Source organism: Solanum pennellii, chromosome 4 (assembly GCF_001406875.1).
Source record: "Solanum pennellii chromosome 4, SPENNV200".
Taxonomy (NCBI): Eukaryota; Viridiplantae; Streptophyta; class Magnoliopsida; order Solanales; family Solanaceae; genus Solanum; species Solanum pennellii.
Window position 1 is genome coordinate 67030571 of NC_028640.1, and position 124501 is coordinate 67155071.

Genomic DNA, 124501 nt, shown 5'->3' on the forward strand with positions numbered 1-124501 from the left:
ATACAATTCTCTAATATCTTCAATTACATCCCGAGGTGTATGGATTCTTTTATGATTTACCAATTTAGGGGCAGTCACACCACTAATAAATCCAATTGTTGCTTGTACTTTTGTTAGTATCCTATCCCGCATCGGACAAGTATGTTCACTATTGAAATATCTCACTTTGAATACATCAGATTTTTTCCTGCAAGATGATTTTAATGTCCATCCACATTGGTCGCTGAAGCAAACCAACACATAGCTGTCCAAAATTTTTAAGTGGTTTAATTCATATAAGAAAAGCAATGCTATAAATATAACAACAAGATATAGACTGTTTTGAATTATGTATCAGATACAATATAAAGAAATATAAACAGAGAAAAACAAACAGATCATTGAGTAAGCATTGAAATACCTTTTCTTATCCGATCTTTTCACTCGAAAATTGAAGTTGTTCTTTATTTTATATTTAGCCATTACAACAATGAGCGTATCTTTGTCCTTATACAACAACCCAGTCTTCACTTCAGTACTATTGGAATCAGTTATGTAATTCGTAGCATTTAATTCTGGAATATAATCAATGTCACAAATTCTCGAATCGACCAGAGCAAGAGCTTCAGTATCTCTTTCGGTACCTTCCACGCATACGACTTCACCTGATGAACAATCAAAATTACGTATATCCCCAACAATTTTATCAGTTGTATCAATACAAAGCGGATACATGCCAAATCCAGTTGCATTCTTTTTCACTTCAAAATAAAGTTTCACACCCATGTCGTTTTTTATTTTCAACGGACATGAGCTTCCCTCGACAATGTATCGTATTTCAATATCCTTTGTAACATTGTCGATATCAAGCTCTGCTAAAATCAACGTTTTCAGATTCACAAATGAAATGGAATGGCCAACAACAATTCCATCAACCTTGTAACCTTCATAATTAATATCGCTTACCCAAATTCCAGAATGCCGCAGCAGAATTGAGATATTCATCTTCAAAACCTTTTTTTTTTTGAATTCTTAGTATGCAGATCAACCTTTACAAGAATATTTTTGAATTATGAAGCTAATCTGATTTAAAATTTGAATTTACTAATCAGTTACACAATCTGATGACCATTAATTACGTGATTTCAGTTAAGAATAACAGAAATCACGTTAATTAATCCTAATTAATCGCAGCAGCCTTTAACTATGACGTATCAGTTCTTATGTATCCCGTGCCAGAGTGATGTATCCCTACTAATCAGTTACACAATCTGATGACCATTAATTACATGATTTCAGTTAAGAATAACAGAAATCACGTTAATTAATCATAATTAATCGTAGCAGCCTTTAACTATGATGTATCAGTTCTTATGTATCCCGTGCCAGAGTGATGTATCCCGCTTCTTTGCTTTTTAAGGGATTTTTAGTAATTTCAATTCTTAAAGGGATAAATGGTCATTTTGTATTTATAATATGTGGTTCCTATAATTTATACTATAATGTATACTGTATTGAATAATAATAAGTAAAAATTATACAAATCACGGTGTAAAATATAAATTACCTTCTATCCCTACTCTTTTAAAATTACAAAATATCCCATATTTTTAGTAAGTTTCAGATACATATTATGATGTATGATACATTATATTTGGTGTAGGTTTAACAGTGTAATGCGTAAAGTGAGGATTAAAAATTGAAATTTTTACTAAACCCCTAAAAGTCGCTATCGTTACTAATCCCCTAAATTACGCCTTAACTTATTTGTTTCAAACAGTTTTAGTCAATATAAAACACTAAGAGAATTAGAATTGTTTATCTCTGTTCCTCCCAAAAAAGTTTCAGAAACGAGATTCATAATTTTCTTTGAAGGCGATTTTGTGAAGATTCGTTATGAATATTTCAATCTTTGTTAAGGCATTCCGGAATATGAGAGAGTGAGATTAGATACGAGCGATACAAAAGTGATGGGATAGTGATTGGGGAAAATATTTCATATATGAATCTTATTTCAGCCATTGCAATTGAATTGAATATTGATACTTGAAAAAAAATGTTATCATCTGATATATTATAGAAGGTAATTCATCTCCGATGATAATTAGGAATGATATGGGAGTGAAGTTGTACGTAGAAATAAACCTGTTGCATTAGCCAAGTCGGACAAAAGTGATTGGACAATTCTGAAAAGTGTTTTGAAAGAGGTTTTCTTGCCACCAAGATACAAAAAAAGGTCTGGTAGACCAAGGAAAAAAGGAAAGAAAAACGCAGATGAAAAGCTAATCGCAAACACGAATTGTTGTGGACAATTGGACAAGAAGGTTACAATAGAAGAATGTGTACTTTTTTTTTAAAAAAAATTCTTGATGATTATGTTTTCGGAGTATCATGGATATTTCATGTTTAATAATTCTCAAAGTGTAGCATTTGTTACCACTGTTACACAGAGATTTTGGTACAATAAATTGAATTGAAACGTTTATCATTATGTTCTATAATTTTTGTTTGTTAAAAGTTGTCAAAAGTTAATTTTATATTTATGTATCTGATACTTTAATTTTTATAACTTTTACATCCAAAATTTAATTTGTGTTAATTGCTGAAATTTTTACCCAAAGGTATAAGAAACAAGATGCAAAATATTTACTAATTGTATTAAGTTTAGCAATATAGTATCAAATGTTTAGATACTTAATAAATTTTCATATTAGAAGACCAAATTATTGTGTGTAATATATATAAAATTCTTTCTTGATAAATCATATTACTTAATATATCAATTGTTGTGATTTGTACAAAATATATTTAATTTTTTAAAAAATAACTAGCATGTATCTAGTGTAAAATATAGTATCACGATTTGTGATACAAACAAATTTATTATTTGGTAATCATTTTTGTATCATGTACATAATAATTATCATATAAGCTTAGGTTTGATTGGAATTTGGGGTTTCGCTAGGAAGTGTTGCTCCAGGATGGCCATTTAAAGAGGGATATGCTTCTCTGTCAAGTGAAAACACCTTGCTGCTTGCCTAGAAAAAGAAGTATTTTAGAAGCAAGTTTGTATTACATGAACTGGAAATCTTAAATCTATAACACACTTCAGATTTAGTTTTATACTTTTATTTCTCAATGTCTCGAACTGTTAGTTTTGTATAAAGTGTCCGTGTTTGCTTATGCATTATGTCAACTCATATGCATATAAAAGTGTTTTAGGTCATAAATTGATGGATCTTAAACCCAATATCTTATCATCATGGTGCATCAAGACTTTAACCCAATGTCTTACCCTCTTTTTGCGGTTGGACATAAATCCATCGTCTTATTCTTTTGGTGTGATAAAACTTAAATCTATCGTCTTACCCACAATGAGGCTCAACCTCAAGCTTCAAAATAATTTAATTTTATCACTTTTGATGATCATTAATATGATCGTACATTATAATTACACACAGATGTGAGATTATTGATTTCTTATAATCAACATTAGTAGTTAATAAATATAGCTTAATAGATCACACACCTCATATAAAGGTTGAAAACATATCTTTTAGTAAATTGTGCTTATTCAATTATTAAAATAAATTAAGGAATTCTCTTCTCATCCGTTGAAATTTTTTTTATTTTTTTTGTAACTTTTCATATTAATGTAGGATCTACCAAGTAATCAATTTTTTGAATCAGATTATATGATTCTAACCTTTATCTTTATTTAAAATTTATCAACTTATTACTAACAGAACTAAATTATCGATTCATATAATAATTGTCTCAATAACATGATGTTTTCAATGTTAAATTGACCAAATCTCGCTTTAACATAATAATTAAAAAAAGTTTTTGAAAAACTCATTTATAACAAATATATTAAGTAATAATTTACATCTAAAAGTTTAGAAAAATAAATAAATACAAATAATATTTATTTAAATTTTAAGTCCACTAATTAAAATTTCGCTTTAACCCTCGAATTATATTGAGCTGCCCCGCCTTAAACTATTAAAATAAAGAATGTTATTAACCAAAGTAGTATATATGTTCCTATCGGCTACCAAAGGATTACTATGCAATTCTAAATGTTATTAATTGCAAGGGCCAATAACCAAATTACGCTTAAGCTTTCTGGTCATTATTTTTACAGTAACACTGAATAATAATCATACTTAAAATTTTTAAAATGAGTACAAATTTAAAATGGTCATACTTAAAAGAAAAAGTAATTAAGTTCTTAAAATCTTTTCAATGATTTTGATGAATCCTGTACGCATTTTTAAGATTCAAATAATCGTATTATTATGTTTTAGTATGATTACAATTGCGTTAAATGTAATAAAAATGACGAGAGATGATACAAATTGAGCCTTCGTATATTTTAAGGATTTAAGCTAACTGATAGATTATGGAAATAATCTATTTATTGTACAATATCTTTTGGTAAATATTCTAATTAGTTGTCATCTTTTATATTTAGCAATTATCTTTGTAATTGATTATTATCTATGTAATTGATAATAATCTCCGTAATTATCTCTTGCCTAAAATTAGGCTTGTACACTTTTGTATATATTGATTATTCAGTGAATGAGAATGACACGGCAAACATTCTTTTATGGTATCAAAAGTCTAGGTTACTTTTCTGACCTAATTCTCTCTTCCGCTTTTTCTTCTTCTCTAATCTTCTTATTCTCACACGGCTATCCACCATGGCCGAATCTCAGAAAATTCATCCCGCTACTCTTGTCACTAATATCAAGACCCACGTACCTGTTGTTCTTGAATATGACGGTTCCCAATACAACAACTGGTCTACTTTGTTCAAACTCCATTGCCGTGCTTATATGGTGATTGATCATATTACTCCGGTTGCTACGGAATCCGATGCTGATAAAGAGAAACCGGCTCCGAATTCTTCTGATGCAGCTCTCTGGCACCGACTTGATGATATTGTTCGACAGTGGATTTATGGTACTATTTCTAACGATCTCTTAAATTCCATTATTGATGCTGATGATAAGGCAATTGATACATGGAATCGTTTAGAAAATTTTTTCCACAACAACAAGTCTGCCCGGGCACTTAACCTTGATGCGCAGTTTACTAACACCAAACTCGAACAATTTGATGGTGTTAAACCTTATTGCACTCGTCTCAAAACCCTTGCTGACAGTTTACGAAACGTGGGTGATAAGGTATCCGACAATCGGATGGCGCTTCAACTTTTGAAAGGGCTTTCGGAGGAGTATAAGCCTTTTCGTACATCTGTTCGACATATTAGTCCCTTGCCTTCCTTTGATACTCTACGTTCCATGCTTGAACTAGAGGAACAAAGTAACTCTTCGGACCTTGCAATTGAAGCTCGCGAGGAGGCTCTTCTCACCGCCTCTTCCACAGCGTCACACCCTTCTAGTGATCATTCTTCATCTTCTAAAGGAGGGAATTCACGAGGTAGAGCCAAGGGTAAAGGGAAAGGCAGCGGCGGCAAGGGCAAAGGTGGTGCCGGCCGGAACAACCAGCAGCAGCAACAATCTTCGCAGCAGCAGCAACCGCGCCAAGGTGGCGCCTCCTCCCAACAGCAGCAGCAGCAGGGCATGGGGTGGATGTTTCCCCCATGGCCGTACTGGGGCAATGGCCCTTGGGCAACCCCACCTTGTCCGTACCCAGCCCAGGGTCCGGGCCCAAACCCGTGGACAGGGGCAAGGCCGTACCAGCCTCCTTCTCAAGGCATCCTCGGGTCTCGACCTAATCAAGCGTACTTCTCAAGCGCTCCATCTTCTCATCCGGGTTCTGTTCCTACCAACATTGAACAAGCTATGCACACAATGTCTCTCACCGATCCAAATTACTATATGGATACCGGGGCAACCTCTCACATGACGAATTCCCAAGGTAACTTATCTCCATATTTTAATTTGAGTAATCATGCTAATAATGCTATTACTGTTGGCAATGGTAGTAAAATACCTATTAAAGGTTATGGTCACGAATGTCTAAACCAAAACACTCTTCAACTCAAAAATGTCCTTCATGTCCCAAAAATTATTAAAAACCTAATATCAGTTAGAAAATTCACCACTGACAATCATGTTTCTGTTGAATTTGATCCGTTTGGGTTTTCTGTGAAGGATTTGCAGACGGGGAGCAAAATAGTGAGGTGTAATAGCAGTGGCGATCTCTATCCTTTTCTCACTGATCGTCAAATCATTTCACCTACCACCCCTTCAGCTTTTGCAGTTGTCTCTCCTAGTTTATGGCATTCCCGTTTAGGTCATCCGGGACATGCAATTCTTAGTAGTCTGCGTAGTAGTAATCTTATCAAATGTAATAAGGCTTCAAACGATATTTGTCATTCTTGCCCATTGGGAAAATTAATAAAAATGCCTTTTACAGATTCTTTATCTCATACTACTATGCCTTTTGACATTATTCACAGTGATTTATGGACATCTCCGATTCTTAGCTCACTTGGTCATAAGTATTATGTTCTCTTTCTTGATAATTACACGAATTTTTTATGGACGTTTCCTATTTCTTCTAAATCTCAAGTCTATAATCTTTTTATTCGTGTCCGAACTTATATTCGAACTCAATTTGAGAGAGAAATTAAAGCTTTCCAATGTGATAACGGCCGTGAATTTGAAAATGATCCCTTTAAGCAATTTTGTCAAAAATATGGAATGCATTTTAGATTCTCATGTCCATACACCTCTCCTCAAAATGGCAAATCGGAACGAAAAATTAAAACGATTAACAATGTTGTTCGTACGCTCCTTTGTCATGCTTCTATGCCTCCTTCTTTTTGGCATCATGCACTTGAAATGGCTACATACCTTCACAATATCATGCCCACAAAAATACTTGGTTATAAATCACCTACTCAGATCTTATATCAAAAAACTCCGGATTATTCACATCTACGTGTCTTTGGGTGTTTATGTTATCCTTTGATTCCCTCTTCCAAGATAAATAAACTCCAATCCCGGTCTACTCCATGTGTCTTTCTTGGATATCCATCCAATCATAGGGGGTATAAGTGTTTTGATATGTCGAGTCGTCGTATTATAATAGCCAAGCATGTGTGGTTTGATGAGTCGGTTTTTCCATTCTCTAAGGTACACACTCCCCTCCCTCATACATATGATTTCTTAAGTGACACTTCCAGTCCTTCGGACATTCCTATGTATCGTTCTATTCTTGAGTCGGGTATTGCTCCCTTGGATGCTACTTCACAGCCTGTACCGCACCCCACCCGCGGCCAGGACACCCATACCGCAGCCAGCCCGCAGCCTACCCTGCCTTCCCCTTCCCCGCAGCACACTCGCGACCATACCCAGCAAACCGCGACCCTCCTGCGGAACCCCCTGCAGCAAGGCAGTGGCAGCCTACCTCCTGTACCCGCTGCTAATGCCGAGCTGCACTCCCACCCCAGCCAACCGTGCACTCCACCTGTCAACGTACAGCAGGGGATGCACCCTTTTGTACCCGCTGCCAATGATAGGCAACCACCACCTTTTGCCATCACATCATCCTCTTCCCACTCCTCTCAACCATCGCATTCCATGAACACCCGTAGCAAACATGGAATTTTTAAACTGAATCCTAAATACCATGACCAGGCCAATCATACTACTACCTCCATATCACCCATTCCGAAGAACCCTGTTCAGGCCATTCGTGACCATAATTGGAAAATTGCTATGCAGGAAGAGTATGATGCTCTTATTAAAAATGGTACTTGGGATTTAGTCCCGCGACCGTCTGATGTCAATATTATTCGGTCTCTATGGATTTTTCGGCATAAGACTAAGTCTGATGGTTCTTTTGAAAGACATAAGGCTCGTCTTGTTGGTGATGGTAAGACACAGAGGGAAGGTATTGACTGTGATGAGACTTTTAGTCCGGTTGTTAAACCAGCTACTATTCGGGTGGTGCTTAGTATTGCTTTATCCAAGTCTTGGCCAATTCATCAATTGGATGTTAAAAATGCTTTCTTACATGGTAATTTAAATGAGACTGTTTACATGTACCAACCAATGGGGTTCAAGGATCCTAGTCGACCTGATCATGTTTGTCTTCTCCGTAAGTCTCTCTACGGTCTCAAACAAGCCCCCCGAGCTTGGTATCAAAGGTTTGCTGATTTTGTGGCGTCCATTGGATTTTCCCATAGCAAATCTGATAATTCATTGTTCATTTTTCGCCATGGTACTGAAACTGCTTTTATCCTACTTTATGTTGATGATATTATCTTAACTGCTTCTTCAGAATTTCTTAGGCTTCGAATTATTTCTCGCCTTGCATCTGAATTTGCTATGAAAGACTTGGGTCCACTGAGCTATTTCTTAGGTATTGCTGTCTCCCGGGACAAATCTGGTTTATTTTTGTCTCAAAAGAAATATGCTCAGGATATTATTGCTAAAGCAGGTATGACTTCTTGCAAACCATCTCTTACTCCTGTTGATTCCAAAGGGAAAATGAGTTCTTCATCCGGCGATCTTTATGAGAATGCTACTCACTATCGTAGTCTGTGTGGGGGTTTGCAATACTTGACTTTTACTCGTCCGGATATTTCTTATGCTGTTCAACAAGTTTGTCTGTTTATGCATGCTCCACGGGTTGAGCATATGAATGCTTTAAAGCGTGTTCTTCGCTATGTTCAAGGTACGCTTAACTATGGTTTGCACATGTCTAAGTCATCTGTTAGTTCTCTTTTGTCCTACACGGACGCAGACTGGGGCGGGTGTCCCGACACTCGTCGTTCTACGTCAGGTTATTGTGTGTTTCTAGGTGATAACCTGATATCTTGGTCAGCAAAACGACAACCAACTCTGTCTAAGTCTAGTGCTGAAGCAGAGTATCGTGGGGTTGCAAATGTAGTCTCTGAATCATGTTGGGTTCGAAACTTACTTTTCGAGCTAGGTTTTCCTATTTCCAAGGCTACATTGGTTTACTGTGATAATGTAAGTGCCATCTATCTTTCCAGTAATCCGGTACAACATCAACGTACCAAACATATTGAGATGGACATACATTTTGTTCGTGAGAAAGTTCAACGGGGTGAGGTTCGAGTACTACATGTACCATCTCGTTATCAGCTTGCCGACATTTTTACTAAAAGTCTCCCTCGGGTATTATTTGATGATTTCCGGCACAGTCTCAACATTCGTAAATCTCCCGTTTCGACTGCGGGGGTGTGATAGATTATGGAAATAATCTATTTATTGTACAATATCTTTTGGTAAATATTCTAATTAGTTGTCATCTTTTATATTTAGCAATTATCTTTGTAATTGATTATTATCTATGTAATTGATAATAATCTCCGTAATTATCTCTTGCCTAAAATTAGGCTTGTACACTTTTGTATATATTGATTATTCAGTGAATGAGAATGGGACGGCAAACATTCTTTTACTAACTCTCATCATTTCTTATACAATAGAACTCTATTGTGATCATTCGCATATTAATACGATTATAAATCATTAGTATCTTTTATGTTGTCAAAAACAAAAAAGATCTTGTCATCTAACACAACCTATGAGTACGATCAACAACAATTGAGCATTAAATGTAAGAGAAAAAAAAGAAGAGAATTGGTGCAAATTTAACCTTAGTTCTTCAAAGATTTTGAACTAACTTTCTTCGTTTCTTATATATTAACACTTAATCATACTCGTATATTAATGAGTATAAATCCTCAGTACCTTAAATTTTTAAAAACATTAAAAAAAATTAGTATATTTACAAAAAATGTAAAGATCTAATGTCACGATCCAAAATGAATGTGATGACACTTGTCTTATCCCATCATGACAAGTCAGCCTAAGCCCAATAATATTGATTAAATGCAGAAGTAAAACCAAAAGTCCAATGACAATTACTAGTACGAAAAACAAGTCAACTTAATTTTATCCCCAAAATCTGGTTGTCACGTGCACAAGTCTCTTAATGTAAATACTAGAATTGAAATATTGTACACAAGTCTCAAATGACATTGTCTTTCAAGTAAAAACAAAATCATCAACATGTATAAGAAGGTCTACTGGAATGACAACAACTACCTCAAAGTCTCCATAGAAATCCTCGAAAATGAAGAGAATAGAAGGTATCACGAAGATTCGGACTCGTAACCTACCATAATTTGTAAAAGCAAGATGTGGGTACCAAATCACACAGTACCCAACAAGCAAACCTCTAAACATAAGCTAAGGAAACTACGGCTACTCCTTACACCATATCTGAACCTACACACTACAACCTGCATAAAACCAGCCCAATCTAACAGTTCACAATTTACAAGAGCATATCTCAACAACAATATTCTAACAATCACATATTCTCAACAACAGGTTCGTTCATCAATTACAACCTCCACGACTACAACCTACTTGAAACTAACCCAATCTAACAGTTTATAATTCATATAAGACACAACTCAACAACAACACTCTAACCATTACATATTCTCAACAACGACCTCAATAGTCATTAATCAAAGTTTCATAGAAAGGCATTCACAAGATCAGCAAAACACAATATCAAGTTCACTAATGATAAATATGTGCAATGCAATGTCAAATATAATGATGCATGTCTGACCCAGTGATACACACTCGCTGTCTCTCAGTCCGAGATTCATAGGGACCTATTTGTCCATGCATCCGTCATGACGTGCGATATGACCCTCGATAATAGTAACCACCGCGGTGCGCGATACGTCCCTCGAAATATAATATCAATCGGAGCGCGCGATACGTCCCTCAAAATGGTACATTCTCTTATCACATAACACTTATCACCACCATGTCTCAGAACCAATGAATATAACATGCTCAAACAAATAATGATGAGATAAACATTTTGATACAAGGCACAATTCACAACAATGTAACTGTAATACAACATCAACAAATTAGCAGTATACCTCCAAATCATTCTCAAACATCAAACAAGGAAATACACGAATTCATACGCTTAACAAGGGTTTAGAGATCCACTTGCTTTAGCGAATTGAATGATCAATCTGGAACTTGAGCCTTCCCTTTTCGTTGAGCTTCCGAATCGACGCAAATTTATTCAAGTATATATTCACAATAAGGTATCGGAACTAACATCACCGACATTATTATCAAGCTAAGTTCGTAATTCTTGATGCCAATTGACATTTCAACTATCATATTTTTTCAAGTTTCATGTCTAGTATTAAATTTCAATTTTTCCATTATTATAATTTGAATGATACTCACAAAATATTATACACCTAATATTTAAATATGCATACCTGTATATCAAAACTTGAATCACAATAAAATAAAATTATTGGATAGAAGTATAAGATGAGAGAATAAGAAATATTGTTGTACGTTTGTACCATGACTGTTCTGGAAATTTAAAGGTAAGAATTACTTACTGTGTGCTCCCTTATGCCATAATTATCCATAACACTCATCCCCAAAATTTGACAAAAAATCATAAAAGGAATATAACAATAATTATAATATTAATATTGTCTCTTGTCCCTTACATGTGTTCAAAGTTAATACTGGACAATGAAACCGAATGAAATTATTGGACCGGCACGAATTGATTTCGAATCAGAATTGGATGAGTTGATCGATTCGTTTATAGGTATCAAAATAAATCGGAATGAAATTATCGAGATCGATATTTAATTCTGTTTCATCCCACTATATAATGGGGAGGAATTAAGAGGAATAAATCTGAATGGAACGAGATGGGATAAACAAAATCACACATCTAGCTATTTCAAAGAATGATTAATTTTTTTTTAATTTTTTTAATTTGTAAATTACGAAAATATGAATTTTTTTTTCTAAGTTAAAATTATTGTAGTAATTTTTTACTTAAGATTATTTTAAATATATTTTTTTAAAAAAATTTACTTACTAAATTTACAAGTTAAGTTTAATAAATTTCTAACATTCCATAATATTTATATTTAATATATAAACGTACCTTTTAAATTCTTCAAATATTTTACTATTTCATTAAAAAAGAAAGTAGACTTTTAGCATATATAAGATTTATTTAATATTATTATTATATTTTTAATGGAAAAATGATTTTTCAAATTCATCAGCATCTTTTTAAAAAAAATAAATTGGTGGCATCCCATAATTTTTCTATTTAATATATAAACTGACTTTTAAAAATCTTTAGACATTTACCGATTTCATTAAAAAAAATGGACTTTTAGATATATAATAACTAATAATATATAATATTTTAATATAGGGATAACATGGTATTTGGACTTGCCTTATAATTTTGTAAGCTTGGTTTTCTTTGATATGGCCATTCCTAAAATTTTAACGAACTTACTTAGCATCATTTGGTGACAGAAGTGCAGTTCATATGGAAGAGTTACCAGTTTTTGCCTCGTAAATGCAATATTCCAATTCCATGAGGATAAGAAGCTTGGTCCAGTTTACATGGTACAATTTTCTTAATTCTCTAGCTCCATCACTTTTCAAATTTCAGTTTCTGATTCCTTGTAGAAAAAATTGGAAGATGGGAAAACTGTCTGTCTATCTGTCTATGTTATTCGGACTCTTCAAAAAAAGTAGATTTGACATGAGAACATCAACAATATGATATTTTTGTCAATTCATTTTTTTTTGTGATAACATGTTAAATATTCATGTTGACCAATGGGATTAGGAAAATTACAACAATTATATCTCAATATGGGAGTGTATTTGGAATAAAATGAATAATGTCAATTTGTACAATAATACATGTATTTCATTTCACTATGTGCATTATTAACGCTTATAGTTGACAAGCATGTTGACAATGAGGTCCTAGCTTATTGTCACGGTCCCCACTCAATTCTCACACTAACGATTGGCTTTTGGCTTTTCACTTTTTTTACATTTCCGAAATAGTTTAAATATTAAGTTAGGCTTAAGTGTTATATCTTTACACCAATATCCATTGTCAATTTTTCCATTGGTCTAAAAGTCTGCGATTGAGAATGATATGTGGTTTGTGATATTCAACAAATTAAAAATCATATTTGGCTGCTTGTGATAGTAGACTTTGACGACATATTGTGTTTTTGTACATTTAGTGTGGTAATAAGAAAAGTCTTAGAAAACCAAAAAGATGAGCAACAGCAGCAGAAGAAGAAATTTGCAATATTTTGTTCATATAATTCTTGTTATTCTTCGTTTTGTCGATACAGGATTATGCAGTGAAGTGGATAACATTACCAGCATTCAATCTCTGAGAGATCCTGGAATTTTATCGTCTCCAGGAGGCGTATTCAAGTTAGGATTTTTCAGTCCTCAAAACAGTAGTAATAGGTATGTTGGTATTTGGTACAATTTTTCTGTAACAACTGTCATTTGGGTGGCTAATCGGGACAAACCTTTAAGAGATTCTTCTGGAGTTGTGAAGATATCTCGTGATGGAAATATCGTTATAACGAATGGAGAGGAGGAGATTCTTTGGTCATCAAATGTTTCAACTTCTCAGGTGATCATCCCAATTGGACTTCTCCAAGATTCTGGCAACTTTGTTCTCGTTGATCATCGGGACATGAGCACAATATGGCAGAGTTTTGAACATCCTTCTGATTCGACTATTCCTAGAATGAGAATAAGTGAAAACACAAGGACAGGGGAGATGGTAGAAGCAACATCTTGGAGAAGTCCTTCGGATCCTAATATCGGGGACTTTTCTTTAAGAATGAACTCTGGAGTCATTCCTCAGGTGTATATATGGAAAGGAAGGCGTCCCTATTGGCGTACTGGTCAATGGAATGGACAGATCTTTATAGGAGTGCAGAATATGTATTCTGTGGTGTCTGATGGATTTAATGTAGTGGATGATCGCGAAGGTACTGTATATTTTACTGGACCTACTCGTGATAATTTTTTAAGGATATTAGTCTTGGATTGGAGAGGGAACTTGGTTCAATCATATTGGGATGTGAATGAGACAAAATGGAAGATAATATGGTCAGCTCCCAATAACGATTGTGAAGTTTATGGAACGTGTGGTCCATTTGGGAGCTGCAATCATTTGGAGTCACCGATCTGTTCTTGTTTGAAAGGTTTTGAGCCAAAGCATACGGAAGAATGGGAAAAGGGGAATTGGACTAGTGGTTGTGTTAGGAGGAGTGCTTTGCAATGTGAAGTTAAGAATAACACCATGGATTCAAGTAAAGAGGACGGATTTCTAAAGATGGAGTTAATGAAATTGCCTGATTTTGCTGAAAGGTCATCCACTACAGAAGACGTATGTAGAAGTCGATGCTTGGGGAATTGTTCGTGCATAGGGTATGCATTTGATTCAAGTATCGGCTGTATGTCGTGGAGTATAATGATTGACATTCAGCAGTTCCAAAGCTCGGGGAAAGATCTCTATATTCATGTGGCACATTCAGAGCTTGGTATGCGTTCTGGTGCTGAAAAAAAGACTTATTGTCAGTCACTAAAGATAGGCATAATACAAAGACGTCCCATTTTACTTGGCCTCAACTCGTATCTATGCCCTCCGACTTATGTGCTTATTTATGAACACTCGAGAAGATGGAGGGCATGGATGTCAGTGAAGGCCAAGTTAAATGACACGTTTATGTATTCTGATTTTGAGATTATATGTTCGACTTAATTGAATTCCATGTATTCTGTAAAGAACTGATATTTGTTCATCTTTAGTGTTTTCTGCAGATCATCGTAAAGAGTACATAAAGAAAATCGTAATTCCAGTAATCGTTGGTTCTCTTACACTCTGTGTTTGTCTGTTCCTTTGCTATACAATGATGGTCAGACGTAGAGGTAAACATGCTATTAAGTTTTTGTATTATACATTTATAAGCACTTTGTTAGCTATAGTAACTTGTATCCCTGCTGATATTAGGAGTGAAAAGAGAGGGTGTTTTACTTGGTAACAGAAGTCCAGTTAATATGGAAGAATTACCAGTCTTCAGCCTCGATACGCTTGTAAATGCAACATCCCAATTCAATGAGGATAATAAGCTTGGTCAGGGAGGTTTTGGTCCAGTTTACAAGGTACGATTCTCATCTCTCTCGATCACTTTCCACATTTCAAGTTACTGATATTGCTGATTCTTTGTAGGGAAAATTGGAAGATGGGAGAGAAATAGCTGTCAAGAGGCTCTCAAAAGCCTCAAAACAGGGACTAGAGGAGTTCATGAATGAAGTGTTGGTGATCTCGAAAGTCCAACATAGAAACCTTGTAAGACTCTGTGGATGTTGTGTCGATGAAGAGGAGAAGATGCTGATTTACAAATATATGCCAAAGAAAAGCTTAGATGTGTTTCTCTTTGGTTAGTCCTTGCTACTTCTCATCTGTATTACTCCACGTGTATGTTGCTCAGACTCTTCAATAACATTGATGGACGCTTGCTAGATCCCCCAAAAGTACTGCATTTTTGGAGGATCCGACATGAGTACATCAGCATTAATCTGAGCAACATTACTCCACATTTCTTCTGATCCTCTAGTTTAAATTCTCCATTCACATTTGACAAACATCTAGATGAAGGACATCGAGACATATTGGATTGGACAAAACGTTCCATTATAATCGAAGGAGTTGGTCGAGGACTCCTTTATCTTCACAGAGATTCAAGATTGAAGATAATCCATAGAGATCTAAAGCCAAGTAACATCTTGCTCGATAATAACTTCAATCCAAAGATTTCAGATTTTGGCATGGCTAGGATTTTCGGATCTGATCAAGATCAAGCAGACACAATGAGAGTAGTTGGTACTTAGTAAGTGATCATTGATCTATATAACACCATAACTTTGCATAATTTCATACATATTTATTAACTAAACTACTCAAATGTACTGACATTTTTACAGTGGATACATGGCACCCGAATATGCAATGGAAGGAAGATTCTCAGAGAAATCCGATGTTTTCAGCTTTGGAGTTCTCGTCTTAGAGATCATAAGTGGTCGAAAAAGTACAAGTTCTTGGACTGAGACATCCTCTTTGAGCCTTATGGGATATGTAAGATTCCTCTTACAGTTGCTATAGCGAAATGTTTGTTATAAAGAACGTATAATATAATATAACATAACATGAAAAATCAGTTCCAAAAAAGAGGCTGTTAAATGTTATTACAGAGGACGACTGTTAAAAAGGGGTCTGACTGACTATATGTACCTTGTATTTAGTTTGATGATCAACTTCCCATTGTTTTCAGGCATGGAAGTTATGGAAAGAACAAGATTTATCAACTTTCATCGATCCGTTTATATTGAACACGAGCTCGGAAATGGAGATCAGAAAATGCATACAGATTGGTTTATTGTGTGTTCAAGAATTTGCTGAAGACAGGCCAAATATTTCATCTGTTCTTGTTATGCTTACTAGTGAAACAACAAGTCTTCCAGCACCATCACAACCTGCTTTTACTGAAAGAAGACACTTCAGAATGTGCAATGAAAATAGAGAAACTAAGTTTACTTTGAACAAAATGAGTATCACAAACCTTACTGGTAGATAACATGAGCATATGAGGTGTTCTTTTTGCACTTGTTTTCTGGGTAAATTTTTAATAGATTATTACATGACTATGTTAATGTGACCTTCACATACATATGTACTGACTGATACTTCAACTACTGATATGGATGGTTATTGTTTGGTGCCTCTACTTTTTAACTTTCTCATGTATTTTGCTTTAGAAAATGCTGACGGACCTGATTTCCCACCATTCAGTATATTACGTTCAGTTGGCTCGAGTTAACTTTCTTTGACATATTTCCTGATGTTTGCTCAGTCAACATCCTCTAATTTATAAATAATAATCAACAAGCATGTCAGAGATCAAAATAGCTGTGTGCTCAATCTGTTGCCATTGTTTTGTTTTAATTTCCAAATGTATTAGATTTTAACACCAATCTAATCAATTTTCAAACCACACATAAGTAAGTATCCTGTGAAAATTTCTCCTTCGTTTCTAACTGGTGCAATACCTTTTACTTTTTTGTTTTCTATCATGTTATGAAGGTTATACATTTGTATGAATAGAGGCAAGTATATAAGTTTATTCTGCATATTTTTTCCATTTACTCATAAGTAGATAATTTTCTTTTGCTTTAGCTGTTTAGTTTACTTCATTGGCCAATTTGCCTTGTAATTATTTGTTTAGTAGCTTTTTATATGTCTTTACTTTAGGATAGGTCTCATCTTATCTGGCTGATGATTGATTCCTTTATATAATTGAGGTTTACAAGTGCTAAGTTAGGTATCAGTGCAGTCCTTTAGTATTGTTGTTTTGTATAAAATAGTTGAGGTTTGACTATTCAGATAAGCTTAGGTTTGATTGGAATTTGGGGTTTCGCTAGGAAGTGTTGCTCCAGGAAGGCCATTTAAAGAGGGATATGCTTCTCTGTCAAGTGAAAACACCTTGCTGCTTGCCTAGAAAAAGAAGTATTTTTAGAAGCAAGTTTGTATTACATGAACTGGAAATCTTAAATCTATAACACACTTAAAGATTTAATTTTATACTTTTATTTCCGAATGTCTCCAACTGTTAGTTTTGTTATGAAGTGTCCGTGTTCGCTTCTTAGCTAAATGCATTATGTCAATTCATATGCATGGTTCATTTGATTTCTTACTTTGTTTCGTAAGTGATTTTTATTGAATAAGAATCTTCATGAGAAATTTTAACGGCTAAACGAAATAGTCCCTCTTCTTTGAGTTAAGGCTTAAAGTGATCCTTGAGTTTTCATGTGGAGCACCAATAGTCCCTCATATTTGCAATATTGGTTATTTTTGTTCCTCCTCCAAAATTTTACCTGTTTTTTAGCATTAATTTTATCCATAACCTATGTATGGGATGTTCAATCGTCATTTCATATATTTAGTAGAAATAAAAACTCTATATGAAAAAATATGAGAAAAATCACACTTTGTTTTGTTTAGTAATATCATATTGCAGGTAAAGTCGAGAGGTTCATCATAATAATTTCACATGCAATAGTATAATTTTTTCTTAAGATATTCTTAGTTTAGCTACAATAAACTTTATAGTGAACACAATGTATTTTTCTTATTACTTCTCTAAGATAAAGTTATTGTATCTCTTTTAAATATATAAAAAAAAATGATTGACCATTCCTTATATAAAATTATGGACAAAATTAATATTAAAAAATAGATAAAATTTTAAGAGATGACAAAATATGCATTAATATTGCAAACACGAGAGACTATTAGTACTCCGTATGAAAATTCAGGAATCACTTTGAACCTTAACCCAAATATGAGTACTATTTTGAATCTTTCCTCAAAACGAAGTACGAACACGGGCTCACAACATCTAATATTTTTTAAAAATAAAATATATAAATTAACAAAAAAATAAAAATAAAATAATATTTAACTGTTCTCTAAAAGACCTAAACAAAAGAGACAATCCTATCCCTGTAGTTTTTGCTGTTGATTATCACTGTCCCACTGTCAAGAACTTCCCGCCGCCGACTGTCCTCCGTTCGCCGGATCCGAATATTCGACCTTCAGTCTTCAGCGGTTACTCTTTCTAAATTCTATCTCTTTCTCTTTTTCCTTTCTTCATTTGTTTGACTTTCTTTTGAATGTAAATTGGGTGTATGCATGATTTTGGGACTGGAAAAGTGATGACATGATTTTTCTTTTTGAAGTTCATGAGTTTTCCAAGCTATTGGAGTGTTATATTTTTTAAAATATAGTATCGATAATGCACCTGAGGTTTAGCAGTAAATATTGGCTACGGATGCAATTCAATCCTAATTGAATACGTATTGTATTGTAGGGGCTCGAATAGACAGAAATGGTACGCTAACATGTCTGTTGAGCCGAAGGTAAGGAAAATCGACGGTGAATCTCCACGCAGTTGTTTCATTCGACCTCCAAAAAGGAGAGCAACGTCGGCGATTGCAGCACAAACAAGCAACATCAATCCCAAGCAACTACATGATAGGAATTCTGCAGTAGCTCAAGCACAACAAGACGGCTGTACTGGCAATTTTAGGATATTTGATTCTCCATTTGGAAATTTTCTTGTACCTGTAATTCCAACTCCTGCTGAACTGGCCGGATCGGATAATCCATCCATGCTTTGTAAAGGTAATCTTTTGTTGTGATTGATGGTGTGGTAGCTGTTTGATAAAATTTGCAAAAGAATTAGGGATTTAGGCTTAGAATTTAGAGAATATTGAAAATACTCTTAAACTCGGCATGAATTACTGAACTTAAATATACTCATGATCTTACAACATGAGTGAAAATCACCTCTAAATTCTTGTCAAGTTTAGGTATTTTCAACATTTTTTGTTTTTATTAAGACTTTCACTCTCTTACAAGATTTTGAGACTACTTGCTATGTCATATTGCACATTGGGGTGTATCTAAGTAGAGTGGTGCTTTTAAGGTTGTTTGTAGTTCGGGGACAAAACTAATAATTTGCGCCTAGTTCAGGGTATTTCAATACTTCTCTCTAGAATTTAAGGAGGAGGTTGATATGTGAAGTGAAACAAAACATATTCTTCTATCTAAAACTAAAAACACAACTAAGTTTGTTAGAGCTATTTATGTGATTTGAGTTGACTATTTTTTAGTATATAACTATGGCATATTTTATTTTTCAATTAATGATAGATTGTAGCTTTTAGTTCTACAGTGGTTTAGATGCTCCTTTTCCTCTGTTCTGGCTTGAACATTCTACATTTGATGCAATTATGTGCTATCATACATTCATTAGGAACTGCATATTTAACTGATCTCATGCCAAAGTATCGGGGTGTAACGCATTTGCTAATTATCCTGTGTTGATTTAGCTTCCTGAAAATTACAGCAATAGTTGATCCATTGAAGACATTCGTTTTTGACTTAAGTACGTGGTACTTGCATTAAATAATCTTTGGATGTATTATTTGATAGTCTTTGATTACCTGGACTGAGGTGCCTTAATTTCTTCTTGTTATCTCTGGTAAGCAAAAATGTAGCACTTGCAAAATTTTTAAATATTTCCTGCCTTTTTTTGTCACTCATGCTAGCAGGTGATAAAATCTAAGAATCAGAACTGATTTTTCCATAGTGTGGAACCTCGGTGACTTGGAAGATAACAGAGTAGAGCAGGGATATGTCATTGAGCCAGAAAGTCCTCTACTTGAAGGCTTGGCAAAGATGCTTGCGGTCTCCATGGCTAATCCAAACCTATTCTTTCTCAGACATTGTCCACAAGAAAATGAAGCTTGCTCCTCTACAGGTTTGTGATGCTTCCACTTCTCTCCCTCTATGAGTACTGCTTTCAGTATACTCACTTTTATACCCCAGTACATATTTGTCTGTTTATACTTGTTTTCATACAGGAACGTAGAATGATTGACCGCTTTCGCATATGGGCCAAAGGAGGTGATGGTGGCAACGGTTGTAACAGTATTCGTCGTAGTCGACATGATCGCCGTGGCAGACCTGATGGTATGTTCTCTAATCACTTTATACCTCAGTGGTGGCAGGAAGCAAAATATATAACTAGTTGACGTCCATCTTGCATCTTCTGTTCCTTTTATTTCCCTATTGAAGTTTTACCCGTTCTTTAATTTAGTTCTTGTTCTTCTCTTACATTGCTTTTTCTCTCCTTTAATTTTCTTTCTTTTATTACATTGCTTGACCATACATTTCATCTGTTGGTTCCCAAAAGATCTTTTGGTCAACTATTATCTTTTACTTGACATGATGGACATATACAAGACGACCTGCTCGATTACTGAATAAACAATCAAGATACTGTCAACAATCAAGGTAAACACCAAGTAACCAACCCATGGAAAATTATGAAAGTTAGACAAGCAATATGTCATATATGTATCCTGAATGTGACATATCAACTGTTTACTAGTAAAGTTTGAGCTATAAACCAACTATTCCGGAGACTTTAGCTCCAAGACTAACTACTTCATTTGTTGGTTGGATGAAATGCTTGTTTGGAGTGAAAACTCAGGAAACACGAAATCAATTATTTGTAGAGTTAGAATTCTGCAAAACCTCAATTACAGAAAGAGAAATACAAGATTGAAAGAAAATAAAGAAGAAAGTCATTCACCACTATGGAAAAGATTGTTTTACTTTGCTCACTTGCCTTGAGAGAGGAATGTTAACCTGAGAGAGAAGGAGAAATGTAATTTAGTTTGATCTGCTTTAAGCAAGTTATTTTTTTTTAGAAGCTATTTAAGCAAGTTATTGTAACTCAACTTTTATGAGGACAGGGATTAAGGAAGCTGAAGGGTAGGTTTATAAAGAGCTGAAAATTAGTCCGTTTAGTAGGGTATATGGTTCAGGTGTAATATGGTATGCGACGGCAAATACAACAAGGTCCATGGGTTTTCCAGTGAGAAGTATAGTGCACAATTAACCCATTTAAAAACTCCAAACATACATGAACTTGGTAAATATAATGATCAAATTGCAATTGAAGTACTTATTTCAGCATCCAACTGATATTAATCCGACTCTTCAAGTTTGAATTCCAAAAACCAACCACTTCTTGTTGGGATCACTTTGTGCATCATTGTTTTAGGTGCACACTTCCTTGAAGCACATGCTTCACTCCTGAACGGTTTCCCCCACTTCTCATTGGTTCATCCCTTGTAGTGACTAAACGATGGCTGTTAACAACACTGACCTAAAGAATGTCTTTTCATTCTTGCCTCCTAGCTATAGTTACTCCACTTTGTTTTTCAGAAAATTTCCCGTTCCCATAAAAGGTTTAGTATCTTTATATGTTCTTAGTCGTTCATTTTCTTTTTACCTTTATAATTTTTTTGCTTCTTCTTTTCCTTTTATTTTTTTCATACATTTTGGTTTTACCAATGTAACTCATTTTATGATATGCAGTCAAGCTTGATTTGCTATTATGATCAGCTGTGGGGTTTCCTCTTTTCATTACCTCCTTTTTGGACTGGATGCAGGTGGGAATGGTGGACGGGGTGGTGACGTGATATTAGAATGTTCCCCTACAATGTGGGATTTGAGTGCTCTGCAGCATCACATTGTATGTTTTCTTACCTACTGCACGATATCTGTTGCACAATTAACTATTAATTGAATTTACCCTGTTACTGATTGATATCTGATTGCGTAATTGTTTGATGTTTCAGAATGCAAAGAGAGGCGGAAATGGGTCTTCCAAAAATATGATAGGAAGCAGAGGAGCAGACAAGGTTGATTCTTGTCTCTCTTGAGTCGTTGTTATATGTAAATCGTTTGTCTTAATCAAATCTAAACTAAGGACATCTCGCATGTGTGGCAGGTGATCCAAGTTCCTGTAGGTACCGTCATTCATCTAGTAGAGGGTGAACTTCCATCTGCAGTAGAGAAGAGTTCAAGTTCTAAGTTGGACCCTTGGGAGATTCCAGGTACAGTTGATACTGATTCATCAGAGTTTTCTACACAATCAATTTCGGCCGAGCAAACCAGTTCAAAAGTTGAGAAGAAAAACAAATCAAGTGGACGTCGAGCTTCTCGTGCTGAAGAATACTCTACACCGAGGACTCAAAATTTTGGTTTGCCCACCAATTCCCGCACTACGTGCTCAATTGCTAGCGACAAATTCGAAAGTGATGATGATGATTTGAGTGATTGGGAGGAAGAAAGCTGTGAGGAAATGGAAGATCAAGATGGTGATGATATTATGGGAACAACATGTGAAGATGAGTCAGAAGAAACTGAACTTATAGAATACAATGTTGCAGAGTTAACAGAACAAGGCCAACGAATAGTTGTTGCTCGTGGAGGGGAGGGTGGCTTAGGCAATCTTTCTATGAGGAAAGCATCAAAGATTACGCAGAAGGGAGCCAATTCTGATGATGAAGTATCTGATGATTATGATCATGCATCACCAAGTGTTGGCTTGCCTGGCTCAGAGGTGGTACTTGTGCTAGAACTAAAGAGCATTGCTGATGTGGGTCTTATTGGGATGCCAAACGCCGGCAAAAGCACCCTTCTTGGGGCGTTGTCAAAGGCTAAACCTGTTGTCGGTGATTATGCATTCACAACATTGAGGCCTAACTTAGGTAACGTAAATTACTACGATTTTTCTTTAACTGTAGCTGACATCCCAGGACTCATAAGAGGAGCCCATGAGAATCGTGGTCTTGGGCATGCTTTCCTTCGGCACATAGAACGTACAAAAGTTCTAGCCTATGTGGTAGACTTGGCTGCAGCACTGGGTGATAACAAGGGAATACCACCATGGGAACAGCTAAATGACTTGATTTTGGAACTCGAGTACTATTCTGAGGGTTTATCTGATCGACCATCCTTAGTGGTGGCTAACAAAGTTGACGAAGACGGGGCTGAAGAGGTATATAAAGAACTCAAACGCCGTGTATCTGGTGTGCCCGTTTTCCCAGTTAGTGCAATCTTAGAGGAAGGAGTACCAGAACTGAAAGATGGTTTGAGGATGCTTATCAGCGGTGAACACACACACAGGCTACAACTAGATGGTATAGTTCTTCACCAAAATGCTGCTTATGTGAGTATCTAGTCTTGTATCTTTTCCCTTGCAATGAAATATTATTTTGACTCAGGCATAAAGTTGCGTAGTTTTGTTTAGCACATTACGAAGTGAACGATCTCTTATGACCACTTACAAATTAAACAGAAAAAATGATGACTTAGCTACAAAATCAAATCCTGCATTATGAATAACTAATTGTGTGTTTCATTTCTCTTAAATGAGTTTAAAACTATGGCAACAATACTTTATAATGTATACATTATATTGAAATAACTTAATTTTGAATACGATTTATATTATGTCGTCTGTCATGGAGCCAATCAGATAACCAAATTGTAGTAGTAAGAAGAATATTAAACTTTTTATCGTGTAAGAAATTGTGATATGCTTCTCCTTTTATTTATTAGTGCAAAATATATGCTTCCTCTTTTGGTAAAAGATGCTTGAAAGCTTTGGTATGTAATTTCAAAAGCAAAAGGGAATTGATGATTGATAAAAAAATACATCACTTTGAATGGCTGAAAACTAAAGTGTAATAAGGAATTTTTTATTGGTATGTCATATCATCATCTTAAAAGAAAGAATAATTTTATAAGCATCCACAGATGGTGGTAGAGATGAAGAGCTTATTGTGTCATAATCATGATAAATGAATATTTGAATTTCAAATATTTATTGAATAATAATTGCGATTTGTGAACAATGTCTATCGAAGTTATTGCACAATTCATACTTAATTTGTCATAACTTGTGAAAAATGCAAGTCTGTTATCCGTCGAATTCCTTGTAGATTCATCAAAACTTATGAACAATTTGTTCGTACACAACTTGTACTAAAATCTTGATGATCTGTCGATACTAGTGCAAGCTAGACAAGTTTTACATTGTAATATTGTAGTGAATTTCGAAGAATTATTTTAGGTATCTTGAGTGAAATATTATTCTTAAACTTTATCTACCTTCATTATGGTGCTTCTTTTTGGTGCTTGTGTCCAAACTTTTATAAATACATTTTTAATGAATTGAAGCGATAAAAAAAATATTTTTGTGAAATTTTTCCAACAAGACCATTTTGCAATTTTTCAAGTACTACATCCTAAAAGTCATCACCAAACAATTGTCTCAAACTAATAACGCTCTATTTTAAAACATATTCTAGGATCCTGCAACTATAAATTAATCAGATGTTAAATGGAGAATTTAACAAAGACATTTTCTTGTGTAATTACCTAGATTATATAAAATTCAAAATAAGCCTACTTTGATTGGTTGTATCGATACATATAATCTTGTCAATGTTTTTTTAACAATATTTTAAATGAAAATAATATTCTATATTAAGCAAATCACTTTCCACAAGTCTCCCAATATTGATGCCCAACGCAAACGTCACGTCAATGTTCAATTTCTCTTTTTGTAATAAATGCTTATTATTATTATAACTTGTCCGCAAATTTTGTCTCCAAACTATTCACAGTCTTAAAACACTTGATTAACTAAATTTAGATACACCCTTCTAATAATTCTTGTTGATTTTAGGGGTGTTTTCAATTCTTATGAAGAACTTTCAAGAACATAATTTAGAGTTTAGACCCTATTCTCCTCTTTTGTCATTTGTGAATTATAAATATAACTTTATAGATAGTGTGATTTATCTTGAAGAAAATATAAAATTTCATTAGAAGAAAAGATAAATATGGAAAATATTTCAAATATTCATATTAAACTTTAAACAAATTAATTATTCTGAACAATGAAAAAAACCTTAAAAATTCACTTAATATAAAATAGGAGTACATAACAAGTTAAAATTGCACTAATGATCCTTGAAGTTCATTTAGATATACACTTTTTGAGCAATAATAATTATCACTCTTAAAATATATTTTCTTCGTCCCAATTCATGTGATATAGTTTAATTGGGTACGAAATTGAATAAAATGAAAAAATTTCTTTGTTACTTTAATGATAATAGTTACTTTTTTATATATATAATTTGAATTTTCTAAATAAAAATTCTAATTCCTAAAAGAAAAACATTAAACATATGTCACCTTGTTAGGCTCACAATCACCAATTTTATCCTCATTTCTCCTATATAAACCCCAACTCTATGCTTCATTTTTCATCATAACTACAACAAAAACTTGCTTTTACTCACTAAATTTCCTTTATATCTCAAACAACAAATTAATTAAAAAAAACATGTCTTGCTGTGGAGGAAGTTGTGGTTGTGGATCTGGCTGCAAGTGTGGCAGTGGCTGTGGAGGGTAAGTGTTATCTTAGAGATTATTATTTCATCACTCAGAATTCGAACTTCAAATTTTCTATTTCAAGTTAACGTTCAAATAATGGACATAATTAAAAAGAAAATATACATAAATTTGCAAATAATATACGATGTGTCTATCAAAACTTGTTAACATAGATAAAATGATTCCTCGATTAATAGTTATTATCTGATAAATCGACTCTACCGTTGATCAAATGTTTATTGTAGATGTGGTATGTACCCGGACATGGAGAAGTCCACTACCTTTACCATCATTGAAGGTGTTGCACCTATCAACAAGTACGTATGACTATTTTTTGTTGTTTAAATTGGAAGACTAAATTAAAAAGATTACTTAATTTTAATATAAATATTAAATAATATAATTTTGTAGTTATGGAAATGTTGAGGAGAAAGCAGCTGGAGAAGGATGCAAATGTGGATCAAACTGCACTTGTGACCCTTGCAATTGCTAAGTTGATAGTCTCTATTAAAACTATGCTTTAAGAGCTTTTATTATAATTTTCTGCAATAATAATGATAAGACTACGTGTCTTTCTCTAATTGGTATATTTCTGGAGTGTGATTTGAGGTTGTAACAAAAATGCATTATTTATCACATCATCTATATATACCATTTAAGTTTGTTTAATTTGTAGTTGTTTCTGAAATATCTCATATTTATTTCAATTGCAATCTTAATTTGTAATGAATTTGAGATGTATAGTCTATGTGTACGATAAAAAAATATTGAGAATAGGACGATAGGTGATCAAACGTAAACAAGAGAGGAAATTAGAAAAAGTTCAGATAGTCAACTGACTAAAAATTCTCAAATCTCGTAAGATTTTACTCAATGTCTTGCATTTTATTTATTTTGCACCCAAATGAATTGAAACGTCAAAGGAAGTTTGAATCTAAAAATTGGTGGCTATTATTTGAATAAGAGTTGTATACAGTATTGTCATAGTTGTATTAAATATCCAGCACTCAACATGATTTATATAATAATATTTATACAGTTATATACACATAACATACAAAATTTATACAGATTATACATGAATCACGAGTGCAATTACATGTTTGGTATATTTTTTTCTTCCAGAAAGCTTATATGAGCTTTATACAAAACTGATACAGCTATGTACATATTTAATATCTATTTTATACAGTTTTCATACACAAAAATTGTGAGTTTATTTTTAAGGGTTGAGTGAGATATACCTATTTCATATCGTTTTATATAGTAGTCATACACAAAATTTCATGTGCAAAATCGATCTATGATTTCGTATATCTTTTTTTTTAAAACTACACCTATATGTGTATGTGTGAATATCGTTAAATTCACCCGTTGACTGTTAGTTCAATTATATATTGTTCATTTTTACACACAAAACATTAAAAAAATATTTAACATATACACTAACTTATAAAATCTAATCTGTTTACTAGAAATTTGTGGACAATGTCTATTCATAAGTTGCACGAAGTTTTCAGGTTAACAAGGGTTATTGGCCCAAGACTTAAAAGTGTTTAACTTTTGACAAATTTAAACCAAAAATAAAAGATATATCAACCTAAACATAAAAGATATTTTTTAAAATCATTTTCTAAATTTTATATCTGAACTAGTGAAATTATTCGCGCTTCGCGCGACTATATAAAATATTTTTATAAGATAATAATATGAAATATGTAATATTTAGGTTAATATCGAATATATAGATAATATTAATATTTCTCCTCGTCTGCGATATCGTAGACTTTTTTTAAACATATCAAATATATTTATTTATTTTGTATATGCATATATTAGAATAAAATATTCACCGTGGTGAAGTAAATGGAATAAGAGATAATATGTTGAAATAACAATATATTGTATTAGGTTGAAAATATTTTATATGTTTTAATTTTCTCTATCTTTTGTAGGAGTACTAATTTTCTATTCAAACTCTGATTTTGTCAAAATAAAATTGATATTTTTAAATTTTATTATTACATTTGCTTATTATAATTTTTTAAACATTAATTAAATATTTATAAGACTTACGAAAAATGAAACATATAAAATTTATGAATAATATTTAATATTAAATGTTACAAGTAAGAAGAAGAGACATGCGTTATAAATAATTCAAATGTATAATTTTATTAGACATTAAATGTATTACTAATTATGTATTGATTTTTTATTTGTAAAATAAAGGGTGCAAATATAAAAAATGGACATAGAAAATATTATAGTTGGTGACTACATAAAAGTTATAAATACATTTCAAAGCAAAAAGAACGATGACAGTGTTACATACGCAAAAAATGACATCATGAAAATAATATTTTATTTTTCAATACTTTTTATAATTATAATAAAAATGAAACTATTCATCATATATTTTGTTGTTGTTGTTAAATGAAATAATTATATTAATTTTTTTCATAACAAAGAGAAAGTAATACTAAAGGATCAAATGATTTAGCATTGACAATACAATACATTTAGTTAAATTATTCATATAAATCAAAATTTAAAAAACTCTAATAAAAGTAATTAAGTTGCTAATACAATTCAAAGTGAAAAAATAATCTCTAATTATGCTTCATTTCTTTTTTCCTTCTACCATCTTCCTTTGCCAAGAGATCTGTCATCATGTTTTGATCCATATGTCAAACTCTATATGCAACCTGCTGAATAAAAAAAATTACATACCAATTAAAAATAATTATGTTAAAAAAAAGAACGAAATATAAACTATATTTAATATATTTGTATATTATCTTTTCAATAGTACTAACAATGCTAAATCATAATTATTTTTTGAAATCTAAAAATTATTATAATCAAACTATATTATATCTGAAAAACTAACTATTAGAAAGAACAATTGCATACGGACAACACATTATTAAGAATTATAGAGATTTTTTTAATCATACTTACTTGATAAATTATAATACAAACATAAAAAAATATATTAAGAAAGCATGTCTAAGTACATAAAAATAAAAAGAAAGACTTTAGAATGAAATGTATCTTAGCTTCATATATATTTTTTTGTTATATGTTGGTTATTTCACAAACAAGTATGATGAAGAAGAGAAATTATAACTTTGTACGTGAATCTTCATGAAAATAAATATGAAATTATAGAGACAAAATAAAGAAAATGAAAAAAATAAGGACTTAAGAATGATATATTTATTAACTTCATGTACTTTTTTTTGTTACATGTTAGTTTCATTCACAAACCAAATACGAATTATATAGACAAAAATAGAGGAAATAAAAATAAAAATTTGTAATTAAATATTTCTTACCTTCATGTACTTCTTTTTTTATTACAAACTAAACCTATATGATGAAAAGAGAAAGGATAGTTATGAATGTGAATCTTCATGAAACTACAGTAAAACCTCTATAAATTAATACTTGATAAATTAATAATCTCTCTAAAATAATATTTTCCTCCGATCCCGACTTAGGCCAATGAAAAAAATCATCAATTTCAATAAGATAATAAGACAATATATTTTCAAAAGGCCCTTATATAAATATATGATTCCATTAATATTATAAATTAATAATGATTCCATTAATATTATAAATTAATAATTCTTTAAAAATACAAATATATATGATTCTATTATGTCTAATATCATAAATATATATATGATTCTATCGTGTTCATTTTTTTTCAAAAAAAAAATTAAATCTAGTTGATACTTATCTTTTAACTTTTCTTATTGCATACAAGAGTTTTGATCTTATATTTTTGAACTGCAGCATAAAATTGTGAAGAGTTTTAGATGCGATAAGTGTTTTCTTACGTGTAACTAGTCAGTATCATCTTTAATTTCATCATCAACATTGCTCTTTCCGATAGTGTCCACAATTTATTCTGAGCTTTGAGCCTCTGAACATGTATCGCTTTCACCCCAATAATTCAATAGGTTATTGACATCCATTTTATTGTGGTAAATGAGATCATTATCATGACCTCAAGTTCATAAATGATGTTTTTCACAAGTGGGTTCATTCAAATTCTCTGATATTTCATTCCCCGAAATAATATTACAGTGTCGAAAACAATTTGATATTGTCTCTTGACCATTTATTGTCCAAGTAATTAAGGACTGCCAAATTGATAGCATCCAAAATATTAATCTTTGTTGGATCAGTTTTTCCCACTTCATAGTCTTCTAATATTATATGATAAACTTTGTTACAGTAATACATCTTGAAAGCTCTTATTATCCACACATCATAAGGTTGAAATTAATAAGTTACAATGATTTTAATATAATCAAAATTAACCTTCCTTAAATCTCAAACCATTCTTTAAATTAATAAATATTAATTTATCAATTAAATAATTTCTCTATAAAATAATAAAAGTTCATGATCCCATCTATACTAAGTTATAGAGATTTTATTGTAATATGATATAATAATTGATTTTTCTTTTTAAAAAAAAAGCAAAAAAAAAAAAAGGCTAAATGCAAATGGAGGTCATAGAGAGGTGTCGCATCACCATCACCTTGTCTATGATCCTCCTTTGTATATATATATATATATATTAATTATTGAGCGTTTAGAAAATCTGTTTTAACAACCATGAACTTATTGTGTTACATGATTAAACTCATTTTAAAGACTTCTTATATATAATATGTGTTTCTCAACAAGTTATTCTAAATATTTTGCCACATATTTCAATCAAAAGGCTTTTAATTTAAAGGAAGTGCTACTTCCGTTCATATTAATTAATCATTTTATTAAAATAATTATCTTATATTATTAAATGTCTAATTAAGAAAATATTAAATAATTTCATTCTAATATTATCTTGATAAGTATTTATATTTATTCGTAAAATTTATTTTAAAAAATTTATGAAATGAATTAATTAGCAAGCCTATCTTCTTATTTGTGATTATCTTAATATACACGTATAAAAAGAAAAATAATCATCTAATATTAAATAAACACAACATACTTCGAAGGCGATAAACAAAAATGCCTGGTAAATTAAATATGAAACTCGCAAAATGCTAATAATTCATCACTCGTAAAACTAACGTACAATTTGTTCTCTTTTCCCTCTCTTTTTATCCCACGACTCCCGCTATGTTTAATTATATGTTATAAAAGATAAATTATCGAGATTTTATTTTTAATTTAATTTTAATTTTTTATATAATATATTTAAAATCGTAATCTAAAATAATATTTTGATATATTCCGATAATTTACCTTAAACTGGTGTGGCGGTTGAGGACGGGCACTTAACTCCACCACCGTCAGAGACTTCGACTTTTATGCATTTTGTTGTAACACGACTACACCATTGGACCATTCAATTCTGTCTTTATTAAAAATTGATGCACTAAAAAATGTTTTTATTTTTCATTATTTAATTTATATTATATATTTCAATATTTTGAACCTATATTTCAACATTTTTACAAAGAGACACTATATAAAAGAATAAATTGTAGCAGTAATTAATTAGTAATCATAGTTAAATATATATTTTTAGCGGTAATTATCACTCTTTGTATATGTTTTAAAGACTTAAGCAACATTCAATTTAATAACACTTAACTAATACTGATAAAAGCTTTAGTACTCTTTATTAATGTATTTATTTATTATCACTAAAAATTTTTTTTTTACTGTAGAGAGAATTTATATGAATCCTCTTTAATACTATGTAGGTTCCTCCTTGTGTATAAGGTAATTATAAGGATATATTGTTAGTAATTTTAGGTTTAAATATACTAAAATTAGTCATGCTGAAATTATTTTCTATCATGGTATGATTTAGTATATTAAGAATAATTTTATTCTTACTCAACTTGTTCATGTATTGATAGCAGGGTGAATTACTTCTTTTTTTTAATTGTGGGTGGGAGAAAAGAAAATGAGGAAATGGATTTCAATATAGAGAGTGGAACTCTCACCAGCAAGGTGACAATTCTGTAGTTCAGGTATTCATTCAATTAAGTTATTAAAATTTTTTCCTGTATTATTAACATCATAATATGTTATATTAGTTATACACCTGAAAATTAAAAACTAAAATAAGATGTATAACTAATACATATATTATATATATATAGCTCAAAATTCTACCAAAAAAATATTAAAAAATCATGACTAATACTTCTATTAAATTTTCTAATACTCCCATCCTATCAAAATAATCAAATGACCCCTTAATGATAAGTAGGGACAAATATAAAAGACCTCGGTACTTGAATTTTAAGGATAAAAATTAGAAATCATCCATATAAAATTTAAATAATATTTAAATAAATTGTCTAATATCAACTTAATTTATTTTGATCCGTTAAATTCCATTTATTAGTGGAATTGTTTGTTATTATTCCCTTCGATAGCCGCAAATTCTTCTCCTGAAGTTGATCTAACGTTGACTTACTTATTCACCCTTTGCACGTCTTCCCTCTCAACTAATATTTTTTTCTTGTTTTTTGGCCTAAATTAATTAAAGTATGTTTTTCACGAGTAGTACACAAATTATAATTAAAAAAAATTATAGTTAGTGTGTACCCAATACACTAAAAAGATGATGATTTGGTCCATGGTTATAAGTTTGTGTTTTATTCTATATAATGACACAATAAAATTATTGATGGCATAGTAGAATCTAACCAAAATACTTGAGGAGGAAAGGAGAATTCCACTTGTAGAATAAATTCTCCTTTCCCAAGCCATGTGTGTGGATAAAAACAACAAACCATAGAATTTTATTTTCTTCATAGTAGTCTTCTTATCATTATTATTCAACTTAGAAGTTTCATTTTAAATTTCCAAGCAAAGGTCAATGTAAGTTCCCTTCTACTTTAATTTGTTATTCATAAATACTTCACCTAAAAACTTCTATATGCTATTGCTCTTGTTCTATTGTAGTTCTTTGTTTGATAAACGTTCATTTTCTTTGGTAGTTGTTGTTGTAGTTCTTTGTTTGATGAACGTTCATTTTTTTGTTATTATTGTTGTAGTTCTTTGTTTGATAAACGTTCATTTTTTTTTTATTGTTGTTGTTGTTCTGGTGTAGTTCTTTGTCTGATAAACGTTCATTTTTTTGGTTATTGTTGTTGTTGTTCTGGTGTAGTTCTTTGTTTGATAAACATTCATCTTTTTTGTTATTGTTGTTTTTGTTCTGGTGTAGTTCTTTGTTTGATAAACGTTCATTTATTTGTGTTAGAATGTCTACGTTGAACGAAAGCCATATCCAAAGGATATTCGACAAGCTTGATGAAGATGGTGATGGATTAGTGAGTTTAGATGAGCTCAAAGAGCTTCTTGATAAGATTGGAGCTTGCACGGGGCTTGATGAGCTTCAATCTTTGGTAGGTAAAACGAGTCTTAACTTCATCGATTTCTTATTCTTTTACGAGGCTATGTTGAAGAAAAATAATGAAGAAAAGATAAAAGAAGACAACATGAATATCAATGATAATAGTTTGGAAGATGATCTTGTTGAAGCATTCAAGGTGTTTGATTTGAATGGAGATGGTTTTATATCATGTGAAGAGCTTCAAAAAGTGTTGTCAAGATTAGGATTATGGGATGAGAAAGAAGGAAGTGATTGTAAGAACATGATTCACATGTATGATACTAACCTTGATGGACTTCTTGATTTTGAAGAGTTTAAGAACATGATGTTGGTGTCTAAATCTTGAGACTATTCATAATTTGTAACTAATTGTTGACTTCTTTTTATAATGTTTTTGAAACTTTCTTGTGATCAACATTGTTATGATGACTTTTATATATTATGGTTTATTAACTTCTTATATTGTATTATGCTTTTAACATATTCCATGGTACTCAAGACTTTGTATATTTGTTGGACAAATATGAAATTTTCTTCAAATAATAAGTAGAATATTAACTAACTACATTTAAGCAAAACGGTGGGTGGGTCCGACAGGCTCACTACGGATGAATCCATGCTCCCCTTTCGAGATCATATATAGCAGTATTATATTTTTTGTAAAAAAGTTAAAATATAAATATCTGAACCCTCACTCCGAATATCATATAATGTGATGATATATGATTTAGTACATCTCTCTATGTGAGGTTAGAAATTTGAATATTCTATTTATCTTGTTTTATTTTTCTTTTTAAAATTAGAAAACACCTTTCTAAGTGGTTATCGATAGAACTTTTGATATTTAATTAATTCATATGTATATAAGAATTCCTTATTGTCTGTTCTATTATCATAATTACTTGAATGCATATGAAAAATGAAATAGTTTAGACTATGATAATTTAAATCTTATCGAGAATGTAAATCTACAAAATAAAATGGATGTTTGCATTAAAGAACGTCACTATTATCTCACGTGATTGCGTTAGTCTTTTTAATTTTTTTTTATTGTTCTGAGTTAAAATTTTAACATAAGACTTCATTTCGATTACTGAATTGTGCATGTGAAAAATTTTCAACTAGTTTATATTAAGTTTGTAGTGTATTTAGAATAAATATGAAAATTTACCAAGTGCAATGATAGAGGCTATTATTGAAAACTTCTTTCTTTGAGCCAAGTTGTCATAATTTATTTATTTTTTTGATTCATTTATCTTTATAAATTAAAATGTTTGAATAACCCAAATCGAAGTCTAAACTTGTTATTTACAAGGTCAAAAATAGAAGTAAATATTTGATTGTTTTAATGAACACATTTATTCGTATATTCATAACATTTAAATCTCGAATCCACCTCTAGTTATAGATTATAATTATAAAAATAATAAATATTGAGCGATCATTAAAATGCATATTTATTGATAAAAGAAGGATAACAAAAAGAACCATCGATAAAAAAATGATCTAATGCATAAAGTGTTTCATGTTTATGCAAAATAAAAAAAGGACGATACATGTAGTCATGTAGACAATCTAGCTACCTAATACAAACACTAGCAAGTATTTTCAGAATTTAAATTCGAAATATATAGATCACACGAAGATAATATTAACATTGTTCCAACAACCCATTTCAATTTGTATCCAATTGATATTCTACCAGATAAGGAGCAAAGTCTAAACATACAAATGGAGGAAAAAAGTTTTGAGAATATAATGCAAGGTCCACAATTTTAAAGTTATGGACACAAATGATATACCTTGTCAAGAATCTTCACTTCTGTCCTCGGATAAAAAAATGTATCTTTTCGTACATATAATTATTGTGATATGTATTTTTAGTTTTTACTCTTAAATTTAAATTATTTAATTTGATATAAATATCTAATATTAGTAAGTTTTTGTTGTTTACGGTATTAATTAATTGAATGTCTGAGATTCATAATATTTTTTTAGAATTTCATAGTGTATAGACCTAATTAGATCATTTTTCTGTTCTTTTCCAAATTATAAAAATCTCTTAAATTTAATGGAACTCAAATATATCCCATAACGTTTCAATACCGTCTCAATTCCGAATATCGCTCAATGTAACGTTATATCGAATTTCAGTTTCGAATAAATAATTTAACGTCTTGACACATCACGTCTTGATTTCAAATAAATCACGTAAAATGATGTATCCAAAAATTGGAATTAATTATAAAAAGATTTCTAATGATATAAATTTTTTAAAATATAATAAAATAAGTTATATTTTTAAATAATTTTTTAAGGACACGTTCGACGATGAAAGGGATAATTAACTTTAAAAATCTCACTATATTAATCATAATAAACTCCTTTTTTATTGTATTTTAATCGCCCAGTCAAACAGAATTTTTAAATATGAATTCTCAAATATTCCTTTAGATAACTTTACGAAATCTCATCGTTAGCTAGAATTAGGGAGTACTATATCTAAGCAAAAAGGATTTATTTTTTTTTATAATTTTCTCCGTCTCAAATTAAATGTCTTTGATTTATTTTAAAATATCTTTTTTTTATAGTAATATTTTACATGACAAGTTTAAGATCATTTTAAAAAATTATACACATCTAATCGTAAATTTTTAAAAAGTTATTCATTTTTTAAATTTTATATTCAGTTAAATTAAAATATCTAAATTAAAATGGCAGAAGTAAATATTATTTTTAATGGCGCACGTAATGCACGCCAAACTGTAACGTCATACGAAAAATTTGGAAAAAAAATGTCTAGACTTTACTTTTAAATATATTTTATAAGTCTTTGGTCAATTGGTCAGATGGCCCAAATTTGTTAAAGATTCACTGTTTTCGTGATAGAGATGGAGCTAGGTGGAGTTTATGGATTTGAAGGTATCTATAAAATTTTTTATAGATTTTATATTTGTATTATAAAATCTCTAAAAAAATTTTAATTTAAAATTCTAAACTCTTAATTTTGACTTCGACTCTGTTTTCATAAGCAACAAACATTAGTTTGTTATAATCCACAAACTTCTTATGTTGATAATTTATCTATAATTATGGGTAAAATAGGAAAAAATAATTAATTCTGTCTTGATTTAATTAGTGATCTACTAATATGAAACAAATATTTTAGTAAGATGTTTTTATTAAATATAGAAATGAGATAGTACTTTCTCTCTCTCTCTAATTATTGTTCATTTTTTTTTTTAGTTGTGTATTACTAGTCCATTTTGAAAAATCAAGAAAGGACAATTTTTATTACCTATTATATAGTCAATTAATTACTTTAAAAAATGTAGAACTTCTTAAAAATCTTCAATTTTTAATGCATTCACTTTATATTTAATTAATAGATATAAAATAATAAAATTACTATGTCAATAATTATTTTATAGACAAGTAATTAAGAACGGAGGATGTAATTTAACAATGGAGAAGAGTCACGAGCACACGTCTTTGTAGAATTCAAATGATATTAAAGGGTATATTTGTCATTAGATAATAAATTATTTGAGGATATTTTTAATAAATTATATTTAGAAATTATGTAAAAAGTTTATGAATCACAATAATTAATAATTTTAATATTCTTAAAAATTATATAAAGATTTATCGTCAAATAAAAAGTTGCTGACTCTCCAAATTTCATTTCTATCCTATAAAATGGAACAAGGAGCAATGAAACTAAAAACATTTTCAATAATTTATATATTTGCAAATTACGAGATTACAATAATTAATAACTTAAATTAGTCTAAATTCTATCAAAAATTTTTTTTGATTGATTCTCAAAATTCTATTTTTAAAATAACATATATTGAACACACACTCCGCATATCTAGTTATGATAACATATGTTTACGTAAGTGAATTTCTGGTGTTATAATGTATAGTTTTATGTTTTCAGAATATATCATCGGAGGCAAAATTAAGGAAGTGCGTTGCTAAACAATTATTGTGGATTAATTGTTAAATTTCCACTTCCAAGCTTATGAGCAGACTCAAAATTTCCCAATTGTTATTCCATCCACTTGTATTTTGTATTTATTTTATATTGTATTTTATATTTATTTTGTATCAATTTTATTCGAAATACAATTGTATTTATCCTCTCTTTGATTAGATACAAATACATTTGACAGAGAGGATGAATCCATATTATATTCGTATGGATACAAATATGATTGATACAAAAAAATATAAAATACAATTGAAATAACATACAAAAGAGAGGGAGAAGAGGCAAGGGACAACGGGGAAGTCTTTGTTATAAAAACAATATATTGCTCTTTTTGTAATATTTTAATTATAGTCGTTTTTATAAATATATTATTTTCATTTATTAACTTAACTCAATTAAATTCGTTCAAATTTAACTCAACGTAACTTCCACATTTGACACCTTTAGCTATTTCATGACCATGTAGCATCCTATTTTAGATAGAGCAATATTTCACTCACTATAACATTTTTTAGATCATAAATTTCCCTTGACTTCTTTTTATTTGGATGGAGTAGGTTTGAATAGGCAGTTTTGGTTATTTCAAAATAAACAACTTGTGGATTGGGACCATTTCTCTTTAACTACTAGGGTTAGAATAGGAGAAGTCCATGCTAATTATTATTATGAAGTGTATGTGTCTTTCATTTTGATTCTCATCCACTTCTTCTATATGTGTTCTTTCTTTTGTATGCTTTTGTTGTAAAAGTTATTCAGACATAAATATTTAGAATAGAGTCGGATTAAATTTAAATTTATGTTGAAAAGTCTCATGCACAGTGAAAAATAAAGTACTCTATAATAAAAACAATTCCATGAGCAAGGGAAATTCAAACTCGGTGAAGGAGTACTTACAACTCCACCACAATATTAATCCTTATTTAATTTTCCTTTCTATGCTTGTTCTTAGCAATTACTCTTCAAGGTTTGACATTCGCATTAAAACCTGATTAATTTGAATACACATAGTGTAAGACCTCATTTTGAAGAGAAGCACTCCCTATTGGAAAAACATTTTTATTCCCAAGGTTCAAGCTCTCGAGACAGGTGATTAAGAAAGGAACAATCTCACATTCTTTAGTGGATTGTTGAGGGCGAGGTCCCTCAATGAGCTCAAGGGACAAAAGAACTAAAAGATGAAAAAACAAAATAGTTGCAAGGCAGGGTTAAGATTGAAAGGCATAATCTAGGACTTTTTATTCTCTGTGGTCCTAAAATACATTCATTATGGATTGTTCATAGCTCTGGCCAAATATATTATAGTAGTACATTTCTTATAAAAATTTTCATTTATAAATATCTTAAGTTTATTTTACACCACAAATAATATCTTATAAATTGAGACGAAAAAGAATATAACTTTGACAATATTACTTTCTATGACATTGTATCTTGAACGTGTGAAATTTGCTTTGTGTATTTCGATTATATTCTCCTAATTGGAAGTTGTGATACAGACAAAGGAAATTTCTAGAAAGTTTACTTATATATATGAAGTCAATAATAAACATAACTCTTCAAGCCAACGAAAAAACACAGAAATTACTAGTAATACTTATTTGTTTTGATTGAATTTATAAATGTCTGCTTATTTTCTTATAAAAACCTTTCTTCCAAGAAACTTCCTATTTAATATTTTCCAATTTCAACCACAAGTAATGTCTTGTGATTGTTATATATATATATTTTTTTTTAGGTATACTAGTCCGTACAAGTAAAGGACATGGGATATTTCCTCTCAATATCTTGATTGAAGTACTATATATAGTACTACATCTTCTTTGAAGTTTTTCTCTAAAGCATCATTATTTCGCGTCAGAAATTTACTGACTCGATTAATTCAGAAAGCCCTCGATATAACTTCATTTTTCGATCATGTCTCCGATCAACTCAATTAATTTGTCAAAGATCTTCTCAAAGCTTGACAAGAATGGTGATGGCCTTGTGTGTCTTGATGAGTTAAAGGGATTTCTTGATACAATAGGAATTATTGCAAGCCAAGAGGAGCTAGAGTTGCTACTTGGTAAAACAAGCCTAGACTTCATTGATTTTTTCTTCTTCTATGATGCTATCACAAAGGCAAATATTAATAAAGGTAGCAATTATAAGCACGAGGATCGAGAAAATGTTTTCTTGGAAAATGACCTACGTAAAGTGTTTAGAGTATTCGATTTAAACGAGGACGGATTCATATGTTGTGAGGAGCTGCAAAGAGCATTGTCAAGATTAGGATTGTGGGATGAACAATGTGGGAAAGATTGTAAGAGTATGATCAATGTTTATGACAAAAATTTAGATGGAAAACTTGATTATGAGGAGTTTAAAGACATGATGTTTGATAATTAATTAGAATTAGAGGTATGTAAATAATATAATATAATATAATCCCGCTTACAATCTACCAAGAAAAAAATGTTTTAGTTTTATGCATTTGGATTAATGATGTTAGATGGTTTGCTGGGGATTTAATTTTATAGTTTTGTTGAACTTTATATTACTATTATATTACTAATAGACTTTTAATATACTCTACAAATATTAAGCTGCTGACTTTTCTCTTCTACTTGTTTGTTCATAATTTCGTATAAATAACTTTCAACATTTGAATTTGAATGTTTATACTTGCAAGAATTCAATAATATTTCAATCAGATCTTTTTCTTGCAATATCAGCAAACCTTAATTGACAGTTAATGGGGCCAATTAATTAAATAATTATAATAGAGCGCATATTATTATTTATGTAGGAATTAGTTGTGTTGTGATCATGTATTCATTATTCCATCTTACATAAAACAATATCGATGTCGTATTAATTTTTCACATAAATAACTTACTTCCTAGCTAGCTACCAAACGTGATATTACTTAATAAAATTTTATACCTGCATAACTCACCTTAAAATCGGCCAAACAAAAAGTGTAAATGATTGTTACACAATCAAGTCAATGAGAGTATATAGCAACTGAAATCAAATCTGAGGCTCTTGCAATCTTTTTTAGAGCTAAGTAACAAAAGATTACTTGTAAGGTTAGAAATAAATACAAATTAAATAAAAAAAGTAACCAAATTGCTCAATTATTTACTGTATATATAAAAAAAAAAAAAGATTTCTCTCCAGAGGCTTTATCAATTTTGTATTAGATCATCTATCTTCTTTAGAAATAAGTGAGTGTTATATCAAAACATATAGCTGACACGAGATGTTTTGTGCACTGAGCTGCTCTGTTTTATTAGAGACGCTTTTCGCCAATCAATAGCTTCCAATTGGAATGAGGTCCCTCGCTGCTATCATACTTAAATGACACCCATCCTAAGGCCTGTACAATTTCTATGAGCTCTTCGATAACAGGTGTGGTGTCACGAATATAAACTCGTCCCCCGGGACGAAGAATTCTGTCTATTTCTAGCATGATAGTTGTCACATTGCATCTGCATGAATGAGATGTGAGGATATATAATCAATCACCTTCACATAAAATGAACTGCTTCGATGAATCACATTCATCGAAAAGTTTAATGCAAAGTGAAGAAGTATTATACCTGTTTTTTTCGACTGAGAAAAGAGCAGCAGCGTGGACTAAATCATACGTTCTTGGATAAGTATCAAATGGCTCACACCTGGAGGTCAAAACAAAAGGATTTAAACAGGTCAAGCTATTCGTGTCCACGTTCTAATTTGTTGGTACGAAGTGGTTTTCAAACCACTGAAATTGATTTTGATGTAAGCCAGCCCCGTTATTCATTTGATACATGATCATCTAGAGTGCAATCTAAGATGCTCAAATCCATATAGACATGTTATCAAATCTACTAACGAACAAAAGAGAGAACTCTATGATCTATAGTACAAGCCACATCGTGTAGTGCACTAATTTTGGCTGTACTTGAATACCATGATCCGTCACCAAATCTGATGATTAGACTCCTGAAAAAACTTATAAAACATTTGATGTAAATACTATCCACAGAAGGAGAAGTGTATTTTACCAGTCATGCGTGACTCCGATGAAACCCCGGTCATATAGAACAGGCAGTGTATTAGGACCACTAATGGGAACAACATTCATAACCCAGCAATCGAAGTTGAAATCATGCAACGCAGCTGCAAACCTACCAAAACATCTCAACAATTAGGAGCACTGCAAGCTTAAAATGTTTTTCGAATTTCAAAAGCTTTAGATGTCAGCAGAGCATATGTAAAATGGAATGAATAGGTCTAATTCTTTTAAATGAAACATACCCCCCATATACAGCTCTCATGTCCAGCACGTTTCGTAGGTTTAACTTTTCCCAACGGAAAGCACCAATATATCCTTTTATTACAGCATACCAAAAATTTGACTCCGCTTTATAAATTTCCCTCCTAGATAATTCAGCATCCATTTTTATACTAAACAGCCTGTCCGGTGGAGAGTGAAGGCGTGCAGGCCAAGCAGTCACGTTAGCTCCATAGCCATTCTCAGGTAATTGGGTAATACATTTCGTTAAATTTACATTCCTGCCACAAAGAATCAATAAAACAAGCATCAGCCCACATAACTACAAATTCAATTACAACCTTGTTACAATGTATTCGGTTTTCTTAAGACCCCTATCGTCAGTCATCCCCTGAAATTTTTGTAAGAAACAATATGTATACACACGCAGACATACTCTATTAAGATAAATTCATGTAGATAACAAATAGGACTAGTTGATATGAGTAAATGACTAAACAAGAGCCAAGGAAAATGTTAGGCAAGCATCGATATTGATGAAATTAGAGAATGCTACATTATGAAATTGGCAAAAGAGAGTAGAAAATACCAGACATTATCTGGATCATCACCAGCCGAACATAGAGAAGGTTGAACTGCTGGAGCGCGACTGAGATAGCAACTATTATTCAATGGCTTCCTCCAAATATAAATTTCACCCTCCTTCTTTAATAACTCCCAGCATAGGCGTCGAGTAAGATCCTCCATTTCTGCATAACAGTAAGGAACATAAAGCATAAGCAACATTTCACCTTAAGGCAGTTTATAGAACTCACAGTAATGATAAAACTGTAAAGAAAAGTAACCAAAATGGACATAGCATTTAATTAAATATCTGACTCTCCTTGGGCTACATAAAGAGAAATCTAAATATAGACTCTTTGCACAATTCGCAAACAGAAACAATCCCAGATGATTTGTGTCTACATTTTTTACTCACATCAGCCTCTATTTGATGGTGCCCTATTGCTAGATAATGATAAAGCAGTTACCTTTAAGTGGTGCAAACAAGTTCTCTTCATGTTTGTGAACGGGTTCTGCTGCCCAGATAAAATATCCTCCTGCCCTAAGCATTCTGTTCGCCTCTAGAAGCAGAATGCCATCTACACCGGAAAATCAAAGAGCAATAGATGAGAAGCGACAGATTAGGTTGGCAATATCCACCCCTTAAACAATCTAGATAATGTCGCAAAAGAAGAGAAGAAGCCCCAAAAGATAGTTACAGGAGATGCAAATACAATTTACTTATTAAAGAAGAATGCCTGTTAAACTCACAAGATGTTTTTTGCTACTGTCGATATGTTCCTATCTATTTCCCATATTATGTTGTTGACCACATGTCTACTATTTTTTCTTTTAACAGGGGAGATGACATTGATTTTAGTTAAAAAGAACAGTTTAAGACATGTCACAAAATCAAAACCTAGCTTTGCATCAGATAATTGTACCATAAGAAAACATATCAACTTTGACCTGGAAGTAACAGAATTCTGAACGATTTCTTGGTCAAGAACTTGATGATGAATAGCAATCTATAGTGAAACAAACGAGATATATACCATCACGGGTCCAATTTATGCTACATCTGGAACAATGTATCATGTCAAATGCCTGGCTAGGGTACAAAAGACGGTGTGTAGTAAATGCTGCGAACATAGCAGGCACTCCACGTTCCAATGCAAATTGAATCTGATTGTTATGCACATCTTTTGTTGCAATAGACAATGTACTGACATTGCGGTCCATCAGATATGCCCCAAAACTCGCTATTCCACAACTAATATCCATGACAACTCTTGTTCGTTGGCCAAAAGCAATTTCTGGAACCATCTATGGTTGCATGAAAATAGTAGCATAGTCAAGTAATATTGATGAAAAATAAACCAAGTAAGAAGTGGAGAAGCAGAGTACCTTAGAAATTTGATCCAAGTATTGATTTACACCCTGGGAAAATTGTGTCATGTCTCCTGGAAATATGTACTTGTCACCCTTCCTTACTACCCACTTATTGCCTGCTTTTCCTTTGGCAAAGGGTGTACGGGCCACATTGGATAACCATATCTGTTTAAAGCTAGAGCTTTTTAGAAGTAATGCCTTGAATCATCAAATAAAGAAAACAGTACCACACTCGTTTTTGGTTTCCAATATCAATAATAATGGTTTACTTGTGCTGAGGGTCTATTTGGAACAACCTCTCACCTCCACAAGGTGGGATAAAGTTCTGTGTACACTCTTATCTCACCCGACCCCACATGGTAACATTGGGAATGTTGTTGTTATAATATAATAATAATGGTGAATAAGACTAAATTTCAATATTGTTCTCTCGGTCACTTCTAAAACATAGAAACGCTCGTACTTCTAGACAGACTGTGTTCCGAAATGAAAAGAAAGAGATTGCGGATTAATGAGTGTCATCACAGCTCACACCAGAGAATAAATGATCACATATTGAACCAAAAGAGGAACAGTTGTGGCATTTTCCCTCTAACAGGAAAATGAAAGAAAAGAATACAGAAGATAGTGACCGACAATGGTTAGAGAAATACCACAATCTCAGGAAATAATTAGGCCAGTTCAATTAATTGGATGACTAACATATGTGGTGAGTTCACTGGCGATAATATTGATCAGAAAATTTCTGATGATAATTATCTAAGACTAGCAAGATAAATTACATAGCACGTGGTTAGACAGGGGAAAATTAGGTGATGAAAACATGGGGTGCGTGCCTATCAACTAGCAGCTGTCCCATTCTTATATTAAGTAGTTATTGAGGGCATTCAATCACCATGATAACACAGTAAAGAAAAGTCTAATACCTAACCTACACCACCTCAGAGAGTTTGGTAGGACTTGGAGCAACTTTACCCATAACTTACAACTCCCCCAAACCTGTCTCATGCAAGTATGTAGCGTGGAAGAACCATAACCTAACTAGTCAAGCACCAAAAGTCCTAAACAAGCCATTTGCAACTATTCCCCTAATTCTAAACTATAAGATCAACCATATTCTATTCCTGTAAATGAGCATTGACGAAAATAATACTTGTAATTCAGTTGGCCAAATTCACCATCACCATTAATTAAAGTGGACCAAAACCAAATAAGAAACCTAAATCACTAAAAGTATGTTAGTAATTCAATTCACCTTCACCGTTAATTAAAGATTGAGCAAAAACCAAACAGGAAACTTATTGGAATTGGCAAAATTCACCATCACCATTAATTAAAGATGGAGACAAACCAAATAATAAGAAACGGGCCTGACTAAACAAAAGTTCCTTCAATTTGGTCGAGAGTCATAAAGAAGGCTACGAATAAGCAACTAACACAAACTACTACTGTACGACGCATCACGTGGACAGCCTTCAAAGGCTATCATTCTCTAGACCTAGTAGAGGTCCGAATAGACTAGACTATAAGGACCAGTGTCCAAAGACCTGCCAGACCGCTGATCTCACTTAACCTCTCGATGTCACAAATAACAATAAGAAAGGTTCACGTCACAGGCAGCAGATCTGACTAGCTCAACATTAACTAAAAGTATTTTAGTAATTCAGTTAAGTCAAAATCACATTCACCATTAATTAAAGATTGAGAAAAACCCAAACAGAGAAATAATTAACTAGAAGTATCGTGATAACAATAATAATAATTAATGAATAAAACATAAATCCAGTACCTCATCCCTGCTCTTTGGCCATGTTATTCTTAGTTTGTAACCTTTAGGCCATGGCACCAAACAATCCAATCCTTTTCCTTTTGGAGGGCAATGCCTTTCCAAAATCCCCTCCATATTATCCAAACAAGGAATATAATCCCTCATGCTCTCATCACAAACTTTAAATTTCCCAATTTTACCCCTCAAAACTCCTCCTCCATTCTCATCACTCCCATTCTTCTCATCCACCACACTGTCTATCACCTCCTCATCAAAATCCCCCACCACAAACTCATTTGTCATTGCCCCATTCTCATCAACAATCCCCGTCCTCTCCATCCCCGGCTGTCGGAGCTTCGGAACAGCTGCCGCCGCCGACGGCGGCGGAGATGGATTGTCACCGGCAGTGGGTGTGGAAGTGAAAGACATAGGAAATTCTGGAGAAGGGGTTGTGGGGTTAGAGACAGTAGTGATATCTGATGAAAAACTTCTGAGAATGATGAAAAGGGAAAGGCATAGAAAAGAAAAACCGATGATTTTGACGAAAGCTGGAGACTTTGTAAGTGAAACAAGATTATTTTCTGAACCTGACAAACTAGTACTAATCCCCTTCATTGTTCCTCCCTCCACCACCAAAAAAAAACGAAAATTCAAGAACAGAAGTTGGAATTCACACAAAGGTTTGTGGGGTTGAATTATTTCTGAAGAAATTCTTTGCTGGTTTTATATGGCATTGAAACAGTGGACTCTTTGGGGGGAGGCGTAAACGTGACGGTAGAAAAATGGTAACATATAAAGTATATATATTATTTCACTTATTTCAAGGAATTGTAAAGTTCAATAATGGCAGAAAATCAAGAATCATCTGAACTGAAGTAGGAGAGTGTGTGTATATTTGTGGGTCCGACTTTTTTCCTATTTTGGCAAGTGGGTCAGGTTTGGTCCACGAACCACTTGTCCCACCCGAACGCTTTGGGGAAAAAGGAAAATTGGTATAACTATAAGAGAAAATTATCAAATGGTCCTTGATATATTGAGGTTATTTTATTTTGTTTCTTAATATTTTTTACGTGATTGAAATAGTTCTTCATCTATGATAAAATGTGTTTAATTTAATTTATTATCTTAAACTTAACAATTTACCTCAAGAACTGTTAAATATAATAGTGAGATCCACATAACTTACAAAATCCACTATTTTACTATCTTTATTAGTTCAAAAAAAGAGTTCCATAAATTCTAAAAATATCATTTTCACTAATATCTAACCGCACAATTACAAAATCATTATTGTAAAATCTAGATAGGCTAGAAACAGATCTCATCCATTTGTATGGAACATGGTGAAAAACTGACTGATTAAAGCCAAATACTATGGGAATTTGTGAGTTTCTTTCAAGCCTTATAGGGGACTAATACCGAGGAGTTGCCATCTTTGGACTTTAAAATAATAAAGGATGGCCCTTTCTTGAATAAACACCAACAACAACTTTGAAAAATGAGGTAAACACGGAAGAGATCCTACAAGCACTGAATGAGATGCCAAATGAAAGAAGCTCCAAGTATTGATGGGTTCGGTGTAGAGTTTTTAAGAGGCAACCTGCTAAAAAGGGTTAATTATATTACTGTGACTCTGATCCCTAAAGTGTCCAACCCCATCTATGTCAAAAAATACAGGTCAATTGCTTGTTGCAACATGATGTATAAACTAATAGCCATAATAATCACCTCAACGTTAATGTTGGTTATCAATTACTAATTGGTAGATCCATCTCAGTCGGCCTTTATAGCTGATAAGAATATACTAGATAATGTGATTGTGGCACATGAGCTAGTCAAAGGCTAAACAATAAGGGAGTATCACTAAGGTGTCTAATCAAAGTAAACATCAGAAAGAACTATGGTTCGGTGGACTGAGCCTTCCTAAAGATGGTGCTGTTGGAATCTGGACTTTTTTCTAGATTTGTGAATCGAACCATACATGTGTGTCTACAATAAGTTATTTTTTATTTATTAATAGAGGCTCAACCCCACGCTTTGAAGCTAGAAATGATTGAGTCAAGGGAATCCCATGTCCCCCCCATACTCTTTTTAATTATAATGGAAGACCTAAATAGAACATTCAAGCAATTAAGACATAACCCCTCATTCAAACACCACCTTAGATGTGGGAAACTGAGAGTGATACATATATGCTTTGCAAATGACTTGATTATGTGTTTCGGGGCTCACAAATTATCAAATTATTTAATATTGCGAGTATTTAATCATTTCTCAGAGGTTTCAAGGCTAAATGCAAATTTGGAGAAAAGATCACTATACATTTCTGGTACTATACATGAATTCAAAGAATAGATATTAAAAGATATCCTCTTCGTCGTAGGAGAGTTGCCTTTTAAATATATTGAAGTCTCGATATTCTCAAAGAAGATAACAGTACATCAATACATGCCACTAGTAATTTAAGTGACTGCGAGAATAGATGTTGCACTAAGTTCTCGTCATATAGTGACAGAGTTCAACTGATCAAGAATTTCCTATTTGAAATGTAAACATATGGGGGACCAATCATTCTAATTTTTAAGAAGGTTATATAACAAATGTAACATCTCGCAATTTGAAATAAATAGAAAGAAACTTGAAAAATTTTGTTAAGTTAGAAAAGTTGAGTTTTGGTCAACTTCAAATGACCATAATATTTAGTTCAGGATTAGTTGGAGGTATTTTCAAATATGGTAGGAAAGATCTTGGAACGATGAGTTGGAGGTACTTTTAGATATGTCTTTCAAAAGTTGGGTTGTTGCAATAAGGAAAGTCAAATCTGCATTTTTATGGGAAGTTTGGTCTTTTTCTTACTCTTTGTCGCGCCTCATTTTCTCGCGAAAACGGGTTTTATCGCGACCTAATAACTCTTTTTGGGATTTTAGGTTTTGAGGAGTCGCCACCTAACAAATTAATGTGTGTTAGGGCACCCTCAAGGTCCACAAATGTGGATCCCGACCGTATCTCATGCAACTTATGTGGGGGTTACAAGTAGCAAATAAGATCAATTCATTATTTATTTATTTAATTTTAACATGCTGGCTAGGTGATAACATTAAACAATAAAGATTAATTTATTATTAATTAATGAAACATGTAAGACTAGGTGATAAGAATATTGAACAATTAAAACTATTTTAATTAATTAAACATGCGAAGGCTAGGTGATAGCAATATTCAGCAATTAAGATCATTTTTATTTAACTTAACATGCGAGACTATGTGATATAACAAGTTGAACAAGTAGTCATATTATTATTTTAATTATTTTTAAGTATGCGAGTCTAAGTGATAACAATAAAACATATATATTAAGCAATTAATAAATAGATAAGCGAGAGGATAGAAAAGAGACAAATAAATAAGCAAAAAATTTTATATTTTTAAACTACCCAAAATAAACATAATTTAAACAAACAAATAAAGGGATAAAGGGAAGGGAGACTCTAAGAGAGACTTTTGGATTAGCACTCAACTTTTCTTTTTATTTTCCGATAGGCTGCCGTATAGGGACAGACAAACCAAGGTTTGTCTTTTCGAGCCAGAGTCGATGTCATCATCTCCATAGGGCCAACTACCCCTACCCAACTACCGCATGCATTTCGTACCTAAAAGGTGTGTAATCGTCCCAATTTATTGTCCAAGAGGCATTAGACTCTTAAGAGGTGGGTTTAGACAATAAAATATAAGGCCCTCCTAGACACCAAGTCAAACAAACAAGACAAACAAGACGGTCATTTTAGCATGATATGTTTCAATTTAGCTTCCAAATTTTAATTAGACATGCTTTCAAACAACACATAATTGTGAAAGGTTTTCATGCTAAGTGTGTGAGCGTACAAACAAGCAAACTTTAAAATAGCAAAGAATTAAGCAGGCAAAATTATTAATAGACATTCTTAAAAGCATGCAGATAGTTATCGAATTAGATTTAAAAGTGATCGAGAAATATTACACAAAATAATATAATATTAAATAAACTAACTATAATTTTGGAGAGGTTGAAATAACAAAAATGATAATGGATAAAATTAAGTGAAACTTAAATAATTTTATAGTTAGATTATTGATTTTACTATCATTATACTAAATTATAATGACCTTTATGAAATTAACCCAAAAATATTTCTTCCACACAATATTTTTTCTTCTTTAATATATATATCTACACAAAAAAATTAATTAAATATTGAGCTTAGAACTTTTTTTATTGAATGAAAGTCTTAATATAAAAATTGACCAAAAAATTCAAAATTAAATAAGAGACCGACCACCGTATGACCCAGCCCAAAAAATGCCCCCAATTCCTTATAACCTCTTACCCTACTATCGTTTAGGGTTTTCCAAATCGATCTTCCTCCTTTTAGCCTTCATATGGCCGCTAGGATCTCTGGTGAACTCAAATTTCCTATTTCAGTTGTTATGGGAATCAACACCTCCTTTTTTTTCCATCAGTATCCTCTTGTTCCTCAGCTTACCAAGGTAAACGTTTTCCTCGATTCTTTGTTCCTTATGCTTTTCTTTGTAATTTGTTATGCGTATCGCCTGGATATCATGGCTTCCAGACGCGATTTCTAAGAGGATTAGTCTTGACTTATGATACATCTATAATCATAATTATTTCATATAATTTTTTTCTCATTGCCCCCTCCCCCTTTCATCTCCCGTCTCTTCATCTAGGGTTTATACCATTTGGTCTTCTTAACTATATCGATGTCTTAGAGCTGTTAAACAAAAACTTACAACTTACTTTCACATCTTACTTTTTTACTGCCGGTGTTAAATTTTACAAATATGTGATTTTTTTTATGTTCATCAAGAATGAAATCGGATAGAGCACATCGTCCTCATCTGTGAAGCATGAACTCTCCCCCATCGTCCTCTTTTTTCAAAGGACTTTTGGACATGTTTCCTGCTTCAAACCTTGGGGAGGAAGTGCAACAAGTGAGCCGCAATTGTTGGTAAGCTTTGAAGCTGTAGCTTTCTGATTTTTTCATCCACAATAAATCGAATGAAACCTGCAAATAAGAAGAGCACAAATCTCATGCGTCCTTGATTCAAATCAAGTCCCTAAAATGGATTGCATTTATGCTTTGTTTCTACATCCTGCAAATGTCATAGATCTTCAAATCATCTCGTATCAATTGACAGGTATCAAAAATTACTTTATTAACCTAGATCTATAATATTTGTCTTGTTCAATTAAAAGAATTTTGAGTTACAATTCATATAAAAATAAATTTTATTTCAAAAATTATGTGAAATTACTTAGAAAAAAAAGATTCAGTGTGATCATTTAATTTTTGGTCAATGAATTATATAGCTTAAGAACTTTTAGGGGGATAACATATACCTCAAATGTAGATGTTGTTTGAAAAAATTCTACTTGACAGATTTGATATTGTACATGGTTTCTGAATAGTTAATTTGCATAAAAATATAACTATATTAGCGCTATTTTGTAAATTTGATATATCATGAAAGAAATTAAATACAATACATTAATTTCATGAGAGAGATTCAACGAAAGACTTGTCACAATCAAATCAATCACTACTGAGGATTATCCTACTAGTGTTTTTTATCAAAAGACTCATCAGACTACAATATAAATATTTGAGTTCAGATTCAGTGTCCTTCGCATAAAACAATAAAAAATTATTAAGGTTATTTTATTTATCTATATATATGTATTTGAATCGAGATTAAGTGTTTTCTTTTTTGAATCACATTATCTTCATGTTAAGAATTAATTAGTCTTGAAATATCAGTTTATATATTAATTAAACTTAAAATTTTCTTTAAATATGAAGATGTTTGTCTTTAATTGAGTATGTAACATTTATATTAGAATTAGATAAGCAAAATAAAGTAGATAGTGAAGAGGCAATAATTGTCGTTCCCATATCGTGTATTGTACTTGAAGCTGATATTTTAGAGGTGAGCTTTTGAAGGTTTCCTCTTTATTTGTCTTTTTATGATTATAAGACGTCTACAAATTTACATGCACATGTTACCATTTAAATATGTATTCAAATTTAGACGTCTTATAATCATAAAAAGACAAACAAAGAGGAAATTTTTCAAAAGCTTATCTCTACAACATCAGCTTCAGGTGCAATACACGATATGGGAATTGTCATTATTGCATCTCCACCATCTATTTTGTTTTGCTTATCCATATTCTAGTAAAAAATGTTGAACACTTAGTTAAGGAGAAGCATTTCACATTTAAAAAAAGCATTTTTAAGAATACGTTAAAAGAAAAACGGTCAAAAATGCCCTTAAATTGTTAAAAGGAATATAAATGCCCCCGTTAATAGTTTGATTCAAAGATGCCCTTACCGTCAATACTATGATTAAAAAATGCCTTTAAACTATGCGAAAGGAACAAAAATGCCTTCTTTCTGTAGTTTGATCCAAAAATGCCCTTCGTTTGTAGTTTGGTCCAAAATACCCTCCGTTTTCCCTTTTCTTCTTAACACATTCTTTTTCTAATAATGTTTTTTTAAATTAACAAATGTTCATCTTACTTCAATTTTTTTAAAAAATGAATATATATATATATATATATTCGAAAGAGTACATGAAGTTATTCTATTTTAATTGATAAAATGAGATTAAGAAGAAATTAAATATTTGCCACATTTTTATTTGTTAAAGTGATTTTCAAAGAGAGAAAACAAGAATAATGTTCTTTAATAATATTTTAATTAAGAAAAGACGTGTTTAAAAAGAAAAAATGTATATATTTATTTGAAAAAGGACATTTTTGACCCATTTAGTAACTTTAGGGACATTTCTGAACCATAATATCGACTGCAAGGGCATTTTTTGAATCAAGTATTGACGGTAAGTAGATTTTTGAGTCAAATTATAAATGAAGGATATTTTTATTTTTTTTACATAGTTTAAAGAAATTTTTAACCCTTTTTCCTAGTTTTAAGAATATTTTAAAAGACTAATATTGCGACTAAAAACACCATATGGTATTCTAAAATTTGACACAATTTTCAATGGGGTACCGACATTAGCCGGTCAATTCCCGGTCAACAGTGGAACTGCAGAGAAAAAAAAGTTTTTTGTTTTTCCTACTTAAACTACACAAAAAGCGGAAAATGCCCTCTTTGTTTTCAAAATTTTTGAAGTACTCTCTAGGATAAGACCTAGTTCTCTCTCTGCCATTTTTCAGACTGAATCACTCAAAAATCTCCATAGATATACTCAGGTGAAGTTAAATTTTGCATTTTTATAGTTATCTTTTGTGTAATTTATTTGAATGCAGTCTTTTTAAGTTGATTCATTTGGTCAAGTTATGTTTTTGTGTTGAAATGTTGCAGTTCTTTTGTGATTTTTGAGTTGTATGGATTAATCGGTTTGTTTAGTATGAATATGGTGTAATGCTTGTTATTTTGTTGCATGATTGAGGAATTGGAATGTGTTTTGATGGACCATGTTGGGATTTTTTCTTTGTAGGATTTTTTTTTTTGATTTAGAGGTTTAGGAATTAGGGTTTTTTTAATTGGTTTATTGAGGAGGTAGAAATGGTTGATGATGTAGAAATGTATGTCTTTTCTTGACATGTTTTTTTTTTTTACTTTCTTGGCTATTGACAGTATTAAATGTTGCAGTTCTTTTATGGTTTTTAGTTGTTTGGATTAAGGGGTTTATTTAGTATGGATATGGTGTAATGCTTGTTCTGTTGTTCCCTGATTGAGGAATTGGAATATTTTTTGATGGACCATGTTGGGATTTTTTTTGTGGAATTTTAGTCTCCTTGATGTAGGGATTTAGGAATTAGGGTTTTTTGATTTGTTTATTTAGGAGGTAGAAATGGTTGATGATGTAAAAATGTATGTCTTTTGTTGACATGTTTTTTACTTTCTTTGCTATTGACAGTGTTTTGGTGAAATGTTGCAGTTTTATGATTTTTGAGTTGTTTGGATTAAGGGGTTTGTTTATTTAGTATAGATATGGTATAATGCTTGTTATTTTGTTGCATGACTGAGGAATTAGAATGTGTTCTGATGGACCATGTTGGGATTTTTTATTTTTTTTTTGGGATTTTAGTTTTCTTTTTGATGTAGGGATTTATGGATTAGGGTTTCTTGATTTGTTTATTGAGGAGGTAGAAATGGTTGATGATGTAAAAATACACGTCTTTTCTTGACATGGTTTTTAGTTACTTTGCTATTGACAGCGTCTCGTTGATAATCTGTTTCGATTTTTTACCTTTTTGGATAGAGGTTAATTTAGTGTTGGAGTAGTGAAATGGATTATGTTTTGTTGATTGATAGAGAAATTTGAAGCATCTTATGGGGCAAAATGTTTTTTTTTGTAGTGGAAACTTACTTTTCTTTGCTACAAAGATTTTGGAATTAGGGTTTTGGTTGATTGGCCAAGGAGGCAGAAATGGTTGGTGAAGATAAAGGAAAGAGTGCTGGTGCTAATGTTGCACCAGGTTTCTTGGCTGAAAATGGTCAAACTCTAAAGAAATTAAAGGGCCACCTAGTTGAAGACAAGGATGGTGATATGAATCTTGATGGTTCATCAGATGTTGTTTGTCGGACTTACAAGAGGCGGAAGCGTACAAAAGTGGTAGAAGATGGCTTTGTGGTGGGGCACTCTGCTGGTCAGAGTACTAACAAGGTCTGATACTCCTTACACGCAAACTCTTGAAATGACTTTTTTATCTTCTGTTTTTTACCTTTCTTATGCATAATGTCTTAGTCTCTTCTCTATCCTTCATGGAATAACCAGTTTTGAATCTGATGATATGTTTATCTTGTTTCTTTATCAATAAAAAATTCCTACTCTTGTTCTCTTTCTTTGCAATTATCTCTATATGAGGTATTAGTTCTTTTTTATTGGCTCTTCTCTTAACTTAGGTTGTGTACAGAGTTACGTGGAAAGCAATACTAATTTTGAAGACCTATCTTTTTTCTCTTATCAATAAAGAATTCGTTCTACTTTATATGAGGGGTGCCCATGTGAGCTTCTTGAGAAGGGAAAAGGAGTTGGTGGCTCTTGGGTAACGCCCCTTAACCAAAAAAAAGTCTAAAAAATATACAAAAGGTAGAGATAAATTATTGATTATTTAGCAAACATAATAAAATAAAGATAATTATAATAATAATATGAAACTACATTGACATATATATCTCCTTGTTGCTCTATGCTAATAATTCAATATCATGGTTATGGTTGGCGACTTGACATAAAGTAATACCCCTCTCTTCCTTGCCTGTTGGTAAACACCCCAACTCCCACCCCAAATTTTTTTCTCTCTCTATCTCTTTGAGATCAATGACATATAACAATGATGAACGGATTTACCAGATAACAGAAGTATAGACCATTTGTACCAAGATATTAGAGATGTTGTTCATACGCATAATTCAGAGAATACAATTTCATTCATCATTTATGTTTTGAAAATAGACAGAATAGAATGTGGTTTTAACTGTCAAGGTTGATTCTTCTGCCATTCTGCTTCTGGTCCCAGAACCAATATCAATTAGCACCGAAATTCTACCAAGTTCCCAGATGGAGATCCATTATGAAGGCCATCATATGATTAACTCCTAAGTGAAAACTTAAGCTCTAGTTCTGCTATCTGTAATGTGCTGCGAGGAAGAAAATTTTAATTGTCTCTGTTCTCTTTAGACAAGAAACACCTCCTTACAATTTTTCTGGACAAGTTACTTAATAATAGCACAAGTGAAGCCACCTTCCGTGGCTTCTTATGATTTCCAATGGGAGAAAGGATTCTACTCAATCATGTAAAAGCCAGTTTTAGATAGATCTAATGATTCGTGATTCTGTGCCCCTGCATCTTCTTCCATTCTTTTCTCCCAACTCTTTTTTTTCCCGATAAAGTTAATCTTGAAATCATTTTCATATCAATTAATTTTGATGCTGCACAGGAATACCCTTAGTTGCTTAGTTTAAAATAACCAGGGTGGATGCAACATTATGTTACCGGGTTCGTCTTAATCCAATACTTTCAAAGTGGAACCTGAATTTATGCGTAAAAATTCGCTGAAATTGCAACAGCAAGTAGAGTTGAACCCATTAGTTACATATATAATGAGTTCAATACCAAGAACCTTAAAAGTTGAACCCATAAAGCAGTGTTCAGGAAAGCGAGCGCTTCGATGAAGCGAAGCGATGCGAGCCTTCTACGCTTCACAGACTAGAATGAGTATGTGCGCGCTTCATCGAAGCGAGCGCTTTATCGCCTAAAGCGTGAAGCATAGCCTTATCGCTTTTTACCGCTTCACGCTTCCCTTAACACTGCCATTAAGTGTAATTCTTAGACTCACCTCTGTTTAAAAAAAACTTGTCTTCTTTTCACTTCATTTAGATGATGCCGCCTTTGAATATTATATGATAAAATTTCAAAATGTAGTGTGAGTTATGCTGTATGTCTAATAGAAAATTTTATGGTATAGACTTTTCTTTGAAAAAAATGTTGTAAATTTTGATAGAAATTTCTGTTAGACAGACATTTCCTTCAAATATAAGTCTGTACCCTAAAAATTTCCATTAGACAGAAAGCATAACTCATACTACATTTTGAAATTTTATCATATAATATTCACAAAGAACATAATGTGCAGAATTTAGGAAAGATGAAAGAATATCCAACACAAGAAAAAAATTGATATGTATACACCATTGATTTTGATAGAGAAATCAATATATTGTGATTAAGAGGATTTATGAAGTGAAAATCATGTCAATCAAGATGGAAATACATATCAATTTTTGGTTCAGATGCAAATATACAATTTCACGTTTTCTTACTCCCAAGTTTCTAATTTCCTATTATGAAGTATTCACCTAGTTTATTTTCTTTAAGATTGTGTTATACATGTACTGCTTAGTACTGCTTCCTAATAAGGAGAGTTCATGAGCCTACTGACTTATCCCAATTCTTTTTTTTGAAACTGGTAACGTTACTCTATATCCACAGGTATACTACAACCAAAAAGTGTAGTTCCCGGCTGTTCCCCTTCAATGGTATCACAATCTATCAAAAGCTCAAGGCTAATTCTTGTTGCCTATAAACAACCTAGAACATCAAACACGTCTTCAGTTTGAGCTAATAAACTATGTTTGCACCAAAACTAAAATAGAGCTGAACACTTCATTTTGACATTCTGTAGACTGTTTTGCACATTACCAGAGCTCCTGTTGTTTCTCTCTTTCCAGATTGACCACCAAATGCATGCTGGGACTTATCCCGATTCTTCAAAAATGCTTTTTGTTGGATGATTTTTGCTTAGAGTGCCTTGCATCGTCGCTGCCTGCAATATGCCTTGCTTCAAGACCACGATCTTGACAATGTCATAGTTACTCTTTAAGAGATGCACGTCCAATTAAGAAATTCCATCCTTTAAGTACTAGTTGGTGGTCTTCTTCTTGTTTCTTCCTTCCTCCTGTTTTTCTTTGTCCATCTGCACTATACTTTTCTTGTTCTTTGATATACAACTGGTTTGCTTTTTGGTATTCTCTTTGTCCATATGTTGTGTTGTAGGTTTTTACTTTTTGGTTTACTTGTATGGCCAATTTTGTCCTTTTCATTAATATAGTCGTTTACCTGATAAAAAAACAACTGGCTTGCTTGATTTTATGCAGTCGATGAATGGACCAGTAGATACAGCTCTTAACAAAAGTTCTTGCATGCAAGCTAGTGTAGCTCATATGGAACCACATGGTCTTCTGAATGATTCCGGTGATTTGCTTGTTAGAAATTGGAAGGGTGCTGCTCTAAAGCAGATGTTTCAATCATTAGAGAGTGATGGTGGTCTGAAAGGATGTATTCAAGAGGCACTGGCATCACATTCAGAAGCCAGTTGTGCTGTTGAAGCTAAGGTATTTCTGTTGCAAGTATCTGGATAACTCAATATACATTAGTAAGCTACTATATACTTTGCTGTTAATTGTTCTTTATAGCTTGTTGCTTGTTTTTTCAGGAATCTGGAAAATGTTGTGAAGATGGGAACCGAGGTTCTCTGCCATCACAGCCTGTGTCCTATGGAATCCAGAATGGAACAAAAGCAGTGCCTGATGGATCAGTGGATGAGCCAAAAAGTCGCACAGTGACAGAGTTCTGTCAGCACATGTTTCTTGATATTGTCAAATCAGAAAAGTTTGCTCAGCTATGTCACGTGCTCTTTGAAAATTTCGAAGGAATGAAGGCTGACAAATTTTTTGATATTAGTCGCATTCACTCAAGGATGAAAGATGGATCTTATGAGGGCTCATCCCTCCTTTTTCACTCAGATATTCAACAGGTACTGTTTTGCATTTTCTGTTTGTGCGTTGGTTTCAGGAAAACAGCCATGTTGTGTATTGCTTGGACTTGGCTAACAATCTAGCTAAAATCTCTTTAGTTCCTACATTATGTTATGGTGTAATGTACTTAATCCATCTTTCATCCTCTCTGCTTAGTTTCTCCTTTTTTGAGTCTGATAATGAACTCTCAGCCAGGGAGTAGCTTTGAGATACTTGTTATTGGCATTATTCATTGTCTGCTATAGCTTGTGCATGTGTTAAGTGTTATGAACCTTCACGATGCATTTTGAAAACTGAGTTAAATATAACTGTTTTGACTTCTCGGAATGGTAGTGGTTGGGTAAGACTACTAAAATCTGGTACCTTCTATTCCAAACCTCACTACTATTCTTCGTGTTTTTTCCATGGTTAGGAATACAAATGTCTAAATTCCTAGGCACTCTTAAAGTATTGATACAATCTGTTATGAACTCCATATATTGTGCTGCATTAACTTCACGCATTGAAGCATACAGCTAACATACCCAGGAACTTTGCTGCACATAGGAAATACACTAGATAAAACTTTATATTGAGACTTTCTTTAAAGTAAATGAACTTTTTTTTAAAGACTTACAATTACAAATATATTAAAGTAATTCAACTGATCAAATAACAACAACAGCAACACACCCAAGCAATTCAAATCAAAATCAATAGTTCCTAGATCTGCTTCTGTTTGTACTGACTTCATGAGAGACAAACATACAAAATTCAATGTAATTTGTTGTATAGATAAAACTGTGATAAATAAAATGAACTGTTGATGTACATACGGGAACTCCTGTTGGAGAAATTTTATAATGGGTGAGACACAAGTATGACTAGTTGTGTGAGGGATTTTCAAAAAAAAATATGAGTGTAATATGGGACCAATTATTGACGGGAAACAATATAGGACCCATTATCTCATTTTTTTTTGGAATCAGATAACATTATCTTTTTTTTCCTCTTTCTTCACCCAACTACACAAATTCATTTCTGGCCAGTGAATTACCTGCTACTTGAAATGCAGCTCATTACAATAAAAGAAGCGTCCGAAGTTGCTGGTAATGCAGCTTGTTACAACAAGAAGCATCCTGAATGGAAATTGCAGAATTTTTTCCTTTTATGGTATTGCGTACCTTTTGTATGTATTTTTGGTGGTAGAACATATCTTGCTCAGAGATAATGAAAGCAACATATTTGCAATTGTAAGATTCGGTTCCTACTAGTCTACTTTATTATTACTGAATAAACACCGTAATTTCAGAAAAGAAGAAAAAAACTTTTCTACCAATTTTGAACCAAAACCTCTTCAAGATGTCCGCATTCACAACCTTCTTTTCACTTTCACTGAATACCCATTTTCAGTTTCTGAAGTTCTTAATAATACTGTCCTTTTGTTTACACTCCCAATTCTTTTCCATTTTCACTATCCATATTGTCAATTTCTTGAAATGCTTGTAATTTTCTAATTTTTTGATAATCATTACCCAAATCAAAAATAGAGAGAGGAAGGGAGAAAATATGGATGATAGAGTTGTGGATTGAACAGTGGCATCCCATTTCTGACTTTGAACTCGGGGCTGGTGTTGTATTGGGATTTGGGGGCTGTTCTGATGAAGAGTGAGAAAAGATAGAGTAGGAGAAAGATGTTTGTGTGTGTGTGTGTGTGGGGTGTGTGTGTGTGTCTAGGAGTAAGAAATGTGGAGAGGGGATTCGCAAGGGTGATGAGGGGAGTGAGAGAGAAATTGATAAATTAGGGGTTTCACAATTTACACTTGTCATGAAATGTGAAATCTCATACAATTAATAATTTTGTCTCACACCAAATAAAATTTCTCCTCCTATCGAAACATACAGATAAGTTGTAAAAGCTGCATGGAGTGTCTGACGTCAAATTGAGTAGCTGTACCTGATGATAAATCTTAGTTACTGGGGAACCTTGTTAGATATCCGTATTAAACCAAAGAAGATCATTTCCATTACAAATCCTAGGAACCTGTTTAGTGTTGTCTAAAGCTTGCATCTGCAATCCATTCAAATCAATATGGCACTCTTGAGCAAAAACTGCTTTGAGTATCTCTGGGAATGATCTGTTTTTAGTGTGAAATTCTTTAAATGCAACGTAAACATCTCTGAGGATAAATTTGCAAGGTGTGAATTCTGTTTGGGTCTCTGGGAATAAGAAATGTGGAGAGGGGATAGATTCGCAAGGGTGATGAGGTGAGTGAGAGAGAAATTGATAAATTAGGGGTTCCACAATTACACTTGCCATGAAATGTGAAATCTCATACAACTAATAATTTTGTGTCTCACACCAAATAAAATTTCTCCTCCTATCGAAACATACAGATAAGTTGTAAAAGCTGTATGGAGCGTCTGACTTCAAATTGAGTAGCTGTACCTGATGATAAATCTTAGTTACTGGGGAACCTTGTTAGATATCCGTATTAAACCAAAGAAGATCATTTCCATTACAAATCCTAGGAACCTGTTTAGTGTTGTCTAAGGCCTGCATCTGCAATCCATTCAACTCAATATGGCACTCTTGAGCAAAAGCTGCTTTGTGCATCTCTGGGAATGATCTTTTTTTAGTGTGAAATTCTTTAAATGCAACGTAAACATCTCTGAAGATAATTTTGCAAGGTGTGAATTCTTTGGCTGGATCTCTGGGAAAGTTGATGATGGATGGGGAAGTCTTCTAGTCATATTACTGATTGGTGTATTTTTTGGGTTGGGAGGCTTGGTAGTGTTTTGGATTCCCTGCTAATTGTATAGAAGGTTGATCTATGTTTTTTAGTTCCATCTGATAGGTTTTTTGCTTAGTTATTGCTATGTATCATCTTTACTTCGTTAGAGTATTTCATGCATCCTATTGTGGTATCTAAATGTAGTGCTTTATGATTGCAAACTTACGTATTTGACCATGAAAATACTGTCAGTGTCTCCAGTTAAATGAGTTGTAACTTGATTAAAGAAGGATCCTTTGATTAGTAAAATGGTCTAAAGATCAACGTAATGAGAGGAAGAGCATGTGAGTGGTGAAAGCTATGTATGATTTTATGCTTTTTGCAGTTAAATTATGTCTTGTTTCGGGAATTGGGTCTTCATAATTGAGGAGATAGTTTACGAGGAAAGAGGCTGTTGAAATTGAAACTTTCCATAGAGGAAAGAGGTGGTTTGGTGGTAATTTCTTGAAACTGGATAGATGGAAGGAGCAAGATGGGTGTGTTGATACTCATCTTACCGGTGATACTGTGATTGTAAATTTGGTGGGTTTGCCGCTTCACCTCTGTTTTTTGACCTTTTCAAGAAGGCAGGGGAGCTGTGTGGGGGGCTTTGTTGATGTTATTTGCAGTATGCACAGCATTTCTAGAGTGAAAATTAGGGTGAGGAAAGGGGGGGAGGGGCTCTGTTTCTGTGAAGGTGGATGTTGGAGAAAGTAGCTATAGAACATGGATGTGCATTATATTTCAACCTGAGTTTTTTATTGCAGAAATGGAGGAAAACATGAATCTATCCAGCAGGAGGGGAGGAAAAGGAGGTGGGAAGGGGAGTAGGGTAGCGGAATAAAGGGAAAATAGGTCATCGGAAGTTATGTAAAGAGCTGTTGCTGAAGAGTTGCTGGAAGGGAAATAAGACTAGAAAGTGATTTGCGTAGGGTTATGCCATCATTCCAACCCTACCCATATTATTTCTCTTTTACAATGGCGTCGTTCCATCAATTCGAACTATCCTATATAATTTCTATTTACTAGTTTGGTCGTGACATCATTCCGACCATACCCATATAATTTTATTTTTAGATTGTGACCACTTTTAGCCATCAAATCTAATACTCCGGCATATGAGCATGTTCCGATCAATTTTTCGGTGACTTTCTTATTTAATATCAACTCATCTATTGATTCCGACACGATCCATATACTTTATACTAGATTTGAGCAATTTGTTGCTAAGGGGGAGTTTAGTAGCCTTGTATGTCGATTGTGCATATCACTCTATGGTTTTGAACAATTTTTCTCAAGCTTGGTTTGGGAAGTTCAACACAAACATTATGAATCAAATTCAGTATTTCATGCGAAAATCAAGAACATCGAGATTGACTAACATTATGCATCAAATCCAATATTTAATGAGAAGGCAAGCACATTGATTATTGACTGTCAATTTTGTGAAGTCTACAAATATCTCACCAAGTTCCTCATCGGTCTCCGTGTTAATTACATTTGTAACAAGCTAGGTACATGAATTGTACGCACTAGCTTGAAGGGGAGTGTTAGAATATGAATGGGTTGATACAATTCTATGAGAATAGGAATATGTTTACACAATACTAGTAGAACAAGAAAGGTTTATACAATCCTATTTAGAATAGAATAGGAATAGAAATAAAAACAGGAATAATAAATAGTATCTTACTTGGTAAAGGATTGTGTTCTGGTGTCTATAAATAGGGTTTCAATGTAATAATGTATACAACAACAATTCAATAATATTATTTTCCTATATTTCTCACAAAGGAAAGTAAATAAGAGTTGTTAGAATAGTAATAGGTATATACAATCCTACTTACTAGCGTTTGGCCATAGATTTTCGAATATTCTTGGCAAATATTATTTGAATGAAAATTTGGGTGAAATTTCACCATGTGTTTGACCATAGTATTTGGAAAATATAAAAAGAATTTGGAAAATATATTTCACTTTTTTAGAAAAATATGACTTATACCCACAAGTTTTAAAAACTATCAAAACTAACTATAAGTTTGTATTACTAGTCCATTGGATGTTCGTTGCAACAGTAACAATTAGTGTCCATGACACTAGAGCAATGTGGTAGTTTGGAGTGAGCGCAACAAGCATCATTCCATATATCGTGAAGTAGACAAAGCACATGATGTTGTTACCTTGAGCCGATTGTTCATCATTTCATCAACAACCATATCATCATTTAATATTCACTAAATATTTCATCACTACTTTGGTGTATACGTAAAAATTATGTTGTACAACGCAACCTACTACTACGAGGGTGTTTTTGTAAAAAAATAAAAGTTTCGGGTAAAATTTCAATTTTCAAAAGATTTCAAATAATGAGATTTGGCCCAAATACTAGAAAAAACTAGTATTTGGAAATTTGGGATATTTGCTAAATAATGACAAATTGTATGGACAAACACTATTTGTCAAATTTTTTTCCAAATATTAATTAGGAAATCTATGGCCAAACGGGCCCTTAGAATAGGAATAGTAGTAGGAATTGTATATAGTGTCCTACTTAGAAAAGGATTGTATTGTAGTGTCTTAGTTGGAAAATGTGTCTATTGTATTGTCTATAAATAGGGTCTCTTTGTAATAGTGTAGATACAACAATTCAATAATATTCTTTTCCAATATTTCTAACAAGAGTTGCTTGCAGAACCTAGAAAATGAGTAGTGTTATTACTTCATATAGGAGATACAAACACATATAAAATATTGACAAATGTATAGACAACAATGAAATCTAAATGATGCATGTCTAAAAGTACATAGAAATGAATTTAAGAATGAAATCACGTGTCATTTCGTGAAACAAAATTTTCCCTTGACCATTGACCATTGTTCGATTGATGTGCATCTACTGAAATCGTCAATCTTAGTTTTGGTTTCTGATTTCCTAACCAATTGCCGATCAGCAATGGGAAAGAGGTTAATCAATCTTGAGTTTATATATTGCATTCACAAAAGAGATGTCTACTCTTGTTGTCTCTAGCTAGAGTAAAACAACATGACTAAGCACCTTATATGGACATGCAAAAATGAAGACGGCTTCCCTGATTTATGCATTCATGTTTTCTTTCTTGTTCTGCTCTCTTCTTTAAATTTGTTAAGAATTCCATCTTCAAAAGTTAACTCTATTAGTTTCTTCACCGACTTGAACCTGATTCTGAACACATCTTTTGATCAATGCTTCAACCAATTAAAAAAAAAATTGCTTAAAAGTAATTAAAAATTACCAAGTCCGAAGGACTTCTGTATCTTCTCCTTTACCGAACCAATTAATTGGAGAGCTAACACAAAATGAAAAATGGAGTCTTTAATTAACTAATTGAAGGATGCTCCCTGAAATAAACATGCTTTTATGGATGGTCTAGAGATGACATCGACAATGGTTACAGTGTTACACATTAAATACGGATTGACATAAGTAATCACAAACATTTAAACTTAAATGCAATGAATCACAATTCTAAGTGTCTCAAATGAAAAAAATACATTAAGACACTGAGGTAATACATCATGACATGAATAAACATTTAAGCAAATACCTTGTCGTCATCACAATCTAAGCTTCTCAAACAGGTAAAATCACAAAGCTTAATAACTAGCACGAGTTAACAAATCAAAAACATGCATAAACATTCAAACAAAAATGCCTTGTATGCAAAACACAATTTTAAGCTTCTTAAACACATAATAATAGAACTTACAATAACAAATAGGAAAACCACACCTACCTCTCACACCTTTTCACTAGGGCATATGCGCCGCTCCCCTTAATGTGCCTGCATCATTTCAGCTTCGCTTCCCTCATCTTGTCCACCACAAGGCTCACTCCACCTTGTCTTGGACATCTTCGTTCCTAATCCTTTCTTTCCTAATATGTCCACACATCCATCTCAGCATCCTCATTTTCACAACTTACATCTTCTGAATGTGGGAGTTTTTTGTAGGCCAACACTCCGTCCATACAACATGGTTGATCTAACCACCACTTTGTAGAATTTAAATCTTTTAAGTTTTGGTGGCACTAATCACTTAAGTTGCTCAGATTCGGGTGCAGATGTCCGATACGGGTGTGGATCTAGAGGTCGGGTCCTTCATGATCTAATTTTTAAGATTCGGGGATATGGATCCATGTATGAACACGGGTGCACGGGTTTGCCTGAAAATGATTAAAATATATAAAAATAGAGTTGTAAAACCTAGATTATGAGATATTATGTGGAGAACTTGAGGAGAATCCGGGAAGGAGATTAAAGGAAAAAGAGTGACATAGGAATTTCTATATAAAAGGTATTCCATTTTTTTCAATTTCACCTTTTCTTTTGCATTGATTACATAAATCATTAGAATTGTCCAGACTTTCCCCATAGTTTTTGGTCAAAGTACCCAAAATTGGTTGACCAAATCGAACACGGATCCATCACCCACACCCATGTCGTGTTGACACAGGTACGGCACCAAAAGTGAAGAGTCCGAGCAACTTAGCGTGAGTTATCGCACAAGACTCTAGATGTGAGCCTCCATTTCATCCACCCTGCATTCTTAGCTTCTTTACGAATACCATCAATAACAGAATTAATCAACTCAGCACCCTTGGTATTATGACCCTTGACCTCTAGCCCAATTGTTGCCAACACCCGGCTGACCAAAAATAATGTTACTACTTATTAGATCTGAAAGTCTGACCGTAATGGTCATATCTAACACTGTTCAAAGTATCAGGCTCTAAATCCATAAGAACAGTTTCACTTGCAAGTCTAAATGAACTAATCTATGTTATCAGATGTAGTTTGCAAAGAAGTTCCTCAATAGGAAATGAACGATTGTTTTGTTGTGAAAAAGAAAAAAACTGATATAGTAGAAGAAGGATAAGATAGTTAAACGGTTTAAATATGGCAATAGTTATGTACGTTTTTCCAGTTTTCAAAACTTGAAATGGCAATTTTTTCTTTTGAATTTTCTGTTTTAAAATAACGTCTATTGAAAATTTATGTGTATCACGTGATAGCTGGCACTTTTTAAAAATACAGATTTGATTTGTTTTTTTAAAATTGAGAATTTGGTTTTTTTTGGGTGGTGCTTACACGTGGAACTTTTGCCTCTCCTATTGTATATATTTTTTTTCAAACTGTCCTCTCCTATTGTAGATAGATAGATTATTAAATATAAATCAACGAATTGTACAATGGTTGGAGCTATCAAGTTAGATTTTAGATGTCAGTGAATGAAATTTTTGGTGTAACTTATATAGGACTATGCTTAATTTTAGGTAATGTTGGTTATAGTTTCTGATGATATATCTGTACTGACATATCTTGAGCTATGATGTTTGCAAGTCTTAACGAATTCGGTAAGACTAAAAAATACGCCGTGCTACTTCCTTTTTTTTGTTAAATCTTTGTTACCTAATGTGCACAGACACAATATCATATTGTATACATAGCACAATCATTTATAAAAGATATTTAAGGATTTTCTGATTTTGTTTCCTTAGATAAAACTGCTTCTGATTCTGTTTCCTTAGACTTGCTTGTACACATCTAAATAACTCTCATTCTTTGAATGATACGTGTAGGAAGGTTGTTCCAGGGTCTATGGTTCTACCTTTATCTGAAGCAACACAATGATGATGAAGCATTTTTTAGTTCTAACTCATGTATCGTCATCCTGAATTATTTGCAGATGTGGACAAAGCTTAATGAAGTTGGCAGTGAAATGATTTCTCTTTCAAGGGGTCTTTCAGAAATATCTACAGGTTGTTTCCGAGCTCAGGTACGTGGTTTCTTGCTAACACTTGGTTCATTGAGCTTCCGTCTTTTGCACACAATGCTGGTAAAATTGATGTGATTTTAACCTGCCACCTCTTTAGGTGAACGGTTCAGTGCATGAAAACACTGAAGATACAAAAGAGGAGGCAAGTCTTCTTTTCCGTCATGCTTTTCTGTTTCCGTTTTAGTGGTTGACTATTGGTAATTTTGGTTGTTCTCTAGTTAGCTTCTTGGAGGAGAAACAGCTTTTGAAAATTGTCGTCCCGGAAATTTCAAATCCTTCACTGTTCTTGTAGCATAAAATTTCTCATTCAATGGTAATACCTCCCAATTCTGGATATTTGGTTGTGGCAACTGGCAAGTGCATGTCACCAACCAAGTACTTGCAGTTATTCCAGATTTCTTGGGGAACCACTCAGGGGAATAATGTAACCAAGCTCCTAGAAGTGGTATTGGAAGCCCTTTATGGGGAGATACCATCTAAAAAAGCTCTTTATGGGGATATATATAGGTATCTTCCATATATAGTGTTTACTGGAACCGAGGGTGTATGACCTACTGTCAGTGAAGTCGGTGCATACCTCAGATATACCAAGGTTCACATCCCAGCAGCACCAAAATTACATTATGTGATTTCTTTCCATGCGTTTAAGCGTTGGTGCTGAGTGTATCTGTGCTAGTTTAAGGTAGTACCTAATGGAATAGTCGAGGTGTGTGCAACTGGCTTGATCACCACCATTTTCAAGAAAAAGCTTGTCGTATACTTATTTTGCTTTTGGTTTCAAACCTTGAGTTCCACATCGTTGGAATTATATCTTCGTTTTAATATGAAAGTATAAATTAAAAAATTCTTGCTTTTGGCTGGACTCGGTGCTGCAATTTGATATCTACTTTATGAAACCCACAAAGTAAAAAATCACAAAAAATCTGAGGGATTGACTTGGCATCGTATTTTATTTGTTTCTACAACTTGAAACTGCAGATATTTTTAATTATTAGAATTCAAGTTTACTATGTTTTCTTTTCTTTTTGATGTTGACAGTTAGTTGCTAAAATGGAACAAGCAGAGACCTATGGTGTAAATAAAAGATGTGCTTGCCAATGTTGTGGAGAGAAAGCGGATAGTGGGGATAGTTTAGCTTGTGATTCATGTGAGGAGATTTATCATCTCGCTTGTGTTGAGCCTACTGTTAAAGAAATTCCCATAAGAAGTTGGTATTGTCCCAAATGCACTGCCAAAGGAATGGATTCTCCCCATGACAACTGTGTAGTATGCGAAAGACTCACCACGTCTAGCTCAGTGATAATTGAAAATGAGGTTGAAGACCTTACATCTGAAGATATGGTTCAAGAATTGGAGGATAGCACAAACGGTTTAGTGGATGGTGAACTTAAACTCTGTGAAGGAGTTGAGGATTCGCCCTTTTGCAACGTATGTAGAACTGTGGTGAGTAATGACAATGTTAGAATATGTGGTCATTCCTTCTGCCCTCACAAGTTTTACCATGAGAGGTGCTTGACCAGAAAGCAGTTGGATGCTTCTGGCTCCTGCTGGTACTGCCCCTCGTGTCTGTGTAGAGCTTGCCTGAATGATTGTGACGATGACAAAATCGTACTTTGTGATGGCTGCGATCATGCATACCATATTTTCTGCATGCAACCACCACACACTTCAATTCCTGTAGGGAAATGGTTTTGCAAAAAATGTGATGTACAGATACAGCGCATACGCAAAGCAAGAAAGGCATTTGAGTCTTCTGAAAATGAAGCGAAGAAGAGAAAAGAACAATGTGGAGAATTAGGTGTACCAAAAGGTAAGGAGAAGGAAGCTTTAAATGAATCTGGAGGTATGGAAATGCTTCTAGATGCTGCCCAAACTCTCAACTACCAGGAGGATTTAGCTGCTTTAGGATCAAAAGACTGATAGGACTCAAATCATTGCATGAATTATGGTAGCTCTGTATATGAAGGATGTGGTTCGGTTCCAGTTGACAGTGGTACATGACCTGTTTACCGGTGGTTTGGCCTGTAAGGAAGATACTAGTGGTGAACTTTCAGATATTGGTAGCATACAATTTCTTGTCTAACTAATAGTCCTTACAAGCCATGCCTGTAGTGTTGCAGATTGTATTTTCTAGTACATATTGCTTGTTGGGGTTGCCAGCAACAGCAACTGCTGTTCCATGTGGTTGTAAAATGAGAGAACCGACTTCCTGAATGTCAAAAGGAATTTCTCTATTCTTCTTTGTTGTTTATGACATATGTTTAGGGATAGCAAACAGGGCAGTTCAGGGTAAACCTGGGAATTTCTCTATCCTGATTTGTTGTTTATGCCCTTTGTTTAGTGATAGCAAACAGGGCGGTTTCAGGGTAAACCCGTTTAAACCTGTGAAGACTTCAACCTGTTCCCCGCATAATTTGAAAATAGAAACTTCAAACAACAGTTGTTTTTCCAACTGGCGTCCTTTTTGTCATACAGTGACAGGTAAATATTCCTGGCGTTATTTTCTTTACATATGCATGTGTTGGTATGTGTATAGTTCTAAGTTGTTGTGTGAAATATATTTTTTGATATTGAGAAAGAAGGAGCTAAGTTTTAGGTCCATCAAGGCTGTTCTTCTTTCAGGGAGACAAAGTCGTCCCTTCTGCTAACTGAACCCTCAATTTAGGGGCATCTGTAGATATATTACAAGACTCCAATGGGTCACCATTACTTGACTTAGAAAGGCAAACTATGTAATCTAGAAAAAAATTATGAAAGGTGGGATGGCTATGGGTGGTGTCTGGGTACACCATTGGGTGTGATACAAATTCTTTCACTGGATCAGATGTACTTTTTGAAAGTAAAAAACGTCATTCACTTGATTTGCGCACTAGAATGTGTGTATATATATATATATATATTACTAATCAGAATAATCGAACAAACACAAGTATGAAGTAACTCTATGTTAGAGGCCATAGAAGATCATCTGTATTACAGGTACACATTTCAGTGCCCAGGCATCATGTTTTATCATTGTCAACCCTTCTGGCTATTTTATCTCCTCACTGATATGCACACCTACAACTCATTCTATACCTGAACCAGCATTTTGAAACCGTGACTCGAAGTCAAATGTGGCAGAAGATATTCCCTAGCCTCAGGATTTTATCAGAACAAAGCATCATCTGCAATGAGATTAACCCTACGTTTTCAAACCTTCAAGTGCTCTCAGTTTTGTCCACTACAGCAAAACGGTTTTGGTTTATGCTTAAACCTGATGTCTGTAACTGTTTTCTCCTCTGAATATGATGCAAGGCAGCTTGTCGATCATTACGAGCCTCAGCAGAGTCTGGCTGCAAAACAAGTCCGGTTTATGGTTCGTAAGTGGTTTACTGAACACGTGAGCATATCTGACACACTTAGCACAATATACCACTGAATATTTCAGAACTAGGATGTGATAAAAGCAAGATGAATAGAGTTAGACAATTGCTTAAATCTCAAAAGATAGTTTGTCCTCCAGATATAAAGGTAGTAATATTGACCTTGAGTCTTGGTGTAATACATTAAGCAGAGAATATCCATTTATTCATGAAGGGAACATCTCAGTTAAAAAAGGATCCTCAGAGGAAGCAAGGTTGAGCATTAGCTATGAATTTAATCTATACCTTGATGGCTAGTGCTCTGTCTAAGCTTTCTATAGCACTGTCAGGCTCACCATAATTCAGCTGTGCTCTACCAAGGGTGACCCACGCCTGCAACAGACAGAAGAACTAGCAATCACTGGAATGAAGTAGTCTACATTCTAGTGATAGTAGAAATTGACCGTTCCCTAAGAATCAGAAGCTTGCAGTCAACTGCCTTTTAGTCTAAGCTTCATTTTCCAAAGCTGTAAATAGTTTGGATTAAGGAAATGGAATAGAAACGGAGAGTGCCTTTTGCCTGATCATTCCATCAAGCTCTAAGCTTAACTATGTACACAAGTATGAACATGAAGTTCAAAGTGCAAAGCTGCTTCTATCATGAGGTAGCTAGTCAGTACACCGCTCATAACCTATCTTAACCTCTAAAGCCAGTAAGTTATTACCAAGTGAAGACATAGAAGCATTGAATTTGCATAGTCTAGGGAATAGATGCAGGAAGAGGTAGAACAGAAAGGAAGTAACATGCACATTGGGTGAACAATTAAGGCTGAAATCCAGAGGACTTCGCACATGAAAACTAGCCCATGACACTTACAGTTAGTAGAAGTTTGAAAAACTAGTCTTAGAAGTATTGAAACTGAACAGACTACAGATAAAAGTATGTTACATTGTCCATCAGGATCCCCCATGATATTAATCAAGGATGGTGTAGGTTCCCAACTATTGCAGTGCTCTAAGAGTTGCGTTTACATCCCTAAAGCAGGTATATGAACAACAGGTGAAACAATAGTAAAGCTGAATGATCAACAGTTTCACACACCTCACCCCAGCTTGGTTCCAACTCAGTTGCACCTGCTCAAACAGGAAGCAGGTTACTATGAGTAATGAAATATATCATCTGAAGTTATTTTATACACAAACACAGATCAATGACTTAAAGAGGGCATTAGTGACCATGAAAGTAGGCTAAAATCCAACTTTGAATATCTATATGCCAGATATAGATTTACAACAGGAAGAATGTGGAAAAGAAAAATCTTCCAATGCTAAGGAAAAGATAAGTAAAAAATAAACTTCGTCTTACTCTAGGTTCTCACATTTGGCTGTTATCAAGATCATACCTGAAATGACATATTTGCCAGATTTGTTCATAACCTTAAAGATGAGTCAAAAGTAGGCACAAGAAGTTTCAGAGCCTAAAAGTAGGTGCATAACCTTTCATGATATATAACATTGAAAATAAATCCAAGTAAAATATGTTTGTGAATTGACTCTCAGCATAATTTGCTCAGGGAATGAGGAGAATTTCATTTAAATTAATGCGAGTGTCAAAACATACGAGTAGCAGCTTGTAGCGCCTTCCATGTTTCTCCAAGTTCAAGCAAAATTTGAGCCTTCTGTTCATGCAGAATGGAACGATCTGGCATCAAAAGTAGAGCAGACTCCCACTTTCCAAGTGCTTCACGATATTTCCCTTCCTTCAAAAAAAAAAAAGATAAGAAAAGAAAAGAGACTTAACCCCGGCTTCTGGATCATGCTGTTGGAATTTGGAAATGATATCAACAATCAATTAAGTGTTCGAAATCACTCATCCAAAAAAAATATTCCTCGAGGACTCAATGAGGGTTTGAGTGACCAAATGTGGTAAGAGTCTCACACCCTTATTTAGAGATAAAGAAGATCCTTGCAACATAGATATTGAGGTTTGCAAAAGAGGTCATGTGTGCATAGCCTCACTCTCTGAACCGCAACCAGGCCATCTACAAGAGAACTTCTGACATCCAACTCACCTCAACATATACTTTTTTTTTAGAAAAACTGGTAATGCAGTATTCCTCGGCATTTAGGATATGTTAAAGACCTCCAGAAAAGGTTCTCGCCTCAACATATACTTACTTACCTCTGTCTCAAAAAAAAAACATATACTTACTTACCAATGTGTTGAATCTCTTGTTAGTATAACTTTTGGTACTAAAAATCTGTATATAGCCTTAACTTTGTATTCTATTCTGAGGCTATTTTAAGGCTTTTCGACTTCAGAGCCACCATAAATAAAGTTAGCATTGTGTTTAGCCTCGGCTATCAGTATTAATGCAAAATGTAGCACAACCTTACTTTTAGAAGCAACTGTATTAAGTCTTACTTTCTGCAGTAGATTTACCGTTGTGCTTAGTGTTGCCTTAAAGTATCATGCAAAATATACTTCATATAGAGGTAATTTCACACTCAACTTACCATCGCACTAAAGCTCATCTTTAAGATAAGAGTATTAGTGAAACATCACTAACTCCCCCTTCCTCCTCAAAAAAATGTGTTAGTTAACATGACAAGCACTTGTGCATAATCTTACTTTCTACAATACAAAGAAGCTAGTTTCAAGACTCAACTCTTCACTTCAGTTCATCCTCTTACAGTTAACTTACTGCAACGTTAACGCCCGATAAGTGGTGGTGCAAACTGCAGACAACCACTTGGCAAATAGCCTTCCTATCCACATAGCGAGGTAACTGTTTGAATGACTGAACTTTTGACCTCCAATTCACAACTTCAAACTTTAATGACACAATAAATTTCTAAGGGGTTGTTTGGTTTGCAAATAAGCTATACCGAGGATTATAATATGGGGATTATAATATATATACACTTCTTTTTGTAGATGTTTGATTCATTGAATTAAAAATGAGATATACGGAGCAGAAAATAAAACTTGGGCTTCATTATACAATAGACAGAACTTTTACTTACAATTTTAACCCTGGCCTTCTTAATAGACTTTGGGAAGGAGCTTTTGTGAATAACATTTTTGTCGTTTGATTGCTTTGTCCCGAACATCTAATCCCTGAATTGTTATCTCGCATTGAACGGTATTTAAAATAATACTAAAATGTGCTATAACTAATCTGAGAAATGCTTATACCAAAAACAAAAATTCAACCAAACAGGGGATTAATAATCCTACATTGAGTGCATTCTATCCCTGGATTATTCTTTTTTATCCCATGAGCCAAATGACTCCTATTATTTTTTGGGGGTGCAATAAGGTTTAGAAATCTGGAGTCAGGGCATGCCCCAGCCCTCAACGAAGAGTTACCCTGGGTTTATATAGTGCCCAACAAGATGAATTCTTGGCAGCAAGAAATGATATAGGCCCTTCACGCGAAACATGGTATGCTTACCTGTAAATCTTTGTATATTTATTCATCACTTGTAAATCTTGATTGTCGTTACATGTAAGAACTTCAAGGATCAAACACAAGATGCTAGATTTACCTCAGAGACATAAACTGCTACATTAAAATATTCACCTACTTACTTTACAATGACTTCTTCCTCTTAAGAGCTTACTGAAGCAAAAAGTAATATGTTGAAATCTTCTTCATCCCAAAAGAAGAGGAAACAAGGACAAACATATGGAAGAAAACAAGCTATCTAGTTAAATATGTACATCCAATACATGTCTATCAATAGAACAACTACTTTAATTAAGTTCAGTAATCAGATGCAATAAAAACCTCCCTAATACTAACAACACACCCAGCCTGCCTTATTCTGGAGTTCCTTAGAAGATATAGAGTTACTACTGATGCGAAAAAAGAAGGGGACAAAGGAAGAAAAAAACAGAGAGAAGGAAGAGAAAAAGTGACAAAAGAAATAGAGATTAAGAGAGACAATGATGGGAGTAAAAAGGTGGGACGAGAATGCACCCAATGGTGTCGCTAACTAGTTGAGGAGACAACGGAGACCATGGTATATGCAAATTCAATGAAGCCGAGGCAAAAAGTTTGGCGATTCCTTTCCATTTGCTTAAACCTCGATGAACAACATTATTATGTATGGATGTAAGGATCATTCCATTACTCGAAATGCATCAACATTAGTCCAGACACCACTATTACCTCAGGCTAACCAGAATACAAACTTAATTTCTAAATACTCAAGTAAATATAAGAATGATAAACAACTTAGAACTATTGAAATTACTAATACTCCTTTAGAACAACACTTAAGATAATCTTTTACTTTAATTTCCATCTAATAAACATAGATAAGAATATCAAGTGACCATCTAACAGCAATTTGCTAAAACTAATCAACAATTGTAAATTATACGCAGTGAATAACCTCATACAGATTGAAAAGGAGAAAAATTAGATAAAATACAGAAAAAAGAATAGAAACCCATGTGAGGAAATACCTCAGCAAGCTTATTTCCTTGTTGTTGAAAGGACTCCACAAGTTTGATTGTATCTTCATCTCCATTAACATGAGAAATCTCTTCATTTTTAGCAAGTTTTTCCTCGGGAAAAGTGGAATCTTCAGTAGGATCGAATGGGAGGTTTTGGAATTGGGAAATAGGTCTTTTTTTAGGGTTCTTCTTGCTCTGATTCTTCCATGTCATCTTCATCTTCTTCTTCTCCGAGCTGTTTCACTGCTGTGGTTGCCACAGTTTAATTTCAAAGTATGCTTAAACAACTTTTATCTCTTTGTGATAAATATTATTCCTTGTGTTTTAATTTATATTTCATCCATATGAATTAATGAGATAATATTTTTCATTTTAATTTATGTTATATTTTTTTAATTTTTAAATTTAAATAAGTTTTAATTTAACTTTAATTTTTTCAAAATATTAATTAATTATTGTACCTAAATTTATAATGAAAGTTAAGTTATTTTACTTTGAAAATTCAAAAGAAGAAGATCTATTTGGATTCAAACTAAAGGAATATAATTTTAAAAATATTTTTCATATTAAAGGTATGGGATTTGAATCATTTTTAGGTAAAATTATAAAGATGCAACTTTTTTCATAATAAATTAACAATTTTACCAATTATACTAACATAATTTCTTACCCATTATAATATAAAATTATCATGACGGGTAGATTTTTTCATTTTTACAGGTAAAAATTATAGAAAAACAATACGTGCTTATACAGATTTTAGATTGAAAGCAAAAATTATCATAAAAAAAGTTTATCAATTTAACGAGAGAAAATGACCAAAATATCTTTACTTTTCAATTTAATGACAAATAACCAGGCATATAAAAAAATAATAATTAAAGTTTGATATTTTTCTAAAAATTAATAAACATTTGATATATATATATCTATAAACAAAGATATTGAGAAGTTGGTGAGAGTGTTTAAGCTTAATGGTAGTTCAATAATTTTCATCTACCAAATTACTATTTACTTCTATTACATTGCATTATTGACGTTAAAGAGTTGTTCTTTGAAATATTTGTCCATAAATTCATATTACTTCAATGATAAATACAATTTTGTGGTATGTATATTTTTAATGAAAATTATCAATTCACGCTTTTAATATGGGTATACACCACATATTAGTTTTTTCAATTTAGCAACATTATGTTACATAAGTTTCGCCAACAACTAAAAGTATTTAAAAGTTTTATTAAATATAGTGTTCAATTGATAAAGTCATGAATAAAATGTCTAACTAATAATCTGTATCAAATATAAAAATTTTCTCAAATCATTCAGCTTAATAAAATAAAAACGCAAGTAACATAGCAATAACAATTACAAAGAGATATATAGATTTTTAAGGGAGGGGAACTTTCACATATAGCCACTTAAAAATAGCCTAATTATTCTTCATAGCTATAGTTTGATAATTACAATTTGTAGTTGCATGTTAAATGGAGGAGAGAGGTGAGAGGGAGCGGGAAAAAGGTAAATTGTATATATGTATATCGGTTAGATAATTGAATAAATACATATGTATCTGTATATATGGCAAGCGAGAGCGGGAGAGAGAGGAGAGAGGCGAGTGAGACTAGAATAGGGAGGAGAGAGGCGAGCGAGAGATGGCAGAGAGTTGGAGAGAGGTGAATTGTATATGTATATAATTGTATATTATACATATGAATTTGTATATATGGCAAGCGAGATTGGGAGAGGGAGGAGATGTGTGAGCGAGATCGGGAGAGGGAGGAGGGAAGAGAGAGGCAAGCGAGAGAGGGAAGAGAGTGAGAGAGAGATAATTGTATATGTATATAGGTTAAATAATTGTATATTATACATATGTATTTGTATATTCTGGCGAATTATACATATACAAACGTGACTTATTATACAAACTGGAAGTCAGGCCACATAATTAATGTATAATATTAGTCGTGAGTGATAATTATAGTAAACTATAACTATGCTAAACAATTAAATAATATAAATTTGCTTTATTACGTAAATTTTTAAGGGACACAAATAATCCACAAAATTTACAATAAATTCCTAATATGCCTTACCCACACAAACACACACACACACAAAAAAAAAAAGGACAACATAAAATATCAGAACACGGTTAGCAAATTAAAAACAAAATTTAAGAAGAATTGTTCCACACGCTTATTACATTAATAAATTCTTTTACGTATTATTTCTTGGGTAAATTACATATATCTCATTAGTTGAGGTTCTAATTATTTAGATTCTTAATAGTTTTAACAGAAAAAGGTCAAAAATACCCTTGATCTATCCGAAATAGCTCACATATACCCTTGAACTATATTTCGGCTCAAATATACCCTTCGCGTCAAACTATAGGGTAAAAAATACACTTTCTATTAACAGAATCTGTTAAACGCCACTTGGATGCCACATAAGGGTCTAATCATGCCATGCATACTAATAAACTTCCCCTAATTTTCTCCATATCTCTAAAATTTTGAAAAATTCACTGAAAAACATAGCAACTCAACCATAATCTTCAACCTCTGTCTGAAAGGAACAATTGATTCTTTTATGAAACCTTTCACCTTTTCCATGTCATCCTCGATGAATCTCTATTGTAAAAATGAGTAGCACGTATAAGGAAAAATAAATTGGGAAGAAAGATAGATCAGAATAACCATGTCAACTAAAGGGTCTACCCCTAGCTACGAAAGAAGTAACTGTCGATCAATAAAATTGCAAGATGGTAAAATTAACGACCTCCCTAGCCTAACCTTTCGACTAACCACTGTCCAAAATGGAATACAGAACTAACATACTCTACTTTCTGCCTCTCCCCCTTCCTTAAAGTTCAAGTAAAGAGGAAGGGAAAAAAAGAAAAACAAAAGGGAGAAGAAAATCTGTTGATTTTACTTCATAAAGTTGACATACGTACCTTGATGGTGTCCTGAAACTTGGGAGAGATGTCCTCCTTCAAAAAGTTTCAGAAAGTTTGAGATACAGTACAAGGCTCAAGCTTCTCCATCAGCAAGAAGATGTCATTAGTGAGGTCTCACTTTAAATTTAGAGAAGAAAATAAAATAGTTCAAAACTATCATGTGAAATCGTCAAAATTTTTAGGGAAATGAAGAAAATTGGGGGAAATTAGGGAAATTTTATTAGTCTACATGACATGATTGGACCTTATTGGCTTATGTGGCATCCAAGTGTCGTTTAACAGATTTTGTTAATGGAAAAGATATTTTTGACCCTATAGTTTGACGGGAAGGGTATATTTGAACTGAAATGTAGTTTAAGGGTATATATGAGTTATTTCGGATAGTTCAAAGGTATTTTTGACCCTTTTTCGTACTTTTAAATATTACTTCCTCTACCATATTTCATACTTAGGATACAGGAGTTTGACTCTGTGAGATACATGTATCTGTCGAATTTTTAAATTGGCTTACGTATTTTATTTGTTTGAATTAATTGGTTATAACCAAATTCCTTAATATAAGGCGGAAATCAAGGAGTGTATATATTTTAATTAATTTTATTTTATTATTATTTGAAATAATAAATTCGTTAATATCATTTATAAAAGACAAAAACATGTATATCTTGGTCATGCAATTTGATTAATTTCATTTTATTACTCTTAAAATAATAAAATTCATTAATTTGATGTATTTATTATCAATATATGATGTATCCAACAAAGAAAACACTTAGATGCGTATCATACAAGTACATTCATATGTAACATAGAAGTATCTAATATTAATTTTGTGTATTTGTTATACGTGTTAGTATTAATTTCATGTATCTACTCCCTCCGTCCGGTATTGTTTGTGATCATGGTTTCTATTTTAAAAGTCAAACTATAAAAACTTTGACTAACATTTTAAGATGCATTTTTTCATCATATTAATATGCAAAAAATTGTAATTTATAGTACTTTTCATATAGTTTTAGAATATCTAATTTTTTTGTTTAAAATATCGAATTAATGTGATCTAATTTACCTTTGAAAATTAGTCAAATTGACTTTCGATAAACGCAACATGACAAACATTTCCGGACGAAGGGAGTATTTATATGATAATATTAGTTTCATGTATCTATTTATAGATCTAATTTTAATTTCATGTAGCTATTATTAATTCGATGTATCAAGTATCAAATATTATATTCAAAAGCATGTGTCTCGGATACATAACAATATTCATACTATTTTCTGAATTATGAGCCATTAAAATGGAGCAAACAATATAAAAATCCTACAATAAATTGGCTAGAAAAAATCTAAACCATCGAATCAAATACATGATAAGATTGAAAATAAATATACAATAGAAAAAAACTAAAGATAATCTTACTTCGTCACTTTAACTAATGCTAATTATGTAGAGTTTGATATAAATTTAGCACATGCAAAAGGAAATAAAAATGGTTAAGGAAAAAGAGATACGTAAGGAAGTGATAATGAGATACAATATTTTTTGTGATAGGGGAAGGAAACGTTTAATGAAGAAGAAGAAAAAGAGGTAATGGTTGGATACATGAGGTATCTGTTTTGGGATTGGGAAGGGAAACAACTGAAAAGAATAAAGCAAAATTAATTTGAATTGGTAGTGTCCAACTAATTAAGGAGATGTAATTTTAAGATAATTATTCATTATCATATTTAAAGGGATTATGTATCTGATTTAATTTTTTTATAAAAACGGTAAATTTTTTTAAAATGATGTAATAATTGTAAAGTAGAGCTAAAATATGTTATGTGGTAGTTAAATATGGGTAGATATGTAGTTAAGTATGGGTAGATATATAGTTTTAAAACACATTAAGGCCTCATTTGTTTTCATTAAAATTAAGAGGTTTGAATCTAAATGCACATCTGAATATTAAGATTAGGATATCAAAATCTGAATATTAAGATGTAGTTTCTTAGTCTGAACACTAAATCATTAAGATTGCTTGTTTTCAATATCTGAATGTGCATAATATTTTTTTTAATTAGAAATTAAACACTATATCAATAAAATTTATAATTCAAACAAAAAATACTTTTTCCAAATAATTGTTTCAAGAATAAGATTATATAACCCACCAAAAAAAAAGATGATTAATTTGTTCTCAAACAATTTTCTCTCAAGAAACAATGATAATTTCTTCCAAAGAAGTTTTGACTACAAACAAATCGTGATAAGAAAAGTTCTTCATAAATATCAATTCACCCAAAAATATTTTATATATTAGTAATATTATTAGATTAATACTTGTAAAAGATTATGAAATTAAAACTTACTTATTCAAAAGAACAAAAAATGATAATTGATTGGAAAAGAAGAGGAAGAAACTTGAGATTTGTCTAGAAGAGAAGCATGAAGAAGATAATTTATTTATGAAAAGAATGCTTATTATTTTAATAGAGTCTGAATGATATTAAGACTCTGTTATAGATCTGATTCATTCAGACTCATTAAGACCCATTAAGAGTTTTTTTAAAAAAGCAACAAATGGACTTAATAGAAAGAATCTTAATAATTGAGATTCAGACCTAATGTCAAATACGCTTAATAAACTGATCGAAATAATTAAGATTCAGACTCTCATTAAGTGCAAACAAATAAGCCCTAAATCTAATGAGCTCGAAATATTCTTTTCATGTAAAAATTAGGACAGGGACATTTTTCTTTTATGAAAACTACGATCTACATATATTATAATTAGGCAAATTAAATAGGAGTCATCCTAATTAATCCCCACACACACAAACCCACAAAACCCATTTCGCCCCACCTCACCCGATGTTTGATTTATAATACTTTTCATATAAATATTAAAATATAATTATAAATTTTATAACAAAATATTCAAAAAGTTTTTACTCGGATTCATAATCAAAATAAAATATGTTGACCACCCTCACACTGACTCTGCATTCTTTCACATAAATTGAAGCAGAAAGAATATTAATGAATAAAATTATTTGGATTTTAGCAACTAATAAAATTATAATTAAAAATCAATAGTTTCATGGCGATTAAGCATATCTATATGATTATATGGCGTCACACTTTTTAAATTGGAATAACACAAGACTTAGAGCTATAAATAAATATGAATTACAAACACACACACATAAACACACACAATCACACATTCCATGCAAGAAATAACAACAATGTTGTCAAAATCTTACTTAGAAATTGATGAAGAAGTTACATGAAAACATCAAGAATGCCATAAACAAAGCCTATAAATACCTCAACATATGAACTCCTATAAGCATCACAACTTAAAGCAACAAAGCAATAATACACTACTCTTCCTCATATTTATAATATTATTAGTAAGAGAATAGATATGGAGAATAATGGAAAGGGCAAAAAAGAAGGCACATCAAAGAATGGAAGTGTGTTTCCAAAGAAAGATAAGAAATCAGTGAAGGCAATGGCTATTGAAAAGATAGGTAAAACTGTGGTGTCCACTTTCAAGAATGATAAGAAAAAGATTAACCCCTCTGATGGCACTTCGTCTTAGTCTCCTTAATTACTATAATCAACTTGCTTCTAAGATTGTGCTAATATTATTCAATAATATGTATTTTATTCGATTCTGATGTATTTCGAGGATTTAACTTATATACATCTCCAGTATTGTAAAGAATAATGTTTATATTTTTTACTATATTGTTAGATGTATATAAATTAAACTCATTTAATAAACTATGGTGTAGTATTTTGTGTTTCATTCTTTTCTTATGAGAGTGACATTTTCTTTGATAAATTAAAACCTTTAAGTATGTTGTAAGTTGTAACACGAGTTTTAGTTTCCGTTTATAATTAATTTCCCAATTTCCCTCTTCAATAGTGTAATTTCATTGTTAATTTTTAAACATATATAAGCTAAAATAAAGTATTTAAGTTTTGAAAAATTTTAATAGTTCAATTAGTTGATTCAGTTTCCTACCTTGTAATCTCTCTCCATTTTCCATTTCCCCATTTTTTTTTAAAAAGAAAAAAGTAAAGAGGTTGTTTATGTCTGATAGGGCATTGCCTCAAGTAAAACATGTAAAAAAATAATAAGGATGGACAGAAAGTATATTTTCTTATTTAAATGTAGCAGCAATAAAAAATAATTTGATAATCAGAGCAAATGAAATAATTAATTACAATAAAATTGAAGAATAAGATAGTAGAATAATGATAAGAAATATTTCATTTGTCTCATATTAGATGAGCATTTTTTATTTTATTCAGTAATTAAGAAATCATTATTATATTGATTAATTTTACTTTATTCTTAAACGTCGACCCCAAAAGAAAGCAATAATATATAAACAAAATTAAATATGAATTTCACACACACAAACACATTTCATATTGCACGAAATAGACAACAATATTCTCAAAATCTTACATAACACCAGGGTCGTCTTAACCCCTAGACCACTAAAGACATCGTTTGAGGTCTCATATTATTGGGGTGCCAAAGTGAAAATTTTAAACTAAATATTGAAATCACTATCTTATAACATCGAAGGGTATCCTTGGCACCGCGAGGAAATGTTGAGGCAACAAAATTCAAATGATATGACATTGAACTTGAACCCCATCCCAGTTCTTAATTATATAGATCAATCAAACATGAAAAAATTAAAAAATATTTAATTTCATGCCAAAACATAACACACACCCCTTTTCTCAATCTTATATGAATTAACTTTGAAATTCAACCATAAATAATTACATGATTTTTTTATGTTTTATTTTAGAAGATATTCTGCGTATTTAGCATTTATCCCTGAATTTGTGAATCATTAAAATCTTATAAGTACATATCAATTCCTTTGTGCCATTAATATATATATTTAAAACGAATCTACCTTATTATTTGAAGTCCAAGATGCTTTTTCATGTAAGATCATTATGATAAGGACATGCTTCTTTTACAAATAAAAATTGAATAAGGATTCGGTCAAATATAATTAAGTCAAGTAATGTTCAATAACCTTATAGATTCATGCCATGTGTATTATATAATTATTTATGGTTGAGATTTATTTAAATTATATACTCATCTTAATAATAAAAACAACAAAGTTATCAACTTTTTATTTTTTAAAACTATCGAATAAAACAACTAAGTGTATACCCAAGCTAATATTTTCAAAAAAAAAAATTAAGATTGAAAAAGAAAATTTAATATACTTGATTGAAATTATTTGCATTATCAAATTGAGTCTTATCATCAACTCTCGATTCGCATACCCGCCAATCTTAATTTTTTTTTCTTGAAAATATTAGCTTGGGAACACTTAATTGCTTTATTTGATAGTCTTTTTAAAAAATAAAAATAGTTGACAACTCTGTTGTTTGTATTATTAAGATGAGTATATAATTTAAATTTATTATTAAGATGAATATATAATATAATGAATCTCAACCATAAATTATTATATAGTACACATGGCATGAATCTATAAGGTCATTGAACATTACTTGACCTAATTATACTTGACCAAAACTTTATCCAAAAAAATTAGGATTTATATATTTTGCGAGACAAAGCTGGTAATGAAAATATATAGTGAAATTACATGGAAAAGTAAAATCAATTTTCTCTTATTGATATTTGGTAAAGTATTTTTTTAAAATAAACTATTTTCATAAGTATTACGGAGTATTTGAATATTTCCTAGAAATGTATAACAAATTAAATAGAAGTCATCCTAATTAATCTACAAACCCACACAAACCAATAACCTCAACAACACACTCACATACACAGCCATGCAATAGTAAACTATATAAAATATTAGTTTCCATTAATTTAAATTAGCATGAAAATTAAATTTATAATTTCCTAGCTCATCAACACACACAATTTCTCAATAACTTCATATTAAAAAATGAACAATCTGAAATTACACCCACATAAACACATGATATGCAAGAAAAAAATAAAATAAAAATTAGTTTTTGGTAATTTAGGTTGAACAATGAATACGTATAAGTTTTCCTTGGCTCAACCCACACAAATAATAGTTAATTTCTTGGATAGTCATACAAGTGATGAAAATAACCTAAAATATCCTTTTCTTTCATTTGTACAACAAAATCATTCAATAATTTATTTATTTTTTGATTCAAAACCCCAAAACCCACACTCACATATTCCATGTAACAAATTAATAATTAATCAACAATCTTCTTTTAATCTTGCATGAGCTAATTACTTAGAAATTCAACCAAAATTACATGACCATAAACAAAAGTCACAAAACTCCTATAAATACCTTAACATAGGTACAAGCTAAAAGCATTAATACACTCCCTCATATTCATAACTACTAAGAGAAGAGATTGTTGAAGTACCGTGTGATCATTTCATCTAAAAATTAAAGTCATTACAGAAAACGACACAGTTTTATTTACTTAGTTATATATATTTAAACAAAGATATGGAAAATAATGGAAAGGGCAAAAAAGAAGGCACATCAAAGAATGGAAGTGTGTTTCCAAAGAAAGATAAGAAGTCAGTGAAGGCAATGACTATTGAAAAGATAGGCAAAACTGTGGTGTCCACTTTCAAGAATGATAAAGAAAAAGATTAACCCCTCTGATGACACTTCCTCTTAGTCCCAATGAACTTGTGTTTTTCCTTTTTCTTTTTTTTGGATTGTGGTAATATTATTGAATAAAGTATTTATGTATATTCAGCCGATAGTTTAAATTATATATATTGACAATATTGTAAAGAATATTTACACAATTAATTGATTTCTTATTGTACGGGTGATGCATGTAAGTTAAATTCATCAATAAATTATATTATTGTTTAGTATTATGTTATTTTTGTGATTGTTAATTATCTTTACAAGCAAAGGATTTAGGGTCTCCATTTTTGTTTATTTAATTTTCCTCCCCAATAATGTTACACCGTTGTTAAATTGTTTTTGTGTTAAACTAAAGTGGACTGCTCACATTTTTATTTTCAAAATTTAAGGTAAATAATGAAATCACATTCTATAATGCCAAAAGAACTAACACTTACACACGCTAAAAAAATTTGATTATCTTATTGATACTTATATTTCGTACGCAACAACGCAATATTAAAAAATAAAACCCAACAGTGAAATGACATGAAAAAGTAAAACTAATTTCCTTTGATTAATTCTCTGAACTTAACATGAAAAAGTAAAACTAATTTCCTTTGATTAATTCTCTGAACTTAATAAGTTCGAAAGTTAATAAAGCTAAAAATTTAATGAAATTCCACTTCCAAAAACTTACTAGTGGTTAAATATTTTTTTTTAAAAAAATAGCTAATATCATGAATGAGTAATACGGTACTTTATTTCCAAGAAATGTATATAACAATTTCATACGTCGTTAATTGAAATTAATGAATAGAAAAAATCAAAATTAATTCACTCACCCACACACAAACCCATTTCCATTCAATACAACACACACATATACGCATACCCCATTTATAATAAACTATTCAGTTTAACTATAATTATTCTTGACTTAGCACATAGATTAAGATGCAGTAAATGAGAGAGTTGATAATTTTTTCAAATCATCCTTAAGTCACTTAAACTTTGAAAAATAAATATTATTTAATAACAAAAGTAAAATAGATACTAACTAATAAACTATTAATTAGTTTTATAAATTAGACAAATTGTGTGGGATATCAGTAGACAAATAAAAAATTGAAGGAGAGAGTAAATAGGAGTAATATATTTCAATTTTGAATAACACACAGGCTTAATTCCATTTAAAAATGAATAATCCAAACCCCAAAAACTCACACAAACACATTCCATGCAAGAAATAATCAATAATCTTCTTTTTTTAATATTATACATGAGCTAATTACTCAGAAATTCAACTAAAGTTACATGAAAACTTTCATGACCATAAACAAAAGCCTCAAAATACTCCTATAAATACCTCAACCTAGCTATGAACTCCTCAAATCATCACAATAAAAGCAACAAAGCATTAATACACTTCCTCAGATTCACAAGTACTAAGAGAAGAGATCGTTGAAGTATTTTGTGATCATTTTGTTTAAAAATTTAAGTTGTTACAGAGAACGACATAGTTTTATTATTTACTTAGTCATATAGATTATCAACAAAGATATGGAGAATAATGGAAAGGGCAAAGAAGGCACATCAAAGAATGGAAGTGTCTTTCCAAAAAAAGATAAAAAATCAGTGAAGGCAATGGTTGTTGAAAAAATAGTGAAAGCTACCACCTCCTCCATCAAGAATGATAAGAAAAAGATTAACCCCTTTGGTTAATTGATGTAATTTGTTTTCAATTGCCTTACCTTGTGCAAATATTAAAATAAACATTTTATTTGATTCAAATATGTTTTAGACGAGTTCAACTTATATATATCGATAATATTATAAAGAATATTATTACACTATTCTTTACATTGTGTTGAGCATACATAAGATAAACTCTGTAATAAACTATGATTTTGTATTTTGTATACGTAAGTTAATATGATTCTTCGTTTTTGTTAGTTAATTTTTCTCTTTGATTTCTTTATCGTATATCGACGGTATTATATGTATTAAAACTTCGATTATATCTAAAATATCAACGTTAATTATTTCAATGTTGTTTGATATTTTTCATTAGCGTCTGATTAATATCAAAATTGCTTATTGAATTTATGTTTATATATGATAATAGGCTAAAAGATCCAATTAGGAAGTTCCAAATAATTTCTCCGGACAAGGGCCTAAAATACCCTTAAAGTATTGAAAATAGTACAAAATTACCCTTCATCCACCTATTGGCTCCAAAATGTCCTTTTCATCCACCTATTGGCTCCAAAATACCCTTGTCATCCACCTTTGTGTTCAAAATTGACCACATTTTAAATTGTTTTAAAATTAAACTCATTAAATATTTTTTAAAATACTTGGCGTTCAATTATTGATTAAAATTATAACTTATTAATATAATTTATAAACCAACTCACTACCCACTCATTACTAACTAAACCTCACCCAATTAATAATCCAATTATAATATCAAAATCGTCATAAACACTACTAAAACACGATGAAATTATAGATTTCTGAAAATGACATTCAAAATTATTCGAGTCCGAATCGGAGCCCCAATTAAATTTAGGTTGAGCCGCTTATTTAGGAGGACACTTTCTTTTAAAATAGAATTAGAAATTTATGATTAAAGGTAAAGAAGTAATACATCCCGAATTGATTCATGCACTTTTTTTAAATATAATTTTATAAATATTTATAATTTGTTTTAAAACTTTAATATATTATTTTTAAAAAAAAGTTACCTATGAAGTAACATCACATAATTGAGACGTAAGAATAATTAAGATGAACATAGTCAGACTTTTAAGTTTATTGGTGATTTTTATTTAGCCACTCGAATGTATGATAATTTACTTCTATAATTTTTAAATAAACTCAATTGGCTGTAGCTTGCATTAATAATGTGGCAGGTTCATTAATTTAGAGGGATTTAATTATTAATGGGGTGGATAGTGGATTGATTTATAAATTATACTAATAAGTTAAATTATAACATATAGTTGAGCGTCACGTATTTTAAAAAATATTTAAATAGTTTAAATATAAAACCGTTAAATAAGTGGTCAATTTTGAACCAAAAGGTGGATGACAAGGGTATTTTGGACCCAATAGGTGGGTGGGAAGGGTATTTTGGAGCCAATAGGTGAATGGAGGGTAATTTTGTACCATTTCCAAAACTTTGAGGGTATTTTAGGCCCTTTTCCGTAATTTCTCCGACCAATTAATATTAATGAATTTACTCATCAACAGACCAATCGTCTTTGGTCCAAATTAAAATTAATTTGCTAGGAAATGTTGATGATTTTACTTTAATTAAACCTCATTTTATATTATATACCTGCTATTTATTTACCACAAAGGTATTTATGAATATTTCTTAATCAAAAAATGCCGTATTTCTTTGTAATTTCAAAGATAAACAACTTACCATCTACAAAAGGTAAAAACGTTTTGATAATATAAACAATATTTATATCATCTACCGATCGACTTTTGAAATATTATTAGTCTGGTATAAAATTTTAAAGATCTAAATTGTGTGCACTGGTAGTTTTTTTTTTTTGGTCTCATCAGAATCTATATCAGTTAATGTTTATGATAAATATAAAATATAAATCTATCACCATGAGAAACTAAAGAGTAAAGATACAACCATTCATTGTAAAAATATCGCAATATGACTCTTAAATATCACAATTTTTACGGACATTTAATTTAATATCATTATTCATAGTATCGATACTTAGGTTAATATCATTACTAAATTTAGTGCGGTCAATATGAGTTGATCTACACTATCCGGGTTTAACTCATATAAGCTTTGAAATTTGATGGGTCATGGCGGGTTAGCCCATTTTTGGTGTAGGTCAGAAATGACCGGCTCAATCCATAAGTATGTGGGCTACCGACATGCTGGGCCAGCCCTCTTTTTGTAAAAATAGATTTTTTATAATCTTTATGATTAAATTACAATTTAAAAATATTAACATAAATATCGACAAGATGATATTATAGTGTTACTACTTGTTAATCAAATCCACAGATGAAATTATCATCATAATATTTATTGAGTTTGATTTCAAGTAGTAGCATAAATAGCTAAATAAAAACATAGCCTAATTGTTTTCCAATGATCATAATAAAACACAAAAATTATGACAATATTCCATAAGCTACGATCTATGTAGTGATTCCTAGAAATTTTAGGGAATTTTTAGTTTACTTAATACATATTTTATAAACATAATTGTATTTAAATTATGATATTTCAAACTTTAAAATGATTTTGAGTTTAGAGTCTTATTATTTTTAATACTTTATTTTATTTTTTATTTTTTAATTAATTTTTATTTGGCCCACGGACCGGTCCTATACATATTTCTCAAGCCTCACAAATCGACAGATTTATTCAGATCGGAATAAAAAGTTCTTTTCTTAAATAAACTCCAAAAGTTATAGCTCATTCCTATCAAATCCTAGGTTAGATCAGACCGATCTAACAGACGTAACTTATATTAACTGCTCTAACTAAATTTATGACATTTGTTAAAAAGTGATAATTATCTTATGAAACTTAAGATTGTACATGTAATTAATGTCGTTCAAATTATGATAGTTTCTACGTGATGTCCTCTTTCACACATAAGATTTGACAAATATAATAATTACCTCGGTTTTATGGAAAATATTGGATTGAACACAAACACAAGAAGAAGCTGACCCATTAACACACACAAATTGGTACATCCTAATATTTCTTGTTATTACTAAGATGAAAAACATTGGGAAAACTGTAAATGTATATACATACATAGAAATGGTATGTCTTAGATGTTACCAAAATGAAAAATAAAATAACCATGTTTTTTTCCTTGATATTTCCTAAGAATTGCATGCTAATACTACTTAGATTTAATTTGGCTGGCCATGCACACACATAGATGACGAGGACATGAAATTACACACAATTAACAAAGAAAAAGATAACCAAGCAACATAAAAATCTAACCTTGAACAAGGAAATGTAGAAGAAGAAAATATGAAACATAGAAAATAAATAGCAACATACTTTACTACTATTAAAAGTACATCTATATATATATATATATATATACCATCATAACACATCAAACGTAGAAGGAAAATCAAGAAACAAAGATCGATAATTAAAAAACAAAAAAGAAAGAAGAATGTCTGAAGCAAATCACCGCGGAGGAATGGGGAATAATAATAATAATAATAATAATAATAATGGTGGTAAAACAAAGGCATAATACAGAAATATGCCCTTTAACTTAGTTTCGAATTAGATTTATGCCTTTCAACTTTGGGTGTGCACAAATAGACACTTAAACTTGTATAAAATTGAACAAGTAGACACACATGTCCTACATGTCATCCTACATGTCATTTTTTGTCCTACGTGGTGTCCTGCATGTATTGTGCTATGTAGGACTCATTTGTTTATTTATTTAAAAGTTGGATAGTTAAAGTGTTTGTTTGTGCATTATAAAAGTTGGAGGTCAAAGTTAAAATTTGAAATCAAAATCAGGGTCCAATGTATTATGTCTAAAACAAAAGGTGAGAGTAGTAGTAGTGTTATTGAAGTTGGTGCAAAAGATGATGGCTGAAAAAGTAGTCCAAATTGCTTCTTCTGCTTTTAAGAATGATAACAACAAGAAGAAGATCAATCCTCATGATGATTCTACTTAGAATTTTTCACTTAGCTCCTTCTCCCATGCATGCACAATAATCTTTTTTCTAGCTACCAAATAAATACTATATATTATGACTTTCTATTTATATAGTTCTCTTGTTAGTTCTTGTATGTACACCATGCTAAAGTCCCAAAGATCACTTTGTATCTTTATTCTTGTTGTTAATTAGTACTCCCTCTATCTCAATTTATATGACACTTTTTATGTTTTGAGAGTCAAATAGTTTAAGTTTCATCGAAAATTTACGCATGGAATTTTCAAATTTTTTTTGAAATGAAATTTATATATTTGTAAACTATGTAAAAATGTAACGACCCGCTAGGTCGTTTTGAGAACTAGGACTAGTTTGACTCCTTTTGAAAAATTTAAAGGGGTATTTTTTAAACTATTCGAAACTAAGAATATTTAGTTGATAAAATTTTTAGTGAAGAATTTGTCTAGTTAATAGTTAGTGGGTCATATCCATAATTCATTTAATACCTTTTTACTTGACCCATTAATTAATTTAGGTTAGTGGGGTTAGTTTATTTATTTTACTTAATTAACATTAAGAGGGCAGAAAACAAAAGAGGTAGAAACTGATTTTTTTTGGGCAGCGTAGATTACAGAACGTGAGGGAGCCAACGAAATCTTCAGGTAAGAAACAATTTGAAAAATTTCTTGATTGTTATATGGATCCTAATGAAGTAAGGTAGATGGAAAGTTGATCCCTTGTTCGTCTAATTATTATTATGAGTTCGAAAATTGATAAGAAAATTAGCGGAGAACGATGTATATTTTCTCTGCAATAGCAGTTTAGAGTATGTCGTTCCTGTGACTATTACTAAAAGTTTATTTGTTACACTTAATGAAGTTGAGGGAAAATATTTAGATCATGTGATTATTAATAGGAAGAATGGATGGAATTTTTTTTTAAATTAAAAAGGGACGAGGATAAGCAGTGAGTAAAAAGACAATACTGCGTTAATATGACTTAGTCATATGCAGTAATGCCTTGTCATATTGGAGGTGGGAAATCATGAGAAAATCATGATCTAATGATTGACAATCAGATTATAAGCCAATCATTTGGCAAGTGCCAATGATTGGCATTTGTTATAAATTTTTGGGATTTGGTAGTCCTTTTTTTTTTGTTTACAGATTGTCACGTTGCCTTCCCGTAGTGCAGATATAACATTGACCTGCTTCAGTCAATTATCGAATAAAGATTTGAGTTAAATATATTGAGGTAGATAATTAAATATTATTTGAATAGTGTTGTATGAATACCATTAAAATTATGATTTTCTTTGGAGAGATTAAGGTTCAAATTATTGACTTGAAATTTAGCAAGTATGAAAAATTTGGCATACCAATATATATCAAGATTTGGAGTTTGGTTGAAAATATGAGTGAGTTTTAGCGTCTATGATAGACATATAATAATTTGAATGTCTACAAAAATTGCTTACTTACGAATATTGCAAAACTGGTAGATTGGGAACGTTCTGAAACCTTGCGAAAAGGAAAGGAAAAATCTTAAAAGATTCGTGGCACAAGTTCGGCATCTAAGGTATGTTAAGACTTTTTAGACTTGTTGAAGGACGTTTTCCTAATTAAAGATTAAAAAATGAAAATAGACAAGGGGTAAGGGGGAAAGATGGTGGTCTCGTATCAATGGTGTGACGGGCATTGGTACGAGTACCGGTGTTATAAAAAGGAAAAGTACTATTATAGAATGTGGACTGAAATTTGAGAATGCCAAAGCATATGGGCATTAGCTGATATATTATTGACTTGAATTCCTTGTGTGATTGTGTTTTATTTATTTCACCCGTATAGTTGAGATAATTGAGGTGGTTATGTATTATATTCATATTGATTGATTGAGATGCATCATCATTCCCTCTATTGAAACAATATTGTGCACATGCATAGAGATGAGACTGAGTATAAGTTGGGCACGTGGAGATCGTCCGTGCTGGGGATGGTGAGATGTTAAGATTGTAATTTGGGCACGTGGAGACCGTCCGTGCGAAAATTGTTTGATATTATGATAGTGCGTTGAGATCGTCCGCACAGACACGTGGAGATCGTCCGTGTCGGTATATGGACCTCGCGAGTCCCCCATGGGTCATGAACTCTCGATGTATTTCCGAGGAGTATCATGTATATACGGTTGAGTGAGTACTGGGTATTCTGAGACATATCATTACATGGCATCATATTGCATTGCATTTCATCCCATCATTCATTCTTGATGACTATATGTTTCGTTTGGTGTTTAGAAAATATTAAATGTTGATTTCCTTTATTGATGAAACTTGAATAGTAAGTGTATATATATATATATATATACTTGTACAATCTAAGAATTTATTTTCTTATATAACTCCCGTCACTACTTCTTCGTGGTCGGTCAATGAGACATACTGAGTACACGTGGTTTCGTACTCATACTACACTTGTTGCACTCTTTGTGGTGCAGATTCGATTCCAAGTAGGAGCACATCTCGAGGAGCAGTTTGAGTCCGAGTTTGGAGTGTCTTGGAGTTGTGGTGAGCTGCTTGGCTGTTCCGTGGCCCACACCTCCCTCTATATTTTTTATTTATTCTGTTATTCAGTATTCAGACAGGATATCCCTTATGTTAGATTTGCCTTTTTAGTTTCAGACTTGCATCGTATTTTAGAAGCTCTTGTACTCATGACACCATTTCTTGGGTAGTATTTTTTTTCAGTTTTCCGCATTCGTACTTATAAGAACTCAGTGTTGGAGATTTGGAAATTTGTTGTCTTTTCACTTCTTGTTAGTTAAGTTTGTTAAAATATGCTGGTTGGCTTACCTATTGGTTGGGAATATAGGTGCCATCACGACTCGTGATTTTGGGTCGTGACAAAAAAGTACTATGAGTCATAATAATTAATGGAGTAATTCGAAATGTCAAAAAGATCTATGACAAAGATAAACTTGTTTAATTCTTGAAATTCGAAAGATGACATATAAAATAAGAGGGAGTATAAGTTAAATCTGTGATAAATAACATTTGTATATGTTGGATGAAGTCCAGCTGTTTTTAACATTGTCATTTAATTGTGTCCGCTTTGGGTTTGGATGGTTTGGTTTAACTTAAAAAAAAAGTCTATCCAAAATCAAATTAATCCGATATTCTATATTATTTTTTAAATTTATTTGAAACATAAAAGTATTTACTTGGAAAAAAGGTTTGAAAATTTTAATGTTGACCGAAATTATTGTTACGATATCAAACTTTATGGTGGACCTTTTACATCCCTGAACTATTTAATAGTGTTTTTTGTACCCCCGAACTATTTAATAATGTATTTTAAAGGTTTATATGTGTCCGCATACACACATTACTATTTATAATTCTGCAATATTTTTTACGTCCATGTGAGCACATATATACCTTTAAAAATATACTATTAAATAGTGCAGGGGTAAAATGTCCTTTCCAAAGTCTCGTATCGTAACATCAATTTCAATCAAATTTCGGATATATTTCAGAAGTTTTCCCTAATTACTTTGATGTAATTTTTAAATATTACTTATATGTTTTCATAATTTTTATCTTTTAACATATTTTTCAAGTTTTTTGAGACTTAGAATTTTGGATAGTCCAATAAAAGTTATTGTCCATAGATATTAGTAACTTTAATAAACCTCAATTCAAAATTTAATCAATCCTAGTGCTAACAAAATAAATTAATTCAACACTAAAATGACAATAATGTTGAATATTTAATTTATTTTTTAATTTTTCATTGGTTTAAATATTTAAAATACATAACCTAATTTTAATTTTTTCTTTTGATGTTTAATCATCTAATTGATATTTATTAGACTTATTTTAGCATGATTAGGTATTTTTAAATCTAGTCATTTTCATTATTACTTTATCAACTTGCAATATTTATTTTTACGTTTTCATTATATTGAATATTTTAGTGTCATCACTCATCTCTTATTTTGTGTTATTTTTTGTAAAATCAACTAACATAGCTGTATTTTGGTTGAACTAAAAAAATATTTGAAGCACAAGTTAATTATATGTTTGTATGAATATTTTACATGAAAAATTCCAAAAATCCAAAAAAGTTCGAGGTTTATTAGTTTTGTTTGATTTAAAATTTTAAAAAATTCGACACAAATGATTTAGTTTGGCATTTGAAAAACTTAAACCAACTCCAAAAATTTCGAAGTTGATAAATTCAAATTTTATTAGTTTGATTTGATTTATAAATTTTTAAATTTTAACACAAACAATTTGATTTTATATTTGAAAAATCCGAATCACTCCGATTATGTACCCCTAGTATGTAGTTTCCTTGGCTCAACCATACAAATAAGAGTTACTTTCTTGGATGGCAAGTTGTGAAATTTAGGTCAATTTCTTTTTTCATACATGAGATTTGACAAGTGTAATATATTGATCACTCGGTTTTATGGAAAATTAATAGCATCTTCAGAGCAATCACCTGCCCCATCAACACTCACACAAATTAAAGAAGCATCAATATAAAATTGGTAGCAAATCCTAATATTTCAGGGAAATTGTACTGTATATATTTCTTAGATGTTAATAAAATGAAAAGTAAAATAATTGATCAGGATTTTTCCTTGCATACTTCCTATGAATTGCACACTTGTATTTCATTACAGTTATATTCTTTCACGAATAAATGACTTTTTTTTTAAAAAAAAGTTACTCCTTATCTGAATAGAGGCAACCTTTAATTAGTTGCGCTCCCGCTATATATAAACAGTTTAATTAGAGATCTGATCCGACCCAACACAAGTCATTTAGATATATATTATAAAATATAAGGAAAAATGTATTAAAAATGCACTTAAATTATGTGAAATGAACAAAAGTAGCCCTTTGTTTATAGTTTAACTCAAAAATGTATTTGCAGTCTAATACTTTTTGGTGCAGAAATGTCCCTATAATTACTAAATAGTCAAAAGTTTCCTTTTCTGATATTATTCAGACTTAATCAATTAAGTAATTTATGGTGGTTCTTTGTCCATGCACACAATAGAGATTGAAATTAATTGAGAGAAATAACAAAGAAGAAGAAGAAGGAGGAAATGCAGAAGAAAATATGAATAACATTCACACCCAATGGAAGGGAATATCATACATAATTTACTACTACTATTTAAAAATGCCTCTATATATACCATCACAATTTTCACAAACCTAACTCATGCATCAAACATACAAGGAAAATCAAGAAACTAAAGATCGATAATTAAAAAGAAAGAAGAATGTCTGAAGCAAATCAGCGCGGAGGAACGGGAAACAATAATAATGGTGGTAAAACTAAAGGTGGGAGTAGTAGTAGTGTTATTCCAGCAAAGAAGAAGTTGGTGCAAAAGATGATCGCTGAAAAAGTAGTGCAAATTGCTTCTTCTGCTTTTAAGAATGATTATAAGAATAAGGTCAATCCTCATCCTGATGATGATTCCACTTGACTTCATTAGTCTAATCTTTCATTATATCTACTAAATATTTTCTATTTATGCTTCTCTTAGTTGTTCTTGTGCTCCATGTTTTAAGTCCCAAAGATCACTTTGTATATGTGTGTTCTTGTTGTTGTCAAGTGTAAGTTATATATATGATAAATAAAGTTTGTTCAGTTGTGGAATAAAGTTCGGTTATATTTTTTATTGTAGTCATTTTTTTTTATGAAGTTCATCCATACAAATCATATTAGCGCTCTTTAGCTATAGTTTTGCTATTTGCACTCCATAACAAATATACTATGTCTGCTATGGAGTATTTAATTTCTATAAATCGCTACCAGTAGTATAAATTGGGCGTCCGTATCTATGAAAATTGTGTTTGTATATGTATATGTTCTTTTTATTAGGCTAGAGTGGCGAGCTAGATTAGGAGAGAGGCGAGCGAGTGGAGAGAGGTGAATTGTATATTTTTATCGGTTAGATAATTGTATATATGTAACTATTATGTGTATATATATCAATGATTATGTTTGTGTATATGCATAAAATTTGAATTTGTTTACAATTAAATCAAGTTAATATACAATTGAATCGAGTTAAAATATTTATATTTATATCAAATCTCTCTCGTTTTATACAAACACAAATTGTACATTATATTGAATAATTTGTGTTTGTATAGAGAGAGAAAAGAGAGAAAGACAAAAGAGCACTCGACATGGGAGGATTTTGTGTTAGTATAATTATAAGTGTATAGCAAAAAGAGATATGTATTTATACTTGTATATACATTCTCTCTCGAATTATACATACACAAACATAATTTATACATTTGTGTTTAATTTGTATAAAAGTGAGATAGGCAAGGGAAAATAATTGAGAGTAACGAGCGAGATTCAAGCAAGAGAGGCGAGATTGGCGAAAATGGCAAAGTAATTGTTACGAATTAGAGTTAAATGAAACTGTAGCTATATCATTTATTTTGAATTAAAAATTTGTTACAATCCACAATTTTGCTAATAATTAACCATATCAGTTTTTTCATTAGATTTCTTTTGTAGGGGAATTTGTAGGAAACTAAATTACGTGTGGATTTTCATGCATAATCTTCAAAAAAAATTCGATGTAATTCACATTTTTCTAATAGTGAAAGCATGTGGTGTAGTATGAGGATGCTCCTTTACTATAAATTAGGATCTCGATTTCGAGTCCTAGGTATAAAAATAAATCTTGATAGGGAAAGTTTTTCTCAAATGAGTCTTACACAATGAAGATGGAGTAGTCGGTCTATATATAGTTAGATTTTTTACTTTAGTCATTTCTTTATGAAGTTCATTTATAAAAATCATATTAGTGCTAGCACTATAGCTATAATTTTGTTATTTATGCTCCATAGCAAACTATGTTTGTTATAAAGTATCTGATTTGGGTAAGTCGCGTCGAGTTGTATAAATTGGGTTGCGTTTGTATATGTAAATGTTTTTGATGTTAAGCTAGAGCGAGCGGCAAGCGAGATTAGGAGAAAGGTGAATGAAAGAGGGCAGAGAGTGAAGACAGGTCAATTGTATATGTATATCGGTTAGATAATGGTATATATGTAACTACTATATATATATATATATATATATATATATATCAATGATCGTGTTAGTATATATGCATAAAATTTGAATTTTTATACAGTTAAGTCAAGTTAATATACAATTGAATCATAGTTGAAACATTTGTAAATATCAAATCTCTCTCTAGCTTTATGCAAACACAAATTGTATATTGTATCTGAATAATTTGTGTTTGTATAAAGAGAGAAAGAGAGAGAGACAAAAGAGAATTGACATGAGAAGATTTGTATTAGTATAATTATAAGTGTATAGGATGAAGAGAAATTTATTTTTATTTGTATATATATACAGACACAATTTATACATTTAAAAATGAGAGAGGAGAGAGATAATTGAGAGTGGCATGCGAGATTTAGGCAAGAGAGCTAGAGAGGCGAAAATGACAAAGTGTTTGTTATGAATTAGAATTAAATGAAACTAGCTATAACATTTATTTTGAATTAAATAGTTTGTTATAATCGAGAACTTCCCCTAATAATTCACCATACTAGTTTTTTCATTAGATTTTTTTTTTGTAGGAAAATTCGTACGAAACTAATTTATGTGTGGATTTTCATGTATAATCTCCAAGAAAATTTGGATGTAATTCACATTTTTCTAATAGTGAAAGCATGTGGTGTATGTTGTATGAGGTTTCTCCTTTCTTATAAATTGGGATCTCGATATCGAGTCTTAGGTATAAAACAAAATCTTGATAGGGAGAGTTTTTTTTCAAATGGGTCAATGAATTTGAATTAGTCGAACTATATATATATATACATGAGCATAATTACATATCGTTAATACCTCTTACGAATAAAGTTAGAAATCGTATTATGTTATAGTTTTAGGTATCTTGCTTGTTTAGGTGTAACTATTAATTTTGCCCAATCAAAGTTAAATCTGCCTTTCAGGATTATATATATAGAGCAAAATCGAAACAACATTAATAACAATTAAATCAATAGCCAACTCAATATGAACACTATTTATTTTCCTAGTGTAAGGGGCAACGATTATTACCTTCATGTTTAAAAAGAATATATAAGAACCAATTATGGAGAGAATGCCCATTAATTTCCTAATCTTCTTCGCTCCTCACTTATTTATGCACTTGATATTGACTACAAATGTTATCACACTCTATTCTAGGGATGACAACGGGACGGTGCAGAGTGTGTTAAGACTATGCAAAGCGAAGCGGGTTTAAGGTTGTACAAAATGGGTGGGCGGAGCGAATTGCGGGAATATGTGATTTCAGGACTTTATACATGTTGTAAGAGTAATAGTGCATTATTTATTAAGATACTTTCTTTAAAGGTATTAAAATATTCAAGATAGTAAATAAAAATAATACAATTTCTTACATGTTTCCCAATTAACCTATGAAAAATAAATTTATTTTTATGAATTTTATTTTATCAAACTTAACTAGAAAAAGAAAATATTAAAAACTTATGTGGGGCTGGCAGGTCTATGCGAGAGAAGCTAGGGCGGGTCGAAAATGAAAAAATATTTTTATGCGGGATGGGGGCAGAGCGGGCGGATTAAAAATTTTACAGTTTAAGCTCAACTCGTCCTGCCTCGCCCCAAACCGCCATCCTTGTCCGACTCCTCATCTATTGAACTATTTAAGTTCTTGAAGTATTATAGAGTTGCTTATTTATTTGAAAGAAAGACTTTTGATTTTGGTATAAAAACATTAGTAAAGAGCAAAATTATTGAAAAAAATGTAAAAATAAGTATAGAAGGAACAATAAATAAGTTGTTACCTCAGTAAGCCATCATATTTCCTTGCTGATTTTGTTGAGTGTTATATGAGAAAATAAGACTATTATTTTCATCTTGTAGCTTACTTAAAAAATTGAAAGAAATATACATAATTGCTTTATGAGGAAGGTCAAAGAAACATAACAAATAAAGCTAAAATGCAAGAGTTGGGAAGAAATGATTACTAGTGAAGCACATGGTTTTGAAAAAAGTTACAGACAGACTGGTCCCAATAGAGAGCATGCTCAATTGTACTACTATTAAATTTGAACATGAAAAAAGAAGCAAGTGGATACATAATTTTGTCTTCTTTAGCTTTGCTCAATTGACACGTTTTTAATGTTTTAGGTTTACACCATACATTTTTGGAAATTATAAACAAAATGTAAAAAGATTAAGGGACCGTTTGGTCATAAATTTTTCAAATAATATTTGGGAAAAAACTTGGCAAATAGTGTTTGTTCATACACTTTGTCATTATTTGGCAAATATTTTTATTTTCCAAATACTAGTTTTTCTAGTATTTGGGCCAAATCTCATTATTTAAGATCTTTTAAAAATTGAAAGTTTACCCCAACTTTTATCTTTTACAAAAACACCCTTTATAGTTATTGCTTACGTTGTATTATATAATTTTTTACGTTAATTTCAAAGTAGTGATGAAATATTCGGTGAATGTGAAATGATAATATGATTATTAATGAAAATGATGAATAATTGACTCAAGATAACAAAGTCATGTGTTTTGTCTACTTCACGATGTATGAAATGATGTTTGTTGCACTCACTCCAAATTACCACATTGCTCTAGTGTCATGGATATTATTTGTTATTGTTGTAACAAAGATCCAATTAACTTGTAATACAAACTTATGGTTAGTTTTGATATTTTTAAAACTTATGGGTATAAATCATATTTTTCTAAAAAGTGAAATATATTTTTCAAATACTATGGTCAAACACATGGTAAAATTTCATCCAAATTTTCACCCAAATAATATTTGCCAAGAATATTTGGAAATCTATAACCAAACGCTAGGCAAGAGTTGATTTAATATCAAATTATCTAGTATCTAGTATTAACTCACTCTTTTACAATGGAAAAGACTTAGAAAGATTTACAATTTGGGAGAAGAGAAAAGTATCTCCTAGACTATAATCGAAATTTAAGAAAAACACTTTAACGAAATTGAGGTCCTATTACTCTCTAAACTCTTTTTTTTTTATAATTTAGCACACCACTCCACGTAGTTAAGACGCGTGAGAGATATTTGGATACCATGTAAGCCCAAAAAGTGTACAAAATTACAAAAAAAAATAAGTTTAAGGATAATATTATTTTAATTCAGTTAAGGTGTGTCTCTGAAATTTGGATCATAGTCTAGAGGAGTACTTCTACCTCTTCTCGATATTATCAAAGTTTCATCATACTTGTGCCCAAATTTACCAACAAATTGGCCCATTGGTTTGTTTTTCTCTAAATGTGTTTGACAAAAATATTTTTGACATTCAACAAACATCTACTATCTTCAATAATAGCTCTACTTGTCCTCTGAATAAGTTTGACGACAAGTAGACTCCACCTCTACTTACTCTAACAGTGAAATGCCCCAGAAATGTTGCAATAAGAGATTCATAACCCAATAATTTAGTTCAAGTTTAGCCCTTGTTTTATGCTGCATAATTTTGTAGTGAGACTTGTAGAATTAGCCAAACATAGTCATTTTACAAGATAAATGGGAAACTCTACCAAACGACCTCTTATAGTATTAGCTAAATAGAGTCATTACATGATAAATGTGTCTCTAGCTAAGTGTAATAGACCTATTTTATTTACACGAACATTTCTAGCAAACGTAATTCCTAACACGTCTCGCCTAATTGCTTCGTAGACAAACATACCATAACTTTATTAGGATTATTTGCCTTGGCATTGATAGACACTTAAAGTTGCTTGAAAATTTTCATTTCAAACACCTTCAACTAAGACCTATACCTATTTTTTCGTCAAAAGAGTCTCCTGCAGATGGTCATTCCATCACCTAACGAAACTTGAGAAATTTAATTTCGGTTATCTGCAGCAAGGAATTTGTTGAACTCATGTAAGTAACTTCTTTCTGGTCTCATCAACTCTTCTCTGGCATCGCTAGTGTTCCATACCATGGTGTATTATCATACACTATCAAACCTCCAATTTTGCTATGTGTCTGTTATGACAACTCATACACTTGTTTACTTCACAAATGGATAAATTTGGATCCCACATTTAAAAACTTCCTCCAAACTCCTAACTCAATACAATTAAATTCGTACACATGGTGTAAGAACACATGAATTAGTTCAACAATTTCATTAGCACATACATAATTAGTAATACGCTCATATACAACATCAATAGATGAACATTTTTATTCAATCTACGTTTTTTCCACATAATCATACGAAGGTTGATATATTATTCATAACATCATCTAGCTAATCATCCCAGAAAATTTCATTTATTTTGATGATTAATCAAACATTATTTGATGAAACTATTGACAAGCGACATGACTTCTAATCAATAGCTAATATGGTATTGAAGTGATGGTCATCTGCAAGTGAAACTTTGAGTACGAGTTGTACCTAATTTTGTTAGTCAAAAGAGTCGCCTGCAGATGGTCATTCCATCACCTAATGGAACTTGAGAAATTTGAATTCGGGTATCTGCAGCAAGGGATCTGTTTAACTCAAGTAAGTAACTTCTTTCTGATCTCATCAACTCGTGAACGCTCTCCTCTGGCATCACAAGTGTTCCATACCATAGTGTGTTATCATACACTATCAAACCTCCAACTTTCACCAGCTGCATTAGTCTCTCGTGATAGTTTCCGTAGTTAGTTTTATCCGCGTCCACAAATGCAAAATCAAAACTACTTTTGTTATTATCATCTTCCAGGAGTTTGTCAAGAACAGGTAAAGCCGGGGAGTGTTTGAAATTGATCTTATGCTCCACACCGGCTTTTTGAATGATTGGCAGGCCCATTTCATAAGACTTGAGATCCGGGTCAATTGCTAGGATCTTGCCATCATCAGGAATTGTAAGAGCAGTCAGAAGCAGAGAATAACCGGTGAAGACTCCGAGTTCAATTGTGTTTTTGCCATTTAACATATCCAACAGCATGACTATCAGTTGACCTGAATCAGGTGATGCACCCATAAAAAATTCAGGATGATTTTCTGTTATACCCCTGATCTCTTTAAGAGGAGCGGGTTCTCGTGGGTAAACACTAGTCTCCAAAATATACTGGTGATGTTTCAAATGAATTGATGATTAGTAAATTCAACAAACAAAAAATATTGGGAAGAAGAATTTGAAAGACGATAAAAAGATGACCTGATATAATTCTCGACTCTGTAATAACCCTTTATGATCAAATGGTGAACCTTCAACCTGTAAACATAATCAAACAACGAAAAATCAACGAAAACAACGTACCCAATGAAAGTAGATCTAGAGAGGGTAGAGCATACCTAACCTTATCCGTACTTTGTGAATGCAGAAAGACTATTCTCGATAGATCAATTTCTTTAATTAGAAAATTAAGAAAAACAATAATTGAAGACCACAAAGTTGATTGCCTTCAAAATGATAATTCAGTCAAAATACCCAAACCCAACGGAATAGGAATGGTCATATTTATCAAGTAAGTTTGTCTAAAATTATAATTATAGTAATAAAATTGGACATGTACAATGACAGATTCAGATATAAGCAAAAAGCGAAGAACTAGAGACCTCATCAGAAGTCTTAGATTGCAGATTCATTCTCCGACCTGAAAATGGCAGCTGCATTTTGGGTTGCAAAATCCACCGCAACGACGGTCTTTCATAAACAGCCTTCAAAGCAGCAAAGTTATGAACTCCAATTACAGACGCCATGATTTTCAACCTTCAAAAATTTTCTAGCTCTGGAAAACAATTTAGAAAACATGAAATTCTGCTGCAGCAACTGAATTTTGTCAGTCAGTTATAGAAAGAGAGTGTACAGATCTGGTGTGCCCACTACATTTGCTACGGCACTGGAATTTGAATACTACAATACATGATGATTCATAACTTTAAAAATATAACGACTTCACTCGCAACTTTTAATGTTGGATTCGCCTCCCATTTTTTACCATTTGCTAGACGCTATCCACATAAGTTTCGATACCAAATTTTAACTTATGTTAACAAATTACGATACTAACATAGTGTTAGAAGTAGAAAGAAATGTAGAATTTAAAGGTTGAAGAGAAGATTTGAGTGAAGAGAAGGAAACCTTTGTGTCTTACCAAATCTTTCTTCCTATTTCTCTCACTTGCACTTACAATCTCTCGTGTTATATGCTCTTCCACATGATTCACTCCTTTTTTTTTTCTACAAAAATATCTTTGTCTTAGTTTTTTTCTTTTTAAGAATATCTTTGCCGCGAACATAAAAATTATATTAATGCTCTATAGCTACAATTTAATTTATATAAATCACGATGATTTGTATAAATTAGATGTCAATATTTATGAAAATTATTTTTATATATGTATATGTTATTTGTATTTATATATCCAGCGGCGGATGTATGTTATGAATTATGGGTGCTTAAGCACCCATTGCTTTTTACAATAAACATTAATATTTGTTTGTAATGTCTAATAATTTATTCAAATGTATTAATAAGCAACCGCAATTCTCAAAATAAAAATAATTAAATACCCATAAAATAAAATAAGAGTGATGAGCGAGACTCGGAAAGAGTGGCGAATGGCAAAGTATTTACTACGAATTAGAATTAAGTGACACTATCGTTATAACATTTATTTTATATTAATAATTTATCATTCATATAATTTTTCCAAATTTTTCCTACTATTTGATCCATTTTTGTCGAACACTTTAATTAAAAACATAATTTTATATAACTATTTAATATTAAAGACGGTATGAATAGAATACTAATCTCTTTTAATTTGTCAATAAATACAAGATATATATGAATCATTTATATCAACAACTCCTCTCAAATCTTTTCCACAAGAAAAATCAAACAAATAAAAAGTGAACAAAGAAAAACTAAATGGGAAAAGAACATATATAAGAAAATTCAATTATTTCGGTTTATAAAAGAGGAAAAAGCCATACACGTGGAAATTGTTTTTTTGTCCAATAATAAAAAGGTACACGATGGAAGGAAAAATTATTTGATAGAATATCTTTTTGAATAAAAAATTATTGACTTCAGCGACATTCTGTCTTATTATTATAGATATTTAGAACATTATATACTAATACTATAATAAAAAAATTATGTATTGAAAATAGCCCTTCTTATTGCCATCAAAGTCGCAAAGTAATCTTCATGTATGTGAGCATGGATTTAATGCATTATCAACTGAAAATCTCCAAGCTATCTATGAAAAAATGGAGAAGAAGGGCTATTTTAATGGCAATGAAGAAGGACTATTTTATACGGAAATGAAATCGTGCTATTTTTAATGAAAATGGAGAAGTTAACAAACAGGGATTTGATAATGGGTTAAAAGGGATGGGTTTTGGGTCGGATAAGATATAGAAGAAGGGTTTTGTTACGGTTTGGGTTATTTAAAAGAGGGGTGATTTATGGGTGTTTTAAAATTGGGTCAAAACATTTTAGGGACGTGTTTGATCCATTCCATTTTTAAATTAAATAAAATGTCAAGTGGTAATATAAAAATGATGTAGAAAATTCATTTGACATTTAAAAAAAGTAAAATTAGTTGGATATTTCGAGTTGGCCAACTAACACTCATTAGGGCATATTTAGACGAAAAGTTGGACGATGAGGTTATAAATGGACCAAACTTTAAACGGATGGTGTATCTAGACTTTTTCGAATAGTTTAAGGGCATATTTTGACCTTTTTCCTATTTATTATAATCAAAGGTGATATAGTAAAATTACTATTTTATTTATAATTTCTTAAAAAGTACGTAAAGTGTATTGTCGAATAAGGAAAAAAAAGTGGGATTCAAAGTTATTTAAAAAGGAAGATTCATGGCTGTAATTTGAAATTAATTTCTAAAGAGAGAATAAAACTCTAAAAGAGAGAAAAATGACAAAGATGTGCACAAAAAGAGATAATAAATTGAAAACGACAGCCTAAAAAATTCATATTTGCGCTTTGAACACAATTAAGTATGAAAAATCCATTATTTGGCGAATTGTTAAAAAAAGGAAAAATTTTCACATATAGCCATTTTAAAAAAATTAACTATTCTCTCTAGCTATATTTGTAGCTACATGTTATATGGAGAAGAGAGGCGAGCGATACTGGGAGAGAGAGAGGAGAGAGGCGAGAGAGAGGGAGAAAAGAGTGGGAGAAAGGTGAATATATATATATATATATATATATATATATATTGGTTAGATAATTGTATATTATACATATGTAATTGTATATATGACAAGAGAGATTGGGAGAGGGCAGAGAGTGGGAGAGAGGTGAATTATGTATGTATATAATTGTATGTAACTATATATTATATATATACATTTGTATAAATGGCAAGCGAGATTGAGAGAGGAAGGTGAGATGCGAGCGAGAGAGGGCAGAGAGTGAGAGAAAGGTGAATTGTATATGTATATAGGCTAAAAAAACTGTATATTATACATATTTATTTGTATATCCTGGCGAATTATACATGTACAAACATAACTAATTATACAAACTCAAAGTCATCCCACATAGTTAATGTATAATGTTAGTTGCGAATGGTAATTATAGCAAAGTATTGCTATGTTGAGTAATTAAATAGTATAAATTTACTTATCCGCATAATTTCCATAAAAAAAACCATTATTTTCTATCAATTTGATTTGTAACATATCACATCGTGCCATTTTTTTCAAAGTCATGAAAAGTAAGTTGGAAAAATATTTAAAAATTATCTACCATAGATTTTAAATGGAAAATAATAAAAATATCTCCTTAAATTCAAATATTCTATCGGCTCCACCAAAAATAGTACAACAAGATTGATATCAACATTAAATTTTAATTTCAATGGTATTTATAATCACATATTCATTCATAATGAAATAGTTGAATTTTTTAAGCGACAAGTATAAACCGCACTCATATAAATCACCTTGTGACAACCGTGTAAATAATCCATATATAATGATTAACTAGTACTTTTAATAAATATTTTTTTTACTAAAAAGATAGAAAAATATATACCTGGATTTAAATTGCACATGTAAAACCCTCAAAGAAATTCATGAAATTTGAACCTTTTGTAAGTTTGGCAGAACGTTTGAATTCCAATTTTTTTTTTTTGAACTTAAATTGAGGCAATATAATACTCCATAAATAAATTATGAAATTCTTTTATGTTTTAGTTGAGATATTTTTTGTTAATTTTAATATCAAATTATAAATAGTGAATAATTTTGAAACCATAATTAAACGTTAATAAAGGACTGGAAAGGGCATATTGGTCTTTTTCCTTTTCTTCCCTATTTATATAATAATATTTATAAGTTTTTGTTGATCTTTTTTTTTTTAATTTGTATTTGTTAATCCTGTTATTATATATTGCAACAATGTAAATTTATATATTATAAAATAAAGAAAGAATATATAGAAACTGACATGGATCTCTATTCTTTTAATTTGTATTTGTTAATCCTGTTATTATATATTGCAACAATGTAAATTTATATATTATAAAATAAAGAAAGAATACATAGAAACTGATAAGGGTTCTGGCCGGGCCAATCTATTCTTTTTTCAAAAAAATACACATATTTTTTATAATGGTGTTGGTGTTACTATGTTAATTAAATCCACAAATAAAATTATCTTTGTAATATTTATTGGGTTTGATTTCAAGTAAAAGTATAAATAACTAAATAGAAATATTAACTTAATTATTTTCTAGTGATCATAATAAAATAAAAAAAATATGACAATATTTCATAGGTTAACTACGTAATGATTCCCTAGAAATTTTAGGGAATTTTATTTTATGTAGTACATATTTTATAAATATAATTTGTATTTAAATTTATATATTTAAAACTTTAAATAGATTTTGAGTTTGGACTCTTTCTTCTTTTTAATACTTTATTTTATTTTTATCTTTCAATTATTTTTTATTTGATTTAAAGACGAGTCTACCCATATTTTTCAAACCCCACAAATAAGCATACTTATTCAGATCAAAGTTAAAAACATTTTTCTTAAATAAGTTTCAACAATCTTAACTCAGCGCTATCAAATCACGGAGAACCATTTATTTATGAATATTTTTTATAATGTTTGTTACAAGGAACCCACTTTTGTGTTTAGAGGAAAACATAGAATATTTCGAAATCCTTTCAAACTTAAAATTTTTTGGTGTCTATAGGGGGTTTTAGAATGCTGCTTTTGATAAAGTGCTAAAACTTCTAAAGTTTGTCTATAGATACAATCGTCTATAACTTGAACCCCATGCTTATATTACTGAAATTCAATTTGATTTCTTCAATAACTTACATTAAAAATTGAAGACACATTAATTTGGTTTCTCTCTTTCAAGGTGTCTTTTGAACTTCAGTTCAATACAATATTTGTAGTACATCAATCTATGCAGATTGGACATGGTTGATGCTATGTTTTTCCTTGCTAAGAATTTATGGGTGGTTCTAGGGATGTCAAAAATGAGCCAAATAAAGTAATCTACTAACCTAATCAGGGGCATAGCTACCTCGTAGGAAGGGTTTCATCCGAACCCCTTTTGGCGGAAAATTATATTATCTATAGATAGTTAAAATAATTTTATATGTATAGATGTCGAACTGCTTTCGGCTACTTCATGTATCTATTTCTACAGACTTTGAACCCCCTTAAAAATCCTGGCTCTGCCTTTGAACTTAATTGGTACAATAATGTTAAGGGTTGAGCTCAAAATAATTTTGTCAAATGAAAAAATGAGATAGCTCTAATTAAAAAATAATTACTATTAAAGATAAAATAAAAAAAATAATTAATTTTGTCATAAATTGAGATGACCCTAGTCCATATTAAGCGAAAATATCTTTATTTTTTAAAATAATTAGCATATAAATCATAAAGAAAAGATTATTTACATCATTTATTTTGAATAATAAATTTTATCATAAATCATTTAATAGTGTTATTAATTACTTCACATTTTTTAGTTAAATAGTTTGAAAATAATCAAAAGGGTAATGGTCGAAAGTAGTATTTCATTTGTCTTTAAATATTTCTCTTAATAAGGAGTGCGTCAAATCTCAACAATTCACTTAATAAAGATTAAAGAAAGTGCATTAACCTTAGTTAGGGTATTTATAATTTTCAATAACAATTATGTATTATTAAAAATAAAATGAGAAAAATAATTAATTTTATTATAAATTGAAATGACTCTAGTCCATATGAATTATTAGAGGTATGTCACACATAGTAAAAAAATATTTAAGACATTAATAAAATATCACTTTCTACTATCCTCTTGATTATTTCCAAATTGTCCCCTAAATTTATATTGTGGTAACCTTATTAAAATTAAGGTTCTTAAATCTTTCATAATATTTCTTCAACTTTATTAATTATTTCTCTAAGTCAAACTATTAAGACCTTAGAGCACGTTAGTAATTAATGCAATTCAAGTGTGGTTATATGTAAATAGATGTTGGGCTCTCAAGGAATTGAACTATAGATTTTGGAAAATAATATGACACCTATAAAATACTCCTATATAAGATTTGTGAATGAAAAATTAAAAAAAGAAGTTCAAAATTCTGAATTTTTTTAACATCCTCCTAAACCCCGATTCCTAAGTCCTATATACTGTTCAACAATAGTTGTTCACGATAGACTTGACATATTCCTTAACAAACTATAAATAGAAGGGTGATTTTATTATATCACCCTTTAAATGTAATGAATACAATATCTTGAAAAATATAATTGAGAAATAACTATAATTAATTATAAAGATAAATTATGAACTAAGTATAAAATTATCCATGAATTTGATAAAATGAACAAATATCATTAAATATATATTTATAGTATAATAGACAAGTATCGTGGGACGGATGAAGTAATACAAAAAGTAGAAGCCAAACAAGTGAAAGGAGGACCAAAGATCGTGTTGGATGGTCGGAGGTATCCATTCTTAATCGGAAGTCTCCAATTCAAATTTCAATATAAAATTACTTTCAATAGAAAATGTTTTAAATTTGAATTAATTAAAGTCCAAAACAAATCCCAAACACTAGGTTCAAATCAATAACAATAATATATCCAGTGTAATTTTACAGGTGAAATTTTAAAGTGTAGAATGTATGCAGACTTTATCCTTATCCTGTGAAAGTAGAAATGTTATTTTCAAATGATTCTCGTCTCAAGCAATGCATATCAAACCAATTTTAAAAAATAAAATATAGAAGTAAAAAAGATATAGAAAATATATAGTAGAGAAAACATTACATAGCATTCAGAAAAGAAAAAAAAAACATAAACACTAACAAGTTAATACAATAATCGATAAAAAATAACAGATAGTAATATAAATCGAAGGAGAAAAAACTACGAGAATAATACTAATAGTACTGATATGCAAAGAGAAAAAGGTAAAAAGGAACACTTGGCTAAGGTTTTCACTTGCACGTTACAAAAGGTAGAAAAAGAAAGTGAAATAAACTATGATTGTGTTTGCTACATATAACCGTTATATAACGGATCCATATGTTATACCGGGCTACATAATTCAAATATTTAGTTAATAAAGCAAAAAAGCTTATTCCACTTTAAACTTTTTTTCCCTCCTTCCCAATATTGAACTTTTCTTTCAACATTCATATAATATATAGTTTTTAATACTTATAAAAGACTTCTCAACATTATCATTCAAACATTTTCCTATCTAACTCTTCTTAATTCCCCCCTCCCTCCCTCACTATGGGTTCTTGCATTAGTAAATGCAATCCCCAAAAAAATCGTCAAGAAGATGATGATGATCAACATCATGAATGTGTTAAAGATAAACTTGTGATATCACAAGCTCCCGTATCACCAAAAATTCATGTTCCTTCTTCAACTATCCAACCACCTCGAAAACTTATATCTTCTTCTCCTTCTTCGTCTTCTTCTTCTTGTTCAGTATCTCTTTCATCGATTTCTTCTACTGCAACAAATGTTACGTTATCTTCATCTTTGTCATCGTCATCTTCCTCCTCTTCCTCCTCTTATTTCAAGGATCGTTCTTTCTCGAATGATTTCTTGTTGTCTTGTGCACGAGAACATGACCATATACTTGACATCAAGAAAAACAAAGTTAGTCATCAAAATACATCAACCATGTCTACAATTGACAAGAAATACACGCGATCACCATCATTATCATCATCAACCACTTTGTCCAAACCACCAAGTCCTCGAAGAGAGTGCAATTCAACAACGACCCCTAAGAAAAGGCCACGTGCCAATTCACCAATCATGGTTAGACAAAAGAGTTTTAGAAAAGAAGATGATCAACAACTCATGATCAAAGGAGGTAACATTGGTAATAATAATACTTCAAGTATTACCTCCACCTATCATCATTTTCCTAGTACTAGAACAACCCTAAAATCGCCATCTCCAAGTCGAAGATTTCCTTCAAATTCGAATGGTGACATGAAGGAGAACTCATTTAGAAAATCAATAGCTTCAAAAGGTAACAATGGAAGTGTTATATCAAGATCATCATCTCTAAGAAGAGATCAGAATCATTTGACTCCAAAAAATGAAGGAAAAATGAGAAATAATGTTTTTCCAATTTCTCCAAAGATTGATGAAATGGAAATTGGAGAAGAAGTGAAGTCAAATGATCAAGATTTTGACTCATTACTCATGGAGGATATTAATAATCCTCTTATTGCCTTGGATTGTTTTATTTTTCTCTAGAGATATACATGTTTTTGATACATATTTTTTGTTTTTTTGCTTTACTTTTTATGGGTCTCAAGAGGAATTGAACCCATAAATTAATGGTGAAAGTATGGCACTTTCAACCATATTGTTAAGACTTGTCTTGTTTGGAACGACAAGCTAAGCATGTTCATAACGTGTGATTTTTTTCCATATTTATCCTTCATTTTTTTCTTTGATCTTTTTATTGTACATTCCTTGGAAAACTATCATTTCGACAGGATACAAAAGGAAAGATTTATTGTGTTTGTTGGAATTATTTGATTTATCTAAATTGGTATACTTGTTTTGACTTAGTTATATATATATTTTTTTTATATAAAGAAAAATGAATGTGACTTGTGTAGTACATTATTTGCTTTTAATATTCTTTTTATTGTTGAATTTCTTTAAAAGAATTGCACGTTCACCTATTGCTTAGTCTTGGAATTGACAACAAGATTTTAAAATTTCTTGCCAAATATCAATTGTCAACTACATCATCATTTTGAATTTTGCTAGAAACAACGGGTTTTGATTTTTATGAAAAGCACATATTTGGCCATTTCCTTGTTTACCTTCCCTTTTTAAAAATAGTTCGTTATAAAAAAAAATTGGAATCTGAATATTAGCAATACATACGTTCTTCGGGATGATTCAATTTATTTGGAAAATAGTTATCCACAATTCCTGACCAAATCCACAATTCCATATGAACGATCAGATATCGACCCCTCCTCCCTCAAGGCTTTTTAAGTTGAGCATGTCGCATAGGGCTTCTCTGTGTAGTTAATAGGTTATTAATTTGACTATATAACAAAGTTTAACTTAAGAAATTAAAATATTAAATTATTGTCTTGAAATATGTCATTACATTTGTATATCTATAAGACTTTTAAAATTTATAATAAAATTTGTGTAACTATAAAAGAAATTCATTATGAAATATAGAAAATAATTTAATTTAACGGATTTTAATAAATAAGTGTCAAACGAGGATGGAGTAACAAATAAAGGAACATGATACACTATAACAAAGAGATATTTAGAGGCAATTGAGTTACATTTGATGTGTCTTATACAACGAAGAAAACTACTCGACATAGCTGAAATTGATTAATTATTGTATATTCTTTTAGATGACTGGTATCATGATCCACTGAGATTCAACTTAATTCATGAAGAAAAAAAGGCGGATGAAACTAGCTATAAAATTGTGAATATGTGATGAACTAATGCTCTCTAAATTACTCACTAGTTCAAAATTAACGAGGTGCAAAAGCCTTGGTAAAAATGAAACATTATTCTTCAATGAATTTAGCTAAGAGAGGCCAAATCCCTTGCTAAAAGGAACATCTTTTTTCCCCGCTATTTTGGTTTAAACATCACACTAGCCGTTTCTTTTAGTGTTGGCATGTTGTTGGTGGCGGAATCAGAAGTTTCAATAAGGGGATTTAAAATTTAAAGAAATAGACACGAAATAGTAGAAGATCGACATCTACTACAGTACTACCTAAAAAAAATTATTTTAACCATGTATAAATAATATAATTTCCTCTGAAGAATTCAGGTGGCTCCACCACTGAATGTCCCTATCCTTTTAACTTTGCTATTAATGGTGGTTGCTGCTTCTTCGTCTACATTCTTTTTCTTGTTGTTCTGCTTCTTCATTCTTCTTCTTTGGCTATTTTTTAAAAATTATATATAAAAAAATCAATGTATCGAAAATGTGAATCGTTTTGAACAAATTATATATTAAAAGACTGAAAATATCAAAGAGAATTTCATATCTAAATTTGGAGATTATTTAGATGTCATTCGAAATTGGTCGAGATTGATTTTGCCAGAGTATATCTCATGTATAGTTAAGCTATATTCAGTTTTTTGAGCGTATCTTAATGTTTAGTTAATGTATAAATCACGTATAAGTAAGTTATATGGTATAGTCAATGTATACATTTTATAATTTTTGACAAACTATACTATATAATCAATGTACACTTCCTATGACTTTTGCTATAATAAAAACATGGTTGTATATTTGTTGTAAACTAATTACTATATTTGTTAGAATCAAATCCACACACACGCTTGAAGGTTGCCCAAAAATAAAAGGACCCCTCACAAATAATTGTTGGCGGACCAGTAATCTCACTCAATCCTACAACAGAAGCTTGAATTGAAGTGTTGCAAATATAATTTTAGCCAATACAACATATCTTAATTGACTTGTATCTTTTTTAATATATAAACAATCCTATATATTAATAGTATTTTGTATTTGCGCTCAAATAAATATATTCTCTTTGTTCCATTTTATGTTAGGAAGTTTGACTCGACACAAAATTTAAAAAAGGAAGATTTTGAAAACTTGTGATTCAAAATGAATGGTAGAAATCTGTGTGACTATAAATTATATTTTATAGTCAAACAGTCACTTAATATATAAATGTGTCATTTTTTTTGTGATGGACTAAAAAGGAAAGTAAATCAAGAGAAAGAGGAGGTATTAAGGAGACTAAATTGAAAATTTATCTCAAGAAATTTCATTGAACAAGACAAAAATGTTTTATTACATGATATCTGCAAAACTAAATTACTCTATAATTTGATATGTTCATCATATATAATCTATAGACAATATGCTTCAACATCATCACAAGCCTCAAATTCTTTAATTTCTTTAGCTTTCGATGATCTTCAAGCAGAAACAATTATATCTCTCTAAATGTTACTCGTATTAGACATGAACTTCTCCGTCAAAAACGAGCAACTCTTAATCAATTTTTCATATCTATACACATTCAAATTGATCTAATACTACCCCAATTGTTACACTCTCCCATCATCAAAAGACATTTTTCGATTTATTTTCGTCTTTGTAGAAGAAGTAGTGACAGAGTTTGTGCCCTTAGATGGTGCTGAAGAAGGGGAAGGCAATTTCTTAGGCAACATTTGTTCCCAAGTAGTAGAAGCCTTAGGCAATCTTGATCCTTCTGAAACAACAATACTAAAAAACAGAATAAAAATCAGACATTGCTTCCAATAACTTAACATAATGAAAGTTCAAGATTGTGTTTTTTTTTTGTTTGGTTTGTGTATGTGGAGTGTTGATTGAAGATTTTGTAAAAGAGTTGAGGTTTTTGATGGTTTGTGATAAGAGACATATTGAGGAATGTGAGAAGTTTGCCAACTTGTTTGTTAGAGTAAAGTTAAGTCAATGGCAGACAACATTTAATTTAACAATTCTACAATGTTGTTGTTACTATATAATAATATAAAGTAAGAAAAATAAAGATGATAAGAGTATAGTTTAAAGAGGAAGTTATGGAATGTTGTTTTGTTATTGTGGTCCTAAAATAATGTTTAGGGGACAATGAGGGAACAAATCTTTGTTGTCAGCCTATCTAAAGTAAAATAAAACAATCAGTATAGCCACTTATAAGATAATAATAAAATACTAAATCAAATGAACATTCACCATTTTAATTTGGTTTGGTCCAACTCTGTTGAATGAGTATGACATGCATATTATATGGTTGCTTGTTAATTTTTAAAATACACTCATGAGTAAATCAAAATTATTCATCATCTTTATCGACAATTAATTAACAGTAACATCTTAGTATATGCAGCTAAAGATGTATTTTTAGTGATAATGAGCAGTATTCTTTGTAAATATTATTAAAGTTTATAGCAATATCGAATCTAATGAAAACTAATTAATGTCAGTAAACAATCTAACACTCTTTATTAATGTGCATATTTGTTGCCGATTATAATATTTTTGTTATAGTAATAGGATATAATACGAATATATGATACTACAAGAGAAGTACAATTTTGTGATGGATAAATGCGTTATAAATTTGTGATGGTTTTACGACGAAATTTATTTATGTTGACAAAACACCAATACGCCTTTTGAGTCTAATACGAAACAAATACAAAAGGTGTGAGGTTTGAGGACTAAAAGGGTTCATCTGAATTTTTATAACAAGAAAATCATATCACACTGTATTTAATAAGGCTATTTTTCTCAATGTATATATGTAATAATAGATAATGAATTTTTAGGTGCAAATTATTTTAGCTCATGATCAACTAAACATTAGTGTAAATTCATCAATATTAATCATGCAAACATGAGACGTGTGCATTTATTTAAAATTATATATATATAAAAGTATAGCTATGAAGACAGAAATAATTCCATATAATAAAAAGGGTAACAATTATTGAAAGAAATTAAATCCCAAAAAGAAGTATTAAGCAAACACTTTTGTAGACAACAAAAGTGAATTGTTAAACAAACATTGAGAGATAATGAGAGTCGGTAGTGTACGTGCGGTTCAATCATATACTTTTGAAGTTAATAATTAGAGCAACCCTTTGTTTGTGCATAGGGCAGCTTCTATGTATTTGTATAAATTATTAAAAATATTATGTAACTCTTTGCTTTCATCATAGGACAAGCTTCTTTTCCTTGAAGCAATACATAATATAACATCTATCCGTTTCGATTTATATAATGTGTTTTAATTGGATATGAAATTTGAAAAGGAAAAAAATATTTTGAAATAAGTTATAGATATATGAGGTTCTGACTAAAAATATATATATTTTTATATTTGATTAGATAAAATCATTTGGAAACATTTCACTAGAAAATAAAATCGTTAAAATAAAAAAAATGATTTTTCTAATAGAAATACAAATTCTACAAGTAGCATCTGACATCTCATCAGCACACTCCTCCCCCATGGCCCTTATTCCCACCAACCACCACCCCACGCCCTACCCCGGCCTCTACTCCATCTTGAACTCTGAGTGTTTGTCTAGATTATATATAAACGTTTTTAGAATAATATTTTTTCTTCGTTAATACGTACCAAATATAAGAAAATAAGTATGAAAATCATTTATTCCTTCTTAGTACCAAATTATATTCTTAAAGTATCATTTTTTTTAATTGACTAAATATTAAAAGTGTGTCGTATAAATTGAGACAAAAGAAGTAAATAATTGTAAACAGGGTTCCAGGCTATAGCTCCTTTTATTGAAGCATAGTTATCTGTTTCCATAAAGCAATAGAATGTGTTTTTTTTTTTTTTTTTGTCCCTCTCTCACTTTAGCATTGTCATGTCAAGGCAACAAATTCTCATCATTTTTCAAATTGTGAAATCCAATCATTTTTTTAATCACTACTAATGCATCATACTTCTTGTTCTTTATCATCTTCATTTTGTTTGTAATGATTCAAATGCCAAAAATTTAAATTTTGAATTTGATCAAAAATTTTAAATTTGAATTCGCTTGTACGAAAGTAGGGTGTTTGTATGGAGTTTTGAATAATTGAGAGGCCTTTTTCAAGACAAGTTAGTTGGAAGGAGGTGGAAGTTTGAACCTATCCCCAAGAGGTGGGCCAAAATTTAAAGCCACAATTGTGGTCTATGTTCATTGATAAATTTGGATCATCAAAAGACTCAAATGAGATATTAAGATAATAATAATGGCTGCGCATGTTTGCCCTTTGCTACTTTTTAATTCTCCAACTCTATTTATGTTATAAAGTTCACATAGAAAATGTTAAAGAGTTTGGTATTAAGTATAAACCGTAAATTATTTTCCTTCTTTGTATATTAAGCGTTGGTTTGAGTCTGATTTGGAAAAAGCCACCAATATTATCATTCCTCAGTCCCATACTATATTGAATTTCACAATTTCCTATGTGAGGTTATTTTCTCGATGAGTTAACTCTACGTCAAGTCTTGTCTAATCACATCTCCCAATACTTCTTCGGCCTACTTTTGAAAGTGTGCACAGTCAACTTCTCATACCTTTGTAGACTACACTATGGAAACCGTGTATGTTTTCTTCACATCTAAATCATCTCAATTATACTTCTCGCATCCTGTCCTTCACCGAAGTCAATCTAAATCATCTCAATTATACTTCTCGCATCCTGTCCTTCACCGAAGTCACTTTCATCTTGTCCCGAATATTTGACTTTCCTGATTCTATCTCTCTTAGTATGTCACACATCCATTGCAACATCCTCGTTTAGACAACTTTTATTTTCTGAACATGAGAGTATTTGAACCACTACACTGTAAAAGTTGCTATTAAGTTTTAATAGCACTTTCTTATCACACAAGACTCTAAATGCGAGCCTCTACTTCATTCACCCTGCACCAATACTGAGCGGCATACTCATCAATCACCCATTTCCTAGAATAACAGACCCAATATATATGTCCTGATCCCTATAAACAGGCAACCAAAACAATAACACACAACAATATGAAGTTAGTGACCATTTTCTTTTCCTCAAACCCAGACTCTGCAACTTATAACATGTGTCTTCTTACTGAAAAGCAAACTTACCTACATTGCAGAACTAAAGGCAATGTAAATTGATGAAAATATAACTATGTTATACAGAAACATTGCAAATGTAGCACATTTGACATAGTGTTAACACTTCTCATGCTATAGTTTCAACTTCTTTCTAATAGCTGCATTGACATGACACAAGAAACATAACATGTACTGGGCTGTTGGAGTTCACAAATGTATACTTTTTCCATTATATGAAACACAAAGTTGAGATAATTATACAGAGAATGGCCAAAATGATGAAAACTCAGTACATAAAACAATAAATCATACTTACCGTATGGTCGCTATATCATGATGGTATTCTCTATTAATTTAGTGGAAGTGAACTAAACTATAAAAGGAACATCAGATTTGTATCTAATTGTGGAAAATTTTCTTCTCTGCTTATGCAATGGCTGACTTGACTATCTGTTCTTGATTTGGACGCCAAAATGATTTTTGAACAAATAGTAATCCTTCACCGTTCTTTGAGTAAGACATCTTCACTTTCCATTTTACTGACCTAGCCATATTCTCTATTTCAAGAATAGTTTCAGCATTGTCCCGCACGATCAACTTACCTTCTGGCCTCAGAATCCTGTCAACTTCTGCAAATACTGATTCTATCGTGCACCTGTTGGCAAAAGCAGGATCACAAGTCACATAACTAAGCAAAATTTCGTTACAAGTACGCTAACAAACGGGGTGCAGTAGGATTAACCTTTTCTTAATATCGGAGAATAGATGATCTGCATGAAGAAGATCATAAGATCTAGGGTATGTGCTGAAAGACTCACACCAGTCGTGGTAAATGCCAAACAAGCCACGGTCATATATAATTGGAAGTGTGTCGGGCGAGTCAATCGGAACTACATTCATAACCCAGACTTTCAAGTCTTTCAGTGCTGCAGCAAATCTGTATCATCAAAAGATGAGATATTTATCAAGAGCATGACCTTGTTACTTGTGATAGAAAGATGACAATAAGTACTACGAGATGACCGAAACAGGTACTGATATCAATCAACCAATCAATTACACTTTAATCCAAAGACAAATTAGGGGTTCTGTCTAGAAAGATCATCTAAATCACACATTATCCCTACATCATGGACGTACGGGTCTAAGGAGAATAAAAGGACCCCTAACAAGTAAAGGATTTAATGCAAGTGTAGTTCCAACTAGTTGGTATATATTGCCTATAGGCTATATGGATCAGTTTGTATTCTGTTCATAGTTAAGCTCATATTGATTCTGAAAGATTACAAGTCTATTGAGACAATTTTCTTTGGAACACACAAAAAATATGTATATGTATTGATTGAGTTAGAGAGAGAGGCACTAATTGAGTTAAGATGTGTTATTTCAAAAATCATGTCAATGAAACTTCACCTAGCAATCATCAATTAAATGCATCAAATAACTCTTAAAGTTGCTAAAGACTTTTTGTGAATTTATTTGTTAACTCTTTGAATAAGGCAATGATCATAAAGAGAATCAGAATGAGTAGCTAAGAGATAATGACGAAAATAACAAGTGATAAACACTTACCCTCCATAAATAGCTTTCATGTCCATGACATTCCTTACTGAAGACCAATTAATGCCAAGATCATTTAAATATGATTTTGACACAACATTTTTCCAATGATCATAGTCTGCAGCGAAGTCTTCTGGGGCTGCTTTTCCATAAACTCCAACTTGAGAACTTTTCAACCAATAAGGAAGCTTCTCCGATCTCAAAGGCCATTTTGCTGGCCACTTTGCTCCACGTGCAGATGCATCTGCTGGAGCTTTGTGCAAACATGCCTGAAGTGTTATATTCCTGAATTGAGAAAAATAACGAGTTGGAATTGTTATCAAGTTGAATGTTCAGGAGATGAACAATGGACGATATGATGTAACAAAATGAACATAACCATTATCCCATTTTCTTTTAGCCGACGGGTCTATCGGAAACAACCTCTCTACCCCACAAAGGTAGAGGTAAAGTTTGCGTACATCCTACACTCCCTAGACCTCACTTGTGGGATTACACTTGGGATATTGTTGGTTAATCAGAAACAGCCTACCTAGCCCCACAAAGCTAGGGGTAAGGTCAATGTACATCCTACCCTCACGATCCCTACTTGTGGGATCACACCCAGTATGTTTATTGTTATTGTTGCTATTGCTGCAGTTTTGCTATCCCCTTTATCTTTTTTCAGATCAAGCAGAGTGTTGATACACATATCGATAGGTGCAAGCTTGGACCGAGTAAGCAGTAAGCAATAGGATCACAATAAAATGCAAGTCTTCTGGATATCTTTACACGGTCAAATACCATACTGTTATTTAGTGGCTAAGTGGGCATAACAATTTCTTGCATGCCTTCGCAACTCAGGGGGCAGAAATGGTTTTAATAATCAAGGGACTCAGGCATCTCCTCTAGACAAGTTTCCACAAGAACATTGAATTTTGACAAATTCCTAAAAAAAATTTATCATAGTATATTTCAGCTTAAAATGGATAAGTTTAATCTGGTATGACTAGTTCAAATTGACTTAGACAACACAGGTCCTAGAAAGTAATTTCTGAAATCAAAAACAGGTAAACATGCTCAAGATATTACTTTTGGTTAATGTATTATAAAACATTAACATGTAATTTTGCATTTTTTCCTAATTGCATATTTCTATAGCTTTATACACTTGTATCTCCAAGTAGACTATATGGATTTACGAATGTTATTCAGGACTGTGGTGAGCAACTGTACTAGCTAAGAGAAGAGTGAATCAAAGATATGTACCAGGCAGCATCTGGATCATCAGCTTCTTCACACATAGGTGGGTCATTTTGTGTTCTACTCTGGTAGCAATCGTTTGTAGTTGGCTTTCTGAATATAGCTACACCTACTTCATTTAGTTTATCTTCATTAATTTCCAATAGTTCCCAGCACATGGACTTAGTTAGTTCAGACATAGCTGCAAGACAATCAAGAGAGGCCATCAGATTATGACTTCATTTGCAAAAGAGAACCGTAAACTAGGTAGATCCACAATCACCTTCCCAAATTCCAACATTTTCCTCATCCTTCCGATATACTGGTGTTGCAGACCAAATGAAGTGACCACCAGGCCGCAAGACACGATTCAATTCTAGGAGAAGTTTGCCACCTGCAATATACTAGGAAGTTTACCATCGGCTGACATTCCAAAACCAAGCAAAACTTGTAAAGAGAGAGAGATCTTAATTCACCTTCAATATGCCATGGAACTCTACACCGTGCACAATGGACAGCATCAAACACTTTGCCAGGGAAAGGTAGTCTTTTAGTTCCCATAACAGCTGATATAGCAGGAATACCCCTTTCAAGTGCAAATTGCACTTGGGCTTCGTGCTCATCCTTGGGGGCAAGTGACATTGCTAGTACATCTCTTTCAAAGAGATATCCTCCAAAGCTGGCCACTCCACAACCAACATCCAAAATAACACGTGTTTGTTTGCCCCATGAAATTTGAGGCAGGGTCTGCATGGCAAGCCATATCAGCAAAGCATAAAATGAGAAGAGGTACAATGTACATAAATCTTCAGAATGAAATGTGTGGTGACAAATCTCAAGCCAATTGACTGATCACCGATAAACAGAACACGTTTGACATTGTAAAAGGAAGATGCTCTAGATTATTCTGATGTCTCCAAAAGCTTATTTTCTAAGGCCTACAAATCAAAATCCTGAAAGCACTATTCAAGTTAAGTTGATATTGATAGGCCACCAATTAACGGCACTTAGTACGCACGTAAAATCAGAGAATACATAATTGGGTTTAGCAATCTGTGGAAATATCACCGTAATCAAATTGTTTTATCTTTAATATTTAAATTGGTATTAAAAGAAGGTGATACATTCTGCAATATGAATCAACAGAAAGCCACAAACTTAACGCTTTGTGATGCATAGAGCAAAAATTAAACACCATGACTATGAAACAAATAATTATAGATAGCATGAAGTAGCATATGAATTTAAGCAGAAACTTGCCTTTTGGAGGAAATCAATGTAATGAAGAGCACCTTGCTTAAACTGAGTACCTCCACCGGGGAAAGTAAGGTACTCTCCAGTTACTTTGACCCAGTTCTGGTGCCCCTTGACCTCCGCTAGCTTTCCATGAGGAACATTAGAGTACCATATCTGTTCAACCAAAAAATGCAAGTCGCTTGGCTTGTCAAATTACTAATTAGAAGCAAACCCTATGGATAAGCTGAAACAACATATACCTGATCCCTGCTCCTAGGCCATCCAATTGACTTTTTGTATCCTGAAGGCAGAGGAACCAGGCAAGTTGAAGCTTCAACAGGGCAATGCCTTTCACGATGCTCATAGTGGCTAGTGTGTCGGAGCTTCCTTATAGCTTGCACATTATCTAGACAGGGAATATAATCTGGTCCAGCGTCAGTTTTGCATAGCTTCCACTTATCGCCCTTCTTGTCATCCGTAGATGATGAAGAACCCTGTGACTCATTCTCCTTTTCAGACTCAGCAGCCTGAGTTGACCATGGCCCATTTTGTGTTGTAGCTTCCTTCAAAATCTCTGATTGATCAGCAGCTGGAAAAACCTCATTCTCTGTCTCTCCTTTCTTTGCTTTCTCTGTTGTCTCAGAAGCATCTAAATTTGAGTCTTCACCTCCAGTATCTGACTCACCATCGCCTGAAGTTGAGTCTTTCTCTCTCGAATCTACTTCCTCACTCTCTCGATTTGAACTCTCATCGCCAGACTGTGATTCATCACCGGATGAACTGGATTCAGAATTTTCTTGATTTTCTTCTTCATTTCTTAAATTAGAGCTTTCTCCTTCCCTTTCCTCATTTTGGTAACTATCCAGCCCCTTTTCATCTCCAATCTCCTCCAAAGACCTTCCCCTTCTGAACCGTTTCTCTCCGTGGAATGTATCATCTTCTCCTCTTTTTGCATTGACTAGAAAATCAGCAGAACTGCCTGAATACTGCCCCAAAAGATTCGTGGAAGATATCTCTGAATTTTGAAGAGTTATACTGAATGATGATGATATCAACATCCATATCCCAACGCAAGAAATTCCGAGAAAAGTCACAACAGTGAGTTTTGAACAGAAATCAGATGATTTCCTCCCACCAGAACGGGAGTAACTTTCCCCGGCCATAATATTGGATCTTTCCTGTCCCTGAACATTATGAGAAAACACAAATTGAAATATCAAACATAGTAATGTAAAGAAGTCCAGCAAACTAGGTTAAAAAACAGAGCATGGTAAAACTACATCAGAATCTAGGATCAAAACAATGTCAGGAGAAAAAAATTAAGTTGTTTATTAAAGCAACGAAAGCAGATGCATGACCTAATGCATGCAAAATTCAGAAAAACATAATTCTATGGAGCTACCGTGAGGCTTTAGAACAAGGTATCCACCACAGACACATTCAGTAGGTATTCCTATATTTATTTTTTCGTTTAATAAAACAAGTAAAAAGATTGCAATTGTCGTATTTGTTTGACACCTCCCACCAACAACACGTATCAGGTAACTTTGTCCACCAAAGCTGGAACAGATATGAAGAAATCAGCTAGTGTTTTGTCTCTTTTGTCCTAGCTAAGTTCCAGATGCTTTTAACACTCTCCTCACTCAACTCCAAAAGAAACTCTCACAAGTAACAAAACTTCCCAACAAATGTTCTCCATATCTTAGTTTCCAATCTCTGGGGTCGTTTGGTGTGAGGGATGAAAATAAATAGTGATGAGATAAGAAAATAGTGATGGAAAGAATATTGTATCGTGTTCGGTTGCCATGTTTGGAATAACTTATCTCACCATTTATACGTGGGATAGCATATTCCAAGATAGCTAAACTCACTATAACTAATCCTAGGATAACTTGTTCCCAACCAAACGACCATAACAACTTGTTCCCAACCAAACGACCATATACACAGAACCGGATCTAGGCAGATTCCATGGGTTCAATTGAAAATCTACCCCTTTCGGCTAAAACTATGTATACATATGCAAAACAACAAAAGAAATGTACACACATAATAAGATCAGACTCATTCCAAACCCACTGACTCTAGATCTTGAATTCACCTCCACCTATACAAACCTCAACACAATCTTACAGACATATTTCCTTTTCTATGGCTTGAAATCTTGAATTAATGTGTCAAAACCCTCAACAATCACCAACATTACAAGAAAAAACACATCATACAGTATCAAAAACATTCAAATTGGTAGATCAATCTCATATGGACATCTCAAATCAAACAGCACAGAACAGAACAGAACAAAACAAAAGTTTGAGCATTGCAGTAACAAAAGCAAGAATAAAGATCACATTTTTACCTAAAAAGAGGTATAAAAAGGACAGATTCACACATAAAGAAGGAAAAATGGTACCTTTATAAGATTGGGTATATAAGAAAAGAAAGTTGCTTCAGCAAATTAGTGGTTGAAGGCCATTTCTAATTTGGCAAAAAGGAGCAGCAGAAAGATCTTGAGTTGAGAATCTTGATTTTGTTTGATATTTATAAGATGAAAGATGAAGCAGAGTGATTTAAGGAAGATAAGGAGTGTATTGTGTTGTTAACTCACTCATGACCGACAGCTTAGAATTACCAAGAAATGATAACAACAGCACTAAACAGATACTACTACATCGGAAAGGTAGTTATTAAACAAATTAATGGTAAAACTTAATCGTGATAGTGTCAAAGTGCTCTTTCTTTTTTAATCAAAGAGGTTAAAAATCGTCTTTGTTAGGAACTATTTTATTTTTGAGTTTTCTTGGTACAAGTTCGAATTTAGTAAGGAGTCAATTTTGTTAAAAATCGTTTTACTTCAAATATATAATTTTTCGATATAAATTTAATCGAATTTCAATTTGAATATCAAATAATTAAATATCTTAATTTTTAACAAAAAGTTCCAATCACATAATATAGAATGTTTTCAATCTTTCACATTGAGATCTAGTAAGAGTTTGAACATGTATTGAAATCTCAAAATTTTGTACAATTGCACCTTATTCTAGTTTGGACTTGACTTGAAATTATATTTATATTATTGAATAGGCATACGATAAAATATGTGTGTTGATACTTTATCGTTCGTTAGATAGTTTCATAAAATATATATTATATTTTAATTATTATTATTATATATAAATATATATCTGAAATTTTAAGAGGTTGTGATGTATTGGATCAAAAGATTAAGAACGATTTACTTTCATAAATGATGAAACTTGAGAGTAGTTAATTAACTATGATAAATTACTGTTGATTAAGGGTGTTAATTATTGGAATAATATTAATGTGATGGTTAAATAATACTACAACTACTTGATAGAGTATAGTATTTATCCACCGACAATAAATAACATGAAATGAAAGAGAAATTGGGACCCTTTGCATGTGCCAAAAAGGGAACTAAACAAATTAATGACATAAATCACCGACAGCTTTCAATTCTATTTATTTATAGTTAATCTGTCAATAACCGCTCAAATTTATTTATAAATTTTATTAAGGGTGTGTTTGGTATGAAGGAAAATGTTTTTCATGGAAAATGTTTTTCTAGAAAATGTTTTCTTGGAAAACAAGTAGATTTTGGACTTATTTTCTCATGTTTGGTTGGTGGTGAGTAGAAAATATTTTCCGGAAATGATTTTGTGTTTGATTTATGAATGAAAAATATTTTTGAGGAATATCTTTTATTTTTACTAAAATAAAAAATAATTTATGAAATTGAAAATATTTTTTAAAAATAATTTTTTTGGGTGGTGATGATAGGGGGTGGGGGTAGTAGGGGGGCCAGAGGGAGGGGGTAGGAGTGAAAAATAAAAATTTTGTTATGAAACTATATAAAATTAGAAGAAGAAGAAAGTAGAGAAAAGAGAAAAGACTTCTTATTTCTCTTGAAATATATTCAGTATTCAGAGATCTTTCACAAAACTTATTTACAATGAAGGAAAACCCTTTATTTATAGGGAAAATCTTACTTGGTCCCCAAGTAGGATTCCTAACCATATCCTACAAGGACTCCACATAATTAGACATTCACTATAACACAAATTGTTTATAACACTCCCCTTGAATGTCGGTAGATTATGTGCCTCGTTAAAACCTTACTAGATAAAACCCAGTGGGAAAAAA

At 31.7% G+C, this 124501-nt stretch overlaps 11 protein-coding genes and 2 long non-coding RNA genes across 24 annotated transcripts; 8 read left to right on the top strand and 5 right to left on the bottom strand.

Annotated features, from left to right (window-relative positions):
* Positions 1-4383: 4383 nt before the first annotated feature.
* Positions 4384-6260, top strand: LOC114076789. 2 transcript variants are annotated; one of them, XM_027916301.1, is made up of 2 exons: positions 4384-5871; positions 6108-6260. In XM_027916301.1, exons 1-2 carry the CDS (start codon positions 4689-4691, stop codon positions 6140-6142), a joined length of 1218 nt encoding a protein of 405 aa, XP_027772102.1. In that variant the 5' UTR covers positions 4384-4688; the 3' UTR covers positions 6143-6260. The 2 variants fall into 2 exon arrangements, with proteins under 2 accessions (XP_027772102.1, XP_027772103.1); XM_027916302.1 differs by having other exon boundaries at positions 6117-6260.
* Positions 6261-13039: 6779 nt separating this feature from the next.
* LOC107016152 (G-type lectin S-receptor-like serine/threonine-protein kinase At1g11330) lies at positions 13040-16645 on the top strand. Of its 2 annotated transcripts, none has more exons than XM_027916090.1 (7): positions 13040-14401; positions 14682-14789; positions 14872-15023; positions 15091-15301; positions 15514-15751; positions 15846-15996; positions 16193-16645. In XM_027916090.1, exons 1-7 carry the CDS (start codon positions 13111-13113, stop codon positions 16493-16495), a joined length of 2454 nt encoding a protein of 817 aa, XP_027771891.1. In that variant the 5' UTR covers positions 13040-13110; the 3' UTR covers positions 16496-16645. The 2 variants fall into 2 exon arrangements, with proteins under 2 accessions (XP_027771891.1, XP_015072125.1); XM_015216639.2 differs by having other exon boundaries at positions 13041-14401; positions 14670-14789.
* Positions 16646-18366: 1721 nt separating this feature from the next.
* On the top strand, positions 18367-23707 carry LOC107018190 (probable GTP-binding protein OBGM, mitochondrial). The gene is made up of 7 exons (XM_015218605.2): positions 18367-18525; positions 18788-19101; positions 20034-20242; positions 20346-20454; positions 21945-22027; positions 22134-22196; positions 22286-23707. The coding sequence occupies exons 3-7, from the start codon at positions 20117-20119 to the stop codon at positions 23519-23521; spliced, it is 1617 nt and encodes a 538-aa protein (XP_015074091.1). The 5' UTR covers positions 18367-18525; positions 18788-19101; positions 20034-20116; the 3' UTR covers positions 23522-23707.
* Positions 23708-32410: 8703 nt separating this feature from the next.
* LOC107017114 (probable calcium-binding protein CML44) lies at positions 32411-33592 on the top strand. Of its 2 annotated transcripts, none has more exons than XM_015217389.2 (2): positions 32411-32616; positions 33005-33592. In XM_015217389.2, exon 2 carries the CDS (start codon positions 33006-33008, stop codon positions 33480-33482), a length of 477 nt encoding a protein of 158 aa, XP_015072875.1. In that variant the 5' UTR covers positions 32411-32616; position 33005; the 3' UTR covers positions 33483-33592. The 2 variants fall into 2 exon arrangements, with proteins under 2 accessions (XP_015072875.1, XP_015072874.1); XM_015217388.2 differs by having other exon boundaries at positions 32418-32622.
* Positions 33593-38880: 5288 nt separating this feature from the next.
* On the top strand, positions 38881-39659 carry LOC107017137 (probable calcium-binding protein CML44). The gene has a single exon (XM_015217409.2). The coding sequence runs from the start codon at positions 39048-39050 to the stop codon at positions 39516-39518; it is 471 nt and encodes a 156-aa protein (XP_015072895.1). The 5' UTR covers positions 38881-39047; the 3' UTR covers positions 39519-39659.
* Positions 39660-40091: 432 nt separating this feature from the next.
* On the bottom strand, positions 40092-46060 carry LOC107016120 (probable methyltransferase PMT10). Its single transcript, XM_015216608.2, has 9 exons — positions 45116-46060; positions 43342-43491; positions 42990-43260; positions 42423-42533; positions 41981-42140; positions 41415-41672; positions 41162-41284; positions 40715-40792; positions 40092-40603 (listed from the first exon to the last, which is right to left on the bottom strand). Exons 1-9 carry the CDS (start codon positions 45707-45709, stop codon positions 40405-40407), a joined length of 1944 nt encoding a protein of 647 aa, XP_015072094.1. The 5' UTR covers positions 45710-46060; the 3' UTR covers positions 40092-40404.
* A 6151-nt stretch (positions 46061-52211) lies between these two features.
* Positions 52212-68455, top strand: LOC107015683 (PHD finger protein EHD3). 3 transcript variants are annotated; one of them, XM_015216020.2, is made up of 7 exons: positions 52212-52364; positions 53506-53785; positions 56780-57016; positions 57118-57438; positions 65917-66006; positions 66104-66148; positions 67045-68455. In XM_015216020.2, exons 2-7 carry the CDS (start codon positions 53549-53551, stop codon positions 67924-67926), a joined length of 1812 nt encoding a protein of 603 aa, XP_015071506.1. In that variant the 5' UTR covers positions 52212-52364; positions 53506-53548; the 3' UTR covers positions 67927-68455. The 3 variants fall into 3 exon arrangements, with proteins under 3 accessions (XP_015071506.1, XP_015071508.1, XP_015071507.1); XM_015216021.2 differs by having other exon boundaries at positions 52234-52364; positions 53478-53785; XM_015216022.2 differs by lacking the exon at positions 66104-66148.
* Positions 68456-68867: 412 nt separating this feature from the next.
* On the bottom strand, positions 68868-74126 carry LOC107016064 (tetratricopeptide repeat protein 33). 3 transcript variants are annotated; one of them, XM_015216540.2, is made up of 5 exons: positions 73828-74126; positions 70972-71110; positions 70453-70484; positions 69657-69743; positions 68868-69337 (listed from the first exon to the last, which is right to left on the bottom strand). In XM_015216540.2, the coding sequence occupies exons 1-5, from the start codon at positions 74035-74037 to the stop codon at positions 69257-69259; spliced, it is 549 nt and encodes a 182-aa protein (XP_015072026.1). In that variant the 5' UTR covers positions 74038-74126; the 3' UTR covers positions 68868-69256. The 3 variants fall into 3 exon arrangements, with proteins under 3 accessions (XP_015072026.1, XP_015072025.1, XP_027771889.1); XM_015216539.2 differs by having other exon boundaries at positions 68868-69341; positions 73828-74125; XM_027916088.1 differs by lacking the exon at positions 69657-69743 and having other exon boundaries at positions 68868-69341.
* A 1827-nt stretch (positions 74127-75953) lies between these two features.
* LOC114076766 lies at positions 75954-98211 on the bottom strand. The gene is made up of 3 exons (XR_003577774.1): positions 97998-98211; positions 76778-76858; positions 75954-76454 (listed from the first exon to the last, which is right to left on the bottom strand). It is a non-coding gene; the product is annotated as an uncharacterized LOC114076766 (long non-coding RNA).
* LOC114076767 lies at positions 90658-91921 on the top strand. Its single transcript, XR_003577775.1, has 2 exons — positions 90658-90709; positions 91625-91921. It is a non-coding gene; the product is annotated as an uncharacterized LOC114076767 (long non-coding RNA).
* A 2119-nt stretch (positions 98212-100330) lies between the features above and the next one.
* Positions 100331-102472, bottom strand: LOC107015723 (probable caffeoyl-CoA O-methyltransferase At4g26220). Of its 5 annotated transcripts, none has more exons than XM_015216097.2 (4): positions 102312-102472; positions 101773-101945; positions 101372-101428; positions 100331-101281 (listed from the first exon to the last, which is right to left on the bottom strand). In XM_015216097.2, the coding sequence occupies exons 2-4, from the start codon at positions 101914-101916 to the stop codon at positions 100634-100636; spliced, it is 849 nt and encodes a 282-aa protein (XP_015071583.1). In that variant the 5' UTR covers positions 101917-101945; positions 102312-102472; the 3' UTR covers positions 100331-100633. The 5 variants fall into 5 exon arrangements, with proteins under 5 accessions (XP_015071583.1, XP_027772525.1, XP_027772526.1 ...); XM_027916724.1 differs by having other exon boundaries at positions 101811-101945; positions 102312-102453; XM_027916725.1 differs by having other exon boundaries at positions 101811-101945; positions 102299-102317.
* Positions 102473-108910: 6438 nt separating this feature from the next.
* Positions 108911-110271, top strand: LOC107017164 (uncharacterized protein DDB_G0271670). The gene has a single exon (XM_015217438.2). The coding sequence runs from the start codon at positions 108965-108967 to the stop codon at positions 109949-109951; it is 987 nt and encodes a 328-aa protein (XP_015072924.1). The 5' UTR covers positions 108911-108964; the 3' UTR covers positions 109952-110271.
* A 6243-nt stretch (positions 110272-116514) lies between these two features.
* LOC107017669 (probable methyltransferase PMT24) lies at positions 116515-122965 on the bottom strand. Its single transcript, XM_015217875.2, has 9 exons — positions 122745-122965; positions 120592-121515; positions 120356-120505; positions 119572-119842; positions 119379-119489; positions 119123-119297; positions 117887-118159; positions 117057-117251; positions 116515-116969 (listed from the first exon to the last, which is right to left on the bottom strand). The coding sequence occupies exons 2-9, from the start codon at positions 121492-121494 to the stop codon at positions 116741-116743; spliced, it is 2307 nt and encodes a 768-aa protein (XP_015073361.1). The 5' UTR covers positions 121495-121515; positions 122745-122965; the 3' UTR covers positions 116515-116740.
* Positions 122966-124501: the final 1536 nt, after the last annotated feature.

Excerpts from the sequence above, each read along its gene's own strand:
- LOC107018190 (XM_015218605.2), top strand. The coding sequence starts at position 20,117 with ATGTCATTGAGCCAGAAAGTCCTCTACTTGAAGGCTTGGCAAAGATGC. Across the intron at positions 20,243-20,345 it reads TGAAGCTTGCTCCTCTACAG|GAACGTAGAATGATTGACCG; the intron begins GTTTGTGATGCT and ends GTTTTCATACAG. Across the intron at positions 22,197-22,285 it reads GAAGCAGAGGAGCAGACAAG|GTGATCCAAGTTCCTGTAGG; the intron begins GTTGATTCTTGT and ends CATGTGTGGCAG.
- LOC107016120 (XM_015216608.2), bottom strand. The coding sequence starts at position 45,709 with ATGAAGGGGATTAGTACTAGTTTGTCAGGTTCAGAAAATAATCTTGTT. Across the intron at positions 42,534-42,989 it reads CATAAATTGGACCCGTGATG|ATGGCATTCTGCTTCTAGAG; the intron begins GTATATATCTCG and ends TTTCCGGTGTAG. Across the intron at positions 41,673-41,980 it reads GATGATCCAGATAATGTCTG|GAATGTAAATTTAACGAAAT; the intron begins GTATTTTCTACT and ends TCTTTGTGGCAG.
- LOC107015683 (XM_015216020.2), top strand. The coding sequence starts at position 53,549 with ATGGTTGGTGAAGATAAAGGAAAGAGTGCTGGTGCTAATGTTGCACCA. Across the intron at positions 53,786-56,779 it reads CTGGTCAGAGTACTAACAAG|TCGATGAATGGACCAGTAGA; the intron begins GTCTGATACTCC and ends GATTTTATGCAG. Across the intron at positions 57,017-57,117 it reads GTTGTGCTGTTGAAGCTAAG|GAATCTGGAAAATGTTGTGA; the intron begins GTATTTCTGTTG and ends TTGTTTTTTCAG.
- LOC107017164 (XM_015217438.2), top strand. The coding sequence starts at position 108,965 with ATGGGTTCTTGCATTAGTAAATGCAATCCCCAAAAAAATCGTCAAGAA.
- LOC107017669 (XM_015217875.2), bottom strand. The coding sequence starts at position 121,494 with ATGGCCGGGGAAAGTTACTCCCGTTCTGGTGGGAGGAAATCATCTGAT. Across the intron at positions 119,843-120,355 it reads ACATTGATTTCCTCCAAAAG|ACCCTGCCTCAAATTTCATG; the intron begins GCAAGTTTCTGC and ends CTTGCCATGCAG. Across the intron at positions 116,970-117,056 it reads TTCTCCGATATTAAGAAAAG|GTGCACGATAGAATCAGTAT; the intron begins GTTAATCCTACT and ends TTTTGCCAACAG.
- LOC114076789 (XM_027916301.1), top strand. The coding sequence starts at position 4,689 with ATGGCCGAATCTCAGAAAATTCATCCCGCTACTCTTGTCACTAATATC. Across the intron at positions 5,872-6,107 it reads TCACATGACGAATTCCCAAG|GATTTGCAGACGGGGAGCAA; the intron begins GTAACTTATCTC and ends TTTTCTGTGAAG.
- LOC107017137 (XM_015217409.2), top strand. The coding sequence starts at position 39,048 with ATGTCTCCGATCAACTCAATTAATTTGTCAAAGATCTTCTCAAAGCTT.
- LOC107017114 (XM_015217389.2), top strand. The coding sequence starts at position 33,006 with ATGTCTACGTTGAACGAAAGCCATATCCAAAGGATATTCGACAAGCTT.
- LOC107016152 (XM_015216639.2), top strand. The coding sequence starts at position 13,111 with ATGAGCAACAGCAGCAGAAGAAGAAATTTGCAATATTTTGTTCATATA. Across the intron at positions 15,024-15,090 it reads GTTTTGGTCCAGTTTACAAG|GGAAAATTGGAAGATGGGAG; the intron begins GTACGATTCTCA and ends GATTCTTTGTAG. Across the intron at positions 15,997-16,192 it reads CTTTGAGCCTTATGGGATAT|GCATGGAAGTTATGGAAAGA; the intron begins GTAAGATTCCTC and ends CATTGTTTTCAG.
- LOC107015723 (XM_015216097.2), bottom strand. The coding sequence starts at position 101,916 with ATGGCGTCTGTAATTGGAGTTCATAACTTTGCTGCTTTGAAGGCTGTT. Across the intron at positions 101,429-101,772 it reads AATCTAAGACTTCTGATGAG|GTTGAAGGTTCACCATTTGA; the intron begins GTCTCTAGTTCT and ends TTATGTTTACAG. Across the intron at positions 101,282-101,371 it reads AGAGTCGAGAATTATATCAG|TATATTTTGGAGACTAGTGT; the intron begins GTCATCTTTTTA and ends AAACATCACCAG.
- LOC107016064 (XM_015216539.2), bottom strand. The coding sequence starts at position 74,037 with ATGAAGATGACATGGAAGAATCAGAGCAAGAAGAACCCTAAAAAAAGA. Across the intron at positions 69,744-70,452 it reads TGGAACCAAGCTGGGGTGAG|GCGTGGGTCACCCTTGGTAG; the intron begins GTGTGTGAAACT and ends TGTCTGTTGCAG. Across the intron at positions 69,342-69,656 it reads ACAGAGCACTAGCCATCAAG|CCAGACTCTGCTGAGGCTCG; the intron begins GTATAGATTAAA and ends CTTGTTTTGCAG.